A 132,424-nucleotide genomic window follows, 5' to 3' on the forward strand; every position below is an offset into this window, starting at 1 on the left:
GCTCAGGAAAGAGCAGCATGTACTTACTAGGTACATCACAAAATGAAATAAAGATGTGGACCCTCACACTCCATCTACAAAACAGAATATTACAAAGCCTATAGCAAGACAAGTATGACATGATCAGATACTAAGTGAGTACACTGGTCATTCAGGAAAACATTTCTAGAATGTTATTCCAGGAGACAGTGCTGTAAACATGGAAGGTGTTATTCAGCACAGGGCAGAGATTCTTAGTTCATTGCTCCTGTGAACTCGATGAGCAAGTATGAAAACTAATTAGTTCATCCTCTATAAAGAGCTTTCAGCTCACTAGGAGAGATGATGTCCAAGACCAGATGAAGTGTTTAGGCTATGATTTACATCTGCACATTAATCTCTTGAAGAATACCTCATCCTGATTTGAAATGGGGCCAGGATGCTGAGACTTGCTGGCTCCAAGGGCCCTGCCACCACAGGTATTTAATAACTCAGTGTCAGCAGGATCTTGATTTAATACCTGCCCAGCTGTAGCTGCTACGAGTGAGTGAAAGCAGGAGGTAGCAACAGGCTGCTGTGCTATGAAGACTGGGGAAAATTGATATATTCTTAAAAATACCTTTTAACTCTTTCCTTTTATGACAAAGTGAACAGTCTTTTTCTTTGTTTCTCTGAGGTTTAAGAGGTAGAGTTTTATGTCAATCATCAAATAATATGATATAAAACAACAGAGAATTGACTTAAGAATTATAAACCTCAGAAATGTAGTACCAACACTGATGCTCTTCCTCAGATATTTTCTGAGTACTCACCCTATCCCAGATACTCTTGGATACCAAGGATACACAGCCAACAAAGGAGGTAGAACTGCTGGCCTCATGTACCTGACATTCCAGTGGGGGGAGCTTACACCATTACTTCATACTCATGCATTTATTTATCCAGTGCCTCCTGTGTATGAGGCACTCTGCTCAGTGTGAGGAGATGAAGCAAGCTGAATTAGAAAGTGTTCTGCACCTGAAACTAGTGGGAATCCTAGGAAAATCACCCTTTGTAGGACATGTGGCAAGAACTGAGTGAGAGGCAGGTATAGGGTCCCTTGTGGGCACTGAGGAAGCCTCACCATCTAAAACTAGTGTTGGCCTCATTTTTCTGCCAAGAGCTAGAGAGCAAATAATTTAGACATTGTGAGCCGTTTGGCCTCTGTCTCAACTATTCAACTCTGCTCTGGGGTGAAAGCAGCTATACACAATACACGAATGAATGAGCATGTCTTTGTAAACTAAAATTTTAATTTTATATGCTTCACATGTGTTGTTAATTTTATTATTTGATTTTTTCCCTACCACTTACAAATGTAAAAACTCTTCTTAGTCTGCAGGCTGCTCTTAAATAAGTGTCAGATGAGTTTTACCTGTGAGCTAGCCAAACTTGTCACCAGTGTATTGCAAACCCTTGACTGAGAGCAGATCAAGGGTGACTGGATTTTGAAAGAGCAGAGAAAATACCAGGCTAAAAAAAGTCAAAAGATGGGGTTGGGGTTGAGGAAGGACATTTCAGCTTGAGGAAATAGGGTGTTATAGAAAACAGTCAAAAATCATAGGATTAAGTTATTTCTGTAAAAACATCTATTTCGTAAAGAGTTAATATTTATTTTCTTTTCTTTTTTAAATTTGTTTTTTTAAGATTTTATTTATTTATTTTTAGAGAGGGAAGGGAGGGAGATAGAGAGAGAGAGAGAAACATCAATGTGCAGTTGCTGGGGGTTATGGCCTGCAACCCAGGAATGTACCCTGGCTGGGAATCGAACCTGGGACACTTTCGTTCTCAGCCCGCGCTCAATCCACTGAGCTACGCCAGCCAGGGCTATTTTCTTTTCTAATATTGATAATTTTGATGGATTAAGTACTGATGTTTTCTTTTTACAAAATAGTACATGATTATTAAGAAAAATCAGAGTATACAGATAAGCAAAAGAAGATAATGAATGTCTAAAACCCCACCCACACAGAACTACTGACAACCCTTTCACATATGCTCTTTTAGATCTTTTCTAAGGAATATTTAAACACACATGTAACTGTTTTCTACAAAAAGGGGAGGATGAAGTACATACCATGTGTAACCCACCTTATCTTATTTAAGCAATTTCAGTTACTGTTGGATATTTAGATTACTTCGATTAGTCCCACAATGTGGATATTTAATTTGTTCCAACTCATGCTTTTAAGTTATTCTAATTTTTAACTTTTCCCAAAAATCCTTCGAAGGAATGACTGACTGAATGATGGATAGCTCGTAGCTAGACGAGTGCTGTGTGGCATTACTCTGGTACACCCCAACTGGAAATGAGGTTTCAACCAAATTGTCATGTTTAGCAACCTCTCAGCCAAATTATATGCTGATATGAACCTCAAAGGCATGTATTGCTAAGATGCACTTCAAAATGTCCATACAATTTTTGGTTTCTGAGTAAGAAGGCTGGATGGATTGAGAATCACAGGAGCCTGTTCTGAACAATGTGAGTCAACTAAGGAATGTGGATTCAATTATGAAAGTCATGGAGAGCATCAAAGGATGTCAAGAGGAGGAGTGACCTGATGTTTAATTAGGTTTCGAAGATATGACATCCTTGTGTAAAGGATGGACTCAGTGAGGCCCGTGCTGCCACAGGAAGAGCAGTTAGGAGACTGTTGGAAGAACCTAAGAAGACAGTGCTGCAGACTTGAACTGAGAACGCTATGTAGGTGTGCAGAGATCCGAACGGACAGGGCAGAGACTAAGGAAACATACTCAGCAGAATTCAGTTGCTGGTTAGATGTAGGGGGCAGGAAGTAACAAAAGTGAGGAAGCTAGGGTGCCACTTAGTTCCTGGCTCAGCCATTTGGGTGGAGAGTGTTGCCACAAAATGGGATAGAAAATACAGTAGGAGCAGATTTGGAGTGAAGAAGGTGAGTTTAGTGAGTTTAGTCATAAATACATTGTTTTGGAAGTGCCTGTCCATTTGAATGTGTGGGCCTAGAATCATGGGGGGTGGGATTTGTGCTGGAAATAAAGCACAAGTTATTGTGGTATGATTTAAAGCACAAATCATACCACAATGATTCATACCACCTGTGTGGTATGAGTAGCGTTTAAAGATGGGGCTTTGGTCGAGGTCACTCACAGAGAGGGTGGAGAAGAGCAGAGGCTGTCACTAGACAGAAACAGAGGAGAATCATGTGGCAAAGCAGAGTCGCACCGAGGAAGGAGCAGTCAGCAGCATAAAATGTTGCAAGTTCTGGGACTTGAACAGGGGATCTTGGTGAGAGCAAGCCCATGGGAGCAATGGAGATGGAAATCACTCGGAGGGACAGAGCTGGAGAACTCACCAGGGTGAAGAGTATAGAGAGCGTTGAAAGCGTGTGTCATGAAAGGTGTGCCGTTCTGTGAAGGGCCAGAGGGTCCACAAACCTCAGGACAAAAAAGGCACATCTTCCTGGTATGTCATTTTTGCTTGACATGAAAAATAAAAATTATATACATATAGATCCACATATATATTAAGTGCACATATAATTGTTTTTACTCAATAGAAAAATAGAATTTTTATGTGTTACTTATACATTTATACATAAATTCATGTGTTATATTTTCTCAGACCATGTAAAAATGTCCCTCTCGTGTGTGTGTGTGTGTGTGTAGTCAATTAGAGACCTCACTCTATCTCGGTGAGAGCTTGAAGTCTTCTGACAGCTTTCTGAGAATTCCTAGGATGGAGGGTGGGGGCTGGAGACCTACCTGCTCCTGGTTGTCTTTGGCTCTCTGCTCAAAGCATGAACCTTGCAAATCTAGGACTTAGCAGCCTTGTTCCAAATTACATTGAACCTAAGGGGGCAGTTGGCCTGTGGTGATCAGCCCTCGTTCTTGAGTTCCACAGGCTCAACGTTGCATGAAATTTTGGGGAAATGAAGGTGGGGTTTACATTACAGCAACACCGTCAAACATGAGACATCACTGTTATTAGAAATTAACTCAGCCTCAGAGATTTTTCCCTGCTGGCTACTTTAACCCACAAAATAGTCTTTGTTTTCTTGCTTTTTTATCACTTCTTTCTCCTTCTTCTCTCATGGTTCTGTCTCATTGCTATCCCCCTAAATTACTCTTGAGTATTTGAAATTCTTTTCACGGTTATGCACAGGGAAGGCAGCTCTCTCTAGCCCCTCTTCCGAAGAGCAGCTCCACTCGGCCCTCGCAGATCCGCACTGGTCAGTGGGGTGCAGATCGAAGGAGCCTTTTATTTAACAGGAGCCACCCTCAAGGTACTGTTGTGAATAGACTTTCTCCCCTCTCAAAAATGGTATATCCTCCCCTTGACCACCACAAAAACCCTGTTGACTCCCAATCTGTCACTTGGACTGTTGCTTCAAAACTGGTTTCTTGTTAACTTGTTCCTAACCAGTTTTTATCCAGTTTCTCTGTCTCCATTTGCACTCACCTGAAAGTTGTCTCCCACATACTAGAGTGCTGTTTTTCCAAAATGCCGTTCTGATCACACCAGTCACCTGTTTGAAATTCTTCAGTGGTAACCCATATTCTTCTGTAGAGTGAAGTTCAAATCCCCTGGCATGGCAAACATGGCCTCGATTATCTTTCTGCCTCATCTTCCATCACTTGTCCTCATGAACTCTGTGCTAAGGCCAGACTGAGCAACTTAAATAAGTGCTGACCCCTCTGATGCACACCTTTCCACACACCACCTACCTGTCTGGAATTCCCCTTCCATTCATTATATCTGGTTAGTGCCTACTTGTCCTTCAAAGGAAGCCTTGAAAGGTGAGTTGCTTATTGCCCCAAAGACATGGGGGAAAGGGTGTCCTTCAAAAAAGGCCTCTGCTCTCCTGCATACTCTTCCTGGGTGACCTCATCCAAACTCTTACCTTTAAAATAGCACATGTACCCATGACCCCCATGTTTGTGGCTTCTTCCAGCACAAGTACCACCCCCTGATTCTGAAGCCACACATTCGGGTGGACAGACCCCGCAGACACAGTGTGTTTATAACTGAGCTCGTCTCTCTCCTCCCACACCTGCTCCTGTTAGATTCTGTATTCCGGTCTCATAATACAGTTTCCTTACATTCTATACTATTTGTGAACATGTCTTGGTCTTTCAATTATCTACTGGATCATATATCTTGGAGATCAGAAACTGCATCTTATCTTTGTGTCCAATAAACAGCCAGCACTCCATATGTACATCTGACTAGCTGGATGTAATCAGCTATCAACGACAATGAAGAGACACCATGACAGTATCTTCTCATCATTCCTCCCAGGGTGGGCAACAGCGATGTGGGGTCAAAACGGGTTGTAGTTAAGAAAGGGCATTCTGGAGGCAACATGGGTCCCAGGGTCTATGAAAGGGTAGGGGTGTATTACAAAGGAACAGCCAGTGGCAGGCATTGTGCACATTGTAGGGTCAGAGTTCTAAGAATAGCCATATCCACTCTCCCTGGCCCTCCTCCCCTGGAGACTCCACCCCTTTCCCTTGTGTGATCTGGGGCAGGGGTCGAGCTGTGGTCATGAGCGGTAGTACAGGATCCAGTAGGAAGGACACCGAGTCAGGAGAATGTTCGGGCACCCAGGCACTGACAACTGGAAAATGGAAGTCCTGTTCTCTAAAGAAATCATTCTGAGTTAAAATTAGTATAATCTTTAAAACCCTAACTCTTGAGTTCAGTAGACAAATTTTCACTCTAAAGCAGAGGTTTTTACTTAGATATGTATGCGTATTCTGTTTGTACATTGGTTATTCTGCACTAATTTTCAAATAATCACTTATTCCAGATTTAAACATTGTATAATTAGCCATATAGTCTTTATTACAACTTATACAGTTTCTTAGACAACTTTTGCAAAGTTACATATTTTTAAAAATTAGGCATGTAACAGAAAAGTATACTGACCTCCTGGATCAAAATACTGTTGTCACTAGCATAAACTGCTAAATTCTCTCTCTTCCTGAGTGAACTCTCAGATGATCCATCTGAGTAATCCCTGTTCCATAAACACCAATTCCACACTCAGATGATTCCATCTGAGTAACCCCCATTCCATAAACCAATGATCTAAAGTCAGTCTCGAATTTGCAGATTACCCTCTCCGAGTTTTTCACACACTGACTCCCCTTCAGGCTGGGGCCGTGTGGCAGCAGCACCCACACTGGCACCCCACACGTTCGTGTGAACAAACGACCCAAGACTCGCAGCTCAGAGGAACTCTTTACATTGAAGCAAAATTGTGAAAATTAAGCATTTTTGACATTTAAAAAATGCAGAAGGGAAATAGTTATTACATGTATTTGTGAATGTTTTTCTAGAATATATATTTTAATCTTTGTAGCTCTTGCTTTATCAACATGTCACAGATCAGCAGTTGTGAGACTATGCAGGAGACCAGCAGAAAGCTGAGAACATCACATCAGGAGGAGCAAGGTAATACTTACTAACACTCATTGATTTTTCTCTAAATGCTGCCAAGAGTTTTTGGTGACTCTTTTCAGAGACACTCGCAGGAAGTTTAACAGGAAACCTGATCTGTCAGAACTTGTTGAGATGTAACTATGAATAAAAGAAGTTGTCATTAATAAAAGTTATTTTTTAAAAGATTTTATTTATTTATTTTTAGAGAGAGGAAGGGAGGAAGAAAGAGAGGAAGAGAAACATCAATGTGTGGTTGCTTCTTGTGTGCCCCCTACTGGGGACCTGGCCCACAACCCAGGCATGTGCCCTGACTGGGAATGGAACCAGCAACCCTTTGGTTTGCAGGCCAGTGCTCAATCCATCAAGCCACCCCGACCAGAGCTAAAAGTTATTTTTAAAGAAATGCAAATAACTTCTAATGTAAACAAAAGGTAAAACAAACCAACTTCCCCATATTTATAAATAAAAGTCACCACTGGTGTGATAAAGACATGAAATAAATGGAATATGCTTAAGGAAAGAAGACAGACTGGCAGAGATTACTTGAAGTTCAGAGAGAGAGTTCTGAGGTAATTCTAAATAAATTCTTGTGCAATCATTTATTAAGCATTTGGGATTACTCAAACATGTCAGTTGCCTAATCTTTAAATAGAAAAAAATATTTTAATAACAATGGAAGGGGAAATGAGAATTGGAGATAAGCAAATCCCATTCTATTCACTGAATCCTCCAAAAATCAGGGGTTGTATTAATCTCAAAATTTGACTTACAAAATTTGAGCAGTCACTAAAGTGACTGCTGGTTAAGCTGCACTATTACAACATATTTTCCTTTACGTTGCACTTTTTTACATTTTGAAACAGAATAACAGTATTTCCTTTTGGGTCTTTACATGTGCATACATAAGCAGAAAAATCCCAAGCCTTCCACATTTGAAGAAAAGACATTGGAGTAATATTTTTTATTTTTTATTTTTTCACCAAGACCATCCCTGGCGTGTTAACAGACCTGGGAGGCAGAGCACTGCAGTGGTTAAGTGTCCATCCTTTGTATTAAGACAGACCTAAGTCTGAGGCTCAGTTTGGCCACTTACTATTTACCTTTGTGAAAATTATTTAACCTAAGTTTCATTTATCTTGACTGAAAAGTTGGGATTATACCTGTCTCATGTAAAACATTTCAGGCAGTGCTCCAATAAATGCTGCTTAGTTATGATGGATCCATTTGAATGTGATTTTTCTCAAAGGAAAACCATCTCAGTGACAAAAGGTCTGGGAGTGGAGTAGCCGTGGCTGTGGAACTTGCAAAAGCCCCTTAAATGGTTTCATCACTGTCATCAAAAAGCAGTGTGGTCTGAAACTGGGTGGGTGGCTACATCACCCTCTGCAGAAAGGAAACAGGGCCAGGGGTTGCCCTCTGAGGAAGTCAGAGCAGTCTGCACCAGGAATTGCAAACTGAGGGAGCAGATGTTGACTGTGCCATTTGGGGAGAGTGTTTACTAGAAAAACACGTGGAGGGACTGCTAACTGCATGGCCACCACAAATCAGGACTGACACTGGAAGATGTTCTTGCTCCAGTTTACAAGAAATCCATGGAATTGTCTCTGTGCTCCCCATACCCCATATCAACTCGCAATCTTCGAGAACAGAAACAAGCATTTCATTCTGTGTATTATATATTCCTAGCCCTCTCAATTACCTGACAATTACTGTTAATTTCAGGGATGGGGAGGGAAGTAGGAGATGGCAAGAACCATACAACAAAAAACTGTACTGGACAATTTCTTGAAGGGATAAGCAGCATGGAGGTAATTGCTACATTTGGAGAGAGTCAAGCTGGAGAGAGTTTTGAGGGGACAGTGCTTTCAAGAGAAGCAGTAACTGAATACTGAAAAGTAGGCCTCGCAATTCTCTGAAATCTGTTTTTCTTCTGGTTTCCTGTTCAACACTGTGCAGCAGTCTCTACCTTCTGGGGAGGTGCTATGAGGAAAGTGCTGCTGGGAATTCAGGTCTGGGAACCAAACAACTTGGGAAAAAGTTTCCTTTATTTTGTATTTTACACAGCATCATGTTTGCTACTCCAGAAGACTTGCAATAGCAGCTCTGGTGAGTCAATGTATACCATTGTCAAGGTGCACATTTATTCAGGCCAGTTATTTGAGAAAAAATAGATGACATCTAAGTGCCCCCAGCACCTACATTTCGCTGCATAGTGTGTTGGATATTGAGATTAGTGCATGTCCAAGATTCCATGCCTAATGGTTGGTCCTTTCCTTCAGTTATGAGAACAAAAGCCATGGAGAAATGCTGGTTAACACTGACAGAACTCTTAACGGGTGTACATACTTCCTATGGACATCAGTAGTTTAAACTCTTGCCATATTTAGAGATAAATTATATAGCAACTTGATGTTAACAGTCCTGCATAAAATAGCCTATAGTCACCAAATCTTCAAAGTAGGCCAAGTTTTCACCACTGAATCCTGTGTCAGTCTCATAGGTAATAATTACAAACAGAAATCTTTTCCTTATCGTTTTCTGTTCCCTCCCCCGCACTCCTTTTTTTCATTAGCTGCTAGGTGCAGTCATGTAAACTTCCTAAGAATCATGACCTATGGCCAAATGCTATTGTATTTCTCCATCTAAATGGAGTCAGGGAAGAAGCTGTGCATTAATTCTTCCTCCTTGTACCGGGGCAAGTTGTTTTTAGATTTCATAGGTCAGGGTGGTTCCATAAATCCATCAATATACAGTGTGGGGCAGAAGTAGGTTCACAGTTGTTCATTGGGAAAATACAATAACTAGTAAATAATAATACAAGAATAAACTCCCTTTCGAATATTCACAACTATAAACTCCTTTTGCCCCACCCTATATATAAATATTCCTGGCCACGCCCACTAACACAAAGGTAACTTAAATTACAGTAAGTGGCTCCAAAGCTGGCCTCTCTAGTGACCTCGAGTTTTCAGACAGGTGTGGAAGATGCTTACATGGCCTTGGCCAACAGTACCCACACAGTGTGTCTTCAGCATTTAGTACTGAGTTTTCTCTAGCCCTCCTTTCTATTGTCACCAATGCACACTTTTCTGACATTCTTTCACAGCCAGTCTGGGGCGCACGTTTTGTCCCAGCCTGTGTGAAGGTAATTTTTAATAAACTACAAAAATCTGCTAGGGAGCTGGCAGAGAGGAAGAAAAAGCCTGATTTCTCAGTAGCTCCTAGCATTATGTGGTCACATGAATTTTCTCTATTACCCTAACTTTAGAAATACATTGGTAGTGGGAGTGAGGGATATTTGTTTTAGTCTAAGGCCCACTTTAATTTACAGTAACAGTAATCTCAGACATTAGTATAGCACTTGCGGTCAAGTGCATTCTCACCTAGTAGCTTTGAAAAGATGTCTGGGAATTTCTGAAGACTTGGAACATGATATAGAATATTTGCTTATATTCCTGTTCCTTCTCTTTTCATTCTCCAGTTCCAACTAATACTTAAGAAACTTGTGTATTTGAATGCTTCTTGGGCAAAACTCTCAACAAATATTCCTTTACACCTTTTACAAGACTCATCCCTATGGAAAAGCTTATCAACAAGAAGACACAGCAATACTCCATTTTTTAATTAATAATGTCAAGCAGTTTGTGTCATCACTGCAAATCTTACCTCATATAGCACAAAGCAAGACCAAGAGGTGAGGTTAATGCTATACTGAAGTGTTAACCAGCCATGCAGTGGAAGGAATACAACATTTCTTTCCTACAAGATGTCTTCTTTTCCAGCAAACCACCAAGTCTCACTTGTTCAACTGAACATGATTCCAGAAGAAAGCTTTACAAAACCAACATTGAATTCAAACTCACAATGTATTTGTTTCTCTCTACTCCTAAGTAGGGTATTAGAATAGCCAGTGGAATGTCTGACATTTAGATATTTGGGAAATGAAGAAATGTAAACTATAGTGACTCCCATCAAACCAGTTGTTCTGTTTGGGTTCTGGAAAACAAAGCGAAGTGGAGAGTAAGATGCTGGCTGGGCGCAGGTGCTACCTAAAATTCCTTTTTGCGTAGTGTAACTGGTCTGAATCATGTCAGGCTGGCCCAGGCATGCTGGCTCTAACACTTTTGGGCACTGGTGCAGATTTAAAGCAATCATCTGGCTCAGCATCTACTTAGAACTTTCTAAACATCTTTAGGCAGTAGGTCCTTAAAAGCATGTTTTATAGCATCCAGGTCTTCCACCGTGGACAAAGGTCACTTAAATAGAATCATAGGATGTGCTTGAAAAGAAAGTGGTTCCAATTTTAGGACTATCCTAGTAAATTAGACTTGCTTGTAATTACTTAATACTAATGTTAAATACACAACCTTTGGCAAATATCCATAATAAAATTTAGAAAAAATTTTTTTAAAAAAGGAAAAAAACACTGAGTCTTCCATTTGCATAAACTGGTATAGATTGAACTTTAGCTGAGTATACCAACTAAGAAAAAGTCAGTCCTTTTATATTTATATCTTTACTCAATAAACCAAAAATACTAAATATGCTATTTCATGGATTTCCTAAGTAGTTTCCATCCTTTAAAATTTAGACTCTAGTATACCTCTTAATATTTACTTGCAGTGTTCTCCTGGTCGTCAATCTTAAAACTCTACTTGCAAACACAAATTCTTGTCCTTTCTGTTCTCTGTATTAGACCCCATCCTTGCTAAATAAATAAATCATTAATTAATATTTTTAAAAGGCTATTTCTTTTAGATTCAGAAGTTGATGTAAGGGGTTAATAGACAACCACAGAATTAAGAGATTATGATAGTTTCTCTATAATTGGATATAACACCTTTCATTTCACGTGTTTCTTTCACCACCACAAACAGCAGAAGCGTTTCATTTCCCTGCCTGTTTCCCAGCAAGGGTAAATAAGTCTGTGCAACCAAGTTAGAATCTCTTCTCTTGCTACTAAGAACACCAGGAAGCTGGGTTTACAGTGTTGTTTCTCCTTGTGCTCCTTGGAATAACTCCAAGTCATTAAATTGACAGTGCAGCTGTTGTCAGGCAAATTTATTGTAAGAGTTTACAAAAATACTTATGCTTAAATAAACATAATGCCCGTTTACATTTATAAGAAACTAACAAAAGTAATTTGGATGTAGGATATAAAGTTCATTATCAGTTCAACCCAGTACTAAAGGACAGGAGTGTCTGGTGATAACCAAATGCTTGGACAATGTGGGGAGACCTCCATCACTGAGCCAAAATATGAACACGTGCTTTAGATTCAGAGACTGGCTCCTCAAAGTGAGCCAGGCTTCCCAGGCACACACCAGGACAGGATGCTGGTGGTTGCTATCAACACCCAGATGACACGTGAGAGGGTGAAATTTGTAGCCATAAGCTTTTCAGAAACAGAGTATATCTGCAACTTATCCACAATTCAAAAAGTAGAGAAAAAAAAGGATAAAACAGTATTATGGTAACTAATAAAGAGCAAATAAATTGGTAGTCAGATCTGGCTTCTAACATTAGCTCCTTCTTTCCCTAGGCAAGTCCCTCAACCACCCTGAACGTGTGAAATGAAAGTAGGCTTGATATAACTCAATGGCCTCTTTCAGTTGTGAAATAGTATTTTTAGACTTAAGATGGGAGGGGACCTATCTTACTCTACTTTATATTTTAATACCTATCACATATATAGTCTTAATAAACAGTTGTTTAAATATGGTGATACTGCTTAAGAAATTTTTTTTCCAAAAGATTTTTAATGATATATTTTATTGATTATGCTATTATAGTTGTCCCATTTACCCCCTTTATTCCCTTCTGCCCTGCACAGCCCCTCCCACCCCCACTTTAGTTCATGTCCATGGGTCATATGCTCTTTGGCTTCCACATTTCCCATACTATTCTTAACCTTCCCCTGTCTATTTCCTACCTACCATTTATGCTACTTATTCTCTGTACCTTTCCCCCCCTCTCCTCCTCTCACTCCCCTGATAACTCTCCATGTGATCTCCATTTCTGTGGTTGTTTCTGTTCTAGTTGTTTGCTTAGTTTTTTAGGTGTGGTTGTTAATAACTGTGAATTTGTTGTCAGTTTACTGTTCATATTTTTTATCTTTTTTTTTTCTTAGATGAATCCCTTTAACATTTCATATAATAAGGGTTTGGTGATGATGAACTCCTTTAACTTGACCTTATCTGAGAAGCACTTTATCTGCCCTTCCATTCTAAATGAAAGCTTTGCTATATACTTAAGTCTTGATAAAAATCTTCACACACTGATCAATAACTAAGATAAAACTGAAGTTGGGTCAAGATACATCAATTCAAGACAATTCAAGAAAATAATGTCAATGTTAAGTTCCATAATGCAATTTGATACTGGATTTACTGCCCTGACCAGTGTGGCTCAGCTGGTTGAATGGTGTCCCACAAAGTGCAAGGTGATGCTTCAACGCCGTCAGGACGCATGCCCGGGTTGTGGCCCAGTCCCCCAGCTGGGGCATGTGTGAGAGGCAACCAACCGATGTTTTTCTCACACACTGACGTTTCTTTCACATAATGTTTCTCTCCCTGTTTCTCCTTCCATTCCCCTCTCTCTAAAAATAAACAAAATCTTTAAAAAAAAACAAAAACCAAACTGGACTCACTCTTAAAAGTTGTAAAAAAATCCTTACCAAGTATAAGAAATTTTCATTATTTAAAACTTAAGAGGCCATTTCAAACTTACTAGAAATTCACCAATACAAAAATATCTGACTAAACTAAAACCCACCTATAAGCTATCTGTTGTATTTTACTAAAAATTGTGTGCTATTCATATCTTGATTTGTCAGTCTTAATGGTTGTGCACATGATCATTTTAGATTTACAGTGGACTAGTGTAAAATTAAATACTGTATCAATAGTTAGTATGACCACTAATGTGTATTTAAAGAACAAAAAATTATGGCTGATTTATCTAGACATGTTTTGTTATTAAGCCAAAATTTTCAGTGGGTTCTCTCATGGCAATGGCAGATACCATATATCATAAACAGAAATAACAGGTCTTACCTTTAGCTACAAAGCATGTTTCCCATTGTATTCATAACAGCCAATTTATTATACCTTTTCCCAGTGGCTTCATGAAAAGCAAAGTTTTTAAAAAATCCATGAATAAAAGACGCAGATATTAAATATAAGAGAATGTCATGCTTTGGAAGCGGTGTCAGTGTAAGTGTGCAAAGTACGATTTCTTGACTTTTTCATAAGTATTTCTATTGTACTATAAATAGGCCTTATCTCTATAGTTGTCTTTTCAGAACCCTATTCCTAAAAAAAAAAAGTAAGTTATTTCAGGAATTTCTCTGTTGGTTAGATAAATATAATGTGGCAAGAGCAATTCTGAGGCACTTTTCTCTTTAAGACTTTTTGGTAAAGTTTGGTTAATACATTAACTGTTAACCTTTGTATGACACCAACAACTTTTTAATAGAACATATTATTCTTGAAATGTTTGTTAAATTTGGCTAAAGCTCTTCGAAGGAATTTTGTAGCATCCTACACACTGGATTCCATAACTTAATCTTCAGATACCCATTTGTGCCTGGGTCAGTAGAACAAAAAACTCTTATGTATTGAAAACTGAGCTTCCTGTTTCAAGTGAGAACCATCTTCAACACCATTTATTAAGAGCTATCTAAATCCCACATGAACTGCTATATTTGGCTTTACTGAAACTACCAGTAACTTCCAGAATCATTATGATTTAGAAACTTCAGCCTTTTGCCTCTGTGTAAGTTCCTTTCAGCCTGACCTTGCCATGTGAACACTCTGTGAGACACAGCAGTGGCTTCCCCAGAGCTGCTGAGCAGCCAGCGTGTCTCCAAGCGGAACACGGGGTAGCATTCGTTTGCTCTCCACGTTTATTTAATGGCACACTCACTCTCAGGGCATGCAGTCTGCTGAAAACTTCCATTACCATTACCATTCACTGCTGTGTACCCCTTTCTATACTATATAGTCACAATTTCCCCCATCTTAGTCTCTTAACAATAAACAAATAAAAACACTATTTTATATATTTGAGTCAAATTAATTTTATTATGCTTCATGATGAATTGCCACCTGTGCAACATCCTACTCACTATACATTTCGAAAAAAATTCACATACTAAACAAAATTTCAGTTGATAAATGGAAATGAATGATTGAAAGTCTTTATGAATCTCATACATACAATATGTGGCTAGCTGAAATTGTCTATCACATAGCATTTAGATATAAAAAGCCTCATGCTAGTTTGTTAAGTGCAAAGGCTGTCAGACAATCATTTAACTGGAGTATATATAGGAGGCTTCCAGACAATGCACAGACATAGTGCTGACCACAGTGTAAGGTGGCGGAGGACTGAAACATGCAACCTTTACATCTAAAGTAGATTTTGTTTTCATGCCTGGACCGAACTCCACAGCTGCTTGTGTTTCAACCAGTAATTTAGACTTTGTGCAACAACAACAAAAAGTACTTTTTTTCTTTAAGAGGAAAGAATAAACTTGAATACCTTTGGCAAATTTTATACCCATCTTACATGTTTAAAATTATGTTCCCAACTCAAAGAATTGATAGCCTGTGCTCAGGGCAGCTTCTGATAGTTATCATACCAAAGTAAGCTGGAAAACCCTGAACTCCTTGGCCAAAAGTTAAGAGAGATCTTAAATTGGCATTACCTTAAAGACATGTCCAGGATATTTAAAGTGTTTTCATAGTGTTGCAAAAATTGGAAAATGTTTAATATTACTTAAAATAAGTACATTGTTCTATTTACCATTTGCACAAATTCCTAATTTTACTGGTTAGTAGTTGTCAAGCCTCATCTATACCAGATTCAACTGAGCTCAAGCCACAATGAAAATTAGAGTAAGCAGAAAAAGGTTTCCAGAAGCAGAGGGCACTGGTTTTTGTAAGAACAAAAGCCTAGAGTATTTCCCATGGCCTTAAATTACTCTTGCAAGGCAGGTAACATTCTTTGAATAACTTAACTATTTTACTGCACCACTTAACTGCTTTCAGCAACAAAACCTTTTAAATTATTTCTTATGATAACTAGATGCATGATCACTAGACTATGTGATGACTGGTTAACATTCAAGCCACATCTTGCAGGTCCAGCCTGTCAAGATCATTCCAATACTAGATTTTGGTTGGTATAATTCTAGAGAGCTTAATTAATTTTTAGTTGGATACTGTGACTACAGTAATGAAATACATTTGGAACTACATTCTGCATATGACTCAATGTGAGAAAAAATCTGTATTTAAATCACATAATTTTTCTATCTAAAATTTTAAGTAGGTAGATATGATAATTAGCATTATAAATATGAAAACCACCTTTAGGCAGATTAGTGTATTGTAGAGAGGCAAGGAAACCCTAACTTTAACATATCATTTAGTATACATAACAATGTGCAGGTTGTAGTGTTTTATTTATTTTTCTAAAAAAAAAAAAATCTAGCATTGAGTTATATTTTCCAAGAAATTTGACATTGGGATAACTGACTTTATAATAAAAAAACGTAACCCTTCACCTGACATTTGACAAAAACCTTGAGAAATTATAAAAATTAAAAAAAAATTGTATAGTAGGTTCAACATCAGATTATATTTTATGGTTATTTTTTAATACCTCAATCCATATAAACTGAAAAAATTATTAATCTCATATCATTTATAATGGACTGACTTTTATAGTATACTTAACTAAATACTGAAGTAACTATAATGTAGTCTCCTTTAGTTCATATGAAAATTATCCCCAAGGCCCCCCAAATTCCAATAATTTAAATAACATTTATTTCAGAATAATACCAAAAATATTTTTTTAAATTTTTGCTAAAAAGAGCCTGCCACATTTGCTATAGCATAAAAATAACTTCAGTCAAGTACATGTATGTAAGGGCTCCTTATGATTCCAGCCTCCAAATGCCACTGCTACACAGTAACAGGTAGTATTGCTATAAGAGGTGTGTTACTGATTTCCCCAATTAGCATCTCTGTAGTGATTTTATGTAGAGCATATTGCTAAAATTTGAGAAACTGTATCAGTGTAGTGATGTCTAGAGAACTGTGCAATCTGTCAGCTTCAACATTCATGTAGCATTGTGTTCAAAATGAAGGGGCTAAAAATAAACTAAGGTTTGCATCACTTAAAAAAGGATGTAGTGCTATACTAGGTTTTAATAAGAAAATTTAGGTACAGAAAAAGTAGGGTATGAAAATAGTGTTTTCCTTCTGACATTATAACTAAATTACATTAAGGTTTTTGTCAGTCTCACACATAATATTTAAACTCCCTTGTTGATAGAATGAAAATTCAGTATTCACAAATTAAGTGAGCATCCTGGTGTAAACTTGCACACAACAACAGGGAGTAGCTGTGCAGAGGATTATGACGAACCTTTACAGATTAAATGAGGTATTGCACAGATTAATAAAAAAAAGCAAAAAAGGCAACAAAAATATACAGCAAATTGGTAGAACATTTACATGATAATTTTACAGAATCCATAGACAGAAAGTAGTGTTTAGTATTTCACCTTAAAAATATATATATAATATATAGATCAATCTTCCCATTCATCGTCATCTTCAAAATCTTCTTCATCATCTTCATCCTCATCTTCATCTAGAAGAAAATCATTAAGACAAACAATGAAAACCTATGTCCAAATATTAGATATTTCTTGGGTGGTTTCTCCAATTATTCAGCTTCTGAAATACAAAGCATTTGATATCTGGAAGAATCTAGTTACTCAGATAGTTTTAAATAAATCTAATAACACATATCTAAAGAGTCTGATGGTGAGTTAAAGATGAGAACAGGAGTCAGAAAACTTGGGTTCTAGTCCCTTAGTATTTATGTTACAAATTTCAACCTGTGCGTTTCTTTACAAGCAAAGTCACATTCGGGTTGGTCTTTCTGAATTTTAGACTCATGTATAGCAAATCCAACTGCTTTCTTGTATTCTTCACGTGGATTCCTGAAGTTTTATCTCCTTTTCTAACTTGCTTCTCTCCTACCAGTCTAGCCTGCCCCCAGACAGTTACCATTCTCTCAGGTGTTCAGGCCTAAAGCCTCGAAATTAATACTGATCCTGTTTTCACCCTCCTCCACCCCCCCGCCCACCATCAAACCTGTCAAGTCTGTTCCTTTCCTCCACTTCCACTGCTGCTCCCACACCACCATCATATCTCGTGGATATTGCAACTCTAAAGTCCATTTGCCTTAAAGCCAATGGAGTGATATTTACATTCTAAGGTTTAAAAATATCATGTTTTTGTCCTCCAGTGGCAGATCACTATTATTTAAATAGAATATAATGTTACCTTGCTATATAAGACCCTACATGATTTGCCCAGTTATTATCTCCCTGGCCCCCTAAATTTTTTTTATAATACCCTCTCCTTCAATTCACCGTTGCTAGATGCATGGCCCTCTTTCTGTCCCTTAAAGATGCCAAGTTTATTCTTGCAGTAGCTGTTCCTCTGGCTGAGCCTTCTCATCATATAGATTCGCTCAAAAACCACGTCCTCAGGGAGGCCTTTCCTGACCATCCTACATAAATAAAGTAAAACCCTCCCATTTTATTTTCCTCATAACATTCACCACTACCTGAAATTCATATGGTTTGTTTATAGATTTGTCTTTACACTCCAGAATATAAGTTCCACAACAGTAGGAACTTGCCTGTCTCATTTATCTCCGAATCCTTAGCATCAGAACAATGCTTCACAGAAGCTGCTCAATAAATACTTGCTGAGTAATGAATAAATGTCATCAAATTCTATAAGCAATCTTCTATGTTATATACCAAACTTCCACAATTAATGACCTTTCAAAAACCACATACCTCATAAAACCCACGAAGGCCAAGTGTGCGACACTGGCTGAACAATGGTACTATACAACAAATTATTTGAAGGCTTCTAAAAGTATTCGAGGTCTAGTATTAGAACTTGGAAATTAACAGAAGCTAAACAGGAGCAAAGATGTCTTCTATGGGCCCCAAACTAAGTTATCACTTTAATAATAATAATAAACAATAATTATTATCAATTATTAATGGATAATTATTAATTGATTAGTCTGGTGGCCAGCTCTAAATTATTAGTTTATTTAGAAAAGAGTTAAATCAACTTCATGTTACTGAACCTCTATACTTCATTAATAAAAGAAACAATTTGTTACCAAAAGGTTTCGCTAGACATGAGTTCACCTGGAGAAGGCATCAAGTTCAGCCAACTATATATGCATCTACACAGTGACAAATATGGCCATTTATCAGGACCTATGGTGAGGAGGAAGTAGCTAGTAATTTTATCATCAGGTGCTACACCACAGGAACAATAATAGTTAAAAAACAGTTCAAAAATAACCAAAAAACCATGTTATATATTCATTACATCAGCATGGCCATTATCTATGGTTATCTATATCTTTAAAAAAAACTTACTATAGGGGTAATTTTTAACAGAACCTGTAAGTGTCCTTAGTGGTGTGAGAGAGATGTGTAAGTGGGTAAACTGAGACTACTACAGACCTACTGTTGGATATTATCTGACACCCAACCAGGTCACAAAGGTAGAGTGAGAAAATATTCTACAAACAATTATCAATTAAGTAACCCTTTTTTAGAGTAATGTCACCATCAATTGCTGTATCTTGAAAGACCAGTTCAGCTAACTTATTAGCACCAAACAGGTCAGAATGTCATGTTTTTCCAGAGAAAAATTTGGTTATCTGCTGATTAGAAGAATATAATCTAGCAGATCAATGTTTTCTAAATAAACATTCAGAGAAGTAAACAAGTTTAGAAAAACAAAAGCCCTTTAATCTTTTAAAGGAAAGGTAAAAATACAACCGACATACTACTGAGCTACCAATTCCAATTACAGGCAGGAACCTCACTGACACTAAGCCACAGGCGGCACACACAAGGCCCATGGGGCGCGTCCGGCCCTCTACCTTGCTTTATCGCCTGGCACCGTGTTTCTACCCGCCAGCAGCCCTGAGCTCTCACTTAACTGGTAAGGAGCAGTTACATTTATACAGTCCTAAAATTACATTCGGCCCTTTGAAGGCAACTGCGAGGCGATGTGGCCCCTGTTGAAAAGGACTTTGACACCCTTGTACTAAGCCATAAAAGCAGCAGGGTAGGCAGTCCCAAACCCAGTCTCCGTTTCTGTCCTCCTATTCCTTCTTGAACCCACTCCTTCCAGGTCACCAATGACCTACTGCTGCTAAAGCTAAACCTTCATTTCCTGTTCTCATTTTCTTGACCTATCAGACACATTTGACCTAGATGATCACCTTATCGTGCTTTAAAATTTCTTCATCTGGCTTCTAATATGCCAGATTCCCCAATCCCAGACCTTATTAGACCATCTCTATTTACAATGCAGATCTCATCTAGTTCCACATGTTTAAATACCATGCATACATTAATGACATGCAAATTTGTACTAAAAATCCAGACCTCTCTCCCCTGAATCCCAGACCCATAACCAAATGACTACTCTTATCTACATTTGCATTTTAAAGTGTATCTCAAATTATGTATAAAACCAAACTTTGAATCTTTTCTCTCAAACCTTCTGTTCCTCCTAAATCGTTGCTTACTCTGTTAATGAAATTTTCAGCCTTTCAGCTGCTCAGGTCAAAAATCTTAGGGTTTTTTTTTCAAACCTCATTTCCAACCCAACAGCAAGCCCAGTGATCTCCACATTCAGAACATAACTAGGAACCAAACACTTCTCACTGGTCCTGGCAACCCGATTCAAACCTCCATCACCTCTTCCTTAGCTCACTGCCATCCCTCTGCTAAGAACCTTCCAGTGGGTTCCCATCACATTCATGGCCTCCAAAGCCTTAGTACCCTGTTTTTCATTTCTTAGTATTCTTTCCCTCCCCTCCCTTGCTCTAGCCATACTGACTTCTCCGTTGTTTCTCAACTTCAGGGACTTTGCAGCGGCTGATATTGTCACTTGACACCCGAGCACACTTTAGACAGCTTTCTGCAAGGTTTCCTCCCTGAACTCCTGCTGGTATATTCTCAATTGTCACCTCAGCTAGGCCTCACCACTTATTTCAAAACGTACTTCCTTACAGAGCCTGTAACTCCCCATTTTTCCTTAGTATATACCATCATTTAACATGCTATATATTTACCTAATTTATTTGGTTCATTGTTTGTCTTTCTCTCACTAGAATGCATGTCCCAAGAAGACAGGAATTTTTGTTGTTTTTAAATTTTATAATCATTCTACAATAAATATTTGTGAACTGAATTAGCCTATCTTTGTAACACATGATGGGAACAAATTATGTCAATGTAAGAAAAACAAATGTCGCTCAATTAGAGAAACAAAGAGGAGGAAAATAACATTTATTGAGCACCTATTATATGCTACACAATCTGTGTGTTAGCGACATATTATTTAATATTCACATCAATCATAGAATTTATCAATTCTCTCCAAGTAACAAAGAAAATTGAGGCCCATCGAGAGAAAAATGATAGATTTAGTAAGAACAAAGATCTGATTCTAGTACATCATGCTGGGGAAGCTCTTTGGTATCCGTGCTCTTTATGAAAAGCAGTGTTTATTTACATGTGGTGTGCATATGCTTAATAATAACCTCAGAATAGGTAGTAGTTAATTCACATAAACGTTTTTAGGAAATGATTAAAAAAGAGAGGGGAAAAAACTAAAACTCTTTAGCAAACTCCAGACACAGTGTAAATTAGCTACTTTATTTTTTTAAAAGATTTCATTTATTTATTTTCAGAAGGGAAGGGAGGGAAAAAGAGATGGAGAGAATCATCAATGTGTGGTTGCCTCTTGTGCGCCCCCACCGGGGACCTGACGCACAACCCAGGCATGTGCCCTGACTGGGAACTGAACCAGTGACCCCTTGCTTCACAGGCCAGCACTCAATCCACAGAGCCACACCAGCCAGGGAAATTTTCTAATTTCTTAGCCTAACCTCTCACAAATCAGGGAACTCTCCTAAATTTTTTATGTCACAGGAATGATAGGAATGAGATCCAGGAATCTGAAGCCTTTTTAGAGGTTGTCTGCCTGGCATTCTGTCAGTATTCCTCCGTATAGGAAACAAAATTGCCATTTTTCCAAAGTTGTTCTTCCAAATATAGTTATGACTGTTGGGTCCTGACATCCATTAAGCTTTAGATAGACTAGTCACAGTGGTTGACAACTTTTAAAAATACGTTCTGGAATTGATATCAATTAAGTTATTCAATAGAAGGGAAAAGCCGGCAAAGGCTGAGTCATAAAACAGAAAGAAAAATAGAATTCAAGCATTCTAATGTGTTAAATATACATGCACACATGCAAATATACCTGAAGAATGAATGGCTTTGCTCCTTTTCTGCATCACTTCCATTAATGCACCCACAATTCCTGAAGTGGGTGCAGGTGTTGGTGGTGTCGACTCCTGGCCATCAGATACCTTGGAAAAGCAAGTTAGCAAAACTCAGTAATAAATCCTTGGCAAAAATTATGTCTCATGAAAGTCTTGCTTTCTTAGAATCAGTTCTTATTTTAAAAGAAACACAAAACAAATAAAAATACCAAGTAAGCTCAGGACAGGATTAAGTAAATTAAGAAGAAATAAGCTACTGCTTTAAAATAATTAGTCAAGCCCTGGCTGGCGTAGTTCAATGGATTGAGCACAGGCTGTGAACCAAAGTGTCGCATGTTCGATTCCCAGTCAGGGTACATGCCTGGGTTGCAGGCCATGACCCCCAGCAACCAAACACTGATGTTTCTCTCTCTCTATGTCCCTCCCTTCTCTATCTAAAAATAAATAAATAAAAATCTTAAAAAAATAAAAAAATAATTAGTCAAGATATATTTCTGCTGCTTCTTAACGTGAGGGGGGACCATCCTAAAACATGAAAATTTATTTTGAAAATTGTGTATTTATACCTATGTGTTTAAACTTCAGTCATTTCAAAGTACTCTCCATTTGATGCAATGCACTATTGAGACTTTTCCCCACTGCTCAAAACAAGTTTTGAACTCATCAATTTTGATGCCTTTTAGTGTCTCTGCTGTTTTTTTGTTTCACCCCTTCCATACTGGCAAAATGTCACCCTTTGAGGACTTTTTCTTTTAAAACCCGGGGAAACAAAAAAAAATCACTCAGGGTAAGATTAAGTGAATAGGGAGGGTGGGGCACTAGGGTCATGACAGTTTGGGTCAAAAACTGCTGAACGCTCAGTGCAGTGTGAGCAGGTGAGCTAGTAAATCACCCATCATGAAAAAGAAACACAAAACAAATAAAAATACCAAGTAAGCTCAGGACAGGATTACATGTTTAGAGTCTTCAAAAAAAATTCCACTGTAGCTGAACACAGCCTCTCACAGCAATACCCGCTGTGACACTAATACAGATGGGTTCCTAGAACACTCACCTAGCGGAGGAAGCCTGTACTACAAGGGGCCCACCCTCCAGAAAAAAATCCCATTTGGGGGGATTTCCCCTTGTATATAAACATCAATATCTTTCCAAATTTAGAGTATGAATCAAACTCTTTCTTGAAAAACACCTGTCCTTGCAGCTGGGTTACTTTTGTTTATTCCAGTACACAAAGCTAGAGCTGATGAAACTAAAATGGGGCATCATTTTATAAACTGAGGTAATACTTAAGCACACGTAAGATACCTAACAGCAACTGAAGAGACTTATATCCTCCTACATAAACTCAGTTTACTAATAATTTAAAATGAATCTCCTCATAGAATTAACTTCTGAGTATCCAATCTGCTGCCAGTGGGATGAAGCCCAGGATGGCTATGAATGTAGCCCAGCACAAAATCGTAAATTTACTTAAAACCTTGTTTTTGTGTATCAGTTTTCATTAGTGTTTGTGTAATTTAGTATGTGGCCGAAGACAACTCTTCTTCTTCCAGTATGACCTAGAGATACCAAAAGGTTAGATACCCCGGCAAGATGAGTTGGGTAGCTTCCAAAATGCTGCCTATCTCACAAGGCAACTAACTACCTGAAACTAAAGTAACACCTCTCCGCTACAAAGTACAATGGGAGAAAAAAAAACTGACACCACAGACTCTCTTTAAAAATAAAAAGCCATGGCTGTGTAGCTCAGTTGGTTGTAGCATCACTCCCGTAGACTGAAAAGGTCGTGTGTTTGATCCCCGTTGAAGCCCAGACAGGAGGCAACAGACTGATGCTTCTCTCTCACATTGATATGTCTCTCTCTCCCCCAAATCAATAAACATACCCTCGGGTGAGTATTTAAAAGACAAAAGAAAGAAAATAAAATAAAATTAGTTTATCAGGACAAACTTTGCAGTTTAGTCTTTACAACTCTTTTTTTTTAAATATTTTTTAAAGATTTTATTTATTTATTTTTAGAGAGGGAAGGGAAGGAGATAGAGAGAGAGAGAGAGAGAAACATCGATGTGCAGTTGCTGGGGGTTATAGCCTGCAACCCAGGCATGTACCCTGGCTGGGAATCGAACCTGTGACACTTTGGTTCGCGCAGCCCACGCTCAATCCACTGAGCTACGCCAGCCAGGGCTAGTCTTTACAACTCTTAATACTCACTGTTTTTGGAATTCAAGATCTTTTACTTCAAAAAATATTCAATTAGTTCTTCATAAGATACAGACTCACTCATTAGTACATAGGTTTTTAGAGACTTCATATTAACTGTTACTGGTATAGAAGTGCCACAAATGAAAAACATAACAGGAACAGTTTCAGAACTCTGAACTACAGTATGAGGCACTAAAAGTGTACCAGCTGCACAGAGAATCACTTCGATCTGATTCTGAGCTATCCGACAATACAAAGCCAAAGCACTGCAGGAGCACAGTGCACTCATAATCACGGTTTCTAAAGCACTTTCTTGGACACAGTGCTTTCTGAGGTACTATAAATATGGAACTCAAAATGTATGTAAGTAAATATTTATACACTTCCTGCTTGCTTTTTAAAGAAAATCTGTGGTTTTATGTTAGTCACATTCACAGACTAAACTGATGATTTATATAGAATATTTAAAGAAACACAGTCAGAGAAACTGCAACCACAGTTTTGCTGTTTTATATAGCAAAACTATGGATTTGGATTACATGTATAACATGCCAATAATTCACTGATTGTACATTACGAAAATATTCCAAATACAATCAAAAGGAAAGTGATCATTTAGTATAAAATGGCCTACTATCCTACATTTAGAATGGAAAACATTTTTCTCTCTAAAAAGAAATTTAGAGAACAATTGATAGGTTTTTGTTTGCGGGGAGGCTGGGGGACTTGGGATGGGAAAAGGAGATGGTAAGAATAATTAGGAAATATAACTCACCAACTTTTTAAATTAAGAAAAGTAGACACAATTGTATTCATTAAAAATAAACACCTTATTTTCATTAAGTGAGAGAAATAAAGCAAAGGCTGATTGTAAAGAGAGGAACTAGAAAAGAGAAACAAAAGGGTAGGTTAGGAAGGGAAGATGGGAATGAGAGTGACACAGAAACTAGCATAGATTACAAGGCAAAAGCTGGAAGGAAATGACACTGTTAAAACCTGCTATTCCTGAGCTATGGTCCTTTTGACATTAATTCTCCCCCCAAAAAAGTATCAAAGTTCTTCAACTGCTCCTGAGGAACCTTTAGTCTGAACTAAATGGGAAGAGGGAGCAGAGATGATTGCTCGCAGGCTGATTTAAGCACCAGCCCGAATTCACGTGTCAACAAGAGACCCAGATACAGCTCTGACAGGTATAGCTCAGTGGACTGGGCACAAGCTGCAAACCAAAGGGTTGCCAGTTTGATTCCCAGGGTACATGCCTGGGTTGCAGGTCAGGTCCCTAGTACGGGGTGCTTCAGAGGCAATCACACACTGATATTCATTTCCTTCTCGTCCCCTTTGTCTAAAAATGAATAAATAAAATCTTCCAAAAAAATCCAGATATATTTTAAAAATCAGAAGTTTCTTCAATCTGTGCTATGCTAATGTTTAAGTGTATTCATTGAATTAGTGTGTTTCCTATCCATTATTCTCTTTTGAGAAAGTTACCATAGTTTCCTACATCCCAAAATAACCAGTTAAAATCTCCTCCTTTCATCTCCACTTACTGCATGGAAAAATCTACCATCAACCACCTGCCTCAAGTCCTGTAGAGCAAACATTTCTCTTAGAGGTCAGGGACTACATGCATATTCCCAGAAAAAAGTTCTGAATGTAGGCAGGTTGGGCTCTAGGACAGGGATTGGCAAATTACCATGGGCCAAATCTAGCCTGCCACCTGTTTTTGTATAACCTTAAAGCTAAGACTAGTATTTACATTTTTAAATGGTTGAAAGAAAATCAAAAGTAGAGTATTTGTGACATTTGAAAATTATACAAAATTCAAATTTCAGTGTCCACACAATCATGATCACTCATTCAGGTATTGTTTGTGGCTGTCTTTAGTATGTGTTTGGCTACTGCTTTTGTGCCACAACAGCAGATTTGAGTAGTTGTGACAGAGTCCACATGACCTTCAAGCCTAAAATATTTACTATCCGGTTCTTTAAAGAAGAGTTTGCCAAATCTATGCTCTAGAAAATGATCACCTCATTCAAAATAGAGAATTCAAATTTATTTGTCATCAGAAATTCTTTCAGAATTCTTTCAATTTTCTATGGAGTCTAAAGTTACTCCATAGAGGGGGGAGGAAGACTAACTGGGAAGAGGCATAAGGGACCTTTCTGCAGTGATATTTCAATATAGAAGTAGGGGTTACAGTAATATAGGTATAAATTTGTGAATTTTATGGTATATAAAAGTATAGAAATTCAGAGGTTAAAAAAATGAATAAATACCAAGAGAAAAAGTAAAAAAATAAAGCTTTTTCAAAGATGTCTTACAGGGACTTCCAGCAAAATGGAGGAATAGGTGGACGCACCGTACCTCCTCGCACAACCAAGATTAGAACAACAATAATTTACAGACAGAATAACACCCAGAACTGACAGAGGATTTATCTGAATGGAAGTCAGACAGCCAAGAAGTTGAAGTAGGCCCGTACATCCAGACTGGTAGGAGTAGACGAGCAGGGTGGGCGTGGGGCTGGCGCGGGTCGGTGGCGCGCGGAGGTTGGGGAAAATTTGGTGCGAAATCGGCAGGACAGCCATCCAGGGCGCAAGAACACAGCGGTGATCCCTGAGTACGCAAGCTGCGGCTGGTGGACCCAGTGAGGCAGCGATTGTGGACCAGGGCAGAGCTCGCAGCCCAGGATTCCAGAGAAGGGTCTGAGCCAGGAGAATGGAACTACCGCCATTGTTCCCTCCCGTCCCCGCTCCCACCCCCACATATAACGTCACAATCTAGCGACTGGGGTGCACAGCCCTGGTGAACACCTAAGGCTCCGCCCCCCACCATAACAAGAGTGACCAGACCGAAAAAAAAAAAAGGAGAGACAGGGAAAGACATGTTTCCAACAGGGCAGATCAATCCCCCAGGGCTCATCCTTTTGAGCGACCAAGAAATAGCCAATCTATCAGATGCACAGTTCAAAACACTGGTGATCAGAAAGCTCACGGAATTGGTTGATTTTGGGCGCAATTTAGATGAAAGGATGCAGGTTACCATAAAAGAGATGCAGAAGATGCACGGAGGAGAGCCAATAGTGAAAGGAAGGAATCTGAGTCTCAAAACAATACAGTGGACCAGAAGGAAGATAGAATCAACCAAGCAGGAAAGCATGATGAAATAAGAATTCAAAAAATCGAGGAAAAGCTTAAGAGCATCCAGGACACCTTTAAACATTCCAACATCCGAATTATAGGGGTACCAGAATGGGAAGGGGAAAAGCAACAAATTGAGTATGTATTTGAACAAATAATAAAGGAGAAGTTCCCCAATCTGGCAAAGGGAACAGTCTTCCAAGAAATCCAAGGAGCGCAGAGAGCCCCAAAGAAGCTGGACCCAAGAAGAAACACACCAAGGCACATCATAACTACATTAGACAAGGTAAAAACGAAGGAGAGAATCCTAGAAGCAGCAAGAGATAAGGGGACAGTAACCTACAAATGAGTTCCCATCAGACTGTCAGCTGATTTCTCCAAAGAGACCTTACAGGAAAGAAGGGGCTGGAAAAAAGTATTCCAAGTCATGAAAGACAAGGACCTACATCCCAGATTGCTCTATCCAGCAAAACTCTCATTTAGAATGGAAGGGCAGATAAAGTGCTTTTCAGATAAGGTCAAGTTAAAGGAGTTCATCATCACCAAGCCCTTATTTTATGAAATGCTAAAGGGACTTATCTAAGAAAAGAAGATAAAGAAAAGACATGTATAGTAAAAGGACAGCAAACTCACAATTATTAACAACCACACCTAAAGCTAAACCAAAAGAAACTAAGTAAACACTAGAACAGGAACAGAACCACAGAAATGGAGGGCACATGGAGGGTTAGCAGCAGGGGGGTGGGAGGAGGAGAGAGGGGGAAAAGGTATAGAGAATAAGTAGCATAGAATGTAGGTTGAAAATAGATAGGGGGAGGGCAAGAATACTACAGGAAATGTAGAAGCTAAAGAACTCGTAAGCATGACACATGGACATGAACTAAAGGGGGGAAACGTGGGTGGGAGAGGGGGTACATGGTGGAGGGGAGAGAAGGGGGGAAATGGGACAACTGTAATAGCATAATCAATAAAATATATTTAAAAAAAGATGTCTTATAAATTACTTTATAATTCCCTAATGACAAACAGTACAAAATGAACAGATTACTTACAGATTTCAGCTGAATACCCTGTCTAATCTGGTCTAAAAGTGCATCCCTCCCAGAGCAGGAAACAGGTCGACTGTTCTGTTCCACCTTTTTTAGCTGAGCACCCTCTCTAATTTGATCTAAAAGAGCTGCTTTGTTTCCTGCAGGAGCTGGAACTTGATGGTCACCGTCAGAAGGGAGGCCTGGGGGAGGTGGTGGCCCAGGTGGCGGTGGAGGCGGAGGCGGTGGGGGTGGTGTCGCTGACCCTGTCATTGGCAGAAGTGGAGGTGGTGGTGGAGGAGGCCCTGAAGGTGCTGAGGAGGGAAGGGCTGGAGGTGGAGGAGGGTACATCCTATTTGGTGGCGGTGGCGGGACTCCTGCACCTGGCCTGGACGGAGGTGGTGGCGGCGGTGGTGGTGCAGCTGTGGGAGCTCTTGAAGGTGGTGGAGGAGGAGCGCCTCTTCCTCTGGCAGGAGGGGGAGGAGGGCCTGAGCTATGTGGAGGGGGAGGTGGGGGAGGGGGCCCTCCCCTCGAAGGTGGTGGAGGTGGTGGTGCTGAAATACAAACAAAAAACAAAAGCATGTTTTCTCCCCATAAACATCACACTGGAAAATTAACTCTAACATGTGTTTAAAGAAAAAAGCCTCATCTCTATTTTATTTTATAAAGATATCTGACCACAGATGGTATCTTATAATTTTATTTAGGTATACTTAGCTTAAAGATTACCTTCCCGTTGTTTCTTGAAAAAATATTAGCTAAAGCAGTAAATTTAGTTTTTAGGAATCAGCACCACTTCCAAAAGTAAAGCAATACAAACCTTTTTATATAATAACAAAATTAAACAATAAAATTAAATATTTTTGTCCATAAGCATTATTTTACATTTTAATAAAAATGAATGGATACCTTCTTTTTAAGAAATCATGTGCTTAACATGATTTATAAAACATGTTGTTATAAAACAACATATCTAGTTGTTTTATAAAAATAATTCACATTCAGATTTAAATAGCTAGTATAGCGTAACTTAGTAGAATTTATTCATAGTAATCTGGGCTAAACACAAATACTTCTTTTAAAATATAAAGCTATGTCACCTAACTTACATCTGTACCTTATGTCCTACATTTTCTAGATATATACTACATAACTATAATACATATCTTACATAAATGTAATATAAAAATATAATACAATTTACTATAATAATTTATAATATATGATATCCTATAATCTAAAAGATGGTCAGTAATTCTAAATATAGCATTAGGGAGGCTGGTTACTCAATTGAAATGTTCAACTATTTATTCAGGAGATAAGAACTATTAACAAATTAACTTGAAAATTACTAATGCTACAAAATTAAAGTTATTGATAAAATATTAACATTATTCTGGCATTAATATTTTATTTATTTATGTATAGATAGAGGGGAAGGGATGGAGAAAGAGAGGCAGAGAAACATCAGTATGTAGTTGCCTCTTGCACACCCTCTTCTGGGTATCGGGTCCACAACCCAGGCATGTGCCCTGACTGGGAACCCAACTGGCGACCCTTTGGTTTTCAGGCCAGGACTCTATCCAGTAAGCCACACCAGCCAGTGCAACATATTTTTTTGATTTCCCCCCAGTATTCCCCTCTGCCCTGCACACCGCCTCCCACTCGCATTCCCCCCTTTTAGTTCATGTCCATGGGTCACACATATGAGTTCTTCGGCTTCTACATTTCCTATACTATTCTGAAACTCCCCTGTCTATTTTCTACCTACTATTCATGCTACTTATTCTCTGTACCTTTTCCCCTTCTCTACTCCTTTCACTCCCCTGCTGATAACCCTCCATGTGATTTCCATTTCTGTGGTTCTGTTCCTGTTATAGTTGTTTGCTTAGTTTTTCTGTTTGTTTGTTTGTTTGTTTTTTTTTTAGGTTCAGTTGTTATTAGGTTTTGTTGTCTTTTTTATTGTTCATTTCTTTGACCTTCTTTTTCTTAGATAAGTGCCTTTAACATTTCATATAATAAAGGCTGGGTGATTATGAACTCCTTTAACTTGACCTTATCTGGGAGGCACTTTATCTGCCCCTCTATTAATACCTCTTTATAGCCACTTCTTGCCTGTAAGGTTTCTTTCGAGAAACCAGCTGATAGTCTTATGGGAACTCCTTTGCAGGTAACTCTTCTTTTCTCTTGCTGCTTTTAAGATTCTCTCCTTATCTTTAATCTTGGGTAACTTAATGATGATGTGCCTTGGTATGTTCCTCTTTGGGTTCAATTTCTTTGGGACTCTCTGAGTTTCCTAGATTTCTGAAAGTCTATTTCCTTGGCCAGATTGGAGTTTATATTTAATATTTTTATTATTATAGTTAACTGAAAGTATAAGATACAACAATTCAAAGTACAAATTTATATTTCTAGAGGCATGATTTTACTAACAGTAACAATATACACATATTTATATAATGATGAAGTTCATTATTTCTCCATTAATTAAAAAACTGAATGGAAAATTACCTATTTTTACGATTAGAGAAATGCTAGAATCCATAACAGCTATTTGTATATATTTATACAAACTATAACATATTATTGATAGTTCTACAATCTATACAAATATCTATCTTAATTACAAATAACAATAATGCAACCGAAGAGGGGAGGAAAAAAAACTTTCTTTAAAGGAAATAAAAATGGCATGTTCCAGTTTCATTCGGGACAGTCATGGAAACATGCTATTAAAAATATGCTATCGAATATAAACATTAAATGAAGTGTGCAGAAAAGCCAAATGCATAAGAGTATTGTCGCCTGGCACACAAACTTTTATAACTAAAAACAATACATATAGCTGAAACAGGAGGCCCACACTGAGGGATGCTTTTATGATTTACACTCAAGGCTCAAGGCAGACTGGAGGGGTCTACACGTCTCGGCTAAGGTATGTCCAACTTTCCCACCACATCCAAAGCAAGGAGAACTGTTCTAGCATATTCTGTAAAAAAGGGCAAAACTAAGAAGATACACATTATATATGTATTATACACACTCCCTGAATAAGAGAGTACATCAAACCCTTCAAGCAGATACAAAGACTTCATTTTAGTCAGTTTAAGATTCGAATTTCAAATACTAATGATATGTGTCTAGACTGACACTTATTTCTTTAGTAGAAAGAAGTTCCTTTAAACTTGCAGTAAGTACATTTATTGGAATAATTTGGGATATAGCTAATACCCATTTAAAATAACTGCTCAGAGATATAAGAGCCTAAATTTATAGCGAATAAATGCATCCAGTTTTGGGTATAGCACAAGGTCAGCATTTCTATTATCTTGAAAAGTGACTGGAAATGTGTCTATATTTTTGCGAGGAAAGGTGAAATAACTAAGTTCACATTTAATTCTAGGCTCAATGCTGGTTAGGTTTACCCATCCCAAACATTTGCTAAGCAGATACCACACAACACTATGAAAAAGTCTGATGGCCTAGAGATTTTCAAAACTCTAAGTGTCACCACGAACAGGAGAATCAGAATGACAATAATATTTTTTAGATCACATAAAAATTGTTTTTATGATCAAAACTCAGTTAACACAAAAATACTGAAATTTACAGGAAAAACCATGTCTTGATGGTACACTATTAACAAAGGTCAATACATTCAAATAAGTTTCAGATCAATATTAAGAATAATTAGTATATTACCCTATAGATATCTGATATTAATAGGTATTATAAGCCAAAATTATAAAATAATACTTAAAAGCAGTATTATACAATTCAGGAAACATTAAAGAACTGCTCTCATGCACTCAACAAGATAAAGCAAACAGAAAAATGTTATTCAACACTAATTAAAATTTATGGGAATACTAACAACTCTGAGTAGACATTTATATGATTAAGTATTCATGTTTAGTCCTCCGTCCCTACCCAAAATGTAAAAATGTAAGTATATTTTAAATAGGATATTAAATAATACCATGTGTGAAAAGCAATCACTATATAATAAAAGCAACAGTGGTGCTGTGGGATAACTACAGTTTTAAAAAATGCACAGACTTTCAATAAAATTATCTAAATTACAGACAAAATAGCAGCTCTGACTCTTACAGAAACAAATTTTCTTTTTACTTTAAGCATCTCTAGGCCCAAAACACCGATTTGAGTAAAGGGCAGAAACCCTCACAGGATGTTAGATCTGGTGGCAGGACAAGTGAACTCCAGCTTCTCTGAAAATAAACACACCACACCATGCACAAGGTAGTGCACTGGGTCAAATGACAAGGCACATACATACCACTCCACTGTAGGGTACCTACAGGGCAGATGATTAAGAGTTAACGGACTTCAGGCAATTGCACAGGTACACACAAAGAACATATACTTAAAATCACAAGTCTGGTACTTTTTATAAATCTGATTACATAATTTTATAAAATTAAGTTAAATTTAAGAGATTTGATTCAATAGATTTTATAGACAACTTCATTAACTTCTAATTTTTTCATACTTCTATAAACATTCTATGCTCTGCCTAGGCAGTTTTTCTTCATTAAAAGGAAGTATCTTTGTTACTTTTCCTTAAAAAAAAATTTTTATCTTCTATAAAAATCACTGTTTGGTGTCTAAAAGTTTCCACACTAGGATTAGGCTCTTGAGTGTGATAATTAACTTTGTTTCCGATGCTGTTTTTTAATGCTTGTGTCTTTTTGTTGTTGTTGTTTTAGGTAATTTCACTGAGGAAAGGCCTTGCTTACTTTGATGCTTTAAAAACAGCTAAAATGACAAGCAGTTATAATCACGTTTAAAAAACCAAACCCAATAAGGTTAATATAGTCAACTCTTAGTTACAAGTATTCAGATGAGGTGTAGTGGTATGAATGGTCTAACAAATGTCACCAATAATGCACATTTACAAAGGCAGTGAACTCAGAGAGCCCCTGAGCATCTGGTGGTATATAAAGTGAAGGTGAGGGGTAACAGTGGAGAAAAAGAGAGTCAAGAAACACACACGAGTGTCCTCAAGACCTTCAATCATCTAACTGTGACTTCCTCTGGGAGCATTTATAACAATGGTACAGTGCTCAAGATGTTTTTACCAACAGTCCACAGAATTTGAAAATGTAATTTTTCCACAAAATAAGACAAATTAGCACAATACTGCTTTCAGTAGAACTAGCATTGTGTTTCCACAATAGTAATTATGACTGAATACCTGTTTATATAGCTGTTTCCAGATGAGGCCATCAGATTTCTGAGGCCTGAAACTATGCATTCCAATACCCTGGGTAGTGACTAGTACTGGCATAGTAATATTTACTGAATATATGAAAGGATGAATGAACAAATCAAAGAGTAAATGAACATCAGCAGTGAGAAAGATTCAGGTAAATCAAATACCAAAGTTAAAATGAGACATAACTTCTTCCGAAGAATGAATCGATTAGCTAGAGCTTTTGCATTGCTAAGCTGTTCTTATGAGTATACAAAAACAAAGAAATAAAGCAGCACCAGATAAATAGGGTGGCAAAGGAACAACTGTCATATTAGAGAACTTAGACTTACTGTATTCATATCTGATTGAAAATTATTAGGATAATTTAAAATACAAAGTGCTTTGATCTTAAAAGGTTGGAAATTATTTGTGCTCTAAGGTACCAAAGGACAAATTTTCTATTTTATCTAAGAAAAAAATGTATTGGAAAATAAATAGAAATATATTTGTTATTTATATTATGAAAATGCTTACACTCTACTGAGTAGGCAGTGATTATATTTAAATCACTACTTCTGAATTGTAATAAAAACTCTAAGTTTCATTAAGTAAAATATTAGGCAACTATACTTTATTCTAAAATAAAGCAGCCAAAAAATTCTGTACAGATTTTTATAAATTTAATGTAAGGCATTTTAGTAACAAGCAAAACTTTGTCAAGTCTTTAATTATACCAAGATAATGTAAAATATAGCACACTGGGCCAAATGAGTTCTGAATAAATTCAAACATTTGTTTAAGGAAGGTTCATAATAACAGTGTGTATAGTTGTCTTCCATAAAATTGACCTCAACATTCATTAAGGGAAAAAAGATTAGAATTCCTAAACAGAAGAAAAAATTACCTTGCCTTCGTAGTTCATTTTTAACAGCTTCAACACCTCCTGTTTTTTCAATGAAATCATATATGACTTTTGATGTTTCTCTGTCTTTAAGTTGTGCCTCTGAGATTCCACACATGTCAAAAAGATTCTTCAATTCTGGATCCAAATTATTCAGCTACAACAGATAAAATAACTGCTAACTATAAAATCCCAATTTTGAAAAACAAGCATAATAAAATTTAATTCTTATTTGTGCTCTTTATGAAATTATTTTGTTTATAAACTCTTAATATGGTTACATTATTTATATGCTAACTAAACTTTCTTATTTAAAAAACAAGAATTGGGAATGTAAGAATTGGTTTTATATTTTATCTCAATTCTTTTTTATTCCTTGCCTTCGAAATCAGGGCATCTCATTTACATTTTTTCTAACCCATTTATGACTCAGACATATTTAATGCTCAACTATTCCACCTTATCCTAAATAAGACGTAGTTGTAACCACAAATAAATACCAAACCCCCCCACAAATCCATTTGAAAATTTGAGGGCAAGACCTATAACCCTAAGGACCCTGTACAGTGCCCAACACACAGAGGAACTCAATGCTTGTGGAGTTCATTCTGTAGTTATAACAAAACAACCAAAAGGATTTTTAACCTGAATAACAAATATTTCTTTTCAAAGTAATTTTTCCAAATCCTGACTGTCTGTCCAATGTGAAATACATATTAGGTAACAAAATAGAGATAAAATGTTAAAACATTTTTTTTTGCCTTAAGTTTCATCTATTTTGCTCACAGTACTATAAGTTAATGAATGATGAAGTTGCCAAAAAGAATAGTAGAATGAAAACATCTGGCTAATTCAACAACTGGATATTCAGAATTTGATTATAGTACTTTTCAATAATTTGGCATGTATGTATCTCCTTGAAATAATGACTGAGCAGAAATAATCTCCTCTTTGCTTTAAAAATGCAAGGATTTTACCTATACAGTACTTAAGGCCAAGGCATACAAAAACTTTCTCTTTAGAGGCTTCCCCACAAATGACAGAGCAACACCGTGGTGTCAAACCTCAGTGGTATATGTACATAAACACATTCAAATAAACACTAAAATTCACCAAAAAATAAACTGAAAAGAAGAATCTAAAGATAGGCTATAACATACCCACATATTTAGAATAATAATGCTTATGGCTTGAAAAGATACTTACATCAAAGCCAGTATTTGGATCCCAACCAACATGCCCAATGTGCCTAAAGTAGAAGGTGGGGAAAAAATGCACAGTGGGCATGAAAAACAGGACATATATGAAATCCAATCCGCCCGGTGAATTGTTGGCCTTAACAGACAGTTCTCAGACACATAACCATATTCAGGGAAAAACTGCTCAAGTGGTCAGTCAGGAGACCAGGATTCTAGACCAGACTCTGCTACTTAGTCTTCATCAACATTTTTTGTACAATCCTTCTGCCCATTCATTTCCATAACTGTCAGACTAGCATACAGATATAAACATTATACACAGGAGAGGAAAGGAATTTTGTAATGAGCTAATAAAATAATGCCTGCTAGAGATTGTTCGTGTCTCTTGAAAATTCATGTCAAAACCTAATCTTCAATGTGACAGTATTTAGAGATGAGAATTTCAGAAAATGATTATGAGGATGGATCCCTCATGAACAAGATTAGTGCCTTTAAAAAAGAGGCCCCAAGAGCTCCCTCACCCTGTCTTAACATGAGAAGACAGAGCAAGAAAACACCCATCCATGAGCCAGGAAGTGGGGCCTCACCAGACACCAAATGTTGCTGGTGCCTTGATCTTCAACTTCTCAGCCTCCAAAACTGCAGAAAATAGACTTCTGTTGTTTATAAGCCAGCCCGTCTATGGTGTATGGTACTCTACTACAGCAGCCCAGACACACTAGGACAATGCCTCTAGGCAACTGCCAAATATCATTTTCTCTAGAGAAAAGAGAAATCATTTTTATGTCCAAACAATTAAAGAAACAAGTTTATCTAATTTTTCTTTTCTGATGAGTGAAAAAGTAAATAAACTGTAAGATTCACAGAAAGTCCACTGAGCAACAGCTTTAAAAAACAAAACAGAACTCCTATGTTACAGGAAATGGAGTAGCTGAAGAACCTACGCATGATGCAGGCACATGAACAAGGGTGAGGGGACTGCCTCAGGGAGTAGTGGGTGCTGGGTGGAGGGGAGTGAAGGGGGGAAAACTGGGACAACTCTAATAGCCTAATAAATAAAACCTAATTTTAAAAAGAAGATAAAATAAAACTCCAACAAAATCTAACTAAAATATATGTAAGTGACAAATTTAAGGGTCGTATTGAAAAGAAAATAAAGTTTTCTAACAAGTTAAAAATCAAAAGCCATAATGAATAAATAAAAAATAAAGATTAAAAACAACAAAAGAACTATCTTACTGGAAGTTGCTTGGTGTTCCAATATCTGCCTTGGTTAATCTCTTCTTTTTAGCTTTTCCTTTTTTCTTTTCTTTGGTATGGGAGATATTGTTGACTTGACCATAAAATCTATTGGTTGTGATTTCTGGATTTTTTATGTCAACTGTTGCCATGGGTAGATTAGGACCTGTAAATAAAGTCAAAATAATACATAAAAAATATAATTTAATATAACAAGTATTACAATCATAACTTATAACTTAAATGTCTTTTTTAAAGTAGGAGCACTTCATTATTATAAATTATTTAGATTTTAAACTTGCCAGCTAATTTTTTTAAAACAATAAAAGAACTACCTACATTTAAAAAACCTATAAATTCTTAAACATATTAGTACATAGATACATAGATACATTTTAAAACATACCTGTATTTTTATAACATTAAATTTGACTGTAATAGCCTCAATTCCAACAGATTAGTCATTGATAAAGTGGTACATATTACATGACAAGGTTAGGAAAAGTGAAAGAGCCATTTACTTTTAAATCTAAGAAATCTAGTCTTACCTCTTTGTTTTATTTCAGTAGTTCATGAGAAAAAAAGTACTTATGCAATCATTGCTATTCTTTTCCCAAACTGCCCAATTTAAGTCCAGTAATATGTTCCCATCAGTATATACACATACACTTTGACTACAAGAAGTATAGAGTTCAAAAATTTAAAATGAAAAAAAAAAATTCTCAAAGCTCTCATCTCATTTTCAGCGGCATCAACAGTAAAAATATCTCAGCCACCTTCAGATACTATTAATAGCATCTTTAAGAGTTACATTAAATGTAGCACAAACCTGTTTTATGAATCACAAAAATATTCTTGGTCTTAAAAGCATGAAAGTCTGAACAGCATGTGTTCCACTTAAACATTCATTCTAGAGTTACCTGAAGAGGAGGAACACATGTTCCTTAGGGGTCCCATTTCAATATACAACTAACTCTAAAATACCCCCAAACAGACCAAAGTCCTCTGAGGTGATTAATGACAGCTTTCAAAATGCTGTATAAAATACAATCATCACTGTGCAGAAAAACAGCAACACAGCAGGTCTGACACTGCTATCCTTTATAAGGCCTGCTTGCAAGGTTGGCCTTTAGTTGCTCTCTGTGAATTTGGATTTCAAGAGGGTTCTCATTATTCCCTGGTAAGACAGGCTCACTGTTTCCGAACTGTTTGCAGTAACAAAGTGGTTTATGCTAAATACCTGCTTTCCTGCTCTAAGATTAGAATCTTGGTATGTACTATACGTAATCAGCAACCTATGTGTCTAGCCACCTGAGCTTTAAACCATAAACTGAGGCTCTAACAGCCTTCTTCTTTAGGCAACATTTCACATGAGTTTTCACAATTCATTACTGGAGAAGTGAAGTTTACCCTTGTGACTTCGGTGAGAGAACTCTTGTGTGAATTCCCCCAGAGTTCACCTATGTGCCTTCCCCATTGTTGATTTTATTATACATCCTTTCACTGTCATAAATATTTGCCACGAGTCCAGCCATTGTTAATATGAAGAGAATGGTTCTACAACATTAATATAACCTGACAGCCAAGGAGAGAGGCCTGGAATGGGCATGGGTGAACAATGACAACTTTACTGTACTACTAGTCATTGTTTACTGACACCACTGAGTGAGCATGTGTACTGTGTGGCTGTTGCATTCAAAATGACAGGCTAAGTAGAGCAATGACCCTGCATCAAATTGTGCTTTAAGTATGAACATTCCTCTGCGGAAACTATTCAGATGATTCAGAAGGCCTCAGCTATGGGATGCTATGACTGCCAGCTTCATCACGACAACATGCCACTCATGCATCATGCCTCGTGCAGAATTTTTTTGTGAAACATCAAACCATCCAGGTGACTCAGCCTCCCTGAAGGCCAGATTTGGTGCCCTGTGACTTCTGGATTTTCCTGAAACTAAAACCACCTTGAAAGGGGAAAAATTTCAGACCTTCAAAGAGATTCAGGATAATACAACAGGGCAGTTGATGGCAATCTCAAGAACTGTGTGAGGTGCCTACTTGGAGGGGACTGAAGCATCACTGTCCTATGCAGTGTCTGTTCTATCTTGTATCTTCTTCAAGAAATGTCTCTAGTTTTCATATTCAATGGCTGGACACTTTCTGGAGAGACCTTATGCTAGGCCCTGTTGAGTCTTCCTAGCAAATCACCAAACGTGGAGATTATCTTGGGGACCTGAACACAATCACAGAACAGCACACAGAAACCCCAAGAAATGATAAGCTAATGTACATTAAGTGATCACTAAATGTCAATTTGATTGTAATTCTTCAATTGTGCCCAAAACCTCAAAGTTATCTAAAATTACCTGAAAGAAAAATATTTACCTACTTGGGTAAATTATACATATAACCCTTATTCTCTCTACTGCTACAGATGAAAAAAAGATATAATAAAATTATGAAAGCCATCTGACACCTTATCAAACAAGTAAAAAATCTGGCAAAATATGTATGTTTAATATCACCAAAATTCAGCTATTTTCCCCTACTATTCAAAGTACACTTACATTCAAGTATAATATGCAAATATCTAGAACTTCTATTTATAATTTTATACGAAATTCCATAGGAAGGTGCTCAGGATGGCAATAAATGAACTCTGCTTAGAAAAAATGGAAGCTAGTGCACAGTAAGTGTAAAATCATTAAATGCTAATTCAGTATGTTAAGGAATAATCTGAAAATAAATGGATCAAGAATTAAAGGTTAATTGTCTATTCAAGTCCTCTGCTTATTTAATTGGATTTTGTTGTTGTTGAATTGTATGACTTCTTTATTTATTTTTGCTTTTATTTCCCTTGCCTTCAAAGTACACCTCTCCTAAGACATACAAAAGACCCACACATAGATAAAGGAATGCTCAACTTTACTATCTATTAGGGAAATGCAAATTAAAACTGCAATGAGGTACCACCTCACAACTGTCAGAATGGCTACTACTATCAGCCATGGCTGGTATGGCTCAGTGGATTGAGTGCTAGCCTGTAAATCAAAGGGTCACTGGTTCAATTTCCAGTCTAGGGCACATGCCTGGGTCGTGGGCCAGGTCGCCAAAGGGGTGTGCGAAAGACAGCCACACAGGCCACACACTGGTGTTTCTCTCCCCCTCTCCCTCCTTCCCTAAATAAATAAAATGATAATAATAAAAAATAATAAGGAAAGCTGAGGATAGAGAAGGTACAGTATGTCTGGAAAGATTCTGATTATCGATTGCTGCACACCAAACTACCGCCACCCCCCCCCCCTGCAACAAATGGCTACTATCAATAAGACAAGTAATGTGTCATAAATGCATATCCTTCCAAATTGCTTATTTGTTCAATAAGCAAGGGTTGCAGAGATTGGAGAGGAAAAGGAACTCTCACTCACTGTTGGTGGGGGTGCAAAATGGTACAACCTCTATTGAAACCAGTTTGGAAACTTCTCCCAAAGTTCCAAGAATGAAGTTACCATATGACCCAGCAGTCCCTCTTCTAGGTAACTAACCGAATATCCAAATACATTTGTTAACAAAGATATATGCGCCCCTATGTTCACTACAGCATTATTCATAGTGGCCCAGACATGGAAACAACTGGTGTCTTTCAATAGATGATTGGACAAAGATGTGGTACATATATTCAATGGAATCCTACTCTCAGCCTTAAGAAAAAATGAAATGCTGCCATTTGTGACAACATGCATGGATCCTGAGAACATTATGCTAAGTGAAATAAATCCAGACAGAAAAAGTCAAGAACCATATGATTTTACTCACATGCGGGAATTAAAACTGAAAGCAACAAACGAACAAACAAGAAAAACAAAAACTCACAGAGACAACATCATGATGGCTACCAGAGGGACGGGGGACGGGGCAGAGGTAAAAAAGAGTAAAAGAGATCAAATACGTGGTGACAAAGAGATGTGACTTTGAGTGGTAAGCACACGATGTAATATACAGATGATGTATGATACAATTAACACTTGAAATCTGTATAACTTTTTAAAGATTTTATTTATTTCTAGAGAAAGGGGAAGGGAGGGAGAAAGAGAAGGGGAGAAACATCATTGTGCGAGAGACACATCAATTGGCTGCCTCTCACATACCCTCAACTGGGGACCTAGCCCTAACCCAGGCATGTGCCCTGACTTGGAATTGAACCAGTGACCCTTCAGATCGCAGGCTGCACTCAATCCACTGAGCCACATTAGCCAGGGCAAAAGCTATATAATTTTATTAAGTAATATCACTCCAATACATTTAATTTTTAAAAAGTGAAAAACAAAACAACACAAATGGCTTATTAAATTAAAGAGTAAAGACTTGGATTTTCAAAGTTGTTCAGATATCAGATTTCTGTGTTTGCTGTAATTTCACAAAATAGGGGGACTTACTGAGAATAACCAGATTCACGTGTTAAGACGGCTGAATTGGGGTCATTCCCATACCCTCAAAGACTTATCTAGTGATGTGATTTTACTTCTCATTCTCCCCTTCCTGCTTTCCTTCTTCTCATAATTTATCTTTATCAATCAGTACAAGCAACACTGTCCACACTAAGATGGTGCAAATGATTATTTACTCTCTATTTACTTGATAATAGTATAAATAGAATAGGATTTAAGCATTGACTGAAGAAAGATCCAGGAGTATCAAGAGTTAGGCACTCTCTTTATACATACCACCCCCTTCTTGAACTACATGTTCATACAGCAATTAAAAGGTGCAGCTAAAGTAGGTTTACAGGTGTGACTACTGCAAAACAGTTTAGTTTTGTATTAAATTGTATTACTTTTATACAAACTGTAAATCTACTTCCCCCCCCCATATAAAAAAGCAACCAGAGTCACTATTAAAACAAAACAAAATTAACGACTACAGTTGATCCTTGAACAACACAGGAGTTAGCTGTGCCAACCCTGAGCAGTCAAAAATTTGTGCGTAACTTTTGCCTCCCTCTACTAATAGCCTATTGTTAACCTGCAGTCTTACCTCAAAAAGTCAATTAACATGTGTTTTGTATGTTATGTGTATTATATACTGTATTCTCACAATAATGTAAACTACAGAAAAAGAAAATGGTATTAAGAAAACAAAAAGAGAAAATACATTTACTGTAGTGCATGTATTTATTGAAAAAAATCCACAATTGGACCTGAGTAATTCAAATGGTGTTGTTCAAGAGTTGACTGTAATTAGTTTTTACAAAAAAGCAAATAAAATCTGAACATAGTTTTTCAAAAAGATGAGCTGATTCGAAGCTTCATATGGAAAAGGAAAGTTCCAAGAAAAACCAAATACTCTCAATGAAGAAGAAAAAGTATATCTCAAGACTTATTATAAAAGTATAATTATTCAGACAGATTGTATTCATGTACAGATAGATAAAAACACTGGTAAGTCCCTGACTGGTGTGGCTCAATGGATTGAGCACCGGACTGTGAACCAAAGGGTCACTGGTTTGATTCCCAGTCAGGGCCCATGCCTGGGTTGCAGGCCAGGTCCCCAGTAGGGGGTGGGTGAGGGGCAACCACACATTGATGTTTCTCTCCCTCTCTTTGTCCTTCCCCTCCCCTCTCTATAAAAATAAATAAATAAAATAAAAAGCAAATAAAAATATTTTTATGCTGCTTTAGGTTATATAAAATAATCTATAATATTATGGATGTTCTAAATGGTAAGAGCTGGGTAAAGTTAACTTTAACAGCTTAAATTATCCAAGCTATTAAATTCTTTTCTGATAAATAATAAAGAAAAGGTTCTTGTAAGTCCAATTCATAACTCACTAGAGAAAATAACTCAGCCACTCATCCCTTGTAGTAAGTTCAAGGATGAAGAAGACAGAGGCAAAATAAAGTGGTATGTAGAATAATGAAGTTTAACTCACACTGCAGTCACACTGTTTCCCTTCCTTGCTCTACCCAAAAACCAGGTATGAATAAACTGTTACACATCAGCCATGTAGTTATAAAGCCCTGACATTGGGTATTTAGTGTCATTACATATAGATTACTTTAGCATTTGCTAAAACATTTTTTAAGTTTATATAAGAAAATCCAGATTAAAGACATGTACAGAAAATTACCATTAGCTGGGATATTACAGTTTCTTCTATATATTTCATTTTATATATGAAAACTAAGAGCGAGAAGCATCATCAGATAACCTGTCTGAAGTCACACAATTAATGACAAGGACAAAGGTGAACTCTATCTTGGTTCCTAGACCACTAATCTTTCTATTAACTCTTGCACTTTCTACACAAACTTCAAATCATAAAGTGATTAATAATGCTAACACTACAAATATTAGCTGTTATTTTTTATCATTTTATCAGTTCTCTCAGTATGCAGTCCAACAGATCATCATTCAAGAACTTCCAAATTAAAAAAAAAAAAAGGTTTTCTACACATTCAACAGGTTATTTTCATTGGCAGTAGTCATTTAGTTTAGAGCTTGGAGGTGTTAGAAAGTTTAAAATGGTGATCTAAAGCTAAATTAAATATTTGTTTCAGAAGTGACACACTAAAAAAAGTGATAACTGGTATCAGGCGAAGTCACTTTTTAATAAGTAAAGTTTATAGAAGATGTAGCCACGGAGATATTCTTGAAGCATTTCTAATAAAGTTTATATTAATTATTCCATTTATGAAATTACACTCATCCTAAGAACATGTACTAAGTAAATATATAATGGAGGGGGCTATTTCCCTTCCTTTTTTTTGGAAGGAAAAAAAAGTCAAATAGCAAATTACCTTCTTTTGATTTATAGACAATTGTCACAGAAATATTTTAAAAATATTTTCATTGAACAGCATTTCTAGTTAATTTTAAAGCTGAAAGAACAAACTAAAGTCTTCCCCTTAACTAAAACAAAGCAGGAACTCTGACCAAGATAAAATAGTTGATACAGTTGGCCCAGAGGCCTCTGATGTAAAGCACACATGAAATTGAGAACAAATATTATTGGAAAGCATCTAAGCTAAAAGGTGAGACTGACCAATAAGGAAAGAAGAAAGATGTGAGGATTATGAGTTACTAAAGAAGACCCCAAACTGCATTTCAGGAATATATGTTACTTCTACATAGAGTGTCTTTTTAATAGTTACAACTTGAGAAGGTCTGCCAAACTAATAATCTAAATGAGAATCTGAGACAATGCATGGACACTGCAAGGCAGTTAAGGTGTCCACTGCCACCTAGTGGTATTGTACCAAATACAGAAAAATAATATCCATCTCCAAACCAGGGGTCTCCATGCACAGCTGGAGAACAAGACAACCAACTGCACAGCAGGAAAAAATATTAAAGTTTCTATTAATAATTATTGCATTATTTATTACTGTAATATAATATATTAATACCATATTATGTATATATTTTATAAACAAATAAGTATACAATATTGGCAATATATGCTGTGTATTTTTGCCTTTTAATGACTCCATTTTTTGTAACTATTTATTTAATGAAAAGAAGTTTGGAACAACTGCACCAAAGGGTCAGAACTACAGATCTAAAGATTTAAAACCAAGACTAATATCAGAGAAAGAAGCTATATAAATTATTAGTATCTCTCTTAGTAGAGGTAATAAAATTTTGAGACACCGCTGTCACATAAAAAAGAATAACCAAATTCTATCTGCTCATGGATTAGGTACCTCTTCAGAAATACATTTTATATGCATTAAAAAGATTAAATAGTTAAAAAACCACAAAGTATTTGCATTGCATCCTTTAATGATATTATTTCTACAACATCTACCCTTTAAAATCTCAGGTTACTTTCTGCAGAGAGGCCACCATTAGGAAGCCTTTCCCATTGGTACTCAATATAGGCTCAAAGAATGCAAAATAATTTAATAAACTCAAAAAGAGACTAAAATATTGAGCACACATCAAGGAACAAGAATTACAATACTGCTTCAAAGGTTCACAAATGAATGACTTCTGACTCAGCTGTTTCTGTTGCTTCCTTTGCCTCTGCCACATACCAGCTGCATAAATTGAGGCACATCAGTTACCCTTTCTAGGTCTCAGTTTCTCCTTCAGAATTTGGAGTAGCAGTGATTAAGGAAGGGCCCAAGCTCGGGAGTTAGATCTCTTAAGACTGAATCCTGCTCCACCACTTACTAGTTAGGTGACCCTGAACAGATAGGTAACCTTACCTGTCTGTGCCCTAGTTTGCTCATTTTTAATATGCTGATATTAGGAGCTATTTCATAATGCTGCCGGACAGTGCCTGGTAAGTCATCAATGATCATTAAATAGTAGCTGCTATTATTACTGTTATTGCCTTTATCATGATAACTAATAATTATTAAGCACTATGCTAAGCCCTTTAAGAACTTCATTTAACTTCCACAGCAGCCCTGAAAACTTTGTATTCAATTTTCCATTTAAAATAGAAAGTCAAAGTATACAAATACTTGACACATGGTAAGCACGACTAAAGGTAGTCAGACATTTAAAAATAAAACTGGTAAGGCAAAAAATCCAAAATTTAATACAATATTTGGTTCATGTTTTTATACTAAAAACAAAATTTAAGGACAAATCAGAAAACAATATAACCGTTTAAAAGATACAAACCCCAACAATCACTAACAGTTGTCATATATTAAGAGCTGTTATTAGGTTAAGTGTTTCCCTGAATAATTATCCTAAATTCTGATGAGAGGATTTGAGGTGCTTTTAAAAAGCAGCAGCTATATTTCCTATGGTAATCAAGGCTCCTGGGATAATAGTTATTTATCTTTATAGGGTCAAGGGCCCCATTTAAATGTGATCAAAGGCACGATTCTCTCTCCCCAGAGAAAAAAATCATATATACTTACAAAATTTAGCATACAATTTCAGGGAAGATTTATGGAGCTGAGATGATAATCTCTGCACCAGAGGTTTGGGGCTTTGTCATTCATATCTTGATATTACTTTCTGTATACAGTAGTTTTTTAAATAAATGAATCCATAATACTTCAAGTGTTCATTACTCAGTTACAGAGGGATATGGGCAGCTATTATCAATTCTAAATATACCATCATAAGAAGTACTCATTCTGAAAGGGGCTAGTTTCACATTACTAGTGTGAAATAACACTTTGCAGTGGACAAAAAGATAAATCCAAAGTAAGAAATGAACAAATATGCTAGGCAAAATTTAGTCCCTTTAAGGAAGATGGTAAAACTAGATTGTACAGTTTCTAAACTTAATTAATTATAAATACAGAATGAAGGTATAATAGTAATCTTTATCCTTCATCCTAGAAAAAAGACAAATGGTACATTTTCTAGGCCTCATCTATTGTCTGTTATTTTAAATAAGAACATAATAAAGGGTAGTATAAGATCAGATATTAAATATTAGCCACAATGTATGATACATATTTCTACAAGGATTAAACTATAATCTAAGACCTTTGTGATAAATAATTATTAAAGAGCTTACCATTTGGGGGGTCGCGTCTTTTCTCTGTCAGAATATAAATTAAAATAATATTATTAGACATATATAACACAAACATCAACATACAAAATTAATTTACCTAAACTCCTGTCTTATCCCTAAGTTGATGTGCAGATGGTTAAAGTCTCTCCAAGAAACTGACATTTGAGCAGACATCTGAATCAAGCGAGAGAGGGAACAACATATTCAAAGACCCTAAAGAGGAAGCAGCATAAAGGACCATCATGAAAATTGGAAAAAAGAATGAGAAAGGAAGAGTGGAAGGAGATAAGTTAGAAGGAGAGCCAGGGACTGGATGATGTAGAGTCCCAAAGGCCATGGTTAAGGAATGTATTAGATTGCATTCTATGTATAATAGGAAGCTCTTGCAGGGTCGTATACAGAGCAAGTAATCATGATATAATCTGTTTTTAAAGGTTTACTCTGGTACTATGTAGAAAAAAGACAGTAGGAGGCATAGACTGGCAACAGGGAAGACTAGTCAGGGCGTTAGAGTAGTCCAGATGATGGATGATGGTGGTTTTAATTAGGGTGGTAGCGGCAGGTGGTGAAAAATAGATCCAGGACATGTTTTTGAAGGTAGAGCCAATGTGACTCACTGACAGGATTTATGAGGGGCCACTGTGAACCAGAGTGATAAGGTGGAGCCAATGCCTCTTACTGAGATGAGGAAGACTAGGCAAGAAAACACAGGTCTGACTGGGGAACAGGGATCAAGTGTTCTGCTCAGATATGCTAAGTCTGAAGGCTATTCTGACACCCAAGTAAAGCTGAAGGCTGGGGGAGAGGCCAGTAGTGTACATGAAAATTTGTGAGTCACCAGCATATGGACAGTATTCAAAGCTACAGGACAGAATGAAAGCACAAAGATAATGAGAATACACAGAGATGTCTGAGCACTGGGGCATTTTCAGCATATTATGCTTTATTATTTCAAGAAAGATAAAAATGCAACTGAAATTTCAAAAAAAGATTTGTGCAGTGCATGGAAGTGCTGTGACTGACTGAACATGTCAAAAGTGGTTTGCGAAGTTTCTTGGTACTACTGACATTTCGGCCAAATAATCCTTCGCTGTGGAACATTCTTATACATCGGAAGATGTTCAGCAGCACCCCCGGCCTCGACCTACTGGAAACCATCAGAGGAAGACAGCTGATGTACTCAAAATATCCAAATCAATAAAGTTATTGTTGAAAAAGAAAAACGTGTTCTTTACTTTACAGAAAAAACTAAACACCTTTTGGACAAACCAATATTACCAGAATAAACTCTTTTGTATATTCATTAACTGTAAACTTATTTTTGCCCGCCCCTGTATTTTGACTAAAAGGAGTCTCAGCGAGCCCTGGCCTATCACTATAGCATGTCACTGAAATAAGTACCGAACCAGAGATAATTCCATAGCATTAAATCCTTTCCTAACATGCTATTAAGTGGTAAATGTCTTAGCCCCCAAAAGAAGTAACAAAAATATAAGTCCCTAATAATTCTCCTGCTCACTCATTACAGGTGGGATGTAAGTGAGGTAACACCTCACCTCACTTGCAAAATCATTAAAAGAACAATAAATATGTATAAACTGGAATGTATATTTTCACATGCCTGCTTTCTGGATTCAATTTCTTCCATTTTTATGGCTTATTTCCTCTAGTTGGTAAAGTAAATCTTAAATACAGTGATCTTCAAACTCAGGTAATATGTACCCCTGGATGTACAGAAATACTTCTCAAAAAGTACAAAAGAATAATTAGTTTTGTAGGGTATCTACTCACTTACAAACTCCTTTGTGTTATTTTTCCTACACTGATCTGCTTACGATGATTCTGGGCATTTCCAGTCACTGGTATCAGCATAGGTAAACATGGCTTGTCTCCTTGCACAACCACATCAAAATTACAATTAAATTATAGAACAATCATCACACTCAGAACCATCAGAAATCAAGTTGAATGGAAGTCTGACAACTTTGGAATTAAAGAAACCACATTCATCCAGACTTTTGGAGGAGCTGGTCCTAAGCCCCCACGTGGTAGATAAAAGATATCTTGGGAGTACAGTCCCAGCCACACACCAGGGCCCCTGGCCCAGGGTTCCAGTGCCAAGAAGGTAAGTGCCCGTAACTTCTGGCTTCAAAAACCATCAGGGATTGAATCAGTGGAAGAAACTTCTGGAGACCCAAGCAGTTCCTCTTAAAGGAACCACACACGGACTTACCCAGACTCACTCCCTGAGCTCCAGCACTGGGGTAGTAGCTTGAAAGGCACCACTGGCATAGGGGAAGGAACTAAAGTGTCTGGCATCAAGGCGAGAGCTGGGGTCCAGCTTTCTCCCAGACAGAAAGGCAGGCAGAGGCCACTGTCCCTTTTCTGAACCCTCCCCCAACAGAGCCACAGAGCTGGCAGGGTGGGTGCTATATGTGAGAATCCATCAACCTGGCTAACACTATTTGCCCTGTTAGATCCCCTGAGGCTCCATCCCACCCAACTGACAGCTGTTAACAGTGCTTTTCAATATGAATGACTGGTCTCAGGCTCATGCTTCACAACTTCCTAAATCCTTTTAAACTAGCAACAGCTGGCCTCTGTGAGCCCCCAGCAACCATACCTCTTTGTTAAATGGCCCCACGCACAGCACTAGCAGCAGCCACCCTACACGCACAGCTTGGCTTCCTCTGGGAATCTCCAATCCCAGAACAAGTAGCAGCTGTCTCAGATTGCTTTATAGCTCATGCAGGGTGGCCCTGGCCAAAACACAGGCCGAGGCTGACCTTGGCCTGCACCACCCAGGAAAGTCCAGGGCTAGTGCACCCAGCGGATGGCTACAGACCATGTTGGAGCACCACCACCCTGCCTCTACACAACTGTTCCTCCACAGGGAGTGGAGGTTGATGAACAGTGGTCACAGTCAGTCCTTGCACCTGACTGACCTGGCTAAATCCCTCCCATTGATCTGCCAATAGCAACCAATGCTCAACTACAACAGGAGCATGTACTCAGATCACACAAAGGGTGCACCTCAAGTACCCAGCTTGGGTGATGGAGGAGGCTGTGACACTGGGACCCTACTGGGACACCTATTACATGAGGCCACTGCCACCAAGACACAGAGTCAAAGAAGCTCTACCTAATACACAGAAACAAAGGGAAGCTGCCAAAATGAGCAGATAAAGAAACATGGCCCAAATGAAAGAATAGATCAAAACTCCAGGGAAAAAAACAACTAAACAAAATGGACATAAACAATCTGTCAGCTGTAGAGTTCAAAACAGTGGTTAGTGGTAGGGATTTGCAAGGAACTTAGTGAGGACCTCAATAGCGTAAACAAGATCCACTCAGAAATTAAGGATATACTAATTGAAATAAAGAATAATTTGCAGGAAAACAACAGTAGAGTGGATGAAGCTGAGAGTCAGATCATTGACTTGGAACATAAGGAAGCAAAAAACAACCAATCAGACAAACAAGTAGAAAAAAGAATCCAAGAAAATGAGGATAGTGTAAACAGCCTTCTGGGACAACTTCAAGTATTCCAACATTCACATCCTAGGGGGACCAGAAGGAGAAAAGAAAGAGCAAGAAATTGGAAATCTACTTGAATAAAAATAATGAAAGAAAACTTCCCTAGTTTGGTGAAGGAAATAGATATGCAAGTACAAGAACCACAGAAAGTCCCAGACAAGATGGATGCAAAGGGGTCCACTCTAACACACATCATAATTAGAATACCAAAGGTGAAAGAGAATCTTCAAAGCAGCAAGAAAAAAAGCAGAGAGTTACCTACAGGGGAGTTCCCATAAGACTGTCAGTGGATTTCTCAAAAAGAATTTTTGCAGGCTAGAAGGGACTGGCAAGAAATATTGAAAGGGATGAAATATAAGAACCTACAACCAAGACCGCTCTACTCAGAAAAGCTATCATTTAGAATTGAAGGGCAGATGAAGAGCTTCCCAGACAAGAAAACAACTAAACAAGTTCATCATCACCAAGGCACTATTATATGAAATGTTAGAGACTTATTTAAGAAAAACAACATTATGAACAATAAAACTATGAACAATAAAACGGCAATAAATACATTTCTATCAACAATTGAATCTAAAAAACAAACTAAGCAAACAGGAAGAACAGAGACAGAATCATAGATACAGAGAGCGTTTTGATAGTTGCCATATGGGAGGGGAATGTAGGCAAATGAGAGGATGAAGAAGTACAAATAGGTACTTACAGAGTAGCCATGGGGATGTAAAGTACAATATAGGAAATGGAGTAGTCAAAGAACTTTTGTGCATCGCCCATGGACATGAACAATGGTGTGGGGACTGCCTGAGGGAATGAGGGGTGATGCATGGAGGGGGGCAAAGAGGGATAAATTGGGACAACTGTAATAGCATAATCAATAAAATATAATTTAAAAGAATAGGTGATTCTAGGGAGGTTCACCTTTCTTAATCACCCTTCTACTTTACAATAGAAAAGCCTGGCACACTGTTGTCAAATGGTTCCATACCAATAAATTTAAAGCTCTGTATTGAAATGCATCATTATCTAGTTGTTTTTTTGCGTATTAAAGTCTTATGCATTAAACTAAGTTCATTATGGTTTCATAATTTACAATTGTAGGGACAAAGAGAGACAAGGCAATGTTTGCAGATCTTCTTTCCAACTTTGCTTAGTTGCTTCAAGGTTTGCCTAAAGTATTTGTTCACAAAGTACAAAATACTTTTAAAAGTATTACAAATAATACCATAAAAATGCAAATTTAAGTCAGTATATGCTGACAAAAAGAGGTTATTGGAGTTCCTCAGTAAATCTGAGGAATATTAGCTCTTAATAAAAATATTATTTCTTTTAAGTAAGGATTAGCAACCTTTTTAAAATAAAGGGCCAGATAGTAACTATATTAGGTTTTTTGTGCCATTTAGTCTTTGTCTTAACTGTCTAACTATGTTGTGATAAAAAGCAGCCACAGACAATATGTAACCCAACAAGTATAGCTGTGTTTCAAAAAAATCTTTATTTACAAAAATAGGCAGTGGGCTAGATTTGTCCTATAAGCCATAGTTTGCCAGCTCCTGTTTAAAGGAATTTAAAAAATAAATGTTTACCAGATTTCCTTTGTCGCCGACCCAACAAGTCTGTAACTGCTTTTCGGAATTTTTTTGCTTCTTCTTCATTGGCAAAATTAAGAGCAACTTGACAAGTCTAAAATATTTTCATGAAAAACATAAATAACAAAAACCATGAATTTAGTTTTACATAACAGAAAAGTTGATACTCAACAGAAGTACATTTCTGAAGAAGGAAAGTTTGACTTTTTTAGCAGATAAAAACTGATTTTATTACCAGAATAATTTAAGAAGGCAAGAAATAAAAAGATAAAATAAAAGATTACTATTAGAAAGTTACCTATCACAGCAGATGCTAAAATATTAAACTGAATACCTTCAACAAAAAACAAAGTAGCAGCCCTGGGTGGCGTAGCTCAGTGGATTGGGCGTGGGCTGCGAACCAAAGTGTCGCAGGTTCGATTCCTGGTCAGGGCACATGCCTGGGTTGCAGGCCATGGCCCCCAGCAACCATATATTGGTGTTCTCTCTCTCTCTCTTTCTCCCTCCCTTCCCTCTCTAAAAAAAAGTGGATAAATAAAATCTTAAAAAAGAACCACAAAGTAGCAGATTCAATTTGATGCTTCAGTAGGGCTCTGTACATAATTCAGATTAGAAAAGCAAATACTTGGAAAAGTTGGTAAAATGTAGACCAACTCTATCTTTACTAGTTTATGTTTTCATTTTATAGCTTAGTTATAGACATTAGTTAAATTATAACCTTAATTCAGGTTATTAAAAATATGGAAACATACTGACATTATTTATTATGGAAATTAATGTACTCTCTTAAATATGTATATATTTATATCCTATCAAGAGAAATATGAAGAATCATACTTAGAAAATACTGTCAGAAAAGATAGATATACCATCTAATCCAAACCTTTTTCTCATTGTAGAAAATATACAAAGTACAAACATAAAACAAAGGAAATTAAAGTCACCCATAATCCATTCACTCAGAAAATCCCTGTGAGTATATGTTATAAAAATCCTTTTAATATTTTTCACCAGTATATGTAATAAATTTTAAGAACTGTCTTCTCCCCATTTACTGTATTTTAACACTCTTCTAAGTCATGAACTATTCTTAGAGAAAATAATTTCAATAGCAATAAAACACTGAGTATTTAAAAGTTACCAGGGATTAGTGAACAATTAAAACTTCATTTTTATACATAAGAAAACTAAGCCCACAGAGGTTAATCTATTTGCCCAAAGTCAAACTGAGAGATTAAGTTACCTACCCAATGACAGAGAGAGGATAAAAAAAAAAATCAACTCCTTTTCTACACAGCAAATTACATTTACAGTCCTTTTAAAAATTTTCTTTTTGGCCTTAAAATCTTAGCCATTTCTTCTGACTTAGCTATATCTATGAAGTTTTTAAAAGTAAAATAATTCTTTTTTATACAATGTTTACACAAAAAGCTCATACATGCCTTCCACAGACAAATGTAAAAGCAATTATATTCAACAAAGTCAATAACGAAAAATACAACTTACATCTCCAGCAAAGGTATGAAAATATCCTCTAGGACTATTATATACAAAGTTATTGTATAGTTCCTGTTCCCACAATAATTTCCCATCCTAAGAAAAAATAAAAGTTAGAGTTACCAAAAAGATAATCTCTAGGAATAAAACAAAGCAGGTGACTAGTATTAGGAGATTAAGTACATTCACAATAGTTTCTACATACACACATACAACATATATAATAACACATCATATAATTTAATCAGTAACTTCTTAATAACAAAACAGTAAACACTGGATAATGTTTCTTTCATAAAAATTACACACCAAGTGAGTTTAATTCGGTAAACTAAGATATAATCTCATTTAGCCAAGCATTCTCAAATATATTTATACTTGTTCAATTACATACTAGAACAATTACTAGATCAATGTTACAAAGGAGTAGGACATTTTTGTACATGTGCAGATTATCAATATATAGTTTCAACTCAATAATTACAGACTGTGTGCTATCAAATATTACAGGAAGACTTCATGCTCTTTTTCTCAATTCTGCAGATGCTGGGAGTGTCACTTATATCTATCTTCTATGTACTGCTCATTAACAGTCTTTGAATGCCCAACTTTTGCAGAGTGGCCTCCTAATGAAACACTGGTTTAAGCAGTATCAATCACATGCAGAAAGAAACCAATGATTACAGTGCACCGTGGTTAAACTATTGTTAAAAGAGCCATGGGTAATTGTCATATCTATAGCCCTAGTATAAGGAATATAATTAACCTTAATACCAAAGGTGGCTAATTGCAAGTATTCAGCAATGGTTATCTACAATTGAAAATAAGTGGTATATAATCACTGACCAATTTGGAAATGCAAGGTTATACCTACACCACAATTTTAAAATATCTACAATACACTATACATAGATTATGACCACTATAAGCAAAGTCCTGTTTCCTGAGTGGAGTTATATGTGTGTTCCATTTCTAAACAGTACTTCTCATTGATGAGAAATACAGGGCGGGGCAAAAGTAGGTTTACAGTGGTGAGTAAACAAAAATTATTCTTGAATTATTTTCATATGAACAACTGTAAACCTACTTTTGTCTCACCCTGTTTGTCAAAGGGCTTTGGGATTTCTTTGAGACTATGAGTGTGTTTCCCCAGCCCCCAGAATCACTGCCACAGTGAGCCACTGTAGTAACAGCAGTGTGCTACTTCTCTCAGCACTCTTAGGGTATGGGGATGTGGATGTTAAGAAGCACTAATTTACAAAGTGCAGTAACTTAAATCACATTTAATCCCAGGGAAATACATTGCTACAGGCCCAGATGGTTATCCTATTTTACAAGGAAATAAGCCGGGCATAGAGAAGTAAAAACGTTTTGATTACAATCTATCTGACCATAAGTATCATGTAGGAGTTCAAAGTAAATTTTAGCTTTTTGTAATGATAATCCCATTATAAGTATTGCCACATACAAATATTAAAGAGGCTTACTATGAAAAAGGTTTTCAAAGATAAGTGGAGATTCATCTCAGCAAAAGGAGAATTACTTTTATAATAACTATGAAGGATGACTATCTGACAAAGGGCATTCGATCTAGGACAATGGGGATTTATGATTCACAGTGAGGGATACAAGACTGTGAAAATCTGAACATACCTATGCTAAGAAGGAACATAAGGAAAAATGGGTGGCAAATACATTATTAATAGATACTGTATAATGCTTTCAACCTGGGCTGGAGTAAATGACAGTACATACCAAACTAAAATACACTTTCGGAGTTCCTAAAAGGACTTATGTGTTGGTCTGTAATGGACAGGATGGAATAAAATAGTACCACTGGAAAAGAAGAGAATGTGGGGAAAGCCTAAGACACAAAGGCTTAAAACAAATCAACAAAGGCAGTAGAAAGGATAAAGTAGGGAATCACTCATGTTCTGGCTTAGGACACGTTGCCATTTGGTCTCAATGCCCGTGCTTCAATAACAAACACCAAGCTTCATCCTTGTAAGTATAATTTGCATATTATATATGGGATAAACAAATATATACTAAGTTATAATTGAGGTGAAAACCTAATCACCTACAGTTTAAAGGGGAAGTAAAGCAAAACTCACCTTGATATCATATATTCTTAAAAAATAAGATCTCTGCGGATTGTCCTTAACAAGACAAGCAACACCACTGCACTTCTTCGACCACATACAATTCCGATCTGCTGCATATAACTGTACCACTGCTGAACACATAGTCTGCAATATATAAAATGTATAGTCATTAGGTTTAAAGTAACATTTAACTATGGCCCCTGCTGACATCTTGAATGCAACCTCATGAAAGCCACCAACCAGAACCCAGCTAAGCTATCCCCGATTTCCTGACCCACAAAAAAAACAAAACAAAACAGATAATAGTCATTGTTATTTTAAGTCACTACTTTTGAAGCAATCTCTTATGCAGTAATAAATACGCAATAGTTATACTAAAACTAATTATCGAAAGCTAACACTCACTGATGCTTAAAATGTGTTAGGAAATGTGCTAAGCCCTTTCAAATATAACTCTATTTAATTTTTATTATTATTAAAAAATAACAAAAATCGTGCTTGAGAAACTCAAGGTTAAAGAGGATAAATAATTTGCCCAATACCATAAACTTAAGTGACAGAACTGAAATTCCAATACAGGTAATATGTGAGTTCAAATCCTATATTCTTACTCCCTGTAATAAACTGTTTTCCAATAAGTGAACTTTCCACCAAGTAAATAGTATTAGTAAAGGCTGATTTCAATATAGCAGCTAACCACTTTAGTACAGGTACCAAGGCAAACTTGAAAGCAAGCTATGTGATTACTAATTATAGTGCTGGACACTTTTGAACATATCATGCTTAAAGAAAGACTCTAACATCTGTTTTAAGACAGTAAAACTGAGGGGCAAAAGATTTTAATTGACTTGCACATGGCTACACAGCTTGAAAGCTACACAGAAGGTATGAAAAATGATTTCAGTGACTACTGTCCCAATCTTCTCAAGGATATCCCTAACTAGTATCCTTTTAGATGCACAGGAGAGAAGCTAATTCATTACATGAAATGGATACCTTGCAGGAGTGTCCAACCCACACAGCTCGCAGGGTACATGTGACCCAGGATGGCTATGAATGTGACCCAACACAAAATCGTAAATTTACTTATGAGATTTTTTGTGATTATGTGTCGCAATGTATTTAACGTGTGGCCCAAGAAAACTCTTCTTCTAGTATATGGCCCAGAGATGCCAAAAGGTTAGACACCCTGCTACAGCATTCAGGTTTCCAGTACACCATGCTGCCACCTCTATCATGACTGCATCATAAAATAATGGAAACTTTAATTCTAAATTATTTTATATTATAATCTAGAATGTAACTATTTGATCTTAGTTTCTCAAGAGTAGTACACACATATACTGGTATAGCACCTACAAACCATGTTTTCTGATCTAGTAGTTTCATCCCTAAACTAGAAATTAAGAAAATAACTTAAAGTATAACCCAAAATGTATTTTAATATGAATATAAAAACACAAAATATTTACATGAATATAATTGTTTTTTAAACAGAAGGTCTTTAAATATTCAAAATAACAGATGATTAAATAGTCATAGTACATCGATTCAATGAATATTGAACACTGCAATAAAAAACAGACTACATTAAGGTTCGGAGATAATGTTGTTTTGGGTTACTTAATTATGCCTAGGGAATGATACCCCCTCTTTAATAAGGGGATTGCAAAAATGATTATATACAGAAGTCTTTCATAATGATAATAAACTAAAAAATGGAAGAGTGGTACATTGTTGGGGATTGAAATTTCATAGACTTTCCCACAGATATCAGCGCTCCATGCTATGTATTTAACTTTTGCAGACCAAGCTCATCTTTGAATTTCAGTCACAAACAGGACACAAAACAGCAGGGAAATGTCCACAAGAACCATTAAAAAATTTACAAAGATAGCTTAGAAACTAGGACATTGGGTTTAAAAAAGGAGATTGAAGAATGTGGTTATGGTTTTGGCCTGCTCAAAACATACTGTGCTCTTTCCAAGTACACTGTCTCAGATGATAGCTCCACAGGCTCTCTAACCTTAAATCCTAGCATTAAAGACTTGAGAAAAATTACCTAATGATGTAAGAGATGACACTAAAGAATTCAAAAATCAGATGAGAAAATCTGTGCTTTAAAGAAAATTCTAGCCCTTTTACTACTGTGCTGTCAAAATTCATTCATTTCTATAAAGAAAGCAGTTAGGAAACCAGTTACCATTAAAGAGATCTAAAAAATTCTCTTATTTTACTTTTTAACCAGAAAATAAGAAATAATAGCTTGCAAAACAAAAAACGGGTTACTCAATAGTCTGTATTTCCATTATGGAAATCCCCATGCCATAGGACCAGATATTAACACTGTAAAACATTGTCTAGATGTTATGTGAACTTAAAACAAAAACTCCCCAAACTAAAAATCCACATTTAAACATTGATATAAACTTAAAACAAATTCTTAAAATATGTGGTTGAGAAACAGGGACCCAAGAAACAGTTTTACAATCTTCTACACAATCACAGTTGGCATTATAACCTTATTCTAAAATAATGTACAAAATTTTAATATTAAAGAACCCAACTAATTATAAGCAATTTTCAGTAACTGGATTTTCAAAAATTTTTTACACCTTTTGTCAGTCTAAGTATGTTGATTTCACTCCTTATCTAAATTGGCAAAGTCTGAAAATTACATACCCACAGCACCTTTTAAAGACTTTTCGGATTAATTCAGGATAATGATAATGATAATGAATGCAAGAACAGCTTACACACATAAAATTTAATATATAAATTCTAGAAATAAAAACAGTGACTATCTCTTCAACTCTAGATTGACAGTGGCTTAATTAAGTTTTTAAAAACATTCCTTCCATTCCTTTAAAGTAATTATAGCTAATCAACTCCATTACCTTCTTGTCCTTCACAATCAAGAAGATATTCTTAAAAAAACAACCTAAGAAGAAGCACTTAGGAAAGATCTATTTCTTATTAGCTCTATCATGTTAGGGTTAAATTTGGTTAATCAAAAGGAAAAACAGAACTCTATCAACTTTTGTAGAAATAGAGTCTATTTTACACAATCTGTTATTACAGTACTGTTATTGCAATAACACACACATCTCTAGAAATGTCACTGTCAAGGGCAAAATAAGATGGAGGATGAATTCTGGGATGTGAATCCATCCCACTGTCCTTTGGCAGGGCTTTCACCTCTCCTGGGTTGCACCAGTCAAGAAGTATTTTCCTGACGCCTTAAGCTGAAATCACTATCTGCTTACCCTTCATGTTTCTAAAATACCTTTTCATGTGTCCTTTATAAAAATCTTGTTGCATCACATCATATTCTAAAATACAATAATCTTCTGTATTAACTTATTACCTATTAAATATTTTAATTCCCTTAAGTACCGAAAAGTTTTGCAAGCCTATACTTTCATTTTACCTTCACCCCATGTAAGCAAATACTTGTTAAATTAAAAACTGTATTTTCTGATTCTGATTCTGATAAGAGAATGACTTGGATTTTAGGATACACACCCTAAAGTATTAAAAGGGGTATAATATTCGCAACTTACCCTCAAGTGACTCAAAAAAACTATGTATGTATATATGGAGAAAGAGAGAACCACGGTAAAATGCTATAAACATTTGACTAATCTAGATTAAGAATATATAAGAATTCTTTGTGCATGATCTGCAACTTTTCTGTATGAAATTATTTTGAAATAAAAATATTTTAAAGCACAACTGATTCATTAAAATATAAGACGACAGTCTCCTTCCTCAGCCATGACAGTCTTGGGAAGGCTCTCTTACAGCCATGGCTATCCCCACATGTCAGCCACTGCCACAATGACCCAAAACTAAGAGGACTGCCACTTCCTCCGATCCTTCTATGTTATATCCACTTTGTGAGAGGAACTCATCCTGAAAAAGAAATCACAAACATCCACCACTTGTACAGTTAAAATTCCTTTCATATTTCCCAAACAAGTATATTAAATAATAAGTCAGAATAAAATTTGATTAGAAAAACAGAGGTTCATTTATTATTGAATCAGTTAATGCCAGGGAAAAGACTGGAAAATACCAGGATATGTAGATTGTTGCTCGACAACCAACTGCTTACAAGTACTAAAATGGCTTATTACTGAGTAACTGTCTGCAACAATTATTATTTTAATAATCCAATAAAAATACACCAATTAAGGGAAATAATTTTTAAAGATATAATTTCAATGAATATCCAAAATATACTGAATGTGAAAATAACAATCAGATGACTTAATACTGGGTTGGCCAAAAAGTCCGGTACTTTTTTTCTGTATGATTTAGTAGTGCTTTACTGTCTTTAACTTCATTCTAAACAATTTTGTTAAACTGTATCATGACAGTGGTCATATTACCCTGCTGTTAAAAAAAAGTAAAATTGGTGAATTTTTGTGCAGACATTTTAATACTGAAGATGGAAGAAAATAGGTAATATTTTTGGCATATTATGCTTTATTATTTCAAGACAGGTATAGATGAAACTGAAATGTAAGAAAACATTTGTGCAGTATATGGAGAAGGCATTGTGACTGATTGAATGCATCAGAAGTGGTTTGCAAAGTTTCCTGGTACTACTAACATTCTGGCCAAATAGTTCTTCACTGTGGGGCTTAGTACTGGAAGATGTTTAGCAGCATCCCTGGCCTCTACCCACTAGAAGCCAAGCAGGGGATAGCTGACATACTCAAAACATCCAAATCAATAAAGTCACTGGTGAAAATGAAAAATATGTCTTTTATTTTACAGAAAAAAACTAAATGGACTTTTTGGCCAACTCAATATATAAATTCTATGATTATAAGGGCCTAGATTAATGGCCAAAAAACTCCAGCTTGTGTATGTGTTTATGTGTCTGCCCCCAAACTTCTAAAATCTGTTCTGGGAACATCCATCCTAAGTTTTCTCATATAAAAGCTAACCTTTCAATATGTTCCCAGATGCCGTAACAAAGTATTCACATGAAATGTCCCATTATTATCCTGAATATGGAGTTTTGATATAAGACATTATATAAAAGCAATTATAACAGTAAATATTAAAAACTGTTTGAATTCTTATAATTACTTTATTATGCAGTGATCTCAAGGAGCAAATTCCTAAATAAAGTATAACACCTCAGTTACATGGCATCTAAAGGTGGGAGGGGGAAGATAAAACCCAGCAATTTAAAATATAAAAACAAAACTCCTGAGTGGTATCACTGAAAATTATCCAGAAAAAGAAAACACAAACAATTCACTCTGGAAAGAAGGAATATTATCACCTGGTGATTTCCACAATGAGAAATAGCCAAAAAAAGCAAGAAAACAAAAAAAGGGAGAAATTAAAAAAAGAATACATCAAAAACAGAAGAGGCCACAATAAATGGATTAGTTTTTAAAAAATAAAGCTGGAGGACTGGAAGAGGAAGAGGACAAAAGCCTTAAGTAACGAACAGAATTCCAACAGTGAAGGGAAATGGGGCTAGATAAAAAACAGCTGCTGTATTGGGAAACAAGCACAAATTGTCTCTTAGGTCTTAGTAGTTATTTAAGAAAACTACTGTGCCAGGCATATTCATTCACCAAATGTTCACTGAGTAACTATTATGTACACAGGATTGTAACAAATGAAGGTGAGGTGGGAATGAAAGAAAGTACAGTTGAATACAAAAATGAATTACACATTATATGATCCCCCTGAAACATGTATTATGGACATTAGTAACTATTATTGTGATAATGGAAAAATAAAGTATGCAAGGACAATGTAAAATCTACCTAGAGTGGGAAGGCTTCCCTAAAGTGACAATATACCTGAAGGACGAAAGGGATGTGTCTGGTGAGCAAAATGGAGAGAGGATAACATTCTACGTAGGCACATCAATAAACATCCAACCACGGGATAGAGCTAGGGGAGTTTTGGGAGCTGTGTAAGGTGGAGGAAAAAGAAAGAGATTAATGGGATGGAATGAAGTTACAGACTTCAAGTCACATCAATCATGGCCCAACTGTGTGGTTTAGAGAGAGATAAACAACCATCTACAGTTTGGAAACCTCGTTTGGAGATGTGGTTCAGTGGTATATCATTCCTGTAATGACTTGTAATGCCTCTCGGTAACCAAGTTCTTGTACACCCTCCTCCCGCACTGACCCTGAGTTTGTTCAGCCAAATGACTTGCTTTAATCAATAGGATCTCAGGAAATGTAAGAGAAGCTTGCACGTTGTGTCTTGACCTCTTGGAAGTGCTGCCCTAACACTTGGCTGGAAAGACAACATGGAAAGCAGGGTCCTGGTCATCCTGCCTATCCTTGCTGGGACCAGCTCCCTAATGCCAGCTGATTTATATGAATGAACCTAAGTCACAGTAACAGACTAACCACCCAGCTAATCCATAAAATTGTGATAAAAAAATTGATATTCCTTTAACTCATGAAGTTTTGAGGCGGTCTGTTTGCAGCAATAGATTAACATGTACAGCACTGTTTAAGTATACTAAATAACAATGAACAATAATAGATGGTTCTAGCTCCTTCCATTCCATTTACATTGGACATATGTTTAAAATTACCAGTAAAGTTACCAAAACTTTAAAAGTAGAAATCATAAGAGTTTTAGAGCACACTCTCATTACTGTTTTTTGGAACCATTTTAAGAATTATCTCATATACAAAAGCCTTACTAAAAGGTATGTGCTTGGCAACAGTGTAGGCTCAGTCACTAAGCCACTCATAGCCATACACCAGTCTCGTATGATGCCTGATTTAAATTCCTACATTTAGAAAATTGTAAGTTACCTGCAAACAGTCAAATTTATAGATACTAAAGCCACAAAAGGTATTCTTAATTTTCTACTTGAAGGACAATCATATATAAATAGGTAAAGGTGATACCTTCACAGGCTGGGCCATGTCGGTCAGCAGGTAAGGACACTGTTTCAAGGGCAGCACAGAGGTACAGCTTGCTCTTTTCTGCCTCTGCCTTCTGTGAAGCTTAAGTGGACTTGCTTAAAAGGAATTTTTCTTCTCTTTCCTCTTTTTCCCTTTTCTCTGCCTCTCTTACAAGATCCACTGAAATCTGATAAAGCCTGAAGCCTGGGTTTGAATTTTCAGGAGATGAAGGTGGGAAGGAGCTCCCCTAGGATTCCTACCTCGGCTTACCAAAGTTTAACATTACTAACTAAGGCCCAAGCCCTGAAAACAATAATAGCAGCAGCAGCAGCAGCAGCAGTGAAAACGACAACAAAATACACACACACATATGCACATACATATAGTCTTTTACCACTTGCCTGTGCAAATAACAGTTTGGAATCAGAGTATGGAAAAGCAGGTACTTTGTTCACCAATAGAATTTGGGTATTTGTGAATCCTACAGCCAAATACCATCTGACATCATGTCACCATAAATTGATTGAGCATGTAATCCAATCCCTTCACTTCAACTGCTCATTTTATATTTACCATACATTACTCACTGATTCATCCCAGTCCCTAATTTGCCATAATTTTGTCCTATCTCACCTGAAAGATTCTCCAAGAACTGTATGTCCTTGATATAATTTTATTCCTCTACTGATCTCATTTGGTTTAAGTTTCTTATCTATTTTGGGGGAAGGAACAGGAAGGTTGGCGGCGGCGGTGGTAGAAAACAAGAGGATTGCTAGTGCATGAGAAGAAACCAAACAGATGAAATTTACAATTCCTGGGTAAAAAAGGTAGATTGATCTTGAAGTCAACTTCAGGGTCCTTGACTTGGAAGACCGCCTTGCAAGGTTTAGCCTGTTCTCCTTTGGGGACATATGAAGTAGCAATACCAGCTTCAGGGCTAAGCACTTGTCTCTAGCTATACCCTAAGGTGATGCTGTAACTTCCATCAAGGATGTACTACATTTGCCCTGGCTGGTGTGGCTCAGTGGTTGAGTGCTGGCCTACAAATCAAAGGGTCACCGGTTCGATTCCCAGTCAGGACACATACTCGGGTTGCAGGCCAAGTCCGCTGTAAGGGGGTGCACAAGACGCAACTACACACTGTGATGTTTCTCTCTCTTTTTCCCCACCTTCCCCTCAGTAAAAATAAATAAATCTTTAAAAATAATTTTTTAAAAAAGGATGCACAACATTTCCTCATCTGCGTGGTCCCTGCAATAGCTTGTCCCCCTTGGACCACATAATTCATACAGACCCAGTCTTTAAGGAAAAGGCTCTAAACCAGTGATTTTCAATCTTTTTCATCTCATAGCACATATAAACTAATTACTAAAATTCTGTGGCACAACAAAAAAAAACAGGTATTAATTTTGATTGATTTACACAGGGTGGCTACAGTTGTGCTGGCTGTTGTCACTTTTTATTAGACAGTCTAAGGGAAAAGAGGTCAGTCCCCTTGTTAGTTAGGTATTGCATGTTTTAAAAAATTCTTGCGGCACACCAGTGTGCCACAGCACAATGGTGGAAAATCACTGAACTAAACGAGTGATGCCAAGCTCCCTGCTAGGGGCAGCATACCATGACCAAACTTCATGGACACTTGGGGGGGGCGGTGGGGAGGCAGCTGTTCAAGATCAAAGAGCTGGAGTTTTCCCCAGGCAAGAAGCACCCTCTAAGCAAAGTGAAGGAAATTACAGATGTGCCATTTCCAGTAACTGGATTTAAAAAATTCCTTTCAGTTTCAGTGCTATTGATAATAAAAAACATAAATTTTCATCAAATGTACTAGAGCAACAGTCTTGTTCTGTAAAGTACCAGACGCTTTGTATTTTGGCTTTGTGTGTGTCTTTCAAGTGTGCTGCTGTAGAGTGCATAAGCAGCTGTAGATAACTTGGAGATGCTTATGTTAAAAAAAAAACTTTACAAAAAGAAGCAGGCCGGATTTGGTCTAGGGGCCATAGTTTGTCAAGCCTTGGGCAAGAGGAAAAATTCTGTATAGAAAATATAAAACTATTGTCATATAAAAAGGTGACTGAAGAATATGTGGCAAAAATAGGTAGGAAAAAGCATGAAGGGGTACATCAATTAATATTAGTAATAAGTTATAATAAGTAATAAGCTATTTTTTGGATTTTGTGATGTTTATATTTTTTATTTGCTGTGATCTTTTTGATACTAAATAAGCATTCATCTTTATATTTAATTTTGGATTCTTTTTTTAAAAGAGCCCCTCCAAATTGTATAAACTCCAAGCCAGAAAACTTGGATTAGCCTTACTGTGGGCTAATCCTACAGAAAGAAATGAAAATGAAAGAAAATGAACTACCTAAACGAACATATTCCTTCTGCCAAACCAAACTTAAGGTAGTAACTTTTTCACATACAGTGACCTTATCCACTTAACAAAACTGTGACTGAGCACATGTGTAGTGTATGTGCATGTGGGGATTGTTTTAGAGTCAATCTTTCATCCAGTGTAAGAATCCTTCATGCATCATTCTTAATGAATGATCATATAGTATCTGCTTGAATGCTTGCTGTAATGGGGAGCTCACAACTTGAGGGAAAAAGAAACTATCTTATTGTTGAGCAGTCCAGTTAGAAAATTCTTAATACTGAACTTAAATCTGTTTTCCTGGCAATTCCCACTTACAGATATTTAATTCTTTAATCATTCATTTAAATATCTGTTGAGCATTTGCTGTGTAATAAAGACAGTGCTAGGTAGTGTAGCTACAATAATGCAAAACTAAAGATTTATACTATTCCACTAATCACAGCATACTTATTTCTGTGTAATGGCAATGTCTTCATTTCCACAGAGATGTAGCCCTTCAATAACTCTCTCTTTTAGTGGAAATTTATTTTGATCATTCCTCATCTGACCTGATCTATGAATCCCTTATCAGTTTGGTTATCCTTGGCAATCAAAAGTAAATGGTATTTTGCATGTGGTCTGGTCAGTGCAGAATAATATCAAAATGATGGGGGAAATAATTTGTTCCTAATAATAAAAAAAACACAAATGCAGCCTCATTCTCATCTGTCTCATTATATTCTGAAGACACATCGGACAGTCTTTCTCTAACTCATTATCCTCTCTCAGATCCTGATCTTCCTTTGCAATTCCATGCTCCATCTCTCAGACTCCTCTTAGTTGACTAACACAGCATACCTTTCAAACCTCGGTTTTCACCTCTGCTGACTTAGCTGACCCCGAGCCCCCACCACCAAAAAAAAAAAGAAAAAAAGGATTAACACTTAACCTACTGTTATACCCTTCTAATTATGAGGATGAGTAACATGAGCTTGCCTAATAAGACACCTTGGTCAGCTTCAGTCATCAAAATCAGAGGAAGCAGCAGTTCCTCTTTCTCTAAGTCTTACCAAGAAAATTATCTTCAAAAAAGTCAGTTGACTGGTCAGATAATTAGGTCCTCTCAAACTACACAAATGGTTGAGCTAAACTTTTCTTTTTAATGAACAGGAACTGCTCAAGAATAAAAGATAGCCCTGGCTAGCATAGCTCAGTGGATTGAGCTTGGGCTGCTAACCAAAGTGTCGCAGGTTCGATTCCCAGTCTGCGTACATGCCTGGGTTGCAGGCCACAGACCCCAGCAACCGCACACTGATGTTTCTCTCTCTATCTCCCTCCCTTCCCTCTCAAAAATAAATAAAATCTTTTAAAAAAAGAATAAAATATACCATCACAAAGTTGACAAGGAAACCTGCTGAGCAGCGTAAAATTCATTGGAAAAAAAACAAAAAGCTTGGAATAGGAAAAAGTATGATCTCTGGTACAGCTAGTACATGGGTTTCCCCGTTAGGACTCATAGATACTAATAACAACTCTCCTGGAAGGAAGCCCAGTTGAGCGCTTCCTCCACAGCACAGCTGCTGCTAAGTTCTCTGCAGTCTAGCCCATGTACTTAAAAAAATATATGCATTACTCAAACAATCCTGCCTATGTAGAATAGTAACAAATCTACAAAACACTGAGCTATAAGTTTCTGATAATTAAGTAGCAGGGGTGAGAAATATTACATATTCAAGGATAATATACAGTGTGAAAGGAGCTGTAACTGGCTGGCAGTAGCCCTAAAAGTTAAGTCTCACCATGGTCAAAATGAGTAAGTTCAAATGATGCATCTTACAATGACAATGGACTTTGGAGGAAATACAGTATAATAAAATACATAGTACCCAAAGTGTTCACACAGATGACCTAGCTCATCATATGTGAATTAAAATAAGTTCAGTAATGTGTTTATTTAACTAAACCAGGGTAAAGAGGTAACACATTTTTAGAAAGACTTCTATCAAAACCATTAAAATATTTCAAACCTACATTTATTCATTCAAATCTTCAGAACCTTAAAATTATCCAAAATTACTCAGGCGGGTGGAATTTTCTGTATCATCAAGAAAAATACCTGCTCAATTAAACTGCAGTTCACCTATACAACAGAATACTACACAGCTGCAAAAAAAGAAGAGAGAAAACAAAGAGGCTCTTTAAGTAATGATGTAAAAATCCTCAAGATACTTTGTTATAAGAGAAAAAAGCAAGATGTAAAATGAACAGTACATTATGCTCATATGTGTGCACAAAAGCAGGAACAAGAACATTTGCCTAAGTGCATAAAAACTGTTTAGGAAGGGACACAGAAAACTAGAAACAGCTGCTAGCTGTTAGTTGTGCCTGTGTGCATGTACTTTGTCGGGGAAGGAAGAAGTGGGCAAAGACAAGATGGAAGAGAAACTTTTCCATTGCTTTAAGTACTTTTTGATTTTCAACTAGGTGAACACTAGCTTTTCAAAAGAGTAAATATTGATTTGAGAAATACACACATAAAAGAAAGAAAAATACCAATTCAAGTCACATTATAAGTCTGGGAGATAAAAAAAAGTGTTTCTGATGTAGAAACTAACCCAGGAAGAATTTCTAGTAGCTTTAAAATTTCCCTTTAAAAATTAAAAGTGAACACTGCTGAAAATAGCATACTACAGTGTCTAAAGGCATAAAGTAATAAAAAAGTAAACTTCGGCAACTATAGCCTAAGTCTGTAATGAAAGTCAAAGTCTGTTATTTCTTTCAGCAGCTGTCCTTTGAGTCTTTTGAACTCTTAAATAAGATTAATCAAGATAAGCAAGTTTAAAATTCAATGGGCTTTGGCTTCTATACTTGTTATTCTATATGTAGTAACTCATATTATCCAAGCTTTTAAAGACAGTCACAAGAATGTATGTGCATATTATATATAAACACATTTGCTTAACTTTCATATGTACAATACAGGTGGGGTAAGGACATACAAAGATAAGGCTAATTTGAGAGTAAGTTTAAGTTCAACGTACAACCTAAATGAGGACATTAAGTAGAACATTTGAGACACTCCCATACATTATACATAAGAACTAGACAGGGAAAAATAAAGGGGGGGGGCAAGAACCTTTCTGAAGTTGTTTTTAGGGATTAGCCAAAGAACATATATGTATAACCCATGGACATAGACAACAGTGTGGTGATGACCAGAGGGAAAGGGGAGTAAGGGCTGGGAGTACACGATACTGTGGGGGGAAAATATGGATACTTGCAATACTGTCCACAGTAAGAAGAAAGAGAAAAACATTAGCAGGTAAATAAGCTTAAAAGAGTAAATTAAATGGGAGATGTGTGGAACTATAAAGAAAATGATATACATATACAGAAATATCCTGTTAATAAAGAGAGGGATTATGTCATAAATGAAAGCATTTTTTAAAGTAAGAGTGATTTTGGTCACATTTCTGGAAACAGGAGTAAATCTTTAAAAAAAAGGCTGGCACTTTATTCACAATTGCAGACTTAAAAATGTAGTGAAAAACAATAATTATCTAGTCAATAATGTGAAAAATAAATTACTTATTCAATAGATGAGGTTTCATATATTTCCTCAGAAAGCTCAATGCTGCTAGTTTCACAAGGTAATTTTTATTCAAAAGGCATGAACATTTCTAAATCTGGTTATTACTAAAATTGAATAAACATGCATAACTAGATGTCTGATTGCAACTTCCACAAAGGAGTAGGGAAGCTAACCATATTAAAATAAAAGAAAGATCATGTTATGTTTTACCATCAATAAATCATGAACTTGGGGGTGGAGAGGTAATATGAGGATTTTATACAAGAACACTAATTCTTTAAAATTACATAATGCACTGTAAAGACAAAAACAAGTCAATGATGTTCTCTTTAAATGGAAAGGGTGACTCTTAGATTCCATTTATACATTTAATAGCTTGAATATTCTATGTTTTTTAATGTGTAAATTATTTAGGAACTAATTCGCTATGAGTCAAGTAGACCTTTTATAATGTTTGTTACTGTCCTTTCCAGATGTCCACATCTGTGTGGTCAGGGGGCCAACTGGGAGGGCCCTGAGAGGTTGTGGGCTCTTCCTTGTGCTCTGTGGAGCTACATGTCTAACGAAGTAGTCACTAGCCACACACAACTATTTAAATTTATAGCTGGAGATTCAGTTCCTTGGCAATACTAGCCACATTTGAGATGCTCAATAGCCACAGGTGGCTACTACATTAGACAGCACAGATGCAGAATACGTACATCACCATGAAAAGTTCCTTAGGACTGCTCTGGAAAGTCCTAAGGAAGAGATTTTACACAAACACCGTCTCAGAACAAGATGTGGAATTTATAAGGTCATGGGTAGGACAGAGTTGCAATCATTAGACAAAGGAATATTATCCATAATAAAAAGAATTAACAAAATCATATTTATTTACAAAATACCGGGCAAACATAAACTAAACTTGAGTAGGGCATTCAATTCAATTTAGCAAGTATTTATTATGTACTAAAAATAGATAAGTAATGGTCCCTGTCTTAAAGGAGGTAATAATTTAGCAAGGGAGATATAAAAATATATTTTAAAATAACAAAGTATGCCACAATTACCAAAATGAGAGCAGAAATAAACTGCTCTGGGAAGGCTAAGAAGGGGGCCTTGAACTCTGACTGGGGACAAGGTGAGAGGGCAGAAAGTCAGGGATGTCCCAGGGAAGAATAGTGTGAGGACCGAAATCACTGCCTCTGGGATGGATTCTACCACTTATTTGCTACGTGAGTTCAGGCCACTGCTTAACTTCCTTATCAATTTCTCCATCTGTGAAATGGGGATAATATTACTAACTTTATTTTGTGTTATTATGAGGATTAAATTAGCTAATACCTGTAAAATGCTCTGAAAACTGCTTGGTACTGTATGTATTGAATGTTAATTATGATATTCATATTATTGGATTTATCAGTTGTTATATTGTTTCCAAGTCATCATTTTTAAGCTCTACCACTAGCTTACAACAACCAATATAGATGTCCCTCCATATCCATGGTTCCAGATCCCACATGGATACCAAAATCCTCCCATGCTTAAGTCCGTTAGTAAGCCCTCTGTATCAGTGGATGCAGAACCTGCAAATATGGAGGGCCATCTGTAATTAGAACTATAGTATTTCCTGTTTTCAGCAAGTTGATCAATTAAAAAGAAGGGGAGAAAAACCCTAAGTTTCCGAAAACACAAAGACACCATTATACTTTCACTGTTTGAAAATCTGGTATTGGAGTTGGAACTAAAAAAGTACCTCAGTACAGTAATAAATATTTTTAACAATGGCATCTGAAGCAGGTTTAGGTCAGTGAGACCAAATAAATAATCATGCACTATATCATAAGAATTAGGATTTTAACTAGCTTTTATACTTATGATAAACTACATACCAGGCACTGGCTGCCTCCTACCCACAAGACTTCTAACGTTAAGAGACCTGCTGCCTCTCTCCAGGAACAAGCTTCTGTACCAGAGTTTAGACGGTTAAGATTCTCTCCTGGGAATTCAGATTTCCAAACTTACTCACAGGGCTGAGTGGTTTGGGGAAGAGATAACTGGAGTTGAGAAAAGTTCCACTGACTCCTGCTCTTGTTCTCAGACCTTCCCAGGCTCCTGCTCTTCCTAAAGCGTTATTGTCAATTCTGTTTTGGATTCCATGAGATCATTTGGTAGTCAATAAATTCCTTTTTGCTCAAGCCAGCCAGAATGAGTTTTTATTATTTGTACTCTCCCCCCAAAAGACAGAAGGGAAATACAAAAAAAAAAAAAAAAAAAAAACACAACCTCAACAATATGCATCTTAAAGTAAATGTGGGGTAGGCACGACTAGGTTTACAGTTTTAATACAAATAATAATACAAAAATAAACTGTTTCGCATCCTCACAATTGTAAACCTAATTTCGCCCACCCCTTTATTGATATTATATATTATGTTTATTTTAATACCTGTGAGAGCTCAAAAAAATAAGAACATGTTTTTTCACTATATGCTATTATATACAACTGTATAAATGAGATCTGAAATTTACACCTTCCTTTGACCTTAAGTATTATAATAGCCTAAGAGGACATTCTGCCTTTATTTTATTCTCCATAAATTCTTCTCACCAATTATCTTTTAATGTATAAATTCATGCTTTAAAACATAATAATGTATACAGTAATTTAAACAGAGCCACTTTAAAATGGAGCTGCTATTCCAGCAAAACCGTCATGCACGTATTATGCCTCAAATCTTGGGCATGTTAAAACAGGATGAAATAACCTCTGGAATGGGCTTAAAGCAACATCGGGTATCCAAGAACTACTTGCAAAGATAACAGGAAAACAGTTATATTACTGGACTGAGGACTACTGGCCTGAATATTACAAACATTGTTTAGAATGAACATTACTATGTTATGTTATCTGCGCCAATGGAAATGCCCTTCTTCAACTGACATAATTGTTCTTCCCTTTCTCATAAATACCCACCGCCTTTGTTTTCTAATCAGAACATGATTTGGGCTTCTGCCTGAATCAGTGCTTTCCCAATAACTGCTTTTACTGATCTCAGGTAAATGCTTGTTGCCTCTCACTTTGAAAAACTTTTACATTTTTAGGTTAACATTAGGTTTCTATTTGATAAGAATAAGGTCCAAACTCTTTGGCAAGGATTCAAGCTCTTCCTTAACCTAAGGCAAGTAACTTGCACCATTATCTCCTGCTGTTAACTCAGTATGTGTTAGAGATAGCAGCCAAATAATCTGCAGATGCCCAAATATACCACACTTTCATCTTAGCTTCATCACACCAGGAGATGAATCAACCCTTTGTCCAGCACACTCAGGCTCACACACTAATTGCCCATTAGTCTCTAAGTAGCCATCTTCGTTATCAGATCAACTTTCACAGTACCACAGTGCTTCAATTCAAGTAAACTTTATTTTACTTAATAATGGCCCCAAGTGCAAGAGTTGTGATGCTGTCCATCCTGGGGAACTGATAAATCCATGTGTACCCAGTGAAAATGGTATACTTGCTCACATGAAGTAATATCAATAAAAAAGTAATGTCTGTGCTTGTAGAGCTATGTTTACTCAGGGTAAGCACATGTATATATTTATTACTCAATAATACATGCAAAACAATCCCAGAAGGATATAGACAAAAATGTGACTTAGTTATTTTTGAGTGATGGGATTTATAGATGATTTCTACTTTTGTCATATTACTTTGGAAACTGCCAAACTTGCACTGTAAAATAGAAATACAATGTGAATCATGTAAGCAAATTCAAATTTTCTAGTAGCCAACATTACATTAGAAGTAAAAGTATTTGGTGATTATGGCTTATAGATAAGTGAAATGAATGAGAACAACGTTATAATGAGATGGAATGGGAATGCTCTGTTATAAGGCACTATCACTACCTATGAAGTAAGGTAGTGTTATTTAAAATTGGACATAGATTGACTGCTTGTATGTGTACACTGCAAACTACAGGGCAAAATTTTTCTAAAGAGTATAATTGACATCTTAGGAAAGGAGAGAAAATGGACTCATAAAATGCTCAATTAGAACCAAACAAAGCAGAAAGAGTGGAAGAAAAAAAGAAACAACAGAGCAATGAATAAAAAACAGTTAAGAAATATAGTCAACATTAATACAATTACAGCAGAAATCACTTTAAACACAAATGGTCTAAAAACACAATTAAAAGACAGACAGTGGATTAAAAGAAACACCCAACTACTTGTTGTCTACAAGAAGCCCATTTCATTATAAAGACATATATATTAAAAGTAAAGAGATAAAGAAAATTACACTACGTTAACACTAATAGAAAAAAGCTGGAGCAGCTATATTAATTTTGAGCAAAGCATGCTTCAGAGCAAGGAAAATTATCTGGGATAAAGAGGGGTATTACATAATGGTAAGGGGGTCAATTATCCAAGGACACATAACAATCCATGTGTATGCCTTCAACAAAAGAATCAAAATGCAACACATGAGGCAAAATCAGAAAGAACTGCAAGGAGAAACAGATGAATTCATTATTTTAGCTGGAGATTTCAATACCTCCCTATCAGCAACTGACAGATCGAACAGGCAGAAAATCAGTAAGGACTGAGTTGAACTCAACGCCATCCATCTGTTAATCAGCGGGATCCAATTCACCTTTATCCACTACTTCATCCAACAACAGCAGGACCCACATTCTTCTCAAGCTCATGGGGAATAATCACCCAGGCAGAACACATTCTGGGCCACGAAACACAACATATTTAAAAGAATAGAAATCATACACAGTATAGTCTCAGACAAGAGTGTAGAAGTCCTGCAATTCTTACTACCTAGCCATTTCCACTAAGACGTTCTGTTGTCATCTGGAATTCACAAAGCCAACTAATTTTTTCTTCACAATCTTTTCTAGAATATAACTTTGAAATGGTAACTATGAACCTGGACTGACTGGTAGTGGCTGCCTGTAGGCATATGCTGAGTATTCAAAGGCCGCACCTGGACACAGTAGGAAAAATGCTATGAGGATTACATGGTGCCTGCCTTGCACACAAACACCGACTTAAGTATATCTCTCATAACCCTTTTTATGTTTCAGATGCTGCTATAATTCAGGTTCCTTAGCCAGGCCAAGTTTCCTAAAATTAAGAGTAAGAAAGTGTTTAGTAAACTTTAAAGCATTCCTATTATGAATGACAATTTCCAGTTTTCCTCCTCTATAGATCCTTCCTGTCTTGATACTTTTTTAATCAAAATCTTTGTTTCCTTACTACTTAGGGACTAAAGCTTACTCTCTAAGTCTGAAGTTCAAGATTTCCCAAAATCTAGACTCAATTTGCCCTTCCTTACTATTCACTACCTCCTCAAGCAAATACCATTCTCAATTCCAGCCAAACCAGTCTAGTCCATTCAATACTTCAAACACCATGCAAATTTTCAACTCCAAACTTGATTCCACATTTCCCTATACTTTAACTGAGCTGTTTCCTTGCTCATGACATCAACTCTACAGGCCATTTAAGGTCCTTATGTTCAAACCCAACAATGATGTATTAAATTCCACAGTGATATACCTCTTTCCTCTCTATGAAAATTTTTATTATAGGCTAGCTTGTAAAATGCATGCGTGTGTGTGTGTGTGTATATGTGTGTGTGTGTGAATGATTTCTGTGTTCCCCAGCTGTACAGTAAACAAGTAAAGGGTACGAAGACCTTCCTTATCCCTTCTATGTACTTCAGGATACTAGGAGGTTATGTACTCAGCAAGTCCTCATACTTCTTCATGATGATGTTTCATTAATACAAATGAAGAAAATCATTTGAGTTTCTGACTAGCTTTATGCATTACTTGTAAATCCATCAGTTCATTGTTACAAAAATTTCTTAGATATTTAGGTATCCTCTCATATTTTTATGGAAACAAAAGTATTCACCATACTGGAGGAAGTATTTCACTTAAAATTTTTATTACTAGAACCAGAGGTATGATAAATAAACTTCACCTCTATTTTAATACTTAAAATACTAGATAATTTTAACTTTTCCAAACCTAATATAAATGTTTATAATTTGGCTCATAATATTTCTATCTCCCATATCATTTTTAAAAATCCTATCCAAGCATATTATTTGTTGATTTTTAGACAGCAAGGAAGGAAGAGAGATTGAGATAGCAAAACATTGCTGTGAAAGAAACATTGAGTCCCATCAGGAATCGAATCCTCAACCTAGGTATGTGCCCTGACCTAGGACTGGACCCACAACAAGCTGGTATAGGACCACACTCCAACCAACCCTCCAACCAACGCAGCCTCTTGTCCAGGGCTCTCCTCATATCATTTTAACGGTATGTTATATTCCTGGATGTCTTTCTTATTTTTCTTTTGTTTCAATGTATTTGATATTTAATGAGTACTTATTTTACAGGGAAAAATTCCTATAGTAAATATATTTTTAAAAATCACTATGGCAGAGGAACTAAGGGACCAAGGATATTGAAGGACAATTAAAGTAACCTAACAGATAATCATACTAATTGAAATATGAAGTTACTATAAATCTTTTATTTCACTCTATTCTCTTAAGGGGGCTTTTCTAGATGTGCCTTTTCAACCTTACTTTATACCCAATTATTTGTTCTTTTTAAAAAGGGTCAATTCCTCTACAACACATTGACTCTAAAATGAAACTGATGTTTCCTAATTAATTTCATTCTCCTATATTGACAGTATAGTGGTGCAATCCTCTACTACTAAGAATACTGACATGGATACAATAAATAAAAGCAGAATATACTTTTGTTACACTGTATTTATGAATAAAATTATATAAGCCAAATTTTTCTAATTACTAAACAATACTTAACACTTAAAAATACTGCCATGTTCTGTCCTATACCAATAAAATCACCAAGTCTGTTCATTTTAACAATTGAGTGTAACACAAACTAAAAACTTAAAAAATTTTTTTCACCTTAAAGAATAAGCAACAAAATGTATCACCTAAAGATCGTATCATTAGTACAATTTCATGTAAGAAATAAAGTTCTAGATGGAATTGGTCAACAAGAGAAACTGTTAAAAACCACTCCATCTTAATTAAGAGGCACCACACTTCTTCTAAGCCAAAAATTCCTTGCAATTAAAAGGAATAATTAATAATTCAAAATTAGTTAAGACTGACCATCCTATTACTAATGCCTTTTCATGACTTTTCAAAGTGAAATGCTTATTAAATTGTGATGCTTAAAAAAGGTGAGTTAGAAATGGGAATTTGCAATGAAATGATTTGAGATTATCTACCTTTCACTTAGATATACACTATTTTTGTCTCCATTGTGTAAAACACAGATATGCCAAAATTAACAGATGGCTATTCTTTCCCTGCTACAGTCTCTGGCATCTAGAATAGTTAGAATGACAGAACCTTAAAGCTGGAGACACTGGTGCTATGTTGTCCATGCCCTCGTTTTCAGATTAGGAAAATGAGGTTCAGGAAGGTAGCAATTCTTTTTTTTATTCTTTTTTTAAAGATTTTATTTATTTATTTTTAGAGAGGGAAGGGAGGGAGAAAGAGAGAGAGAGAAACATCAATGTGCAGTTGCTGGGGGTCATGGCCTGCAACCCAGGCATGTACCCTGACTGGGAATCGAACCTGGGACACTTTGGTTAGCAGCCCGTGCTCAATCCACTGAGCTACACCAGTCAGGGCTGAAGGCAGCAATTCTTGTTCACGTTCACAATTAACTGGTGGCAGAGCACAGACTAAAACCCAGGGACGGTTAACTCTTATGCCAGTATCCCTGTTTTCCTCTTTGGTCAGCAGCAAGGCAGGGCTAAAGCTACCTTGAACTTCCCAGAGTCTAGTTCCAGTTACTGCTGTAACTCTGATTTACAGAACCTGTAGTTAACTGACTTTATTATTTTTTACTGATTTTTGAGAGAGAGAGAGAGAGAGAGAGAGAGGGAGAGAAATAATTATTTGTTGTTCCACTTATTTATGCATTCATTGGTTGATTCTTACATGTGCTCTGACTGGGGATTGAACCCACAGTCTTCACACATTGGGACCATGCTCTAACACTTAGAGTCTAGCCAACTGAGCTATCCAACCCAGGACTATACTTAACTGATTTCAAATAAAATTATTAGAATTAGCTTACCTAAATCCACACAAATACAATCTGGGGTTCATAATTTTACTTTAGAACCTTTCTGCTGGTAACAGGAATGGTACTGTACTAAGGATAACATTCTTTCATATGCTTTTCCAAACTCCGAGAACACTTTCTAAGTGTCAGGTATTCTAAGTCTTTCATATCGACAAAAAAATACATTTCTGAGTATGCTACAGAATTTTAGTAATTAGTTTTTGTGTGCCATGAGATGAAAAAGGTTGAAAATCACTGTTACAGAGCTAAGAACAAGAAACAGGATATATAACCCAGACCAGCTGGATTTTTCTGACTCTCCCATGCTTATATTATAGTGTACCCTGTATGACAGTTCTGTGGTCACTTTTTTTCTCCATACCAGGCAAGACTGTTTTCTCATCTTTGCATATTCCAAATCCCATGAATTTTTAACCTTTTTCCTTTCACAATTCTCAAAGTGAAATACATTCCTAGCCCTAACTGCCTTAATTCCACACAATGATCCCTCTAGGCAACTCTTCCCTTTAGACCTATTTAAGGATTTAGAACAGAAACAAGTAACTGTTGGACAGTTACTGTTACCACCTATATCAGCAGCAGCATTAAACCACTTTGTTCTCCTAATAAATGAAGACTTATTTCCAAATACCATAGGCATTAGAAATGGGATCATATGGGAGGTTTTAACAACCTGATCAAGCAATGAGAAATGCTGAATGTGTTCCTGAGTAATAAACAAGTTAACAATGAAAACAACTCAGTTAAGTATTCAGTAATCTGTAGCTAGGTGCTATAAAAATTATATGGAAGACCACATAGGCATAAAGTCTTAGCTCCCAGAACTATACAAAGGGTGAGAAAACAAACAAAAAAATACCTAAAGAATGTAAGCCAGTTAAAACAAGTGCTGAGGAATTTTAGGAAATGAAAATTAAAGTCAGTTAAAAATGGTATCACAAAATCTTACAACAAACCAACCAGGTGAGATGGCAGGGAAAGGTAACTGTCAACAACATTGCTAAGCCAGAGGTGGTTACAGAGACTAGTAGAAGATTGTATTTTTTCCAATCCTTACCTAATTTCTTATTCAGGACTATATATTAAACTCTACTTGGCAAGACAGCACATGCTCTTTACAGAAAATAAGTTAAATCACACTCCATGAAAGGTAACAAAACTATAAAAACAAGACCTGATAATCTTGTTATTTAACTCTTCCTAATTGTTCTCAGAAAATATTACCAGCTAATGAGCTACTTACTTTATGTAAAAGTACATGACACATATTGAATATATTACATATAACTTTGAATGAAACCTCAACTTTCACAAAATCTACTTTTAAAAACTGTGACATAACAATAGATTTACTGAAGATTCAACTTCTGCAAGAAAACAATCACCAATAAAGTCTCAAATACCACCTAGGCATATTTTCATCTAGTGAGAGAGTTCCGCATAATCCTTCTGGTGGCTATACTTGCCTTTATTCCCTAACTCTCTTTATCTAAGGGGGAAGAAATCCTACTGGAGTCTTTTTAATTGTCTTTGAATTCCCAGCAGCACTCCCTTAATTCAGGCCCTTATCATATTTCACATAGACTACTGTAAACACTTAAGCTGACCCCTCCTTTGTCTGTACTCAAACAATCCTCAATCTACCTTCTATCATGCCTTCACTGTTCTTCCCAAACTTTCTGAAAGTCAGATCTTTATCTTGTGGTTCCCCATTAACTACTGCAATACTTGAACTGTATCTCTCTTACATCTATGAAACACATATTGGTAGGTACCTCAAGGGGTTACAGAAATGCTGCACTAAAATAACTTGTTTTAACCTTAAGTCACAAAATATAGAACAAAGACTGAGGGAAAACCTATTAACATTTCAGTGTACTTCAAGATTGCCCTATCAAAAACCAGGGGACATCAGCAGGGGTTCTCAAACTGTGATACATATTACAGTTTTTTGTTAAGCCTGCTACAAATAGAAATGACTAAGTTCCACATCAGACCCACTAAATTTGATTACCTAGGAATTCAGCCTAGCTATATGCATGTTAATATAATCTACAAATAATTCCAATGCATACCTAAATTTGAGAACCCAAGAAGAAACCCTCCCTGATCCACAACATACTACAATATTAGTAGGTCCCCTGACTTTCCAAGCTATTTCATACCTCCCATCAACCCCCCGGGGGGGGGGGGCAGGGGGGGATACCTACTAATCTTAAATATCCAGGTGTAGCCCATTCTAAAAAGCTTTTACTCAAACTCTTTTGGTTTCCCAATCTTTATAAAAATAATAGCAGCCATATATTTACACACAGTCCTTCTAATCTACACCCCCCCACATGAAACAGTATCCCTATTTCAGAGATAAGAAAAGCAATTTTAGGACACAGAGCTTAAGAAACGTGTTCTAAGAGACCATTTGAGTCTGAACCGAGCTCTGCCAACTACAAAGACATTTTCCATTGTGATATGCAGCCTCTTACACATCACTCTGAAGCACTGACTAACTCATCAGTTTACACACTTGTTTCCCATTTTTACACAGAAAGCTTCTTGAGGGCAGGCATAAACCCTGGATTTTGACCTTACCATTGAGTTACTCAATACATATTTGTTAAGTAAAAGGAAGGAATGCCTGAGCGCTGGCATTATAACTACTCCTCTGAATACACTTGCTTAGCAAATTCGGTCTGACCTGTAAATCTTACTGCTGAATTTTTAAAAAATGAAACACATGCATTTCAGTAATATCTTAAGCTACAAAAAAATGCATAGTTAGCAAAGGGAAACAATTGTTCCAAAAATTAAAATAATCCTACTTTACTCTCTGATAAACTGGAGATGTCAAATTTAATCTTTGTAATAATTTCATACCAGAAGAGCAGGTAACTACAACAGTGTAGTTTTAAGTGACAGAAATCCAAAAGGTAAAGCTGATTAATAATAGATGACATAAAGAAATTGAGCACTGAATACAGACAGCTTATTTGGCAATCCACTTACACTAACCAGTAAGCAACACTATCTTTATCACAGTATTCTTCCACATGTGTCATTTATTGAAACCAGTAAACCTTATAGGTAAGACAGAGCAATTACTCATTATACTTGTAATGTCCTTCCTGCATAACGTTAATGTGTCTGGTATGTAAAACATAGTACACATAACTACTTCCTTTCTGACAGCAAAAGTAATAAACCAACAATATTTTAATTATTTCTCATTTGCAAATAATTTAACATTTCAAGTGATGGAGATTTTCCTAAATTGAAAATATGAAAAAATTAGTGCTGCTTTAAGAATCCTACACTTCATATTCATTTTGGATTAAACAAAGGTGATTATTCTTTTAACTCCACTTTTGGGAATAAATCAATAACGAGAAAGAAAAAACCCTTCTAAAAACAACATGATGTAGTGGAAAGTACAAGGGACCAGGCAGGCATCAGGAGTCCTGGTTTTTTAGTTCTGGTTACATTACTAAATTGCTGTGACTTAGGGCTCACTGGCTCAGTTTTCTCATTTGTTTAAAAAGCTGGGGTAGGGGAGTGGGACTTGATTACCGCAAAAGTTGTTTCCCAAAAATTCTGATTTTAAGCCACCCCTCTTATTTCATTTTTCTAATCAGTAAACTCAAGGAATGTTCTTTAAGGGCTAACTTCTAAAATATGAAACATCTGAATTGAATGTACTGATTTCAATCTCCAACTGCATAGGGCAAGAAACAAAGGGTAGGCTCTTATAAAGTTAACAATCCGGTAACTTTCCAGAAATTGTCTAAGCCTAACTTCTTAAGCAGGTGTCCCTGTTTTGGCATATTTAACACTATTATGCAAAGTTGTAAAGCTGTTCTGCTGACATTTCTGGAGGTGTCTCTTGGGTTCCAGTGGCTCATACTCCGCAGGTCTTAACAAGCAGAGAGGAGAGAAAGGGGATCAAACAGCGTTTCAGCAAACTCAACCAAGTTCAACCAGGCCACCGCAGTAAGATGCGGCTTGACAAGGCCTACACCAAAGGAGTAGAACCTCCCCACCCCCGAAGTGCCAGCAGCCAATATAATGAATGCTTCCGTCAACAACACACATTCCCCTTCCCACAGCAGAACTACTTGCTCCCAACCAGCCATCTGAGGTCGGAACAGGCCGCACAACACAAACTTAAGAATCATTTGCAGGCCCCAAAAGGCCAAGAACTACTTTAGACTGCGGCTCCCCTGCGCAAGGTGGGGAAAGGAACACCTCCTCCCACCAATGCAAAAAAGGAAAAGGAAAGAAAGAAAGAAAAAAAATCAGTTGGAGGGAGAGTAGAAACCAGGCCTCGGGGAGATTCCTGGAGAAATAAACCCTGTGTCTGTGCAATGGGGAGCAGTAGCATTTCCTGCCCCCGTCCTGAACCAATGCACTTTATTCTCTCCCGAATTTCTAAAAGGGATTGAAACCCACTTCATGGTCCGTTTCATTCATATTTGGGCTTCGATCCCTACCTCCCACTCCTGAAACCTCTGGCATTGTGAAGAAAAGTACCCCCAGATCAAGCGGTAAGAGGCGAAGAGATGGCCAGGGCAGGAGCCAGGTTACTAAGACCCAACAGCTCTTGCAAGAAGAAATTCCCGTTGGGGCCTGACAGTAAAGTTTGAAGCAGCAGCAAGGGAGAGGACCCGGCCAAGCAGGAATCCAGGACAGGCCAGCGGAGGTGACACTTCTCTGCTCCCCGGCTGCTCTGGGAGGCGGTGTCCAGCCGCCGCGGCCCGCACTGCCCGCACCTAGGGAGTGGGGCCAGGGCGCCGACACCGGGCCGGGGGTAGGCCTGGCCGGCAGCCGGACCCTCCCACACCGCTCTCGCCTCCTTCCCCGCTCCCAGTTCCTGGCCCTATAGCCCCGGCCCGGGAAGCAACGTCGGTGGGGGGCGACGCGGGTCTCGGCCACTGACCACACATTTCTTGCCGAGGAAAGAGAAGAGAGACTCGTTCTCCTGCGGTGTAAGCAGCAGGGAGCCCACGTTGGTGACCCTCCGCGGCGGCGGCTGCTGGCCGGAGCTCATGGTTACGCCGGCGGGGCTGCGAGTCCAGGGCCGTCTCCTCCGGCGAGTGGGCGAGCGCTCGTTCCCGTTCTCGGTGACAGGGACTGGAGGAGGGGAGTCACAGGCTCAGCATCTCGCAACTCCTCCGCCGCCGGGGGGAGGAAAAAGGAGGGGCCCACGGCGGCCGCGCTAGGCTGAGCTCTGGCCGGATGGCCGTTGTCCTTGGACTGCAGCGACTGCGCTACACTCCCAGCTCCTCCTCCACCCCTTCTTCCGTGGCTGCAGCGGCTTCGGTGGCGGCGGCGGCGGTAGCAAAATCCAACATGGCAGCGAGGGCGGGCGAGACCACAGGACACTGGACGCGGGGGGAGCGCGCCGGAAACGCGAGGCTGCGGGCCCGGCTCCGGAGGAACTACTCCCAGCGCGGCCGGTCTCGGCGCTGCGGGTCCAGCCCGGCCGGCCCGAGGCCCCGCCCCCTTTCCGGCAGAGGCGTGGGGTGCGCGGTCGGACGGCATGCCTTGGTGCCGGTTGTGGGACGCTGCTGTGGTGTAGTCTTTGGTGTGCTCCTGTCCAACGGCTGCTACCTAGAAAGAAGAGTCTCGTCTGTGCCACCGAGTAGCTGTCCCCTATTTTACACGTGTTCACCTTTGCGAAGCGTCTGTGTGTACTCAGGACCCCCTCCCAGGAATGGCCTCATTTAGGGAGCGCGGATTTCTGGGGCCTGACGTTCCAGCGCGGTGCAGAAAGGTCCGAAATCCGGAGCTGCTCTGTGCTCCTTGAGGGATTCGGTCGGAGAGCCGCAGGTGCCTGGGGTTTCCTAAACTTAGTCAGGACTACCCTACAGGGCGCGCAGGAACGAACAGGCCTCACCCAGTATTGTGAAAGAGATCTGTTGCTCGTTAACCAAAGGCACTTAGAAAATATTTCAACTGCGTTTTACTTAGGGTAAATGTATTTGTAACATTTAAACTCACGCTCTATTAAGAATCTTGAACAGTTTTCCCCTCGTCTTGTGAACTAGAAATATTCCTTTGTCTTTTCTCATCTTTTTGTTTTTTCTTAAACCCCAAAGACCTTGTTTTCTTTTTGTTCGGAATTGCGCCCATTTTGGAATGTCACACAGGAAAATAACATCTGGTTTAATCCTTAGAAGTAAACCTCAAGATTAAAAAAAATGTATGTTTCAGGATATTAAAAGTTACCTAAGATGAACCTCTTTGTTCAGTAAGTTAAATACTAAACTATTGTAAAACGAAGTTCTGGAATATGAAAATATAAATACTACCCACATCAGTGAATTATAGATGAAGCATTTAACCCACTTAAACAAATAAGTGATTATTGTATAAACTTTAACCATGGTTTGCTAATTATTCAATTTCAATAAAAAGTTACCATGTATTAAACTTGGCATCCACCTTATACCAAATAATATTTGGTAAAATTATTTGATTTTAACATATCTGATAGCTTCCAATACAAATCTCAGAAGTACTATCGGGATTGATAAACCATCATCAGTGACCTTTGAAAATGTAAAAATTTCAAGCTGCCCTTAATGAAATTACCTAAGTAGAAATAAATCTGCAAAGGAAAATGAGACCGTGTAGTCCTGAGAGTCCTCACATAAAAGATGGGTATTTCAAAACTAAACGTGATTAATATCTTTAGGGAAAAGATGACAAAGAAAAGCAAGTGAAGGTTTCATAAAGTAATTAGGTTTTGAAAGGCAATGGTAGAAATGTGAACCTGGAGTTTCCTCTGAATTACAAAGCTAATAAAATAAACATAGAAGCTACAGCTGTTTGTCTCGAATCAAAATTGAGGTTCCTATAAATTCACAGTAACAGTGGAAAGCATTACACATTGTTTTAAAGATTTTATTTATCTTTAGACAGAGGGGAAGGGAAGGAGAAAGCGAGGGAGAGAAACACCAATGTGTGGTTGCCTCTTGCACTCCCCACACCGGGAACCTGGACATGTGCCCTGACTGGGAATTGAACTAGGGACCTTCTGCTTCACAGTTCCGTGCTCAGTCCACTGAGCCACACCAGCTATCGCGAATTACACAATCTTGAGAAATGATAGAAATTAGATCCCTAGTATTTTCAACTTGTGAACCACTGAGGTAACAAAAGTATAGGCTTCAGATAGGCCTAAATTGAAGCTCTGTTCTATCACTTAAGAACTTACGTACTTTGGTCAAGTGAATCCTGAGTCTCAGTTTCCTCATCTGTAAAACAGAAAATAATTTTTATTTAATAAAGGTATAGTATAAATGGAGATAACTAAACCTGCATGTGTAAACTACCTGCTGCATCATGGTTACTCAACTATTACTTGTCTGTCATTGACCATTGTTACCTATGGTTTGCTTTGCCTTCCTTTAGCTAAAGGATAAAAAGTGGTGTTGAAATGGGGATTTTTTAAATTTTTTAAATTATTTATTTTTAATCTTCAACCAAGGATAGTTCATTGATTTGAGAGAGAGAGAGAGAATAAGAGGGGCTGGGCAGAAAGAGAGAGCTATATCAGTGCAAGAGAAAAACATCAATTGGTTGCCTCCCGTTTGTGCCCCAACTGGAGATCAAACCCGCAACCTAAGTAGGTGCCCTGACCAGGAATTGAATGTGCAGCCTTTTGGTATACAGGATGGATGTTCCAACCAACTGATCACCTGGCCAGGGCAGGATTTTTTTTTTTACCTTTGTTCTAACTAAGCCCCATACTTTGAAAACTGTACTTCATAGTTAGAATTCTATGTAATGCTCCAAATACATAGTAATGAATATGGGCTATAATTCCTTTGCAGGCAGAATTTCTAATTAGGCTATATATTATGCCAACAGGTTATATGTCCCAGTATGCCAAAATTAAAGTCTTTTAAAATGAGAAATCTAGAGACAGAATCATAATTCCTAATTAATAACTGAAAGATAGCAATTTTTACACTAAAATGCCAGCTTTAAACCTTACAGTCCACCAAAAGATGTGGAAGAAAGTTGTGGGAAAAAAATGCTGTGGAAAGATGGGTGAATACACTGTAGCTGTGAGTTGAAGAATCTGTTGCATACTGAAAACCATTGGGTTCCAGTCTTCACAACCTCTCTTTAGCTGACAGTATTTGTTTTAATAGCTTTTTGTTTTCTTTCAGGAAATTTCAAATGTCTTATCTGTTTGTAAGTGAAATTTTCCAACTATTTGCCTGTTTCGATTTTCTTTAGAAAATTATAACCACTAAAAATCTTTTTCCCTCAACCCTAAACCATTTCGTTTTTTTCCTCAGATTTTTAAATTTGGTATTTTGTCCACAACATTGCAATTTAAGTTCTTATTTTCTACTTCTTCATTGTTATTTTTGCATTTGTCTGGGCTTTTTCCAACTCCTTGTTTGTAAAATGTAGAAAATGAAGGCATGAACACTACATTCAAGTAAGACTTTTTACCTCTTTGGAACATGTGAACTGGCAGTATTTGGGGTTATCTCCCTCACCATGCATACAAGCATTCTCTTTTTCAAAGTTCATCTTGAGACCAAGCAGTACTGTCTGTATTTGTTTGAAAAGTTTTAGCAAGCTCTTTCTTCCTTTCATTCTTGATAGCATATCCTCTCTGACAGAACACAAGACATCTTTCTCTCTGTTTTCTTTGGAAAGTTATCTTCTTATCTCAAATTCTTTTTACCTAGTTTGAGAGATTGGATTCGATCCCGGAAATGAGAAGAATTTTATTTTCTTTCAACTAAGTATCTTGAAGTTTGTATGCTAGGTTAAGAAGACAGTGGGAATTTTTATCTTCATATAGATATAAAATGTATATACTATATTGTGAATATAACTAAGAATAAGGCAATTCTTAAGTTTAATTTCTTCCATTTGACTTTCACTCAATGAAAATCTATCCTAGTACTTTTCTCCTTTCTTTGCTATGATTCTTTTAGGTAAATTCCTTATTTTAACAGAATACATTAGGGTAGCTTATTTTTAGAAATGAGGGCAATTTTTCCAGATGCATTTCCTGCTGTTACCATTATGCATTGCACTTTTCTTCTGTCCTGATTCTTTGTTAATCCACTTTTCTTTGTAAATGTCATTATTTACTGTTCCAAGTCCTCTGAAACAACTGCATTAATGTTAATTAAAATGTAGTGACAGCCTTCACTGTAGGGGAATGTGGAGGAAGCTGTACCCAGGGATCTTAGCTATTCAGCAGCCATTATAGCCATAATTGCTGGTCCTGACTTGATTCTTACTGCTTGGCTGCGGCAGAACTGAGCCATAGAGACAACATCAGCACACGTGGCTACATCAGGGGATGAATGTCACTTCTCCCATAAAACCTCCAAGTGTCACGGGCTTAAAATGTTCACATTGTAATATATCTCTGCACATTTTTATGTAAATGTTGTATATAGCAGTGTTTAACAGGATTTGTCCTAGTACTTGTTTTCCCAAGTTAAATGTTCAATGTTTTATTATTTATTAACTAAAATCCTCCATTTTTTATTCATTTCACAGAACCTCTTCTGGGCTTCATTTTTTAGGAATACATAGCTTATTTACAACCCATTCTGACTTCTTAGTGATATTAGTGGAAAATTGAATTCATACTCATGCTAGTGACTTACCAGTGATAGATACTACCACTACATGGCCTAGTCTGTGCATACCTGATACATACCACTACTCAAGCAATGATTTGAAGAACTAACTATGTTATTAAGTATGTTATAGTTCCTTGGATGCTGCAGACTGGTTTTCTTGCCTCTGCTTCTTAACCTTAATGCATGTTAAATGGGTCTCATTTTCATTATTCCAGATGATAGGGAAAAAACATAGGCTTTTTAAAAAAGATTTTATTTATTTATTTTTAGAGAGTGGAGAAGGGAGGGAGAAACAGAAGGAGAGAAACATCAATGTGTGGTTGCCTCTCATGTGACCCCTACTGGGGACCTGGCCTGAAACCCAGGCATGTGCCCTGACTGGGAATTGAACCAGTGACCCTTTGGTTCACAGGCCATCATTTAATTCACTGAGCCACCCCAGCCAGGGCTGGATTATTTATTATAATGTGCTCAAGACCAATTTACATCATGGAGGAGTAAGCAGTGTGAATATTTGTGATGATTTGAAGATGCCATATGTTCCTATTACCTCACTCAAAGCCCTGGGGTGAAAAATATGGTATTTAACTTTTTTTAAACTCAATTTTTAGTTTCATACAGTGATATATGCACATAATTTAAAAAATAAAGTAGTATTACGAAATATATAACAACAACAAAAAACAGAAGTTCACGCTTTCTTCTGTATCCCCATTTACTCTCCCTAAACACACATCACCTTTATAGTTCCTCCTGGTATTTATCTATGTATTTCCAAAAAATATTCTAAGCTGCTATGTACTGATTGATCAATTCAGAGCATTATCTATTAACTTTCTGTTATACATAGTGAGAATTTCTCTCTTTTAAACTACCACACCCCCTTTTCTCCCAAGATACTTATAACACAATTGTGTTTAAATCATTATCACACAGAACAAGGTATTCTCAAATGAGTCAAGTATTGCACTGAGATTATATTTACATTCTTCAACCATTTTAATTTTGTTGGTCTTTTCCCCCTTAATCATATCCTCAATTTTTTTGTTTAATTTTTCCATTGTTTCTCTATTCTTAAACAACAATAAACTCTTACCCCATATATTTTACACATAATCAAATATATCAAGAATCTATTAGATGAACTTATGTTATTTTGTTAGTTTGTTAAGTATTTTTAATTTTTAATTTTAATTGTTGTTCAAGTACAATTTTCTGTCTTTAACTGCCATCCCACCCCACACTATACCCCCACCTCCCTGATATTTCCACACTCCCTAGATTTTGTCCATGTGTCCTTTATAATTGTTCCTGTAAACACTTCCCCTTTTCCCCTGAAATTCCCTCCCCTCTCCCCTCACAACACTGTCAGACTGTTCTCTATTTCAGTGTCTTTAGTTATATTTTGCTTGTTTCTTTGTTTTGTTGTTTAGGTTCCTGTTAAAGGTGAGATCATGTGGTATTTGTCTTTCACTGCCTGGCTTGTTTCACTTAGCATAATGCTTTCCAGCTCCTTCCATGCTGTCCCAAAGGGTAGGAGGTCCTTCTTTCTTTCTCCTGCATAGAATTCCATTGTGTAAATGTACCATAGATTTTTGATCCATTCATTTCTGATGGGCATCTAGGTTGCTTCCGGCACCTCGCTATTGCAAATTGTGCTGCTATGAACATTGGGGTGCATAACTTCTTTTGGATTGGTGTTCAGGGTTCTTAGGATGTAATCCTAGCAGTGGAATTGCTGGATCAAAAGGAAGATCCATTTTTAGTTTTCTGAGGAAGTTCCATACTGCTTTCCATACTGGTTGTGCCAGTTTGCAGTCCCGCCAACAGTGCACTAGGGTCCCCTTTTCTCCACAACCTCTCCAACACTTGTTGTTTGTTGCTTTGTTTATGATGGCCATTCTGACTGGTGTAAAGTGGTATCTCATTGTGGTTTTAATTTGCATCTCTCTGATAGTTAGTGATATTGAGCATCTTTTCATGTGTCTCTGGATCCTCTGTATGTCCTCCTTGGAGAAGTGTCTGTTCAAGTCCTTTGCCCATTTTTTCACTGGGTAGCTAGTCTTCTTAGCACGGAGACGTGTAAGTTCTTTATATATTTTGGAGATTAAACCCTTGTCTGAGGTATCATTGGCAAATATGTTTTCCCATATATTTGGCTCTGTTTTTATTTTGATACTGTTTTCTTTAGCTGTGCAGAAGCTTTTTTACTTTGATGAGGTCCCATTTGTTTATTCTTTCCTTTATGTCCCTTGCTCTGGGGGACATGTCAGTAAAAAAGTTTCTGTGTGAAATATCTGAGATTTTCCTACCTACATTGTCCTCTAGGACTTTAATGGTGTCACGTTTTATATTTAAGTCTTTTATCCACCTTGAATTTATTTTTGTATAAGGTGTAAGCTGGTGCTCGAGTTTCATTTTTTTGCACATAGCTGTCCAGTTCTCCCAACACCATTTGTTGAAGAGGCTATTTTTACTCCATTTTATGTTGCTGCTTCCTTTGTCAAATATTAATTGACTGTAGAGGCTTGGGTTTATTTCTGGGCTCCCTGTTCTGTTCCATTGGTCCATGTGCCTGTTTTTATGCCAGTACCAGGCTGTTTTGATTACAGTGGCCTTGTAGTATAGTTTAGTGTCAGGTATTGTGATCCCTCCTACTTTACTCTCCTTTCTCAAAATTGCATCAGCTATTCGGGATCATTTATGGTTCCATATGAATTTTTGAAGTGCTTGTTCTATGTCTGCAAAATATGCCATTGGTACTTTAATAGGTATTGCATTGAATGTGTAAATTGCTTTGGGTAGTATGGACATTTTGATGATGTTAATTCTTCCGATCCATGAACATGGCACGGTACATGTTTCCCTTTGTTTGTGTCTTCCTTGATTTCTTTCTTCAGTGTTGTGTAGTTTTCTGAACACAGGTCTTTCACCTCCTTGGTTAGATTTATTCCTAGGTATTTTATTTTTCTTTGTGCTATATCACATGGGTTTTTTTTTTCTTGATTTCTGCTTCTGCTGTTTCATTGTTGGTATACAAAAATGCCTTTGATTTCTGGATATTGACTTTGTATCCCGCTCTTTTGCCAAATTCGTTTATTAGCTTGAGCAGTTTTTTTGCGGATTCTGTAGGATTTTCTATGTACACTATCATGTCATCTGCAAACAATGACAGTTTTGTTTCCTCCTTTCTGATTTGGATGCCTTTTATTTCCTTTTCTTGTCTGATTGCTGTGGCTAAACCTTCCAATGCTGTGTTAAATAGAAGTGGTGAAGGTGGACAACCTTGTCTTGTTCCTGATCTTAGTGGAAAAGATTTTAGTTTTTGCCCATTGAGTATGATGTTGGCAGTAGGTCTCTCATTTATGGCCTTTATGTAATGCTGAGGAATGCTCCCTCTATTCCCACTTTGCTGAGTGTTTTTATCATAAATGGGTGATGTACTTTGCCAAATGCTTTTTCCACATCTGTTGATGTGATCATGTGATTTCTGTCTTTGCTTTTGTTTATGTGATGTATTACACTGTCTGATTTGCAAATATTGTACCATCCTTGCATCCCTGGGATGAATCCCACTTGGTCATGGTGTATGATCTTTTTAATGTTGTTGGATGCAGTTTGCAAATATTTTGTTGAGGATTTTAGGGTCTATGTTCATCAGTGATATTGGCCTGAAGTTTTCTTTCTGGCTTGTGTCTTTATCTGGTTTTGGGATTAGGATGATGCTGGCTTCATAAAAAGAGTTTGGGAGTCTTCCATCATTTTGAATTTTTTGGAATAGTCTGTGAAGGATAGGGGTTAGCTCTTCCTGAAATGCTTTGTAGAATTCTCCTGTGAAACCACCCAGCCCAGGGCTTTTGTGTGTCAGGAGTTTTTTGATCACTGCTTCAATTTCATCTGCTATTATTGGTCTGTTCAGGCTTTCTGCTGCTTCTTTACTGAGTTTTGGAAGATTATATTTTTCTAGAAATTTGTCCATTTCACCTAGGCTTTCAAATTTCTTGGCATACAGTTCTTCATAGTAATTTCTTACAATCCTTTGTGTTTCTGTGGTGTCAGCTGTAATCTTTCCTCTTTCATTTCTGATTATGTTTATTTGGAACCTCTCTCTTTTTTTCTTGATGAGCCTGCTTAAAGGCTTGTTGATTTTGTTTATCTTTTCAAAAACCAGCTCCTGGATTCATTGATCCTTAGAATTGTGCTTTTAGTCTCTCTGTCATTTAATTCTGCTCTGATCTTGGTTATTTCCTTCCTTCTACTTGCTCTGGGCTGTCATTGTTGTTGTTCCTGGAGTTCTTGTAGACATAGGGTTGAGTTGTTTGTTTGAAATGTTTCTATCTTTTTTAGGTAGGCCTGTATCACTATGAACTTCCCTCTCAGGACTGCCTTTGCTGTGTCCCATAAGTTTTGAGTTGTTGTGAGTTCATTTTCATTTGTTCCTGAAACTTTTTGGTTTCTTCCCTAATTTCATGCTTGACCCACTCATTGTTTAATAGCATGCTTTCAATCTCTATCATTTTGAGTGTTTTGGGTTTTTTCCCTTGGGGTGGGTTTTTAGTTTCAGTCCCTTGTGATCTAAGAAAATGCTTGGTATGATTACAGTTTTCTTGAATTTGTTGAGGCTTGTTTTGTGTCCTGTCATGTGGTCTATCTTTGAAAATGTTCCATGTGCATTTGGAAAGAATGTGTATTGTGCTTCTTGGGATGAAGGGCTCTCTATATATCAGTTCAGTCCATTTCATCTAGGGCATTGTTCAATGCCACAATATCTTTGTTGACATTTTGTTTGGAAGATCTGTCCATTTTTGGCAGGGGGTGTGAAAATCCCTTAGTATAATTGTGTTGCTGTCAATGTCTTTCTTGAAGTCCTCCAAGATTTTCTTTGTGTATTTGGGTGCTCCTGTGTTGGATGCATATATGTTTATAGTTATGTTTTCTTTGTAGATTCTTCCTTGAGTACTATGAAGTGACCTTCTGGGTCTCTCTTTATGGCCTTTTTGGGGGGAGTCTATTTTATCTGATATGAGTATTGGTACCCTGAGTTTTTTTTCCTGTTTGTTTGCTGCTTTGTTTTTTTTCCTGTTTGTTTTCCTCTTTGTTTCCAGCCCTTCACTTTCAGTCTGTGCAGGTCTTTTGTCCTGAGGTGGGTCTATTGTAGGCAGCATATGTGTGGATCATGGTTTCTTATCCATTCAGCTATTCTATGTCTTTTGATTGGAGCATTAAACCATTTACATTTAAGGTTATTATTGATTGATAGGAACTTATTCATTGCCAGTTTTGTACCTGTGTTCCTCTCTCTCTCTCTCTCTCTCTCTCTCTCTCTCTCTCTCTCTCTCTCTCTCCTCCCTCCCTCCCTCCCTCTCTCTCTCTCTCTCTCTCTCTTCCTTCCTTTCCTTAAAGCAGTCTCTTCAGCATCTCCTGCAGAGCTGGTTTGGTGGAAGTGTACTCTTTTAGACTTCTTTTGTCTGGGAAGCTCCTTATTTGGCCTTCTATCTTGATTGAGAGACTTGCTGGGCAAAGTAGCCTTGGTTGCAGGCCTCTGGTTCTCATTACTTGGAATATTTCTTGCCATTCTCTTCTGGCTTGGAGTGTTTCCATTGAGAAGTCAGCTGCTAACCTTATTGGGGCTCCCTCGTATGTTACTTCCTGTTTCTCCTTTGCTGCCTTTAGGATTCTCTTTGTCTTGGTATTTTGCCATTTTAATTATGATGTGTCTTGAAGTGGGCCTCTTTGGGTTCCTCTTGATTGGGACTCTCTGTGTTTCCTGGATTTGTGTGACTTTTTCTCTCATCAAATTAGGGAAGTTTTCCATCATTACTTTTTCAAATAGGTTTTCTATCCCTTGCTCTTCTCCTTCTGCTTCTGGTATCCCTATTATACAGATATTATTATGTTTCATATTGTCTTGAATTTCTCTTAATCCCTCTTCATTCTTTCTGAGCCCTTTTTCCTTTGCTCCTTCTGGGTGTTTTTTTCCTACTTCGTTCTCCAGCTCACTGATCCAGTCTTCTGCTTCATCAATCCTGCTTTTCATTCCTTCTACTGTGTTCTTCAGTTCAGAAATGGTATTCTTCATTTCCTCTTGGCCCTTGTTGATAGTTTCTATTTCCTTTTTCATGATATAGTTTGCAGTGAGTTCATTGCAGCTTCCCTGTAGTTTCTGGTAGCTCGTTGTGAGCTCATTGAGCTTCCTGATAGCCATTGCTTTGAACTCAATATCTTATCATTGAGTTGCCTCTATTTCATTTAGCATTCTTTCTGAGGCTTCCTTCTTTCCTTTCATTTGGGGATTGTTTCTTTGTCTCCCCATTGTTTGTGAGACTCTTTTTGTTAGCCTCAGCTTCTTAAATTGATCTGTTCTGGCTCCCTGGGTTTATGGTGTGAACTTCTGTGGTAGAATACCTGTGAGATTCAGTGGTGCAGCCTCCCTGATCCCCCGAGCTCACTGGTCTTGGGCTGCTGTTTAAGTTGGCTCTGTGTTTGTCTTTGGGTTTTGATTGTTGTCAGGTCTTTCTTTGGTGGGTCCTTCCCACCAGCTGGTTAACTGAGGGTCACTCTGTCCACCACCTCTTGTATTTTTTTGTGGTGGTGAGGGCAGGTTGTGTTGAAGGTAGTTCTTCCCTGTGTATAAGGTTTTGATGATTCTCTCTTGCTCTTATTCACTTATTTGTACTGGGGAGTGTCTCCACCATTACGTTGTATTTCCAGATAGGTCCTGGATCGAGGTTTGTGTGGTTTCCACTCCCTCCTTCACCTTCTTCTGTTGTTCTCTATTGGTGGTTCCTTTGTTGTTGGGTTTCCTCTTCTAGTGGGTATCCTGGTGTTCACTGCTTCCACCTACTTTTTTTTGTGATCAGTTGTAGGGGGGAGGCAAAATGGCTTAAGACAGTAAGAGAGTATTCTATGATATTTACAGTAGCAGCTGGTAGAGAAGAGATAGGAGATCCTTTGGCTATGTATACTATTAACCATGATATTCCACCCAACTAGTGGATTTTTAGAAAGGATGGAAAGAAGATAAGACTCTTGTTGTGGAGGGAAGGGTTGTGAGTGGGATCTAGAAAGCAGTGAGGTTGTGGGAGGTCAGATTCTGAGGTAAGGTGACAGTAAAGGCTAGTAAATAGGTGTAGTGTGTGAGAGAACAGAGTTAACCACTACAGTAAAAGAGTTCAGGAAACTGTGAAGTGGGCTAAGATCAGGGAGGGGTGTTGTATAGTGTTTACAATTGTATGGGACAGCTATTATTTACAATAATATTAGAGCCACAATCATATGACAGAATCTATATGATCTGGATAACAAGAATAGGGAATATAGGACCTTGAGTAGTGTGCTAATGGGACACAGGTGAAGTGAAGGACAGTACATTAGCAATGCACTATGAAAGAGATATCAGGCGAAACCTGTCAAATGATACACTATAACCATCCTAGCAAAGCAGACTATACTGAAGGAAGAGGAATACAAAATACTATTAAAATAAGAGATGTAAGAATAATGGAAAAAATAATAATAATACAAATATGCAATAACTTGTAGGTTCTCTGTAATAGCAGAGTGAAATTGAGGCCTGACTGGCATAGCTCAGTAGATTGAGCGCGGGCTGGGAACCAAAGTGTCCCAGGTTCGATTCCCAGTCATGGTACATACCTGGGTTGCAAGCCATAATCCCCAGCAACCGCACATTGATGTTTCTCTCTCTCTCTCCCTCTCTCTCTGTCTCTCTCTCTGTCTCTCTTTCCCTCCCTCCCCTACCTAAAAATAAATAAATAAAATCTTTCAAAAAAAAGAAAGAAAATTGTTGTATGTCATTTTAATACATTATAACATGTTGCCAAAGTCAGTGATATACAGATTTCTGAGTTGGAAATTATAATCCCTTTTTAAATGTTTATCTCCCCCATTAACCTGAAGGTTCTTTGAGAGCTGGGATCAGGTCTTTTTCATCTCTACATCTTCTTATTCTTAATACTGAACCTATCCAAGAGTAAGTGTGTATTTGTAGATCAAATGATCATTTGTGATTCAAAACTAATATACCTATTTTTATAAGGTACAAAGATAATTAGACATACTCTGAAATCAAGTCAAGATAACTTATACTCCTCTCCAAACTCTTCCACATAGTATTAAGCATGTGGTGATTCTGAGAGCATCTGGATAGAAAATATCAATACAACAAGCAGAAATCTGTATACAACCTAATGGGTGCAGACAAAAGGACTGCGGCTAACACAATAGTCTGGAATGGCCTCCACCCTAGATGGCCCAGCAAACAAATTCAAGTCCAGAACATGCAGTGATTTCTTTTCCTTGAGCACGCTTAGGTATCCAAGGACCCGGTCTGAGAGGAGAAACGTGGGGTATATTGTTAGGGATTTCGGCAAATAATAGTTTTTAGCCTGATATCATTGTCATAACAGTAAATCAAGGCTTGATTGTGTCTGGGAAAGCAACTCTGGAAGCAAGTCCAATACCTAAGAGTATTGGAACTGGAGTGAAAACAAGAACCAGGATAAAAAACAGACCAACCATCCCTGGGGACTGGGGAAGACAAACCAGTATGCCTGAAAATGTGATTCTGTCAACTGATTAGTAGCTGTAGTATCACCTGGGAACTTCCATGGTTGGAACTACAAATTCTTAGTCCACAATCTCAAATCAGAAAGTTAATCAGGGACACTGGGGATAGGACCCATCAATCTGTGTTTAAAAAGTTATGGTGGGAATAATGGACAGTCATTGGAAGAGGAAGATGGCATCGGGGTAGGAGGGAGCAGATTCCACTTTCCCTACACACAGAAGAAAATCCTAGCTGATCTACAGAGTAAAAGAGCAAACAACCAATAGTCCCTCAGCTTATATGAAAATAAGAGACCAAAAATTGTAGCGGAACCAAAAAAACAGAGGGTAAGGAGAGTACTTCGTGACAATCAAGTCCCAGGGACCAGCGTGGGGTCCAGAGTGGCTGCAGCCCCAGGCCCGGCACCCGCTGCTGGGTTTGCCACAGAGTCCTTGGGAGAGAGCCAGGGCAACTGTTCCCTCCCCAGCCAAACAAGGTTGGAACTGCACGGGGAGAAATCCGGTTGCTAGCAAACACACAGGGGCTGTGAGCACCTGTGGACTCTGTGGACACTAGCAGAGTCGAGAGTGTGCAGTGACGTGCCCTGACCCCCATAGTCACCTGTCTGGCTAGAGAATTGGGCTGTGGGATAGGCCAGGCCATTGTATGGAGCAGTGGGCTTGAGTAGGAGGAATTTCTCAAAAAGAAAAAGTGAAAAGACAGACACTGTTTGGGGAATTCTCCTACAGCAATCACTCTGGCCTCCCTGCCACCCAGCCTGGCAGCGATCCCTAGGTTGCACAGAAGGTTGTGCGGAACACCCTACACACCCCCCTAGCACTGGAAAGGGTGAGGCAGCCTGGCCAAGCACGTGCAAGTACACCTCCACACCCCAGCCCACAGGAGTGACCCTGGGGAAAGGCCTGGATCCCACACCCAAGGCTCAGGGAAGAGGTGGCAGGATAGGTCCCTGGAGAGTGCGCTGGGCTGACTGAGTGCAGATAGGGAAGGAAGAAAAGTCATACCAATTGCCCCTCAGCCTGCTCTAGCCAGCAAGACCAGAAAAACTGGTTTGGCCAGTTTGAAACCAAGAGGCTTTTTAATTTTATTCTATTTTTTAAATATTTATTTATTTATTATTTTTTATTATTTATTTCTCTTTCAATTCCTTTTTCCTCTCTTTCCTTCTTTCTTGTTTTATTCCTTCTTCCTTTCTTTCCTATTTTATCTGTTCTTCGTTCCTTTGTCTGCCTTTTTTTTTAATATCTACAATTGAGACAAAAAAAAAAGGAAACAAAAAACCCTGGAACTGTGAGAAGACCAGAGTTGGACCCAAAGAAGGGGCATCACAACAGCTGAGACAGTGAGACAAATTTCACTCTGCTATTACAGAGAACCTACAAGTTATTGCATATTTGTATTATTATTATTTTTTCCATTATTCTTACATCTCTTATTTTAATAGTATTTTTGTATTCCTCTTCCTTCAGTATAGTCTGCTTTGCTAGGATGGTTATAGTGTATCATTTGACAGGTTTCGCCTGATATCTCTTTCATAGTGCATTGCTAATGTACTGTCCTTCACTTCACCTGTGTCCCATTAGCACACTACTCAAGGTCCTATATTCCCTATTCTTGTTATCCAGATCATATAGATTCTGTCATATGATTGTGGCTCTAATATTATTGTAAATAATAGCTGTCCCATACAATTGTAAACACTATACAACACCCCTCCCTGATCTTAGCCCACTTCACAGTTTCCTGAACTCTTTTACTGTAGTGGTTAACTCTGTTCTCTCACACACTACACCTATTTACTAGCCTTTACTGTCACCTTACCTCAGAATCTGACCTCCCACAACCTCACTGCTTTCTAGATCCCACTCACAACCCTTCCCTCCACAACAAGAGTCTTATCTTCTTTCCATCCTTTCTAAAAATCCACTAGTTGGGTGGAATATCATGGTTAATAGTATACATAGCCAAAGGATCTCCTATCTCTTCTCTACCAGCTGCTACTGTAAATATCATAGAATACTCTCTTACTGTCTTAAGCCATTTTGCCTCCCCCCTACAACTGATCACAAAAAAAAGTAGGTGGAAGCAGTGAACACCAGGATACCCACTAGAAGAGGAAACCCAACAACAAAGGAACCACCAATAGAGAACAACAGAAGAAGGTGAAGGAGGGAGTGGAAACCACACAAACCTCGATCCAGGACCTATCTGGAAATACAACGTAATGGTGGAGACACTCCCCAGTACAAATAAGTGAATAAGAGCAAGAGAGAATCATCAAAACCTTATACACAGGGAAGAACTACCTTCAACACAACCTGCCCTCACCACCACAAAAAAATACAAGAGGTGGTGGACAGAGTGACCCTCAGTTAACCAGCTGGTGGGAAGGACCCACCAAAGAAAGACCTGACAACAATCAAAACCCAAAGACAAACACAGAGCCAACTTAAACAGCAGCCCAAGACCAGTGAGCTCGGGGGATCAGGGAGGCTGCACCACTGAATCTCACAGGTATTCTACCACAGAAGTTCACACCATAAACCCAGGGAGCCAGAACAGATCAATTTAAGAAGCTGAGGCTAACAAAAAGAGTCTCACAAACAATGGGGAGACAAAGAAACAATCCCCAAATGAAAGGAAAGAAGGAAGCCTCAGAAAGAATGCTAAATGAAATAGAGGCAACTCAATGATAAGATATTGAGTTCAAAGCAATGGCTATCAGGAAGCTCAATGAGCTCACAACGAGCTACCAGAAACTACAGGGAAGCTGCAATGAACTCACTGCAAACTATATCATGAAAAAGGAAATAGAAACTATCAACAAGGGCCAAGAGGAAATGAAGAATACCATTTCTGAACTGAAGAACACAGTAGAAGGAATGAAAAGCAGGATTGATGAAGCAGAAGACTGGATCAGTGAGCTGGAGAACGAAGTAGGAAAAAAACACCCAGAAGGAGCAAAGGAAAAAGGGCTCAGAAAGAATGAAGAGGGATTAAGAGAAATTCAAGACAATATGAAACATAATAATATCTGTATAATAGGGATACCAGAAGCAGAAGGAGAAGAGCAAGGGATAGAAAACCTATTTGAAAAAGTAATGATGGAAAACTTCCCTAATTTGATGAGAGAAAAAGTCACACAAATCCAGGAAACACAGAGAGTCCCAATCAAGAGGAACCCAAAGAGGCCCACTTCAAGACACATCATAATTAAAATGGCAAAATACCAAGACAAAGAGAATCCTAAAGGCAGCAAAGGAGAAACAGGAAGTAACATACGAGGGAGCCCCAATAAGGTTAGCAGCTGACTTCTCAATGGAAACACTCCAAGCCAGAAGAGAATGGCAAGAAATATTCCAAGTAATGAGAACCAGAGGCCTGCAACCAAGGCTACTTTGCCCAGCAAGTCTCTCAATCAAGATAGAAGGCCAAATAAGGAGCTTCCCAGACAAAAGAAGTCTAAAAGAGTACACTTCCACCAAACCAGCTCTGCAGGAGATGCTGAAGAGACTGCTTTAAGGAAAGGAAGGAAGAGAGAGAGAGAGAGAGAGAGAGGGAGGGAGGGAGGGAGGAGAGAGAGAGAGAGAGAGAGAGAGAGAGAGAGAGAGAGAGAGAGAGGAACACAGGTACAAAACTGGCAATGAATAAGTTCCTATCAATCAATAATAACCTTAAATGTAAATGGTTTAATGCTCCAATCAAAAGACATAGAATAGCTGAATGGATAAGAAACCATGATCCACACATATGCTGCCTACAATAGACCCACCTCAGGACAAAAGACCTGCACAGACTGAAAGTGAAGGGCTGGAAACAAAGAGGAAAACAAACAGGAAAAAAAACAAAGCAGCAAACAAACAGGAAAAAAAACTCAGGGTACCAATACTCATATCAGATAAAATAGACTCCCCCCAAAAAGGCCATAAAGAGAGACCCAGAAGGTCACTTCATAGTACTCAAGGAAGAATCTACAAAGAAAACATAACTATAAACATATATGCATCCAACACAGGAGCACCCAAATACACAAAGAAAATCTTGGAGGACTTCAAGAAAGACATTGACAGCAACACAATTATACTAAGGGATTTTCACACCCCCTGCCAAAAATGGACAGATCTTCCAAACAAAATGTCAACAAAGATATTGTGGCATTGAACAATGCCCTAGATGAAATGGACTGAACTGATATATAGAGAGCCCTTCATCCCAAGAAGCACAATACACATTCTTTCCAAATGCACATGGAACATTTTCAAAGATAGACCACATGACAGGACACAAAACAAGCCTCAACAAATTCAAGAAAACTGTAATCATACCAAGCATTTTCTTAGATCACAAGGGACTGAAACTAAAAACCCACCCCAAGGGAAAAAACCCAAAACACTCAAAATGATAGAGATTGAAAGCATGCTATTAAACAATGAGTGGGTCAAGCATGAAATTAGGGAAGAAACCAAAAAGTTTCAGGAACAAATGAAAATGAACTCACAACAACTCAAAACTTATGGGACACAGCAAAGGCAGTCCTGAGAGGGAAGTTCATAGTGATACAGGCCTACCTAAAAAAGATAGAAACATTTCAAACAAACAACTCAACCCTATGTCTACAAGAACTCCAGGAACAACAACAATGACAGCCCAGAGCAAGTAGAAGGAAGGAAATAACCAAGATCAGAGCAGAATTAAATGACAGAGAGACTAAAAGCACAATTCTAAGGATCAATGAATCCAGGAGCTGGTTTTTGAAAAGATAAACAAAATCAACAAGCCTTTAAGCAGGCTCATCAAGAAAAAAAGAGAGAGGTTCCAAATAAACATAATCAGAAATGAAAGAGGAAAGATTACAGCTGACACCACAGAAACACAAAGGATTGTAAGAAATTACTATGAAGAACTGTATGCCAAGAAATTTGAAAGCCTAGGTGAAATGGACAAATTTCTAGAAAAATATAATCTTCCAAAACTCAGTAAAGAAGCAGCAGAAAGCCTGAACAGACCAATAATAGCAGATGAAATTGAAGCAGTGATCAAAAAACTCCTGACACACAAAAGCCCTGGGCTGGGTGGTTTCACAGGAGAATTCTACAAAGCATTTCAGGAAGAGCTAACCCCTATCCTTCACAGACTATTCCAAAAAATTCAAAATGATGGAAGACTCCCAAACTCTTTTTATGAAGCCAGCATCATCCTAATCCCAAAACCAGATAAAGACACAAGCCAGAAAGAAAACTTCAGGCCAATATCACTGATGAACATAGACCCTAAAATCCTCAACAAAATATTTGCAAACTGCATCCAACAACATTAAAAAGATCATACACCATGACCAAGTGGGATTCATCCCAGGGATGCAAGGATGGTACAATATTTGCAAATCAGACAGTGTAATACATCACATAAACAAAAGCAAAGACAGAAATCACATGATCACATCAACAGATGTGGAAAAAGCATTTGGCAAAGTACATCACCCATTTATGATAAAAACACTCAGCAAAGTGGGAATAGAGGGAGCATTCCTCAGCATTACATAAAGGCCATAAATGAGAGACCTACTGCCAACATCATACTCAATGGGCAAAAACTAAAATCTTTTCCACTAAGATCAGGAACAAGACAAGGTTGTCCACCTTCACCACTTCTATTTAACACAGCATTGGAAGGTTTAGCCACAGCAATCAGACAAGAAAAGGAAATAAAACGCATCCAAATCAGAAAGGAGGAAACAAAACTGTCATTGTTTGCAGATGACATGATAGTGTACATAGAAAATCCTACAGAATCCGCAAAAAAACTGCTCAAGCTAATAAACGAATTTGGCAAAAGAGCGGGATACAAAGTCAATATCCAGAAATCAAAGGCATTTTTGTATACCAACAATGAAACAGCAGAAGCAGAAATCAAGAAAAAAAAAACCCATGTGATATAGCACAAAGAAAAATAAAATACCTAGGAATAAATCTAACCAAGGAGGTGAAAGACCTGTGTTCAGAAAACTACACAACACTGAAGAAAGAAATCAAGGAAGACACAAACAAAGGGAAACATGTACCGTGCCATGTTCATGGATCGGAAGAATTAACATCATCAAAATGTCCATACTACCCAAAGCAATTTACACATTCAATGCAATACCTATTAAAGTACCAATGGCATATTTTGCAGACATAGAACAAGCACTTCAAAAATTCATATGGAACCATAAATGATCCCGAATAGCTGATGCAATTTTGAGAAAGGAGAGTAAAGTAGGAGGGATCACAATACCTGACACTAAACTATACTACAAGGCCACTGTAATCAAAACAGCCTGGTACTGGCATAAAAACAGGCACATGGACCAATGGAACAGAACAGGGAGCCCAGAAATAAACCCAAGCCTCTACAGTCAATTAATATTTGACAAAGGATGCAGCAACATAAAATGGAGTAAAAATAGCCTCTTCAACAAATGGTGTTGGGAGAACTGGACAGCTATGTGCAAAAAAATGAAACTCGAGCACCAGCTTACACCTTATACAAAAATAAATTCAAGGTGGATAAAAGACTTAAATATAAAACGTGACACCATTAAAGTCCTAGAGGACAATGTAGGTAGGAAAATCTCAGATATTTCACACAGAAACTTTTTTACTGACATGTCCCCCAGAGCAAGGGACATAAAGGAAAGAATAAACAAATGGGACCTCATCAAAGTAAAAAAGCTTCTGCACAGCTAAAGAAAACAGTATCAAAATAAAAACAGAGCCAAATATATGGGAAAACATATTTGCCAATGATACCTCAGACAAGGGTTTAATCTCCAAAATATATAAAGAACTTACACGTCTCCGTGCTAAGAAGACTAGCTACCCAGTGAAAAAATGGGCAAAGGACTTGAACAGACACTTCTCCAAGGAGGACATACAGAGGATCCAGAGACACATGAAAAGATGCTCAATATCACTAACTATCAGAGAGATGCAAATTAAAACCACAATGAGATACCACTTTACACCAGTCAGAATGGCCATCATAAACAAAGCAACAAACAACAAGTGTTGGAGAGGTTGTGGAGAAAAGGGGACCCTAGTGCACTGTTGGCGGGACTGCAAACTGGCACAACCAGTATGGAAAGCAGTATGGAACTTCCTCAGAAAACTAAAAATGGATCTTCCTTTTGATCCAGCAATTCCACTGCTAGGATTACATCCTAAGAACCCTGAACACCAATCCAAAAGAAGTTATGCACCCCAATGTTCATAGCAGCACAATTTGCAATAGCGAGGTGCCGGAAGCAACCTAGATGCCCATCAGAAATGAATGGATCAAAAATCTATGGTACATTTACACAATGGAATTCTATGCAGGAGAAAGAAAGAAGGACCTCCTACCCTTTGGGACAGCATGGAAGGAGCTGGAAAGCATTATGCCAAGCGAAACAATCCAGGCAGTGAAAGACAAATACCATATGATCTCACCTTTAACAGGGACCTAAACAACAAAACAAAAAAACAAGCAAAATATAACTAAAGACACTGAAATAGAGAACAGTCTGACAGTGTTCTGAAGGGCGAGGGGAAGGAATTTTAGGAGAATTTCATGGGAAAAGGGGAAGGGTTTATAGGAACAAGTATAAAGGACCCATGGTCAAAACCTAGTTCTGGGTGGAAGTGGGAGAGAGGTGCGGAGGGCTTGGAGGGTGGGCTGAGATGGGAGTAAAAGATAGAAAAGTGTACTTGAGCAAGAATTAAAATAAAATTTTAAATAAATATATAAACAAATAAAAAACAAACAAATAAACAAATAAGTTCTGGTGATTATGATGGGCTGACTTTCAAGAGGACACCCGGGGCATTAAATTTACCTTTCCTAGTGTATAAAACATATGGCATTATACAGACTGTATGTGAGTGAATCCCGTTCCTTTTGGGGGTGGGAACTTGTAGAAACCACTGGGATTTATTCTTGTCAGTTTGAGGCCTAGAAAGGGTAGAATCTGCACGCACAATGTGTTCATTGTTCACACCTGGCGAAACAGCTGCCAGTGCAAACAGGGACTAGCTGTCCTAACCTGAGTTTTGATATTAACTACCCATGCTATCTTCGTGAAGTTGCTGAACTTCTGAATGCTTCCATTCACTGACTTGTGAAATGAAAGGAATGAATTAATGATTGCTAAGGTTCTTTTCAGCTCAAAATTATATAATCCCATACTTTTTTTATATTTAAAGACATCCAGCATTGTAAAAAGTGATGAGTAAAGTGGCAATAAAAATAGCATGTAAATAATGTTATTTTTTCATTATTACAAATACCATTTAGGTGGGATAAAAATGAATATATAAGCCTTATTATAAACCCACCTCTATTAGAAGGAAGAGCAGTAAAAATTACAAGCCCCTGAACCTAAAAATTCTATTATGAATTACCTCAGCAGACAGGAATGGGTAATTGGTTACTGTGGTTTCATGGAATTATTGATCTAAGATTCAAAACTAGATTGTATAATACTACATATTTGTTAAATGAGTCATGCTTCTCAATTCTCTATGGCTAGCAGTTAATATTATTAGTTTTTTGATAGATAAAAAACATTGAACACTCAAATAATTTAGCCAGTCAGTGGTCATATTAGAGAAAATTCCTTGTTCCTTGTTTGAAAGTCATTTAGCTCAATATTCTTGCTTACAGTCAGTGTGTCAGAGTAGAGGGGAACTTAGCAATGAGGTAGTTCAAATTCTCATTTACCTATGTGTAAAAATGGAAAAGAATAAAAGCATAACAGAATATATGCAGACAACTGTAACTGAACAACAATAAAATAATTAAAAGAAAAAGAATATATGGGTATGTCTGGTTTGTTACATAGCAAAAGGTGTTGAATAAATGGTGTCTAAGATTTCATTGAGAAGCAGGATAATTAAATGACAATAATGCAGACATTATTGTCAGAGAGACCTATGTGGAAGACCAGCTGTACCGTGGTCAAATTAACTTCACTGTACTTCAGTTTCTCCTCTGTAAAATGGAAGTAATACCTCTCTGATGAGATTGTTAGAGGGAGTAAACTCGAAATAATGTATGTAATAGCACCTACTGCAAAGCCTGGCACTTAAAATTTGCTCAGTAAATGATAGCTATTACTACTAACTAGAACTAAAGTTCAAGGATTTCCCACAAAAAAGATTTATATGTACTTTAAACATATAAACATGTATAGCTTGAAAACTTTAAGTTTTAAACTTATTTCCCTATTCTGTTCTCTCAGTTTTTCAGTTTCTAACTCCCCTCTAAAATTTGCCATTTCATTAATAATTACAAATTTGCCCATTATTTTAAGATTAAAGCCCTAAATCTTAACACTAGATTACAAAATATAACTTCTCACTTAGTTGTAGGTATCTCCAGAATCTATTTGTTCTTCTCTAGAGATAAAAAAGAAATTGCAGTTAGTGTTTGTATTGAACCAGTTTTCCTAGAAGCAGAACCTGAGACAGGGGTTCAGGCACACATAAATTACTGAGGACATGTTCTTCAGGAAACACTTATAAGGGAATGAAGGAAACTACATAGGGAGGAGGAAATAGTTCTGCAAATGAGTCTCAGATGCCTCAGGTAAAGGCTAACCTTCACTGGATCCCCAGAAAATGAGATTCTGGAGCATAAGTAATTCCACAGAAATGTCACCTTGTGGCGAGAGGATTAGCTAGTTTAGGTCATTTATTACACAGCCATTGGTTTGGGTGGTGGCTCCCAATAGGCAAGGCAGTGCCAAATTACTGGAGAAGGGAGCAGCTGTGAGCCATGAGCAGCAACACTCCCAGCAGCAGGGAGCTGGATGCATGGACTGCCCCAGGGGTTGGAGTTCACGTTACTGGAAGGTTTCTAAGTCCATGATTTTTCCATTGCACTCACAGCATGCCAAATGATAATATCTAGATTTGTATAAGCTGAAATCCAGTTCACACTTTTGTCTGCCAAATTGTGCATGGGCCCTAGCACTCAGGGAAGAGACCTTTTGCTAATTCTTACGAAAGCACTGAATGGACTAGTGGCAACTCTGAAGCATACGCTGCAATTGAAAGGCCTCAATAATTACTGCTCAGCAGGGCAAGGAAGGCAACACTGAGAAAAGTTTAAAGAGAAATAATACTTGGATATAAACTGTCCTGTCATCAAATTCCAATAATTGTTTTTGTTTATTTAGCCATAGCTTAAACTTGATTTTACTTATGACTGGGGTGAGTTGAAAAACAAACAAACAAACAAAAACAACCACAAAACCCCTGTAATTTCTCAGTCCCCAAAGCATCTAGAGGCTTTTTTAGTTTAGTTTTAGATTCTTGCCTTCAGCTCTGACTCTGTAGTGCCCTGAGACTTCAGAGAAATGTTGGCAATCAAAAAAACCTCAGAGGTACTTGTATCTGTCATGGCCCAACCAGGAAACCATACATTACTTTAATATTTTAAGAGAATGAACTTAATCTGGGAAATTGTTCTAACAGGTGATAGGAATGCTGGAAAACTAGAGGACTGTGGAAACAGACTGGCCACAGGAGAAAGTCACTAGCAGGAGAAAGTCAAAAGCGTCCAACCTTTTGGCGTCTCTGGGACACATTGGAAGCACAGTTGTAAGTACATTTTACAACGCATTAAATACATTGCGAGACATACTCACAAGAAATCTCATAATGTTTTAAGTGTATTTACAATTTTGGGCTGTGTTCATAGCCAGCCAGGGCCTCATGTGGCCTGAAGGTTGGACACCCCTGCACTACAGCTTGGAGGCTGGAGGCACAAGGGGAGAAGGTGGAGCCAGAGTCCCCTAGCAGTAGCTAGAACCACAGCTGGCTTCTTCAGTGGAAGCTGGGACCATGAAGAGAGAAATCTACTGTTAGAGGGGCCCTCTCAGAAAAGAGAAGAAAATTTCTTGGCTTCTCTTTCTGGTCCTCCAGGCCTGCCAGTACCTCTCATAGACTGCACCCAGCTGGATGTCAGCTGATTTGGAAAGCTGAGAGTTTTACATTGTAAGGGTCTCCCCCACACCCTAAAATACATGACAGACCAGAGGAAGGGTAAAAAATTGGTTTGTTAACAAATTCTCAAGGACAGGTACAATATTTGCTAAAATAACATTAAAAGGTTGTATTTGGCCATCTAAGTTGCCAGTCCATGTATATCTCCTCCAGAGATAGCAGTGTAAGTGTATTTACAGATTTATTTTCTTTTGACTATACTTGTTCTATTCAGAGTTTCTGCTCATTACTAGTCTTCAAATCATTTACCTGTAACTGGATTCCACATATCACCTTTACTCTTCTATATTTCCCTGGAATAAATACCTATTCTTCTTCAAAAGCTGATGCCCCTGACCCTGCATAGTGGTAGCCTCATTTTTTTAAAGATTTTTATTTATTTATTTTTAGAGAGGGAAGGGGGAGAGAGAGAGAGAGAGAGAGAGAGAAACAGAGAAACATCAATGTGCGGTTGCTGGGGGTTATGGCCTGCAACCCAGGCATATACCCTGGCTGGGAATCGAACCTGGGACACTTTGGTTCCCAGCCCATGCTCAATCCACTGAGCTACGCCAGCCAGGGATGGCAGCCTCATTTTTTGTATGTTTTGTGACCTTGCCCTCTGGCCATAGAATGTTGGACCAGAGAGAACAGCTAGTGTCTGCTTGGCCAGTCGAATTTGTCTCCTGAGATCTGAGAATCACATGTTCTAGATGTTAGTGTATGCTAATTGCACAAACTAAAGAGATATAAATACAAGAAACAGGGGGTGGCCATTTTCTGCTGTGTGCATGAAAAAAAGGCAAGAGAATTCACAGATGGAAATCAGAATGAAGCAGACTTACGGAAAGAGACATAGATGGGCCAGCATGTGACCCCCAGAGAGAGAGGCACAGAAAGAGTAGCCTACACTCTGCTAGCTTTCCCATTCCCAGTTTCCATTTTTTGGGAGGCTGGTTTCACTTCCTGTTCTTAGATTCTGAGAAATACTCCATAATTCTATATAAAATCCTATTTTTGGGCTTATTCCAGGGAATTCCTTTTACCTGCAACAGAACGATCACTGATTACATTTAAATTGATTTCAATAAGTGGTTTAAAAATTAAGTTAAATATTTGCTTTCTCATATTTCTATTTTTCCCCCTTACAGATAGTTATGAAGATATAAGCGATGGAATATTAGGACTTTTCACCTGGATACTCTTCATACTGAAGCTATTGTATGTTTAAAGTATGTTCAGTTAGACTGGAACTTTGAATCAATGAAAGAGGAAAACTAATAAGCACCAAAAATAACTTGGCATGTTGACTCACGTCTTTCATAATGATGGTATCTTCATGTAAACATACGTTAATGCTCTGACACACACAAGGAGGATGTGTCATCCTGTCACAATTTCCTGTTTTAATGCAGATCCATCCAGCATTGCAGTCTTCCTCAGGCTTTCCAAGCACCACTGGATGTACCATGTCACAGGGGACCACTGACAGTCCACTTCACCTCAGCCATACGTACTTACTCTTGGCTCCATTCCAACGCAGCTTTGAAATAACTAGATAGATTTAAATAAGGCACTCATATTTACAGCCATAAGAATTCAGAAAGGTCCACCAAGCCTTACTGTTACTAGAAAGACCCAAAAGGAATAGCAACATGTCTTTCATTTTGAAGGAGGTATTTTTACATGTCTTCCAGGAGCATCCCTGAAGTATCAGCCTCCTGTATTTGATGATATTTATCTCCCCAAGTACTCATTTATTCCAGGTGACCAAGGCACCTGGAATACTCGCAACTCCCTAATCTTAGGTCATTTCAGTGTGATGTTATCTTATGCCATGAACTAGCGTAATATATTAAGTGGAGTGGGAAGGTGGTCTAAGAGAACTGACCTATGCTTGAGAAATGAGCTAGCCTGTGAGTCCCACAATATCCTCTCAGTAAATTCCCTCTTGCTTGGGTTGGCCAGGGTCAGTTTCTATTGCTTGGAATTAGAAACATTAGGTGAGTCTGAAATTTGTACCATGAAGGTGATTGCAGGCAACAGATCTTCAGGGAAATTGAATTATTTGGAATTGGTTATCTGGCTATGATGAGGCATGATACAGTGAAACTTCCATTTATATTCAAGACTGCAGTCACAGTGAAACACCATTACATTGCCTCTGGTTATTAACATCTAGAATTTAGAGAAATGGATAAAGAAGATGTGGTATATAAATATATACATATACAATGGTATATTACTCTGCCATAAAAAATGAGTTCTTGTCATTGCAATGGCATGGATGGACCTAGAGGGTATTAGGCTAAGTGAAATAAATCAGACAGAGAAAAACAAATACCTTATGATTTCACTTACATGTGGAATCTAAAAACAAAAATAAATGAACAAACAAAACAGAACCAAACTAATAGACCCAGAGAACAAATTGATGGCTGCCAGATAGGATGAAGTTGGGGTTGTGGGTGAAAAAAGGTAAAGGGATTGAGAAATACAAATTACCAGTCACAAAAATAGTCATAGGGATATGAAGTACAGAACAGGGAATACAGTCAACAATATTGAAATAATTATGTATAGTGTCAGATGGGTAATAAACTTATTAGGATCATCACTTCATAAGTTATATAAATATTAAATCATTGTGTTGTATACCTAAAACCAGTATAATACTGTATGTATCTTAATAATATAATATTAAAAAAATAAAAATCTAGCATCTACTGAGATTAAAGAATACTTTAGGGCAGAGGTCAGCAAACATGGCTAGGACTCAACCTGGCCTGTTACCCAGCTTGGTAAATAAAGTTTTATTGGAACACAGCCATGTTCATTCTTCTAAATGTTATCTCTGACTGCATTCATGCTACAATGGCAGAGCTGATAATTGCAAAAGAAACCATACAGCCCACAAAACCTCAAATATTACTATCTGGATCTTTAGAGAAAAAGTTTGCTGACCATTGCTCTAGGTAGTTGCATTTTTTTTTTTGCCCTCTGATGAAGTATGAGAAATTCAAAAACTGTTAGATAACATTGGATAAATTAACCAAGGAGAATAACAAATCCTAGTCTATGAATTTCTGTCTCAAAGCATAGTCTGGTACTCAAGAACATTCTGTGATAATTCAAAAAACAAAGAAAAAGAAAAAGAAAACCTATCTTGGATAGTTGTAGAACTGAGACAGCTATAAGTGAAGCTCATAATTTTATCCAGAATTGCTGAGTTAATGACTTATGTATTATAGTATCTCGAATACTTTGTAATAAGGTAGGGGATGACCACTAAAGTCACTTATAATAAAGAAATTCACTGGTTAATTTATTGTAAATTTCTTAAAAGAATCATTGAACTTAAGACGTTACTTTTTATTTTTTGACAGAACAGACAACTGGATTTCCATCCTTTAGGTGACAGTAAGGAGTACTCAAGCACCCATTAGGTGTGGTATCTCTGTGCTCGCTGAGGCACAGCACTTTGCCCTTCCTAAGGCCTTCCAGTTTGCAGTGCTCTACATGTCTCCATAATCTTGCCCCATCAATGATTCACCTTTTGTGGGATGCCCCATCCCTCGGAATCTTCCCAGCCGTGGCAGATGAGAATAAGTCATCCTGGACACAATCTGTTGTTCCGTCGGGAAAGAGGGTGGCAATTCTCCTTATGGAGAATGCCCCGAGTGCTTCTACGAAGTGGCTTTTATTGGGATCAGAAGGCGCAGGGGTATACAGCATGTACGCATAGCTCATCAATCAATGTCCAAAGGCTATAGTTATATAAAACTGATTATCTATAGATGACAACTGAAGAAATACAGAGATCTGCCTCAGGTTAGGGTCTGCTGGACATGCTGGTGCCAGGTGGTGGTTAAGGTGTATTACCTGAGATAAGGAGTGAACTCCTTATGCTTTGAACTTAAACATCTTGTTTATACCAACGGGGCTACAGCCAAGCAAAGCAAGCTTCAAAGGATACAATGCATTTATCAGGCCTGATTTCTCATGGGAATCCTTGGTGATAGTATCAGGTTGTGCCTGCCACCTGCTTCCTGGCTTTCTAGTCGAGACTTGCAGGCCTCTATCAAGGCCTGCTCGTGTGGGGCTATGGTCTCCAAAACCACACAAAGCGGTCCCTAACAACCTTTCCTATATTTTAAATATTTTTCTCCATTGTCTCCTTCTCATCAATGTATAAATATGCTCAAACATCTCTCAAATTAAAACTGCCTTGATTGTTTAGTTACTAATCTATATCTGTCCTCTTTACAGCCAGGCTTCTAAAATAAGTAATCCACATTCATTGTTCCCATTTTTTTCTTTCTCTTTCACTCATCAAGCAATATTTCAATGACTAAGTTCACCAGTGGCTTAATAATTACTAAATCCCCAAAAACACTGATTTGTTATTGCATATTGGTAGAATTTGACATTTTCTCCTCTTTGAAAGCTATGTACCATGAATCAAGACACTGTCTCTCTCTCTCTCCTACTTATGTGATTACTCACTCACTTTATTTTCTCTATGGGTTCTGCATCTTAAATATGGATCCACCCAGAGTTTTATCATTTTGCCTCTTTTCTTTGGTGTTGAATATAATAGGAGTCCTAACAAGATTCAGTGAATAGATTAATTATAATTTGTTAATCATATTCATAAGAATATACAAGGTAGCATTTACTGAGCACATGTGCTGGACAACTTGTCGTGTGCCTTAGATACAGTCTCAATTTAATTTAATTCTTTCTTGCCATATGGGATGTATCATTAACATCACTTTTCAAATTTATACAACTTGCACAAGGTCAGTGAGAGAACCGAATTCAACCTGGGTCTTTGACAGAGAGCTTATGCCCTTAACAATGATGCTTAGAAGTCATGGCTTTTACCTTCACCTTCACGATTCACAGATCTCACCAGGCCTCTCTCCTGAGGCCTAGGGCTATATAGCTCCAACTGATAAGCTCCTCCAAGTCATCCTGCACAAATCTGAACTCATGATCTGCGTACGTTCTATATCTTTCCTCTTCCGATGTTCTCTATCTTAGTGGGTAACACCTCCATCTACTCTTTTTTGATCAGAAAACCCAAAACTGTCCTGTTCTGTCACCCACACTGCCCTGTCCTCTCATGCCCAGTCACTGTATCTGGTCAGTTTTACCTCCTATTAATTCTCTATCCATCACCTCTTTTTCATCTCTCCTGCCTGTGCCCCAAATCAGGCCATATGAACAACTGTAAACCTGCTTTGCCCTAACCTATTCTATTGCAAAATGCAATATGAAATACTTAGAAGCAAAATATTTTAACATTTTATTCATCCTTCAAAATATACCTTAATTAAAAAATTGTTAATTTCTGAAGAAAAAAATATTTTTCTGGAATTTCTTGCATTTTATTTCTTTGACTTAACAAAGCTATAAATGATAAATAAAAAAATAAATTGTCACTCTGGGGTGAAGAAAGATGATAACCAAGAGGTGGTATTGCCTGTAGAGAACAATCTTGTCATCTAAGAAATTTGGGACAGGGATAGGGAAGAGGGACCATGTCAGTATAGGTAAAGTGAGAAATTGACAAGATACAATTGTCAGGGACACAATATGCTAGGAATTTTTGCATGTCAAGGATACTGGGTATCCACTCATTCTGTGGGAAACATGGTGAGAAAGGGACTTCTGGTCTCTTACTCTAATATTTTGCTCTTCATTCCTTTTCTCCTCTAATTATTTTCAGAAGTGATATCTGCTAATGAAATGGTTTGTCTTTTCAAAATTAATCCATTAGATGGGAAATATTTATATAAGCAAAAGAAAAGATAACTTTCAAATATTTAAATGATCAGAAACTAAGGATTGAAGGGACAATTGTTTTTGCAGTTCATCTTGCTCTGGTCAGCATTTCTTCAACTCATTCACTACCAAAGCAGTGCAAGTTTTTATCTTAGTTTTCATGTTTGGCTAAAGCAAGACTATGACTGAAAAGATTTCATACCTAAAAATAGCAAACAACATATTCATCCTTCTTCCTTAGCAGAGCAAAACATTGTCCCAAGGAGGTTTATTTTCTGGATATGGTATCACTCTCTCCTGCTAAGTCAGTTTTTTTAAATATCATTTCACCCTTTCTTAAACTATTTGAATTTCCTTCCAAAGATATGCTTTCCAAGGCCAGCTCCTGGTGTTTCTCTCGTTTGCTTATTGCTGTTGTTCCATTATACTACTTATTCTTTCTTCAACAAATAGATTCTTATTTTTCACTCTCCAACTTTTATTCCTGTGGTTCCTAATTGAAAAAGCCTACTAAATTTGGATCTTTAATAAGTTATATTCTGTTCTGGAGGACATTATGTTCATATCTTACCTATCATAAGAAGGCTCCTAATTGTAGTAGCTATAGAACTCATTGAATAACAAAAATCCTTTTTTTTGTCATCAGTAATAATTGCCTTTGGTTTCCTTAATTTTTCAAAACATGTGAGTCTGCACTCAATTAGAAATATAGAACACCAGTACTGCAAAACCACCTCTGACAGCATAAACCATAATTTTTTCTATTCACTACTTTTAAAAGCCAGTAAGAGATGTGAGATTTAGAAAAGTTTTCAATGGAAACGCTCTCCATTGAAACCTCTAGCTAACCTATCTTTTATTTTTTCATTAAATTAGATTCCTGGAAGGCTGCCTGTTTGTACTTATTAATGTTAGCCTGTGGTAGAATCAAATGCATTGTTATAGTTTAAAAATTCTTAACTTTAATAGAAGAGTAAGAAAATATATTACAAGTTCACTTTTATATTGATTATAAAACTATTGTTCAGGACATTTTTATTAAATAATATAAGTTAATAGTTTCTCTATAAAATGTGCTAAATGAGAAATTTCTTTTGGAATCTAGTTGCAGATAATAGTCTCTCCAGGCATGTTGACGTGATGACATGATTTCTCTTTTCTCATGATAGTTGTAAAATAATATGTTTCTCTTTCCTTCTGTTGCATAGTATTCCATTGTGTAAATGTACCACAGTTTTTGATCCACTCATTTACTGATGGGCACTTAGACCTGCTTCCAGCACTTGGCTATTGTAAATTGTGTTGCTATGAATAGTACCCTTTGCGACAGCATGGATGGAACTGGAGAGTATTATACTAAGAGAAGTAAGCCAGGCAGTGAAAGACAAATACCATATGATCTCACCTATAACTAGAACCTAATCAACAAAACAAACAAGCAAGCAAAATAGAACCAGAGACATGGAAATAAAGAACAAACTGACAATGACCAGAGGGGCTGGAGGAGGGGGTAAATGGGGGGAAAAGGGGAAGGGTCATTAAGGAACATGTATAAGGGACCTATGGACAAAGACAATGGGGAGATTGAATGTGAAGGTGGGGGGGTAGGGTGGAGGAGAGTAATGGGGGGAAAATGGTGACAACTGTGATTGAACAACAATAAAAAATAAATAAAAAATAAGGTATTTCTCTTCCCATACTGCCACCTGGTTCACCTGCTCCACCTCAGGCTGCCAGTATACTCAGAGCAAAATGTAATGATCAATCACATTGACTATTGTCAATGCTTTCAAAATTTCAGAAACTTGCATGATAACTTCATGATGTTTGTCATTTCCTCATACTTCCAGAAGAATAATTTATATTCTAATTTTAAATAAATCATTAATTTTACCTTAACAAATTCATTCATTCATTCATTCATTATCTAATCTTTACCTGAAGATATGTTCATTGATTTTAGAGAGAGAGGAAGGGGAGGAGAGAGAGAGAGAGAGAGAGAAACATCATTCAGTTGCCTCCCATATGCACCGCAACTGGGTATTGAACCCACAACCTATGTATGTGCCTTGATAAGGAATCAAACCCACAACCTTTTGGTGTATGGATGATGCTAGAACCAACTGAGCTACTTGGCCAGTGCCTGACAAATTTATTTTTTTAAAGTTGTTTTTTATGTGCTAGCTATATATTTAATTCGCACCAAAGTAAATATTAAACAATCTCACATACTACCAGTGGTGTGCATATATCATACACTGAAAAATATTGTACTATGTTAACCTTTAGGATTGGCTTATATTGCTTCCCTATATTTGGTTTAGATTTTCTATGTAATAACTTCATTGTATATGCCTTTTGTTGCCTTTAAATATCTTTGCTAAAAGGATCTCAACTGAATGTGATAGATATCAAATGTCACATACTTATGTAAATAATAATAATAATTAATTGAGTCTTTTGGTTTTCATAAATGAAAGTCCAAGATAGATCTTTTAAGGCTTAGCTAGATTCAGGGTCAATAATGTCAGTTTGTCTCAGCCTTTCATTCTTCACCTTTCCCCTTGTTCTACGTAGCTATGATTCCTGAATAGGCTCTTTCCATGTAACTGGCCCCTGGCAGTCCCAGGACTTATCATCTATCAGCTTTTCAATAATTTAAGCAAAAAGCAAACCAACCTCTCTTTTCCCACAACTGCAGCAAACATTTTAGGTCTGGCTCTCACTGCCTTGACCAGCATTTATTACTTAACTAATCACCATGGCATGGAATTTGCAGAGTTCTCATTAGTAAAGTTTGAATCACGCATCTGGGAGAGCTGGGTCAGTTCCACCCACATCATGTATGCTGTAGGTAGATTGTTTCTAAAGGAAAAACAATGAGGTTGCCAGCTGCCATGGACTCAATGTGTGTGTCCTCCGCTTCAAGTTCTAAGTTAAAATCCTAACCATCAATGTGATGGTATTAAGAGGTGGGGCCTTTAGGAGGTCATTAGCTCATGAGAGTGGAACCCTTACAAATGAGACTAGTGCCCTTATAAAATGGACTCCAGGGAGCTAATCCACTTTCAACTTCAGTCTCCAGAGTGGCAGCAATAAATTTCTGTAACTTATAAACCACCCAGTCTATGTTACTTTGTTATAGCAGCTTGAACTGACTGAGACACAAGTGGTAGGGAAAATGAGTGCCAGATATGACAAAACATGTGTTGTAAAAGTAGAGATTTTTGGTAAAAGTAGAGTTGCCAGATTTAAAGGGAAAAAAAGCAAGACATCCAGTGAAATTTGAATTTCAGATAAACAATGAGTAGTAGTACATTACATGCAATATTTGGAGCTGATTATACTAAAAACATACTTGTTATTTATATGAAATATAGATTTAACTGGGCATTATGTATATACTTGGCAACTCTTACACAAAGGTATGTAAATAAATTCAATAGAAAAAGAACAAAGCATGTACAATTAAGGTGCAATTTAGAGAAATAAGATGTAAGTAATCACATATTAGCCACTTAATACATCCAGAATCATAAGTGTTGTAAATGTTACATTGCTATAATAAAAACAACATTTTAAAATCAAATTTCTATTATCAAAAGAAAAATTGAATAATGATCTCAATAATTCAAGGAATCCTCCCTCGTTTTGTTTTCATAGACTTTTAAATTTTTTTAATTTAAATGCTGTCCGTGTCAATGAGTCCTTTTTTCTTTTTGTTCAGTCCCTCCCTACTTATCCCCCTCCCGGAGGTGTCAGCCTGTGTCTCTGAGCCTGTCTCTATTTTGCTTGTTAGGTCAGTTTGCTCACTAGACTCCACGTATGAGTGAGGTCATATGGTATTTGTCTTTCTCTGGCTGGCTTATTTCACTTAGCATAATGTTCTCCAGGTCCATCCATGCTATTCTGAAAGGCAAAACTTTCTTCTTCTTATGGGAAAGTAGTATTCCATTGTGTAAATGTCCTACAGTTGTTTTATCCACTCCTCTACCAATGGCCACTTGGTCTATTTCCGTATCTTGACGATTGTAAATAACACTGCAATCAACATAGGAGTGCATGTAAACTTCAGAATCACTGTTTCAGGTTTTTTCAGATAAATTTCCAGAAGTGGTATTGCTGGGTCATAAGGCAGATCCATTTTTAATTTTTTGAGTTATCTTTATACTGCTTTCCACCAATCTGCATTCCCACCAACATCCTTGCCAGCACTTGTTGTTTGTTGGTTTATTGATGATAGACATTCTGACGGGTGTGAGATGATATCTCATTGTAGTTTTAATTTGCATTTCTCTGATGACTATTGACATTGAGCATCTTTTCATATATCTATTTGCCATTCCTATGTCCTTTTTGGAGAAGTATCTATCTATCCAGGACTTTTGCTCATTTTTAATTAGATTGTTTGTTGTTTTTGGCATTGAGTTTTATAAGTTCTTTATAAATTTTGGATACTAACCTCTTATCAGATGTATTGGTGAATATGTTCAACTATTCAGTGGGTCCTCTATTTTGTTAATAGTGATGTCATTAAGTATCTCCATTTTCTAATTTTTTAGTTTACTTAAGGTAAAAACCTCTCTCATTAATACATTCCCACTTAGCATGCCTGCATATACAAAACTGGGGTACATTTTGTCTGCGTTTATTGAGCACTGGCTGCTACAGTATTTCTTAGATTCATCCTGAGACTTTTGGTTTCTCAGGATGGATTTTGCTTGTGTCATCTGACAGACTTGTGTAAGTCAGGAACGTTCGCCAGTGTATGCCACCCTTATGTTAGTAACAGCATCTCAGCTGTCATTTGCGGAGCTACATCTTTCCCTGTTGTATGTAGTCTTGGTAGTCTAGGTGTCCTGCCATCTTTGAACAGGTTAGCATCGGACCTAAACCAGGCCATCAAACAATTCCTCCCTGAAATTGAGTTTCAAGAGGAGTTACCCCATAAGTGACACAGGAGCTGATTCATTCTGAGGAAATTCATAGCTGATGAGATTGTCCATTAGTTCCCTGTTGCCTTTTTTTCTGTGAGCTTCCTCATTCTCTCAGTAATTTATGTGTGCTAAAGTTTATTTCTTTTTAGAGATCCATGAAACTTTCTACCTGGATGTCATATAATTTTAACCCTTTAAATGATATTTCTCATGTCAGTTTACAAATCTAATATAAGAATTTATCAATACTGAAGGAAAATTTTTTGTGATATAGGAACAGTAAAGAAACATAAGTGATTAGTTCATCACCTGTGTCTGTTTTTTCTCTCTTTTTTTTTCTGATGGAGAATTATGGGTTCAATCAAAAGTGTCTACCTTAATTAACCTCTCTTATTGCTTCTGTTATGTCCAAGATACAGTGTAAGGTTCTCAGGAGGACACAGAGATTAGTATCACAGTTTTGGATTTCAAAGAGTTAAGGAAGCAGGTTAATTTCCCCAGGGAAACAATGCTGAGATGGAGTTTTAATGTTTAGGTTATAGGAGTGTTTGTGAGACTCTCCCCTCTATTGAAGAGGGGGAAGGAAGCAGGAGTAGGCAGAATTGTGACAGACCCAACAACAGTTTAGGGTCATCCCAGGAAAACCTCTGGAGTCAAAACTGCCCTTCAGAATATTCCCAAGATGACATCAATTAGTCACTGGATATGAGCCATCGGTAAAGGGCCATAACCTTAGGTGAGGGGGTGCTCTATCATCAGAGCAGTCTTGAAGGGGCTGGCAGCTGAGAGCTGTCAACATCCCTCCCAGCAGCTGGGATAACAAGTCCTTCTGGAAGGAGGATCTGGGTGACTCCTTGCAGTGTCTGCCACATCACGTGCAATAATAATCACTGACTCATGTCCACAAGGAAAAGAGATGTGAAGGGAAAAAAGCTTCACCACACTAGGTCAAATGTGATATGCAGACTTTTATATTTATGCACCAATGAAATTTCCCTTAAAAATTGAGATGGCAAATGTAATGTTACTAACTTCTTCTTTGTTTTCACCAAGAAGGACTAAAAAAAAACCCAGTTGTTAAAGAGCCAAGATATTTTAATACTACAAGTTAGGATGGACATAATATCAGACTAAAGGTCCACAGTTTAAACAAAATAAATTTATCTTTACAAAATTTTGCCACATTGTATCTCATTTCATCCTTGACAGAAGAAAATGTTGTCACCAATAGTGTATTTGTGGACTGGCATTTGGGAATCAGCACCATAAGTGAGATATTTAAAAAAATTGACTATAAAGTTGCCTGTAGGATGCCAAGGAAGGCTTCGTAGAGAAGGTAGCATTGAAGCTGTGCAGTCCTGGAAAACTAGGTAGCAAGCAGGATGAGTCACGGCAGAGGTTTCAGGTTGAGCGAACAATGTGGCCAAACATATGAAGACTGGAAAGAGTAGGGTGTAATCTCATGATGAACTGTTGTAATCCTGTTTGGGAGGGACGTTAGTCATGTAGAGGAGTGTTGAGCAATGACAATGGAGTACATTGGGGTCCGATTATTCAGTAGACAGTGAGGAACTATTAATGGCTTTGAGCAAGGAATTTACATGATCACATGTATGCTTTAAGAAAAATAATTTATTAGTAAATATGTTTTATTTTAGAAGTATGCTTAAAATGGATTATACAGTGGAGATTCTTTGTCTTATTATAAAGTCCTTGTTGTAGTCTGTGAGAAATAAAAGGAAGACAGGGATTAGAAACGTGTCATTGAGAACCTGAAGGAGGAGATGGTTGTGGGAAATATACTGAGAAAAGACTCAACAATTTGCCAAATATTGCCAGGATTTGGCAATATTTGAATGTAAGGGCTTAAGGTAAACAGCTATACAGTAAAGGGAGAGGAAAAGATAGTTGTAGTTCCAATAATGGAAAGAGAGGTTGAGGAAGAGGTAGATTTGGGAAAAAAGATAAAAACTGCAGTTGCACATATCATGAATTTAAATACTCTCCCTTAGAAAGAGTGGGCCAAAAAGAACGTCTATTTCTAAAAGTGCTTTTCTTTCTTCCTCTGATTTATGGTCATCTCTGCAGTCATAGGATCTTTCCGAAATATAAATCAGATCTTTTCACAAGCCACTCAAAACTCCTTTAGTATCTTCATTGACCTCCAGACTATCAACAATGTAGTTCAGGTTATTAACATTCTTTTTAAAAATTTGCTATTGTATATTCCATTACCATTTAGTCCCCTTATACATATTCCCCTCCCCCGACACTAACTGCACTGTTGTCCATGTCTGAGTCCTTTTTCCTTTTTGCTCAATCCCTCCCCACTAACCTCTGCCCTTTAGCTGTCATCCTGCTCTCTATCTATGAGTCTGTCCCTTTGCTTGTTAGTTCAGTTAACTCATTACATTCCACATATGAGTGAAATCATGGTATTTGTATTTTTCTGACTGGCTTATCTTACTTAGCATAATGTTCTCCAGGTCCATCCATATTGTAGCAAAGGGTAAAACTTTCTACTTTGTTTATAGCCAAGTACTACTTCATGGTGCAAATGTCCTATAGTTGTTTTATCCAGTCATCTACTTATGCATGCTTGGGCTGCTTCTATGTCTTGGAGATTATAAATAACACTACAACGAACATAGGGGTGCTTATGTTGTTTTGAATTAGTGTTTTGTGTTCCTTCGGATATATTCCCAGAAGTGGGATCACTGGATCAAAAGGCAAATCATTTTTAATTTTTTGAGGTATCTCTATATACTGCTTTCCACAGTGGCTGTACCAATCTCTATCCCCACCAACAGTGCACTAGGGTTCCTCTTTGTTCACACCCTCCCCAGCACTTGTTGTTTGTTAACTGATATGTAGCCATTCTGACAGATGTCAGATGATATCTCATTGTGCTTTTAATTTGCATTTCTCTGATGATTAGTGACATTATCATTTTTTGATCTATCTATTGGCATTTGTATGTCCTCTTTGAGGAAGTGTCTATTCAGGTCCTTTGGCCATTTTTAAATTGGATTGTTTGTCTTTTTGGTGTTGAGTTTTGTAGCTACTTTATAAACTTCATATTAAGCCCTTATCAGATGTACCCGGGAATATGTTCTCCCATTCTGTGGTTGTCTTTTAATTTTGTTGATGTTTTTCTTTTCTGTGCAACAAATTCTAAGTTAGATGTACTCCCATTTGTTTATCTTTTCTTTTGTTTCCCTTGACTGGGAAGATATATCTGATAAAATACTGCTAGAAGCAATGTTTTCTTCTAGGATTTTATGGTTTCAGGTCTAACATTTAAGTCTTTAACCCATTTTGAATTTATCCTTGTGTGTGGTATAAGAAAGTCACAGTTACATTTTTCTGCCCAGATGTGTCCAATTTTCCCAACATTATTTATTGAATAATAACTTTTAGCCTATTGTATGTGCTTACTTCCTCTGTCAGATAGTAACTGACTATAAAGTTGTGGGATTATTTCTGGATTCTTTTTCCAGGGATTCTGTTCCATTGATCTCTGTATCTATTTTTATGCCAGTACCATGCTATTTTGATTTCTATATCCTTATAGTATAGTTCATTATTAGGGAGCATGATTCCTCCAACTTTGTTCTTCTTTCTTAGGATTGCTGTTGCTATGCAGGGCCTTTTGTGGTTCCATATAAATTTTGGAAATATTTGTTTTAGTTTTGTGGAATATGTCATTGGAATCTTGATAGGAATTGTACTGAATCTACAGATTGCTTTGGGTAGTATGGGCATTTTAATGATGTTAATTCTTCTGACCCATGAACATGGTAGGTGCTTCCACTTATTTGTATTTTTTTCAATTTTTTTCTTGAGTGTCTTATAAATCTCTAAGTATGGGTCTTTTACATCCTTTGTAGGGTTTATTTCTAAGTATTTTATTCTTTTTGTAGTAATTGTGAATGGGATTGTTTCCTTAATTCCCCTTCCTGTTAGTTTGTTATGGTCATATAAAAATGCAACTAATTTCTAGATATTAATTTTGTATCCTGCTATTTTGTTGAATTTATTTATCAGATCTAGTAGCTTCTTGGAAGAATCTTTGGGGTTCTCTGTTTACAGTATCATGTCATCTGCAAATAAAGAGTTTTACTTCTTCCTTTCCAATTTGGATGCTTTTTATTTCTTCTTCTTGTCTGATAGCTGTGACTAGGACTTCCAGTGCTATGTCAAATAAGAGAGGTGAAAGCAGACATTTCTGTTTAGTTCCCAATCTTATGGGGAACTCTCATAGTTTTTGCCCATTGAGTTTGATTCTGGCTGTGGGTTTGTCATATATGGCCTTTATTATGTTTAAGTATGTTCCCTCTAGTCTTACTTTGTTGAGAGTTTTTATCATAAATGGGTGCTGGATTTTTCAAATACTTTTCTGTATCTATTGATATGATCATGTAGTTTTATCCTTCACTTAGTTATGTAGTAAATGATATTTATTGATTTTCAAATGTTGTACCAGCCTCACATCCCTAAATTAATTCCACTTAAGCATGGTGTATGACCTTTTTGACTCATTGCTGTATTTGGTTTGCTAATATTTTGTTGAGAATTTTAGCCTCTATGTGCATCAGGGATATTGGCCTATAATTTCCATTTTTTTGTAGTGTCTTTATCTGGTTTGTGTATTAGGATAATGCTGGTTTTGTAAAATGAGTTTGGGAGCCTTTCTTCCTCTTGAAATTTTTGAAATAATTTGAGGAGGAGAGGTGTTAGTTCTCAGAATGTTTCGTAAAATTTATCCATGAAGCCATCCAGTTCAGGGCTTTTGTTTGTTGGGAGTTTTTCGATTACTGCTTCTATTTCACTAGGTGTAATTGGTCTATTCAGATTATCTGATTCTTCCTAATTTAGTTTTGGAACATTGGGCATTTCCAGGAATTTACCATTTTGTCCAAGTTGTCCAATTTGTTCACATATACTTGTTGATGACATTTTCTTACAAATTTTTGTACTTCTTTGGTGTCAGTTGTTAGTTCTCCTCTTTCATTTCTGATTTTATTGATTTGGGTACTCTGTCCTTTTTTCTTTTTCTTTTTTTTTGAACTCTGTGCAACACGTTTTTTTTTTTTTATTTTAATCATTGTTCAAACAGTTTTCTCCTTTTTACTCCCAATCCAGCCTCCCCTCCCCTGGCCCTCCCCACTTCCCTCCCATTACCCCCCTCCCCTTAGTTTTTGACCATGTGTCCTTTAAGTTTGTTCCCGTGAAGCCTTCCCAATGTCCCCTGAAATTCCCTCTATTCTCCCCTGTGGGCACTGTCAGCCTGTCCTCTATTTCAGTGTCTTTGGTTATATTTTGCTTGTTTCTTTGTTTTATTGTTTAGGTTCCTGTTAAAGGTGACATCATATGGTATTTGTCTTTCACTGCCTGGCTTGTTTCGCTTAGCATAATGTTTTCCAGCTCCATCCACGCTGTTGCAAAGGGTAGGAGCTCCTTCTTTCTTTCTGCTGCATAGAATTCCATTGTGTAGATGTACCATAGGTTTTTGATCCATTCATTTACTGATGGGCATCTTGGTTGCGTCCAGCATCTAGCTATTGTAAATTGTGCTTCTATGAACATTGGGATGCACAGGTTCTTTTGGATTGGGTTTTCGTGTTCTTAGAATAGAGTCCCAGCAGTGGAATCGCAGGGTCAAAAGGCAGATCCATTTTCAGTTTTCTGAGGAAGTTCCATACTGCTTTCCATACTGGTTATACCAGTCTGCAGTCCCACCAACAGTGCACTAGGGATCCCTTTTCTCCACAACCTCTCCAACACTTGTTGTTTGTTCCTTTGTTTATGATGGCCGTTCTGACTGGTGTGAAGTGGTATCTCATTGTGGTTTTAATTTGCATCTCTCTGATAGCTAGCGATACTGAACATCGTTTCATGTGTCTCTGGATTTTCTGTATGTCCTCCTTGGAGAAGTGTCTGTTCAAGTCCTTTGCCCACTTTTTAATTGGATTCCTTGTCTTCTCAGAGTGCAGTCATGTAAGTTCTTTATATATTTTGGAGATTAAACCCTTGTCTGAGGTATCATTGGCAAATATGTTTTCCCATACAGTTGGTTCTCTTTTAATTTTGATACTGTTTTTTTAGCTGTGCAGAAGCTTTTAATTTTGATGAGGTCCCATTTGTTTATTCTTTCCCTTATGTCCCTTGCTCTGGGGGACATGTCAGTAAAAAAGTTTCTGTGTGAAATATCTGAGATTTTCCTACCTATGTTGTCCTCTAGGACTTTAATGGCGTCACGTTTTATATTTAAGCCACAGCAATCAGACAAAAAAAAAAAGAAATAAAAGGCATCCAAATCAGAAAGGAGGAAACAAAACTGTTACTGTTTGCAGATGACATGATAGTATACATAGACAATCCTATAGACTCCACCAAAAAACTGTTTGATCTAATAAATGAATTTGGCAAAAGAACGGGATACAAAGTCAATATCCAGAAATCAAACACATTTCTGTACACCAACAATGAAACAGCACAAGCAGAGATCAAGGAAAAAATTCCATTTGAAATAGCAAAAAGAAAAATAAAATATCTAGGAATAAACCTAACCAAAGAGGTAAAAGACCTGTATTCTGAAAACTACATATCACTCAGGAAAGAAATCAAGGAAGACACAAACAAATGGAAACATATATCGTGTTCATGGATTGGAAGTATTAATATCATCAAAATGTCCATACTACCCAAAGCAATTTACACATTCAATGCAATTCCTATTAAAGTACCAATGGCATATTTCACAGACATAGAACAAACACTTCAAAAATTTATATGGAATCATAAACGACCCTGAATAGCTGCTGTAATTTTGAGAAAGAAGAGTAAAGTAGGAGGGATCACAATACCCGACACTAAACTACACTACAAGGCCACTGTAATCAAAACTTCCTGGTACTGGCATAAAAACAGGCACATGGACCAATGGAACAGAACAGAGAGCCCAGAAATAAACCCAAGCCTCTACAGTCAATTAATATTTGACAAAGGATGCAGCAACATAAAATGGAGTAAAAATAGCCTCTTCAACAAATGGTGTTGGGAGAACTGGACAGCTATGTGCAAAAAAATGAAACTTGAGCACCAAGTTACACCATATACAAAAATAAATTTAAGGTGGATAAAAGACTTAAATATAAAACATGACATCATTAAAGTCCTTTTTTCTTTTTTAAAAAATACATTTTATGGATTATACTATTAAACTTGTCCCATTCTCCCCCTTTATTTCCCTCCACCCCACACACCCCCTCCCACCCCCATTCCCCACTTAGTTCATGTCCATGGATAGTACATATAAGTGTTCTTTGGTTTCTACATTTCCTATACTATTGTACACCTCTCCCTGTCTATTTTGTACCTACCATTCCCTGTACCTTTATATCCATTCTCCCCTTTTCCCGTCCCCACTGATAACCCTCCAAGTGATCTCCATTTCTGTGGTTCTGTTCCTGTTCTAGTTGTTTGACAAGTTTGTTTCTTTTTTTGTTTTTCTTTTGGGGAGTTCAGTTGTAGATAGTTGTGAGTTTCTTGTCATTTTACTGTTCACTTTTGATCTTCTTTTTCTTAGATAAGTCCCTTTAACATTTCATATAATAAGGGCTTGGTAATGATGAACTTCTTTAACTTGGCCTTATCTGGGAAGCACTTTATCTGCCCTTCCATTCTAAATGATAGCTTTGCTGGATAGAGTCATCTTGGATGTAGGTCCTTTCCTTTCCTGACTTGGAATACTTCTTTCCAGCCCCTTCTTGCCTGCAAGATTTCTTTTGAGAAATGAGCTGACAGTCTTATGGGAACTCCTTTGTGGGAAACTGTCTCCTTTCCCTTTGCTGCTTTCAAGATTCTCTCCTTATCTTTAGTCTTGGATAATGTGATTATGATGTACTTTAGTGTGTGCTTCCTTGGGTCCAAGTTCTTTGGGACTCTCTGAGCTTCCTGGACTTCCTGGAAGTCTATTTCCTTTACCAGATTGGGGAAGTTCTCCATTATGTTTTCAAATAAGTTTTCAATTTCTTGCTCTTCCACTTCTCCTTCTGGCACCCCTATGGTTTGGATGTTGAAACATTTCAAGTTGTCCAAGAGGTTCCTAAGCCTCTCCTCATATTTCTGAACTGCTGTTTCTTCATTCTGTTCTGGTAGAATGTTTATTTCTTCCTTCTGGCCCAAGCCACTGATCTGAGCCCCAATTTCCTTCCCATCACTGTTGTGTATTTTCCTTTATTTTACTTTGAATAGCCTTCACTCTTTCCTCTATTTTGTGACCATATTCAACTGTTTCTGTGAGTAACCTGATTACTAGTGTTTTGAACTCTGGATTTGATAGGTTGGCTATCTCTTCATTGCTTAGTTGTATTTTTTTTCTGGAGCTTTGATCTGTTCTTTCATTCGAGCCATTTTTTTTTGTCTCATTGAGACTATAACATAGTAAGGGGAGGAGCCTTAGGTATTCAGCAGAGCAAGGCAAACCCCATTGCTTAGGTGTGGTGCTGTATGTGGGGGAGGGGTCCAGAAGGGAACAAAGTGTCTTGTTGTGTTCACAGTGGCTTTCGGTCACTTCGGTCAGTGGCTTTTGGAGTCACTTCCTCCACTATCCACAAGCAAATTGGGCCGTTCTTGTGCTGATTCTCAGGTGGGTGGGTTTGTGTACATTCTAGGACCCTGTGAGGTCTCTCCAACAAACTCTCCTGTGAGGCTGGGAGTTTCTCCCTCCACTGCAAACACCTCCAGGATTTTACAATCAGAGGTTTTGAGGATTTATTTCCCTGCACTGGAACGCTGGGTTGCATGGTCTGTCATGCTCCCCAGTTGTTCTTCCCAGTTTATCTGCATACAAATGTGGGACCACCTGCTCTGCCAGCCACCACTTCATCCACCCAGGTATTCCAGCTGCCACCTTGCCGCAAGTCCTCTCTGCCCCAGCTGTCCATCTCTGCCCCTCCTACCAGTCTGGATGAATGTGTCTTCTTTAACTGCTTGTTTGTTGGACTTCCATACAGTTCAATTTTCTGGCAGTTCTGGTTATTTTTTTTGTTTTTAAATATGTTATTGTTCTTTTGGTTGTGTGAGGAGGCATAGTGTATTCACCTACACCTCTGTCTTCACTGGAAGTCCTGTGCCCTTTTTTATTTATGAATCTGGTTAAATGTTTGTCGATCTTGTTTATTCTTTCAAAGAATCAGGTCTTGGATTCATTGATCTTTTGTATCATTTTTTAGATTTTTTTGTTTATTTCTGCTCTGATCTTTATTATTTTCTTTGTTCTACTCACTTTGGATTTGTTTGTTGTTCTTTTTCAAGTTTCTTTAAGTATACTGTCACACTGTTTATTTGAGCTTTTTCTTGTTTTTGAGATAGGCCTGTAATGCTATGAATTTGTCTCTTAGGTTTGCTTTCCTAGTGTCCCACAGATTCCGGATTGTTGCATTCTCATTTTCATTTGTTTCCAGGGACCTTTTGATTTCTTCCTTGATCTTCTTGTTGATCCATTCATTGTCTAATAACATGTTATTTAGTCCCATCTCCTTGTGTGTTTTTCAGTGTTCCTTTTGTGATTGATTTTTCGTTTCATAGCATTGTGGTCAGAGAAGATGCATGATAGGACTTCTATCTTCTTAAATATATTAAGACTTGTTTTGTGTCTTAACCTATAGTCTATCCTAAAAACATTCAATGTGCTCTGGAAACGTATGTATATTCTGCTGCTTTAGGGTTAAATACTATGAAGTTATAAAATCCATTTGATCTAGTGTGTTTTTTAAGGCCACTGTCTCTGTTGGTTTTCTGTCTGGAAGATTTACCCATTTAAGTCTATGGAATGTTAACATCCCTGACTATGACTGTGTTTGTGTCTATCTCTCCCTTTATGTCCATCAAGATTTGCTTAGCAAGATTTGCTTAACATGTTTAGGTGCCCCTATGTTAGGTGTATAAATGTTTACTAGGGTTATATCCTCTTGTTGGATTGTTCCCTTTATTGTTATTTTGTGTCCTTCTTTGTCTCTTACTATAGCCTTAGTTTTAAAGTCTATTTTGTTGGATATATGTATTGCTACCCCAGTTTCTTTTTCTTTTCCATTTGCATGAAACATCTTTTTCCATCCCTTTACTTTTAGTTTGTGTGTATCTTTTGATCTGAGGCGAGTCTTTTGGAGGCAGCATATATATGGGTCTTGTTTTCTCATCCATTCAGGTACCCTCTGTCTTTTGGTTGGAGCATTTAAGTCATTTACATTTAAGGTGATTATCGATAGATCTGTATTTGGTAACATTTTCTTGTTAGACTATTTTCCTTTGGCTTTTTTCTTTCTCTTTTTGTTCTTCTTAAGGCAAGCCTTTTAACATCTGTTGCAGTGCTCGTTTGGTGTTAACAAACTCCTTTAGCCTTTTCTTGTCTGTGAAACTCCTTATAGCTCCTTTGATTTTAAATGATAGTCTTGCTGGGTAAAGTAGTCTTGGTTGTAGGTCCTTGCTTTTCATCACTTTAACTATTTCATGCCATGACCTTCTGGTCTGAAATGTTTCTGTTGAGAAATCAGATGACCATCTAATTGATGCTCCCTTGTATGTAACTATCTGCTTTTCCCTTGTGGTTTTAGGATTCTCTTCTTGTCTTTAAGCCTTGCCATTTTAATTTGGTTCCAACTTCTTTGGGACTCTCTGAACCCTGGACTTGTGTGTCCTTTTCACCAGATTAGGGAAGTTTGTGATCATTATTTCTTCAAGTAGGTTCTTGATCCCTTGCTCACTCTCTTCTCCTTCTGGTATTCCCTTGATGCAAATGTTATTATGCTTCATGTTTTCTGAAAGGTTTCTTAAGCTCTCCTCAATTTTTGAAGTTTTTTTTACTTTTTGCACCCCTGGTTAGGTGGGGTTTTCTTCTACCTTTTCTTCTAAATCACTGATTCAATCCTCTGCTTCATCTAATCCATTGTTTATTCCTTCCATTATATTATTTTTTTCAGATATAGCATTATTTCTGGCTTGTCCTTTTTCATGGTTTCTATGTCTTTTCTGTGCTGTTGAGTGTCCATTACTGTAAAATCTCTATTTGATAAATTACTTGCCTCCATCTAATTCTTCTTCTGGAGAATTCCCTTGTTATTTCATTTGATGCCATTTAGGCTGTTTCTTTGTATTTCTTTCTATGTATTAGGTAGATCTGCAAAGACTGGTGCAGGCCTCTGTCAGACACTGTGACTGGTTTTGGGCAACCTGTTTGGAGCTATTAGTGATCTACAGAATGTGGCTCTCTCTGCTGGACCTGTTTGCATGCAGAAAGAACCAGACTGCACACCAAGGCTGGCTTCTACAGCACTGGTCCCAGAGAGGGTGAGCCAAAGCCTCAGAGCCCCCAGAGATCCACCTCTGCCTGCAGGCTTTCTGTTAGGTTTAAAGAGTGAAAGTATTCCAGTTGTACTTCTCAACGGCAGGGCTTAAGAGCACAGGGTGGGGCAGAGTAATTCCTCTAGGGCTATTGCTTCCCCTCAGGCTGATGACACTTGGAAGGGCATGGTCTGCCAGAGAAAGATGGCTCCTGCAGTGTAGGGAATGACTCAGCACAGGGATCCTGGCAGCTGTTCCTTCAGTTCTCTCCCCAGAGCCACCAACTCCAGATGCTCCTCATGTGTTTCTAGTCCACTCCCAGCTCCTCTGCCGGAGCCCAGGGTTAATGGCTACAAACAGAATTTTGTGCATTGGCCCTTTAAGTGCCTCTCTGCATGTCCAGCTGCCCCTTCCCGGAGGACAGAAACCCTTCTATTTTTCACAGCCATATGTTATTTGGTTTCCTTGCCTCTGGCTTCAGGGTGGGGAGTGTAGCTTGGTATTTGGAGCCCACACTGTTCAGGGGGAACCCCCTGGTCACTGAAATATCTCTCCAGCACTTCTGCTCCCTCCTGTGGGAGCCCAGCCCCCTCTCTTGTACCTCCTCCACACTTCCTACCAATCAAGTTGTGGTGATGTAGCTTCTTCTGTCTGTCGGTGGTTAGAAGGCTTCTCTCCAGCTAGTGTTCAGTTGGTTATTCAGTATGAGTTTACTATAATTTAGTTGTATTTCTACTTTGGTCCTGGGAGGAGGTCAGTGTAGCTTCTACCTACATTTCTACCATCTTGAGTCTCCCCCCATTAATATTCTTGATATGTTGTCAAGGCTTTTCTTGATATGGCTCAGATATATCTAACTTACCTCATCTCTTGGCACTTCCTCCCTGAATTTCTTTAGTAAGTTGAACATGTGCTCTTTTACCTCTGAATCTTCTGACGAACTTTCCATTCTGACTCTCCACCTGGACATTCATTATCTCCCTACCTCCTTCACCATCCTTTTTTCTAGCTGATTCTAAATCTTAATTAATGTCTTAGCATCAGTGTCACTACTTCAGGCAGTGTTCTCTCATTTAGGTATTTCTTCTATGTGCACTTTTACCATAGACAGTATTGGAATTGCTTCTCTTCTTGTCTTTTAGTCCATTATATCCTCATCTTTTTGTTGCTATGTCTCTTCTTGTCTTTATAAAGGATAGGGGAATGTCTCTTCCACTCTGTATACCTTGAAACTTGCTTAGTGCTTGTTATATTTTAGACGCTACAGAGGTACTATGGAATGGATAATTGAACAAGAAAAATGACTCATCAAGTATTTCAACTATTTTAAGGAAATAATTATAAATCTTTTTAAAAATGCCATGAGAATCCATGTTTTATACTCCATTCTAAGAACATAAATAGAAAAATAACCAATGACTTCATTGGTAGTCCTCAACCATATCTGGAATAAGACAAAAAATACAAGCAGGAATAGAGTCACTTTGCTTTGTGCCATGTCTGTGTCAACTGAGCACAGAATCAGAATGCTCTGGGTAAAACCAAGTGGCAAAGGTTTGTTCAAGACTGTTAGGATTTGCAAATCAAAAACACACCTAGGCAACACCCAGAGTGTTCCAAAGAAGAAAGGGAAGCTGAGAGTTCTTGTAGTAAACAGTACATACTGGAGTAGAATCAGACTTACATTCTTAGCTTCTGGGTTGGGGTGAGATGGTATTCTCACGATGTCCAGTAGTCTGGATAATTAATGAATTTCAGGTAGTTTGGCCATATGAACATTCTTTCCTAAACTCTTCAGGGGGTTATCCATAAGATTTACATATGTATCTCCAGCCATTGATACACAATGGAAAAGTTCAAAAGTTTAATTTTCCAGGCTAGCAAAACCAAGAATAGAATTATTTCCCAAGTCTTACCCTACCTATTCTATTACTAGCCTACCTATGCTTTACATTCCATCCCATGCCTATTTTGTAACTATTAATTAGTACTTCTTAATCCCATCACCATTTCACCCAGCCTGACAACCCCTTCTCCTCTGGCCTCAGTCAGTTTGTTCTCTGTATCTCTAAGTATATCTCTAAGCCTGTTTCAATGTTCTTTGTTTGTTTTGTTCCTTAGATTTCACAGATAAGTGGTATCATATGGTATCTGTCTTTGACTCATTTCACTTAGCACTATACAGGAGGACTTAAGCATCTTTTGAAAACTGGTAGGACAGGCCTAAGATGGGCCCAATTTTCATGGGTTGATTGTCATGAGGACTTTTGCTCTGGGCTACATAGAGTCTGAGGAAGTTTGTGCATGGAAGCCCGGGAGCTAGAAACATGCTCTGGAGGGCAACCTGTCTCATTCTTGATCTCTGTTGAATCAGAACCTCTTAGAAAGAGGTGCTTTGGGTGAAGCTGAAGGAGCTATTTTTGTGAGAGAAGACAAGGTTTGGGGGAGGGACATCTCTACATGGTGGAGCAGGACACGTTGCCGTTCCTGCATAGCAACAGGGAGTTGCTAAGGGTATGCAGCACCATTTCTGATTCCTAAACTGCAGATTTGGGATGCCCCAGTAGATGCAGGTTTGATAGTGATGATGGATCCCGTGAAGTGGCTTCTCAGCTGAGGTTGGTAAGGGGATTGGTGGTTGTACACTCAGGCAAGACACCCCTGGGACACTCTGAAAAAATACTGGGGTAAAGGGAAACTTTGCAGCAGGCTATTGTCCCATGAAATGCAAAGGAGAAAAACAAGCTCACCATCTCTTTATTTTTTTCTTTTATTTCCCTTGCCCAAGGAAATATATCAGAAAAAAATGTTGCCATGAGAAAATGTCCAAGGTTTTACTGCCTGTGGAAAGCAGTATGGAGTTGCCTCAAAAAATTAAAAATGGATCTGCCTTTTGACCCAGTGATCACACTTCTGGGAATATATCCAAAGGAACCCAAAACACTAATTCAGAAGTACCCCTAGGTACCCCTATGTTCATTGCAGCATTATTTGCAACCACCAAGATATGGAGCAATCCAAGTGCCCACTGTAGATGAGTGGATAAAACAACTATGGGACATTTACATGATGGAATACCAGTTGGCTGTAAAAAAGAAGAAAGTTTTACCCTTTGCGACAGCATGGATGCACCTGGAGAGCATTATACTATGTGAAATAAGCCAGTCAGAGAAGGACAAATACCATACGATTTCACTCATATGTGAAATCTAATAAACAAACTGAACTAAAAAGCAAAATAGAGACAGAATCAGAGATAGAGAGCAGGCTGACAGCTTGGACCAGGGTAGGGGGTGGGTGGTTGGGGGAGTGAAGGGATCAAGAAAAAAAAAGAAAAATCTCATGGACATGAATGACAGTGAGGTGATTTGGACAGGTTGGGGAGGGTGGAGGTGGAAGAGTGTAGAGGGGCAATAAGTAGCAATGGAAAGATTACAATAAAAATAAATAAATCACACAAAAAAAGCTCACTAATTTTGAGTAATTGCTATTAAAACAACTCCTTCGTATCCCCAGAATGATGAAAGCAGATGAAATGTATTAAATTTACAAAAGGTTCATACAGATGCAATTTCTAAACCATATACTGCCATTGTGCTATTTTTATGAAAGAAATTATTCCATCATTATCTGTATTTGTTCTGCACAAAATGGTAACCACTGGCCTTATGTGTTTGTTGAGTACTTGGAATATGGCTGATCTGAATTGAAATTTTTTGTGAGTGTAAACTGCACATTGATCTCTGAGAATTTAGTGTAAAAATAATGTAAAATATCCTGTTTTTATATTGACTATATGTTGAAATAATATTTTGGGTATATTGGGATAAATAAAACAGACTACTAAATTTAACTTCATATGTTTCTTTTTTTAAAATGTGGCTACTAAAAAATTAAAAATTACATTTGTAGCTTGCTTATTTCCAATAGAAAGGAGTAACTAATAATTAACATGTGGACACTGAGTCATATGCCCCTTCTTTCACTTTTTAATTCATCATGCAAAAATTGTAATCCTGATAAAATTGTAAATTCTTTGAGGATAGGTTTTATGTTTCATTTTTTTTTTAATTTTTACTGGTACTTCAAGCACTAATAGCTATAATAGGTTTCACTACATGCTTATTGATTTGAATTGATTAAAATAATAATTCCATAAAACAGTGAGCCACTTTTAAATTGTATCCTAGGTAACTGTATTTTGATTACAAACAGACCTCTGTATTGTTAAAAAAAAATATTCAGTCTAGGAAATGTGTTAATGAGTAACAGAATTATTTTAATTCCATCATGAGCTAACTTTCCCACCTTCCTGCTTTACATTTCTAAAATGAGAAATTTAATAAGGGTATTAGGGCAATTTCTTCATTAATATGTTTATTTTTATATGCCTCTGGTAATTTAGTATAATCGGGAGAAATATTAACTGAATTTCTGAAACTCCAAATTATTATTTTTATTTTAACTAGTTATTTTGAAGTGATTTTCTACAGAAGACTGAGGACAGGACAGGAAACTGCTGCATACTCTTTAAGCAGGTTTAGCAACTTTTCATTTGGCCACAGGTGCCTTATCACTCTGTATCTGTCATCTGTCTGTCCATGTTACTTTTCATGAACCCTTTGATAGTCACATACAATATACTTCTTTACCTGCAAAATACTTCAGTTAGTGTTTGCTAAGAATAAGGTCATTCTCTTATAAAACCAAAGTACAATGATCCAATTCATGAAATTTAATATGAATTATCTATTACAAAACACATGCTTAAATTTTGCCAGTTGCCTTTATGCTATTTCCCCCAAATCGAGGGCCCACTCCAGAAGCATGTATTGCATTTAATTGCCATGTTTTTTTGGTTGCCCTAAATCCAGAATAGTTCCCCAGACACTTTTTATTTGTCTTTCATGACAGTGGTATTTTTAAGAGTCTGATCCAGTTGTTTAATAATGTGTCCTTTGATGTGAGTTCCCTAGAGATTAGATACAGGTTTATAATAAACCTTTTCACATGAGTACAACAGAAATGATATTCTGATATTCTCCAGCATCATGTTGGGAGAACATGACATCATTTTCCACTTTGGTGATGTCAGCTTGCTGAAGTT

The 132,424-nt window shown here is 37.4% G+C and overlaps 1 protein-coding gene and 2 long non-coding RNA genes across 3 annotated transcripts; 2 read left to right on the forward strand and 1 right to left on the reverse strand.

Annotated features, from left to right (window-relative positions):
• Positions 1-14,509: 14,509 nt before the first annotated feature.
• Positions 14,510-81,403, reverse strand: WASL (WASP like actin nucleation promoting factor). The gene is made up of 11 exons (XM_028525177.2): positions 80,959-81,403; positions 55,023-55,157; positions 52,918-53,004; positions 51,409-51,505; positions 46,286-46,309; positions 36,796-36,961; positions 35,564-35,606; positions 34,361-34,514; positions 28,266-28,795; positions 21,850-21,958; positions 14,510-17,110 (listed from the first exon to the last, which is right to left on the reverse strand). Exons 1-11 carry the CDS (start codon positions 81,067-81,069, stop codon positions 17,049-17,051), a joined length of 1,518 nt encoding a protein of 505 aa, XP_028380978.1. The 5' UTR covers positions 81,070-81,403; the 3' UTR covers positions 14,510-17,048.
• LOC118497168 lies at positions 74,756-76,020 on the forward strand. The gene is made up of 2 exons (XR_004899707.1): positions 74,756-75,356; positions 75,574-76,020. It is a non-coding gene; the product is annotated as an uncharacterized LOC118497168 (long non-coding RNA).
• A 4,984-nt stretch (positions 81,404-86,387) lies between the features above and the next one.
• Positions 86,388-94,336, forward strand: LOC118497001. The gene is made up of 3 exons (XR_004899543.1): positions 86,388-86,817; positions 92,380-92,385; positions 94,324-94,336. It is a non-coding gene; the product is annotated as an uncharacterized LOC118497001 (long non-coding RNA).
• Positions 94,337-132,424: the final 38,088 nt, after the last annotated feature.

This window comes from Phyllostomus discolor, chromosome 10 (genome assembly GCF_004126475.2).
Source record: "Phyllostomus discolor isolate MPI-MPIP mPhyDis1 chromosome 10, mPhyDis1.pri.v3, whole genome shotgun sequence".
Taxonomy (NCBI): domain Eukaryota; kingdom Metazoa; phylum Chordata; class Mammalia; order Chiroptera; family Phyllostomidae; genus Phyllostomus; species Phyllostomus discolor.

Coding starts and splice junctions, on each gene's coding strand:
- WASL (XM_028525177.2), bottom strand. CDS start 81,069: ATGAGCTCCGGCCAGCAGCCGCCGCCGCGGAGGGTCACCAACGTGGGC. Junction 46,310..51,408: donor TCGGCGACAAAGGAAATCTG/GTAAACATTTAT, acceptor ATATTCTGACAG/AGAAAAGACGCGACCCCCCA. Junction 34,515..35,563: donor ATCCAAATACTGGCTTTGAT/GTAAGTATCTTT, acceptor TATCTGTTGTAG/CTGAATAATTTGGATCCAGA.